Source organism: Macaca fascicularis, chromosome 5 (assembly GCF_037993035.2).
Source record: "Macaca fascicularis isolate 582-1 chromosome 5, T2T-MFA8v1.1".
NCBI classification, from domain to species: Eukaryota; Metazoa; Chordata; class Mammalia; order Primates; family Cercopithecidae; genus Macaca; species Macaca fascicularis.
In genome coordinates, this window is record NC_088379.1 from 59063255 (window position 1) to 59207374 (window position 144120).

Consider the following 144120-nt stretch of genomic DNA (forward strand, 5'->3'; position numbering starts at 1 on the left):
AAGATGACACAAAGGTAGATTTCAGCTTTTTTTTTTTTTAAGTCCTTTAAGATATCATTCTGCATCTATGAAAGATTTTTTGAAGAATTATTTTAAAGTCAACCTCCCTCTGTTCTCCAGGTTTGCTGCTTCTCATTTCTTACTCTTTGCTGTCACCATTTCCCCTTACCAAGAAGTTGGGGGAAAGAGGGAGAATGACCACGTAAAGCCTTGTTAGTTTGCTGTAAACTCATTAAACATTCATTATTTAGCTGGGCACGGTGGCTCATGCCTGTAATCCCAGCACTTTGGGAGGCCCAGGTGGGTAGATCACCAGAGGTCAGGAGTTCGAGACCAGCATGGCAAACATGGGAAAACCGTGTATCTACTAAAAATACAAAAATTAGCTTGGCGTAGTGATGAATGTCTGCAATCCCACTTACTTGGGAGACTGAGGCAGGAGGATCACTTGAACCCGGGAGGCAGAGTTTGCAATGAGCCAAGTTGCACCATTGCACTCCAGCCTGGGCGACAGAGTGAGACTCTGTCTCAACAACAACAACAACAACAACAAACATTCATTTTTTGACTTAGTTGTTGAACTTATTTCTTTGCATTCTGGGAAACTAGGTAACTCATTTATTTAGGCCTTCAAATCACAGTACTTTGTTTATATGCAACACGTTTTTGTATCCTGGATTACATGCTATCTTGGTCTCTAAAGAGAGTTGAAGGAGGAAGGAGAAATAAAAAGGATGGAGAATGTGGTCAGAGAGGTTTAAGGGCATATGAAGAGGCAAAATTGTACAGAAATCCATGGAATTTTAGCTCAGTGTTACTTTCCCAGCAGAGCCTTGCTCTGTGCTTTTCCTTCTCTCTACCTCAACTATTAGTAAGAGAGGGTTAGTAAGGGTGCCTGTTCCTACTGGTTCTATGTACCATGTAAAATTTTATAATGACATAACAACTATTAGTGGAACATGGTGGCTCACGCTTGTAATACTAGCATTTTGGGAGGCTGAGGAGGAAAGATTACTTGAGGCCAGGAGTTCGAGACTAGCCACATAGTGAGACACCCGTCTCTACCAATACTACTACTACTATGACTCCTACTCCTGCTAATATCAACTATAATTCACTGAACAGTTTCTAATGTATCAGATTTTTTTCCTTGAAGATATGTATTGTTGGGGATCATAAAAACTGTGTAAGTCATTGCCATCACATTTTATCAATGAGGAAATTGAGGTTCAGAGAGTTAAGTAGTTTGTCATTCGGTCACTGGGTGACACAGATCCAAATTGAACAGACTGAACAGATTCCAAAACCAACTGTACATAATATTCCAGCTCTGTTGTCCCACCTAGAGGAGTGTCTACCTTGAAGGGAGTCTGGGACCAAGTAGGAAGAGATGAAGCCACTGTGGCAAGTACATTAGGAAGAGATGTCTAGGGCCACATAGGTGTTTTCTCACTTAGCCTACAACTAGGGTCAGCACAAAAGCCCAGATTTTTTTAAATCAGAAATTACTTTTTGAAGTATGTTTCAATATGGCCAAAAAAAAGGATCATCATGGTGAACTGAAACTAACAGGTATAATGTCACGGAGACAATTATTTTTGAGGTTTATCAACACATGTTAAGCTGCCATTTAAAAGAGATAGCAAGTTGACTGGGTGCGGTGGCTATTGCCTGTAATCCCAGCATTTTGCGAGGCCGAGGTGGATCACCTGAGGTCGGGAGTTTGTGACCAGTCTAGTCAATGTGGCGAAACTCCGTCTCTACTAAAAAAAACCACAAAAAATTAGCCAGGTGTGGTGGCAGGTGCCTGTAATCCCCAGCTACTTGGGAGGCTGAGGCAGGAGAATCGCTTGAACCCGGAGGTGGAGGTTGTAGTGAGCCAAGATCGTGCCAATGCACTCCAACCTGGGGGAAAAGAGCGAGACTTTGTCTCAAAAAAAAAAAAAAAAAAAAAGAGAGAGAGAGAGAGAGATACAGTCAAACACATTGAGAAATACATATAAAAATGGATCCCCTAGACTGAAGAGGAAGACACAAGAAAGTAGGCAGGAAAAAAAAAAAAAAAAAAAACCTCCCTCAGAACAACTAGATTACAAAATAAAATTACCTGAATACAACATTTGAGCAGTGATTTTTCATTGATATTTTCCTAGAGACCAATTTAGTAGTTTTAAATAAAATATTTGAAAGTTCTCTCTATATAACTATCACTAATAATCTACAATGCATGATGCTTATCATTACTATAAAAATTACAATTTTAAAAATGTCTTTCTTCATTTTCATTCGCCCACTCTTATTAAATTAAATAAAGTTAATGGTCATCAGGAAATCTTCCTATACTACTGAATGCCTTAAAGTCTTAATTTGGAGAATACATGTTGACCTAGAAGGAATGCATTCCAAAATTTTCCTTTCCATCACAGCGTGTGTCTTTTTATGTGTTGTGCCAGATAAGTAACTACAAGTTTATTTTGTCCTGTACAGAAGACAGGGAGGACTGTCCCAGCTGCAGGCTGTTCTGTGTGGGAAGAGAAAAGGCTGATGCTTAAAGGCCCTCCAAAGGAATCTACTTAAGCCTCATACCAGATTTGGGAGGACTGGTTATACCTGCCTAAACCCGGCACAGGAAAAACAGCACTCAAGCAATTCCTAGCTTGGGGTTACTAGGAATACAAGTTTTACCTTGTGACTCTGGTGTAACTTTGGTCTATTTTTCTCTTAGCAACAGCTCAGCTTGCAAACTAAAACATTGAGACACAACTCAGTTATATCATTGAGGCCCCAGGAAAATCGATTGTTACCTTCCACTCTTCCAAACTTAATGGTTGTATTCCGGATGCCTCATAAGCAAATGACTTGAGAGAGACAGGTGGTTGGAGGGGGGGGGGGGGTGGTGGGGGGAGAAAAAGAAGGAGGAGAAGGAGAGGGAAGAAGGGGGGGAAGAACAGAGAGAAAGAGAGAGAGAAAAAAAGAAACAAGCAAGCAAAAAAGACAGGAAAAGTCTCCTAACCTTGAAGAGATTGGATATCCAGTGTCAGAAAATTTGGAAGGCATAGTCTTGGGAGTACTTATTTTATTTATGGTGGTAAATAAAGCCCTCAGGGAAGGTTATTAATTTATCTGTCCTATTTAGTATATTAAATTATACTACTTCACATTCTAGTGGCCTGAAAAAGTTAATTTACCACTTGAATGGCATGAATGATGAATACTTACACCAAGTCCTGGAATTTTCCAATGCTCAACAAACATTTAGTAGTTTTTGTTTAGGTCTCACTTTTTTGTTTTTATTGGTGTCTATGAAAAAGGAAAATAAAATTGTAACATTCTGTTGGGGCTAACAGGGCAGCTGTTGGCTAGGCTAAATGTCATCTTGGAGTAAGAAATACTTTAACTTAGGGCACTGATGCTGGGAGATGGAGAGAATATCAGAAAGGATAAAGGCAGGGTGGAAGTGTTGGGAGGGAGGGAGATGATGTCAAAATCCGTTGGCTTCCAGTGTTTCTGCTCTTTTTAGCTGGGGTGCAGTAACCTTCCATCTTACAACTTTGGGTTTCTCTAAACTTCATGTCTGCCTTCTCTACCAATGTTTTATGAGCTGTCACGTGGGACTAGAATAGGATTCTGAAAATTAAGAGCTGCTTTTTATTCCACTGGATATATCAGTTGCCTGGGGCAGTAAAATGATTTGAATTAGTTTTGAAATGAAATGTCATTCGTGGGAGAAAAATACACAACAATTTATTTAATTTAAACAACAGGATGGCGAGGAAGAAGCAGACACCCAAGCTACATTTCATATGTAAAATAAGACTTATGTGACTTTTGGATGCTATAGAAATAAAATTTCTGTACTGAGGGGCATAATTATCCACAAAAATCTTATATGAGGAACACAGATCAGTACAAAAACAGCTGTACCTTTTGGTTTTCTTGGAGGCATAATCTAACCACATAAGGTAAAATTGGATGCTGTTTGCTTTCTCTAAAAGCTGTGAGGATGTCTTTCTGTTCCAGAAAGTGCTTAGTGCAATTAAATGAAAATATACTGAATATATGAGTAAATTCATAAATAGAAATACAAATGAAATTTCTAAAGTAGGTCCTGGTGAGACCAAATTTTACAAATTATTAGAAGACAATGCACCTAGAAACTAAGACACTAGCTTGAAGACTTTTTTCATTTCTTTTCTTTTCTTTCTATTTTGTTCCTTTTTTTTTTTTCTTTTTTCTTTTTTTGGTTGTCATTGTTTTGAGACAGTGTCTCACCCTTGCGCCTAGGCTGGAGTGAAGTGGCTCGATCTCCGCTCATTGCAGTCTCCATCTCCCAGGCTTAAGCGATCCTCCCGCCTCAGCCTCAGGGAATAGATGGGACTGCGGGTGCACATCACCATGCCCGGCTATTAAATTTACCTTTGTATTTTTTGTAGAGACGAGGTTTCGCTATGGCTTCAAGACTTTAAAAGGCAACAATGACTCTTTTGAAATTGCCTGCATTATCAAATGCCTGAAGTCAACCACAATGAATGGTGACTATGGTTTCTCCATGACACTAGCAATCCTCTGAAATAAAGGAAGTTAGAATTCCAGAACACCTTTGGGTCTCTGACTCTTCCTCAGTGGCTTCCAGGAGTTTAGGTCAGCCTGCAGGCCCGACGGGCACCCCCGACACCCCTCCACACGGATTCTTTACATCTCCCTCCCTACCTTGTTTACGCTCTAAGGGGGAGGGAAATGAACAGTCAGTCAGGTGAGACCCAGCAGGGGGAGTGGTGAGCTGGTCCGAGGGCAGCCCGAATATGTCCCTGGGTGTGGGTGTGGGTATGGGTGTGGGGCAATTTGGGTGGGAGCAGCGTGGAGGCTCCCAGGACCAAGTCCTGCGCCTCTTTGGCGGGGTGTGTGCAGGAGGAGCGGGGATAAATAGGAGGCTCCCTCCTCCCGACGACATTCACGGAGCCGGCCGGCCGCCCGCCCTGGGTGTTTCCCTGCCCTGTAGCCAGGGTGCCAGCCTGGGAAGTAGTTTCGTTTCCTTCTGGCTCCGGGATTAGTTTCCAGGCACCCTCTCAGGCGCCCGAGGCCCGGGAAGGGGGCGAAGAAGGAGGGAGACTTGTCTAGGGACTGCCCGGCCCCGCAGAGCGGGTTTGATGGACCGGGCCGCCCCGGGCAGCGGCGCCAGCTCCCTGCCACTGCTCCTGGCCCTTGCCCTGGGTAAGTGGCCGTGCTGGGCACTGGAAACCATCAGGAAAGTCTGGGGCTGGAGTCGCGGGGAGGGTGAACCCTGAACCGAGCTGGCACCTGGACAAGAGGGCGCGCTCGGGCTGGCAGGCGCGGGTTGGAGAACTTTGAAGGCTGGGAGAGCGCGAGGTTAAAGATCTGGCAATTGGGCACCTGGGGCTGCACCTGTTGGAGGCAGTCCCTAGACGCGTGAGGAGGCCCGAGGGCGGAAGCGATTCCGAGGTCCTCGCTGCCAGTGCTGCAAGTAGGCCGCCAGCTGTTGCCTTGTGCACACAGCAGAGGGCCTGGCGGCGCCGGCGGGGTATTCACCGCGGTGAGGCGCTGTGCCCGCGAGTGAGGGCGGGGTGGGGGCGAGCAGGGAAACCCACTAAAGAAGCTCACGTGGGAGTATAGACCAAGAAGCATATCCTGCAGGAGGCAGAAGAACGGGAACTCTTTGACTGGAGGTGTGATCACCTGGCGTTAGGGAACAGTGCCAGCAGGAGGAGAAGTAGCAGGATGCCTAGAGCCCTCCAGAGGGTCTGTCCTGCCTCCTTAGGAGTCAGAACTCACAAAGCACAGCTAGAACTTCAGATGCCGCTGGAAGCAGGCCTCCCCTTCCCCTCCCCCGAGGAAAGGTAATGAGAAGGCTTCTAGGTAGGAAAAATCCCAACTCCTCAAAGTATGCTCTCTGCATCATGGTCATTTTGCGGGGCAGGGAAGGGAACTCAGTGACATTTTCTAATCTTAGCTGGGCTGTAGACATATCTGGGTTTGGAGCATTTATGTGGTAGGAGGAGAGTCTCCACAGCTGAAGTGTCACCATGATATCACTCCTACCCTCAAGCCTGGGAAGGGGACACCACAAATGAAAAAGAACGGGAATTCCTCTTATGGAGGAAAAAGAGAGGAAGCCTAAATGAAAACTTTCATTTGACTGTGTCCTTAGAGTAAGAGAGGTGGCTAAAAAGGTACAGTGAACTTGGTTGGAGGTGGATCAGACTTAGGACCAAGGTTAGAGAAAATAAACTTATTTAACAAACCCTGAAAGGGAAGGAGTCAGTAGCAATTTAGTGGTAGAGTGAATGTGTACATTCATGAAGAAGCGCAATGGGGCTGAAACTTAACCGCAGAAATCGTCCTGATGCTTTTGCCAGCATTGCTTGCATGTAGCTGACATTCTCTTCCTCCACCATGTCTAAACTGTACAACAATCAAAGTATTCCCTGAGAATCTGTCATAGTCAGCAAGGTGCTGAGGTATGTAGGAATGGAGGTGGGGAAAGGGCTCATGAGATTCCTAAAATAAAACATGATTCCTGCCCTAGAACTTACACTGAATTTGGAAATGCAAGCCCAGCAGTGTAACCTGTGGAAAAATTCATGAAATCAGAAAAGGGAGAGAGAGGTCAGCAGTGGGGCCTGAAATAGTGGGGAAAGGCTGAATGGAGGGCACCAATGCGTGCCTTGAGGCTTGGGTAGAGTTTGCAATAGTAGAGAGGAAAGAGGGAACAGAGACCAGAGAGAAAGCATCAGTGAAGGGTTGGCGATGTGAATGAGCGTGCTTTACTGGAAAGAGCAGAATTTCTGAGAGGCAGACACATTATGAAGAACTGAAAAAGCCAGATTAGAATATTTGGAAAAGAATCAATAAGCTATTACACACACACACCATCACAGGGCTTGACTAGGGAGTGATATGATGCAAACAATGATTTAAAGGTGATAAATCTGGCAGTGAGGTGCAGTATAGGAAGGGGATGGTGCCTGTGGGCCAGAGGACCTGATTGTCTCATAGGTGTAATACGGGTATGAGCTAATTGGGGCCTAAATTAGGGTGATGTTTTAGCAGAAGTGTCATAGTAGAAAGGACTATTTAAAGTCGATGGACATTCTTTCCCCTTTACTATCACACAATATTTTCTTCTCAAAACTTGTCAAAAGACAGAAATGAAAAACAAAAAGCAAAACTCTAATTTAGTGCTATTGTACGCTCAGGGTAACCTAAATGTACAACCCTCCTGTTAAATGATTGGCTTGGGAAATTGAATTTGGTCTCTAGATCCCCTTAAAGCTCTACTTCTTGCAGAATGCCAAAGGATGTAATTTGTTGGCATCACTGTTTCCATTAAGTGGTCCTATTTCTGTCACACACACTTTACTTTGAAGTCTCTTTCCTAAATTATGTCACGTGTTGTTCCATTGACTTTTTGAAAACAATGTGAGCAATAAGATGCATGAGGCACTGGTGTGTATGTGTGTGTGTATGTGTGTGTGAGAGAGAGATGGTGGAAATGCGATGAGAGTGGGCATTGAGCAGACATGAGTCCTGGTTCCAGTTCTGCCATTTCATGACTCTAAGATGTCTGTAAGTTACAACTTTCTGGGCATTGTTTTTCTCATTTGTAAAATGAAGAGGTTTCATTAGATGGTGTTGCCCTTTCCATGTTACATTCTTTTCAAAAAGTAAACAAAACAACATGTGATGTAAATTAGAAATGGCTTATGTTTATTATAAATGTAGATGCTCCTTAAATACATCTGGCATTTAGTAGATGGATCTTTACAGGATAACTTCCATTCTAACATATGCAAATTGTGTACTACTTTCTTTGGGAAATTTTATAAAGACAGAAGTGGGTTTGGAGATATAAAAAGAAGGTATGCCATAAGCAGATTATATGGTACAAATACATTTAATATAAATATAAATTATATGTTTATGTGTTATTGATATTCTTTTTATGCATTAATTTGGTTTTATTTTCTAAAACCATTTAAAGGTGTTTTCTAAGTCAGTAGAAATCCTGAACCATTTAATCTTACTTTCTCAAAAAATGAGATTTTCCAAAAGGGGCTCATATTTCTCTACTGTATTTTCTTTTTCTTTCTTTCTTTCTTTCTTTCTTTCTTTCTTTCTTTCTTTCTTTCTTTCTTTCTTTCTTTCTTTCTTTCTTTTTTTTTAATTTTTTTAGTTTTTTGAGACAGAGTCTCACTCTTTTGCTCAGGTTCGGGTACAGTGGCATGATCTCTCAGCTCACTGCAACCTCTGCCTCCAGGGCTCAAGTGACCCTCCTGTCTCAGTCTCTCCAGTAGCTGGGACAACAGGCACTCGCCACCACACCCGGCTAATTTTTGTATTTTTTGAAGAGATGGGATTTTGCCATGTTGGCCAGGCTGGTCTTAAATTCCTGGTCTCAAGAGATCTTAGCAGATAAATATTTGTTGCTGAATTAGGTAGGGAGAGATAGGACATTCAAGTACAGAATGTCCTATCTAAGGAGACATAGGACACTCAAGTGCAGAGATGTCACATTGCGTATAACAGGAAAAACCAATACTGGAAACCAGTTCTTTTGACTTATTTAAAAAGCATGTAAGCTCATCCTAGCTGTCTCCTACACCTTTGCTTCCCCAACTGCCTACCCACACATCTGTGCCATCCCTGGCTCTGGCTATTCTCTGGCAGATTCTTGGACTCCTGGCTCTTCCTTGCTTCCAGGAAACCCTGCTTCTCCTAGCCCAGGGCCAGGCTAGCCTGGCTGATAATGTTCAGTTGGTATTGGTCAGACCAGGTGCTTTATTTTGGACTGTGTCTGGCTTGTGTCAGTCTGGATATCCTAGTCTGATTCTATCCTTGAACATGTGGGTGACTCCTGTTATTCTTTAGTCTGCTTAGAGCACCAACACCTAGGGGATGCTCCTTTGGGCAGATGGAGAAGGGGTGACATTGCTTCATAGTCTCCCTGATCGAACCCACATGGTAATTACTGAAAATTGGTAAAAAGAGCATATCTTGAGGCAGGGTCATGTAGTGGTCAAGCCTGTAGACTTTCAACCAGACCTTTGGGGCATGGCCCCCTGGTGCTGTGACTTGCTGGCTCTGAAACTTCGGGCAAGTCTCTTGAACCTACTTGGACCAGTTTCCTCACCTGTAAAACCTAATAGTAATAGGACCAATGCAATTATGTGAATTAAATGCATTACTATGTAAAGCACTTAAAATGTGCCCAAAACATAGAATAAGCATGAGTTATTATAATAGACAGTAGGAAAGCACAGGACAAATCATTAATTGTTATCAATACCTCTTAAAATATTTTGACATTTTGATTCTGGATACTTCCTGAATGTCATCAGGTTCTACTAATTAATGGGAAGACTTTTTGTTGCCTTCATTTCTCAAATTCCTGCTCCCACTAGTTATGAAATAGGTAATAGATAAAAATCCTCAAAAACAGTTTTATTTTGACTGGTTTCATTAAAAAGGAACAAATGTAAAAAATAAAGCTGCAAAAGTAAAATGCATATCTACTCTTGAAAAAATAAATGCCTCTACAGATTCTTCTTTCCCTGCCAATTTTGATCCTAATTTTATGCAATGAAGAGCTTTACCGCACTTGCCTAGCATTGATATCAGACAAAAAAGTTAGACTGCACTAGCAGAGTAAAATAAAATATTTAGAAGGTAATTTTAATATTTTAGGAAATCTCATCAAAATCGGGTTGTCAGATTTATTTGAATTATATAAGGAATTGCCTTAATTAAAAAGAAATAAAACTGTCATTTTAGAAGAATGGATGATGATGCAATGCCAAAAGTTGTTTCCATATGTAAGAAAAATACATTAATTTAGGAAAGTTTGGACAAAATAATTTCTTCAGATGCTTAAGAACAGATAGCCGTGAATAAGTGTTGTTATTCTATAATGGTTGCCTTGTAACATTGAGAACGTTGCTTAAACTCCTTTTGTGTAATTCTCTCACCTATAGAATTTTAATAAAGGTAACTATCATTTAGAGACACAGAATTATTTTGAGGATAGAGAAAATGCAGGAAAAGATTTTAGAAGAATAATTGGCAGGCAATATTCAATGTATTATTACTATTTTACCTTTGTGAATATTCAGATAACTTTTCAATTATTTCATGGGTATTTGTCTAAAAAGAACTACAATCGGTGTTTATTAAGCCAATTGGAGTGTTAGAGTTTTTACTTTGATCAAAGGAAACTGCCATAATAGTCAGCAGTGGAGGCAGGCAAAGGAAAAATAGGGCAGGAATTTGCCCACCATGGCCACGCTTTCAAAAGTGCTTTGAATTGTTTCCTTAGAATGTAAGCTCCATGACGGCAGGGGTTGTTTACAGTTAGAGCCCAGTCCCTATGTATATAGTAGGTGCTCAATAAATACTGGTTGAATGAATGAATCTCAGTGGGGATAGTCCAGGAAGTTCTTCTGGGTCAGTGGCTTCTCAGAGCGTATCACAAAGATGTTGATGTGAACTCTTCTGTTTCCTCACATACACAGTCACATCCACTCCCTCTCTCCCTGACACACACTTTCCTAGTTTTGATAATCAAAATGTAAGAAACTCGCTTTCTCCCAGAACTCTTTGTATCCTATCTTTAATGTCTTCAGATTTGCTAACGATGACTTACTTTTGATACACAGCTCCTTGCTGAGATGGCAGCTGACTGTGGTTTTGCCAAATAGGCTGACCTGGTATGCGTTTTGTTCATGAAAGGTGGTTACTGACTATCGCCATTAGCAAAACATTAACCTAACTAAATGTATAACTCTTTTGCTCATGGCACAGTACTTGGCAGGTTGATGAAAAGTACTATCATTATTTCTAAACATGTGATACTGAGGAAGACAGACCTAAAAGTTTTTACTATTTTAATTTTACTATTTTAAAGTATGTCTAATATTGTTTACAGTGTGTCTAAACTGTATTAAACATTAATGAGAAAAGCCTAAATGTAAGCTATTGTCTTTCTAGAAAGACTTACATAGGATAGAAATGTTCATTCCAAATGAAACATTGTATAATAGTTCAATCCTTAAGGAAGTTTAAATTACATAGTACGGATTAAATATGATCACAGAAAAGGAGAATTTATTACGGGCTGCAGAGATTAGGGGGAAATTCACTAATAGTGACAATTCTTTCTTGGTAGTGGTGAAGGAAAAAATGGGAGAAAAATTAAAAGGTGGACAAATTAACAAATTAATAGTTATCATTTTTTGTGTGTGTAGCAGTAAGTAGACCCAAATATCTCAAACCAAAAGTTAACTTTGTGCAGTTTTGAAGGAAATAATGTCTGGTTAAGAAAACACGATTTCCAAAATGAGGGCATTAGTCAGAATCGTGAATTCTTGATACAGTTTTCTCTCTGTAGGATATCCTGGGAACTGGAGGCAGGGGATTTTATAATTTAGACAAATTCATGCTTTTTGTTACAAGTTAGACTTAAAATATTACGTAGTCTCTTATCTGGGGAATTTGTTAAAATACTCTGGAAATATCTAGACTTCCTTTTACCTTATTCCCTACAGCTTGAGGACAAGCTGGCCCCACCTTTTGTGTAAGGTCCAGATGAGTGGTTTACTGGTTTGCTGGTTTGTTTCATGTTTCTTTTTCCGTGTTCCCTAATTATGTATTGCCAGGCTTTCTTAGGTTGGAGATGGCTCATAATCAGGAGGTCCTCCAAGGTTCATCTTAGGGTAACAACAGCACCTGGGAAAAAAAGACTTTATAAATGTGGGAACTAACACTGTGAAAGAATAAGTAGCTTCCCTAAAACATAGCATATGCTTAGAACTCAAATTCTGATCTTCATGACTCCGCATGTGCTTTCAACCCTACCATGTCCTGCTTTTATGCTTATTGATCTTAGGCTGTGCCAGACCCCAGCTGGTACTGGATCTGCAAAGAATTATACAAAAGTTGGTCAAGAATGCTCTCAAGTCAAATTTAAGAGGGAAGCAATTTGATTAAAATTCTTATGTTTTATATTGCTGAAGATGGCTAGCCTTTCCAGGCATATTTATATCTTAAAAAAAGAAATCTTAGTATTTCAACGGTATATCTAATTGTTATAATTTAAAGAAACAATGAAATACTTTTTTAGATGGTTGGAGGGAGATGCAATATTTAATCTTAATTCACATCAATTAAACAAGGTCAAATAACCATGAAATACTTTCATTTATTCTCTACATTTTCTTTCCTGAGGATATGTAGTATATTACTTACCTGACTCATAGACTAGAGGTATTAATTACAAAATGGGTATGGGAAGTTTAACAGTATTCGTATTCAGTTGCCTTGTTTTAAAGTGATGAGCTAGTTGCATAACAGGATGAATTACTAATATAACATTTTCCTCTTTGCAAGACTGTGGATTTATTCACTTGTTTAACTATTTAGTTTTGAAGAGTTACATAAGGAGTGCCTGACCCATAGTAGGACCTCAAAACGTATTAATTAAATGAATGAATGAATGTAAGTGGCTATTGGTAGAAGATGCCCAGTCAGTAAAATGACAACAGGTTAAGTAAAAAAAAATTGTATTTCTTGTTGGCAAAACACTGACCCCAGATTCAGAGATGTGGTAGAAGGACAGGTTTATCTACCCCTTGTTATATGGGACTTGCTGCTAGCAGTGCTAGAGATTCTTTCACAAAAGGACTTTTCTTTTTCATGTAGCATTTCTTCTAGTTCTTATGTTTTGTATTGAGGATTCAGACTGCTACATGTTTGGTTCAGGGCAGATTTTACTGGTCAAAATGTAAACTTTAAAAATAAGTGTCTAAGTTGGGGAGGGAAGGGCAATGGACTCAGGACACTCTCCAGTGGTTTATTTAAAAATACCCTTGAATTCTGTAAGATGTCAGATGATATTTCTCTCTTGTGTGATTACAATTGTTTTAACAGAAATGGTTTTCATGAATGGTGAATAATCAAGTTGTTGTATTCATGGGTTTATGTTTAGCTTTAAACAGAAAAACAAACTTTTGGTGGCTCCTATAGAAATAGAAATAGCTTTGCTTTGGAGGCAGCCTGAGTTGTTAGTGTTGAGAATCTCTAACTTATTTAGTATTATATACAAAGATTTCATAACAATCAAATGTCTGAATTTTTTAGTAGTTAAATTTAGGCACATTACACACGGATCTTTGTTCTCTACTCTTTGGAGTGAGCTGCAAAGTCCAGGCCATCCTAGAATAGGTGAGAACCACTTCCCTCTGTCTTCTAGTGCAGAAAGCCTGTAGCACCACCAGAAAATTGTCATCAGAGCTGAATTAAGCACTTTCAGGACACTTACACTTGACTTGTTCACGATCACTTTCCTACTGAAATGCCATCTGGGTTTCTGACACTCAACTGGTCTCATCTCTTAGGGTGACAGACACAGGATGTAACTACATATTCAGGTATCTCCTTGACCTTCTCTATAGAGTATCAATGTAGTTACTTACATTTTGGGGAAGTTTATAATTGCAAAAGCATTTTGCTACCCATTATCTCATTTGATCTTCACAATAAAAATAATAGCAGAACAGTTGTGTATTATGTGAGAGGCACTGTTCTAAGAGCATAATAATTCATTTCATCCACATAACATTTATCTAACACAGGAGCTAGGTTGATATCATTATTATTCCCATTTATAGAGTAGGATATGAAACACAAAGGGATTAAGCAACTTGCCCAAGGTTCTGGCAAGGTTCTGGTTCTAGGAGAACTATGTATGTGAGGTGATAGTTTTTTCTTAGTCCTGATAAATTTACCACAGTGATATGAGATGATAACATTAGAGGAAGCTGAAAGTGGGTAAAGGGTGTGTGAGAATTCCCTGCACTTTTCAACTTTTCTGTAAGTATAAAATTGTTCCAAAATAAAAAGTTTATTCCAAAAAAAAAGATACTGCAGGAAATTCCAATTACTAGCCAGTTTAGCTATTCACCTGCTTAGAAAATAGGACTTGACACATCAAAAAATCTAGAAAGATCTCAAGTTAACACCCTAACATTACAACTAAAAAAACTAGAGAACCAAGAGCAAACAAACCCCAAAGCTAGCAGAAGACAAAAAATACTCAAGATAAGAGCTGAGCTGAAGGAGATAGAGACATGCAAAACCCTTCAAGAAATCAATACATCCAGAAACTGTTTTTTGAAAAAATTAATAAAATAGCTAGCTAGACTAATAAAGAAGAAAAGAGAGAAGAATCAAATAAACACAATCAGAAATGATAAGGGGGATATCATCACTGACCTACAGAAATACACACAAACATCGGAGAATACTATAAACACCTCTATGAACATAAACTAGAAAATCTAAGATAAATGGATAAATTCCTGGAAACATACACCTTCCCAAGACTAACTCAGGAAGAAATTGAATCCCTGAACAGACCAATAATGAATTCTGAAACTGAAGCAGTAATAAATAGCCTACCAACCAAAAAAAGCCCAGGACCTGACAGATTCATGGCTGAATTCTACCAGAGGTACAAAGACGACTTGGTACCATTTCAACTGAAACTATTCCAAAAAATTAAAAAGGAGGGATTACTTCCTAACTCATTCTATGAAGCCAGTATCATCCTGATACCAAAATGTGGCAGAGATACAAAAACAAAAAAAGAAAACTTCAGGCCAATATCTTTGATGAACATCTATGCAAAAATCAACAAAAAACTGGCAAACCAAATCCAGCAGCACATCAAAAAGCTTATCCACGACAACCAAGTTGGCTTCAACTCTGGGTTGCAAGGTTGGTTCAACATATGCAAATCAATAAACGTGATTCATCATATAAACAGAACTAAAGACAAAAATCACATGCTTATCTCAATAGATGCAGAAAAGGCCTTTGATAAAATTCAACATCCCTTCATGTTAAAAACTCAATAAACTACATATTGAAAGAACATACGTCAAAATAGTAAGAGCCATATATGACAAACCTACAGCCAGTATCATACTGAATGGGCAAAAGCTGCAAGCATTCCCCTCAAAAAGCAGCACAAGATAAGGATGCCATCTCTCACCACTCCTACTCAACATAGTATTGGATATTCTGGCCAGAGAAAGAAATAAAGCATATGCAAGTAGGAAGAGAGAAAGTTGAATTATCTTTGTTTGCAGATGACAAGATCCTATATGTAGAAAACCCCATCATCTCAGACCAAAAGCTTATTAAGCTGATAAGCAAATTCAGCAGGCTCAGGTTACAAAATCAATGTGCAAAAATTCCTAGCATTCTTTTTTTTTTTTTTTTTTTTTCTGAGAGGGAATCTCACTGTGTCAACCAGGCTGGAGTGCAGTGGCACTATCTCAGCTCACTGCAACCTCTACCTCCCAGGTTCAAGCAATTCTCCTGCCTCAGCCTCCAGAGTAGCTGGGATTGTAGGTGCCCACCACCATACCCAGCTAATTTTTGTATTTTAGTAGAGACAGGTTTTCATCATGTTGGCCAGGCTGGTCTTGAACTCCTGACCTCAAGTGATCCATGTGCCTTGGCCTCCCAAAGTGCAGGGATTACAGGAGTGAGCCACCACGCCAGCCTAATCCCTATCATTCATCATATACACCAACAAGAGTGAAGCCAAGAGCCAAATCAGGAATGAACTCCCATTCACAATTGCTACATAAAGAATAAAATACCTGGAAATATAACTAACAAGGGAAGTGAAGGACCTCTTTAGGTGGAACTGCAAATCACTGCTCAAAGAAGTCAGAGAGGACACAAATGGGAAAAAATTGCATGCTCATGGACAGGAGGAATCAGTATCATGACAATGGTCATACTGCCCAATGTAATTTATAGATTAAATGCTATTCCCATTAAACTACCATTGACATTCTTCACAGAATTAGAAAAAACTATTTTAAAATTCATATGGTACCAAAAAAAAAAAAAAAAAAAAAGAGAGAGAGAGAGAGCCAAATAGCCCCAAGATATTCCTAAACAAAAAGTACAAAGCTGGAGGCATCATTCTACCCAACTTCAAACTATACTGCAAGGCTACAGTAACCAAAACAGTATGGTACTGGTACAAGAACAGACACAGAGACCAATGGAAGAGAATAGGGAGCTCAGAGATAAAACTGCACAGATACAACCATCTGATCCTCAACAAACCTGACAAAAACAAGCAATGGAGAATGGATTTCTTATTTAATAAATGGTGCTGGGAGAACTGGCTAGTCATATGTAGAAAATTGAAACTGGACCCCTTCTTTACACTATATACAAAAAATAACTCAAGATGGATTAAATACTTAAATGTGAAACCCAAAACTATAAAAACCCTAGAAGAAAATCTAGGCAATACCATTCAGGACATTGGCATGGACAAAGATTTCGTGACAAAAACACCAAAAGCAATTGCAACGAAAGCAAAAATTGACAAATGGGATCTAATTAAACTAAAGAACTTCTGCACAGCAATAGAAACTATTATCAGACTGAACAGACAACCTGCAGAATGGGAGAAAAATTTTGCAATCTATGAATCTGACAAAGGTCCAATATCCAGAATCTACAAAGAACTTAAGCAAATTTACAAGAAGAAAACAAACAACTCTATTAAAAATGGGAAAAGGACATGAACAGGCCCTTCTCAAAAGACATACACGTGGCCAAGAAACACATGAAAAAAAGCTCAACATCACCGATCATTAGAGAAATGCGAATCAAAACCATGATGAGATACCATTTTCACACTAGTCAGATTGGCTATTATTAAGAAGTCAAAAAACTACAGATGTTGGTGGAGTTTCAGAGAAAAAGGAATGCTTTCACACTGTTGTTGGGAGTGTAAACTAGTTTAACCATTGTGGAAGAAAGTCTGGCTCTCCCTCAAAGACCTAGAGGCAGAACTACCATTTAACCCAGCAATCCCATTACTGGTTATACACCCGAAGGAATATAAATTATTCTACTATAAAGATACATGCGTGCATATGTTCAGTGCAGCAGTATTCACAATAGCAAAGATATGGAATCAGCCTAAATGCCCATCAATGATAGACTGGATAAATAAAATGTGGTACATATACACCATGGAATACTATGCAGCCATAAAAAGGAATGAGATCATGTCCTTTGCATGGACATGAAAAAGTTGGAAGCCATTATCTTCAGCAAACTAATGCAGGAAAAGACCAAACACCATCGTTCCCACTTATAAGCGGGGGCTGAATGATGTGAACACAAGGACACATGGTGAGTAACAACGCACACCGGGGTCTGTTGGGAGATAGGGAGAGCATCAGGAAGAATAGATAATGGATGTTGAGCTTAATATCTAGGTGATGGGATGATGTGTGTAGCAAACCACTGTGGTACATGTTTACCTATGTAACAAACCTGCATATCCTGCACATGTACTCGTGAATCTAAAATGAAAAAAAGAAAATAGGGCTGGAAATATACCTGAATCATTTTACTGATTATAATTTCAGGGTCTAGCACAGTGCATGCATGCAATAAATCTTCAGTAAATGTTTGGTCAAATATTGATTCCATGGATGTTTTGTGAGACTATGTGACATTACAAAAATGAAAATGACTTTGACTTTTTTGGTCATGTCTGTGACGGAGACAAAGTCATAAAGACGGAAAGCAGAATGGGAGCTGGGAGGAGGGGCAAGTAGGGAGTTATTATTTAATGGGTATAGAGTTTTAGTTTTACAAGATGAAAAGAATTCTGGAGCTACATGGTGGTGATGGTTGCACAGTGTGGATGTATTTAATGATAACTTAAAAAAGGTTAGGATAATAAATTTTTTGTTATATGTATTTTACCATGACAAAAAAGTGGAAAAAAAAAAGACAGAGGTAGATTATTTGTGGCACACATATTTATGGTGTGGGAGTCAGCAAAAGAGCTGGCGAAGTTGAGTAAAAAGGAGAGGATAAGTAGGAAGCCAAGAATGGGGGTGGATTTTAGATGGAAGATTTGGGAAAGTCAACCATATCAAATACTCTAATGTGGATGTGAAGGAGGATGAGGCTAAAGAAGAGGCCACTCTTGAGTGAGCTATGAGGAAATGATTGGTGCTCTTGAAAGACAAGGGACAAGAGATTATTGGTAACTGAAGCCACACACACACACACACACACACACACACACATACACGTGACTGAGAGAATAGAAATTGGGGTTGTGGATGGAAAGGAGCCAAGATTTGGCTTATAAGAATCAACTTCAAATATGCGAAAAGTCATTTCAACCAAGGGTTTCCCCTGTATAGTTCAGAGAATACAGCTTACATTAGTGAACTAAAATTCCAGGACGGCAGCACTTACCTTCATTTGGAAGAAATTTTTTCCCAAATGGAGCTTTGAAAAAAGTGGAGCCAACTGCCTTGGGATGTGGTGAGCTTCCCCTGCCTGTACACATGTGCGGTCTGGATGGCACATAAATAGAGTTGTGTAAAGGTGATTCTTAAGGTGGGTAGGGAGTGGGCTATGACCATCAAGTTTTCTTAGGTTCTTATGAGTACAGGATGATATTACTGCACTTTGGCAATGTTTTTGAGGTTGAAAGATAAAATTTCAGAATAAGAAACTCTCAGTAGATTTCCCTGGGAAGGATAGAAGACACAGGCCACTTGGAACCTGGGAAACCAATAATGAAGAATTTTTAAAAAGACAATTGAGTTTTCCCCCCAAAATTGAATTCAGTAACTGTGTTCTCTTATGGTCCTCATCTTGGAATACAGCACCAATTCTATGCCCCAGGCTTAGTTTTTGCGTTAAAGACATTGCATATTTCAGATCTTACCATCTATTAAAATAAGAATGACAGACCGATAGCTTACTATGAAGGGGAAAAATAAAGCACAACTACAATAGGTAAATGACATTGACAAAAATTTCAAATACTGTTACATCAGGAGATAGTTATCTGTAACACTGCCATCCTGTGATGGAAGACTTCTGTGAGGAAAATCCCTGCTCATTTTTAGGTAAAAGACAATCATCATGTAATGGAGGGTCAGAAGAGTGATTGGAAGTTTGGTTGAGATATGAAATGAGACTACACACAAAATAATAAACTTCACTTCCATTTGCCTTTGCAGAAACATAACAAAGAATACACACGTCACTCTTAGTGATTTCCACACAGCAGTTGTCTTCACTATCAAATACTTAGTGAGTGGTTTTCTATACTAGTCAGATTCTTAATTGGGAATCTGTCTTTCAGGATGTGGTGGGCAGGCCTTGAGAAGCTTCAACTGGCAATATGTGTTGTGACTATTTCTTAATGAGTCTTCTTTTCATAGGCCACGCAACAAAATCAATTGAATTATTTCATAGTCACACCAAACACACCAAGAAGGCCATTGTTTCTTAATACTTTTTTGTATAATTTGTCACTCCAGCTGAACAGCTTTACTCATTGTCTCCCAAAGACACCAAGCTCATTTCAATGTCATTTCCTTTGGTCCTCAGTTTTTAAGTTCTTCTGTGCAACTTTTCTTTCTGATTTCTCCAACTTAACACATTGCCACTTTTTGGAATTCCAATATAATTTATGTTCTAAATACCTGATGCCTAAAATATTCTGCCTAATCTTTGTTTCTTTATATTCCTAGTCTCTGCAAATGGTTTTATTGATAAAGATGATAACAGATTCCATGCTAAGTTGTGTTGGCTTACTTTAACTCATTCAAAGGGTTTAAGTACTGGGGCTTTTTCAGGTTGGGTGAACATCTACTCTGAAATCTTGTGTTCTTTTCTTTACCATTAGTAAAGTTTGATGACTATTTCCTCATGGGTCACAGACCGTGTTATCACTAGATCCAGAAACCAATGCCACAGTTTCACCTCACTTTGCACTTGGATAATCCTCCTTGAAAACAAATTGTCCTTTTTCCTTGGTTCTTTCACCTCCTCTCTTTGAATTACTGTGGAAATTCGGTGAGCCCAAAACGTTTCATTCAAATTGTCACAATGTCTAACTGCCTGGTTTGGCCTTACTATAAAGGAATGGGAATCAAAAAGTCAAATTTTGACAACTGATGATTTCTGAGAAACTAGCTTCAGGTTATTTTGGAGTTCCTATTAAATGGAGTCGTTCAATCAATTTGTCACAAATTTAATAATGGTAATAGTAAAAAAAAGTGGTGATTTACCGGCAAAGGCATTGTCATGTTGACAGTTTTCAGATACCTGAATTAGTTTGTATATGACAGGTTGTTAAATTACTTTCCCTTCTGGGTTGTAAAAATATACGATTGTGAAGTACTTTTATGAGTTAAAAACCATATTATCAATCACTTTTAGCCTTTCCTAAACACCAAGATATTATTTCTACCAATTCAGAATAGAGTTTTACGTTGGAGGAAGAAGGAGTTCATATTTTATTTTTCTGAATTTGAATGCACATACACTATTTGTAAAGACCCTCTTCTTTTTTTTTTTCTTTGCTCCTGTCTCTGCTTCCCATGTTGGCCCTGGAAACCCCGAAGCCTGTCTTTCAGTTTTAGAGAATAGGCAGTTCTCCAGAAGATATGATTTAAGAGAACTTGGAAAATCCCTCTTTGTCCTGGAAAACTGTTTCCCAGGAGATATACTGATACCCAAAATGCTCACTGTGTTGGGACACAAATATTGTGCACTTCCTAAGAGTCTTTCAACCATCTTCATTGCCTCTTTGTCAGCTCCTCCCCATGCTAGGTTGCTCCACTTTGAAACTTGGATAAAACACCATGTCCCGGGGCATGAGTTCTGGCCTCTCAGCCACTAAGGGGTCAGAATTGAGAGAGTTAATACTCAGTGGGGTGTATTTTGTCCAGTAGGAAATTGGTGATGAAAGTGATTGGGTCTGATACATTCTTCCTTCTTTCATTTTTTTTTTCCCAGTGGACTGCTTCAAGGTGTGAGTCTTTTACTTGAACCATTCATGTGACCTACATACTAGTGAACAACGGTTTATAGTTGGGCAAAAGACAAGAAGAAGAAAAAGTAGAAAAGGAGTTAACAAAAAAGGAGAACACTGTCACGTTTCGCCCATTTCACAGTTTTCATCTCAGCTAACCACAAACCCAGTGTTAAACAATATTTTCACTCCCTATTTTTTTTTCAAACTCCACATTAGATAGGGTCTCTTTTTGGACTTGGAAATTACTCCGTGTATAGTATGCTTATTTAAAATTCTGTTTTCTTCCTAACAGTGAAGATGTAATAAGAAAGTTCCACAAATGGCTTATTGCTTTTACTCCTAGTGTTGATTTAAACTTAAAAACTTTATTTTTTACAAATTAGAGATATGATTTATAATTCACTTGATTTTTAATTATTACTCTCTATGATCTGACTTTATCAGCTATATTTGTATTATTGAATCATTTAACCAACCAACTGAATCAGTAATCCCAACTGACATAAATGGTATGCTGAGTCACTGGCCAAACTATTCTGAAAACACAAAGAACTATGCATACAGAAGATGTCATATTTCTATTAATTAGCTGAGGCATATTAACTTCAAATTTTTTTCACAAATTAGAAAGGACATGCAGATAGACCAAGATATAGTTTTGTCTCATTAAGTACATAGGAAAAAGCATACTGTTGAATGTGTGCATATATATGTGTATTCATCTTTCATAGTGTATATCAGAAACATATTTTATACACAGTGAAATCACACTATAAGTGTAGAAATTTGTCAATATCCACTTACGAGGCTGCAAATCTAGTTTCTTACCAGGGTAATTTAAATTTTTGTTCTTTTACTTCTGGTCACTTACAGCTACTATTTTTTGAGCGCTTACCCTGTGCAAGGCATTACCTAGGTTCAAAATTCATAATTTCTACCCTCCACCTTGTTTTAAGCACACAGCTAAATTTTTACCAGGCCATGTAAGTTAGGTATTATGGGCCTCAGTTTACAGAAGAAGACCCTGAAGCTCAGTGGTTGAGAAACTCAATCCTAATTATAAACGTGATGCTTAAAAGGTCCTAGGATTCAAAAACAGCTCCATTGGACCCTAAAGTTGCCTTTTCTCCATTACTCTGCACTGCTTCTCTTTAATATAAATAAAATTATAGTGGCGTGACTATGAAATATTCTTCTAATTTCTGTTTATGTTCATAGGTTGATATATTCTTCTTTGACTTAAAGCTAGATTTTCTAATGAGACATGGAATGTGATTCTAATATTAAATGATACGATATGACAAGGAATCATTGGATTTAGTATACATAAGTAGAAGTTTGGAGTGTATCTAGGAAGATGTCCTAAATCATGAGAATATAAATGAATGGACATTTTGTGATATTATATTTATTTTTAAAATACAAAATGCACTTGGCTCTAAAAATGGAAAATTTGGCTCAGAGATGAGGCAAATACAACATACATGACTGTTTAAGTTGGTCATATATGATCTTTTTAAATAGTTGACCCAGCTGGTGTACTACTTACCTCAGCATTAGCAGTGACTTTGAGACAGCGTGTCATGCTCCTTGTCAGGCTGCCTCTTTTTGAATGCTCGTATTGTTTACGCTGACTTCATTCCTCATGCTGACTGATGGGGATAATACTTTTAATACATTCTGTAATATTTAACTTGAGAATCTCAAAATGCATAAAAGTAAATACAGCCATGATTCACTGAAGTAGAATTGGGATTATTTTCCTTTTGTCTTTAATTTTACGAGTGGAGTTGATGTTTTAAAACTATCCCCAGAAATAGGGACTAATTTCTAGTCACTTAGCAAATGCAGTTAACATTATTTTATTTTGTTTTTATTGCTTTAATGCACTTGAGAAATTCTTCAGGTCATGCAAAGCAGGGAGGTATGGACAATAGGTTGAATGAAAGAATCAGACAACAAAAAGACTGAAATATTTGAATGATAGGTGAAATCCGACCAAAAAAAATTTAAAAGGAAAAAGTGTAAAAACCATTTTCTTAAGGTAAAAAAAAATGCAACAAAACAGAACTACAGCAATGAAAAAAGAAAACCATAAATACATTGCTTTCCAGCATTATAAAAGATAGAGGAGCTTCATTTTATGGTAAGGAGAATAAAACCCCGGTATTAATGTGACAGGCAAAAAGGGCTGCTATGTTATGGGGAGTTCCCAGTGTGGGGTCTGAAAGCCCCCACTTTATTCTATCTTTACCAGACCATGTGGGATGGCACTTTATTTTGACTTTGCATTTAGAACAGGATGATAAGGCTTGTGAGGGGTCTTGATGATACTATAAAATATGATTGAAGGAACCAGGATATTTAGCCTGAAGAAGTGAAATTCTTTCAGGAAGACTTGATAGCTGGCTTCAAGTATATGAGAATCTGTCAAGGAAAAGAAAGCTTAGACTTATTTTAGGTGACTCCAAGGAGCAGAATAAAATAACAGGAAGGCAAAAAAACCAGCTCAATATAAAGAAACATTTAGAGCTTTAGAAGTAGGTGGTTAATTTTTTGGAATGAATGAATGATCATGATTGAAAGAATTGATGAATTGTCTCCTTGAAATGGCATATTTTGGAAGAGATTGTAATTTCTGTGCTGAAATTTTAAATACAGGCTTGATGAACTTTCCCAGAGGATGATTTCTGGGGAGTTGAGAGTTAATTGGTGGGAAATTTTAAACTTTTAGTTTTTACTAATTCTAAATTTTAACATAACCTATGATCTTTTTGAGTGGAAATCTTACTATGTTTTCTACAGCTGAGTATCATATTTTCCTTCATTTTCTTTAAAATACAATTCATACTTTCCCTGATAAAGATGATTATTTTAATAATGTACATTCCTTTAAACGTTCTTATTTCACTGGATTTTCAGAATTCTGCTCTTAATCAGCCTTTTCTTTTCACATTGCCTTTTTTTTTGAGAAGTCTATTCTCATGGAATTAAATTCCAGTTTATTTTCCATGATTCCCTAAAACAGAACCTGTAGCTTGGCTTTGCTCCAAAGTTCTGGATGTACACCTCATCTACTGTCTTCTAGATGAGCCACAGTCATCTCAAAGTCAGTGACCCAAACTGAATTCCTCTCTATACCCAACCTGTTTCCCTTCTGTGTACCTTGTATCTTTGTGATTGGTACCACAATCCAGACAGTTATTCAAGCAGCAGACTCTGGGGTCATCCCAGACTCCTTTTTTCCACTTCCAGTCACCAGGTCTTTCATATTTCATTTATGGCTATCCCCTATAGGCCTTTCTTCTTTTCTGCATACCCGGAGCTACAATCTTGGTTTAGGTGTGTCTGAATCACCCATGCTGATATTAAAGTAGCCTTTTCAAAATGGAAAAAATAAAAAGATGATTCTGTCGCTTCTAACTTAAAACTTTTCAGTGGTCTCAACTTAACTGCATAACAGAATCCCAACTAATCCACATGGCATTTAGGCCTTTTGTTGCCTACTTGCTTGCCAGCCTCCTCTTCTATCACAATCCCTACCCACCCACCAAACAAGCAGGAAAAGTTGTGTTGTTTCATGCCATGTCTTTTAACAAGTTATTCCTTTTGCTTACTACAAGTTCTTCCTCTTTTTTTTTTTTTTAAGAATGCCCTGGTTAACTATGACTTTATTTATCCTTTTCTTAAAAATTAATTATATTTTTAATAAAATGATAAATATACATTTTTTAATTTAAAAAATCAGTACTAAGAGGCTTATAACAATAAATAGCAGATCTTTGCACCATACTTTTCTGCCTCTCTACTAACCACTTTTGACTCTTTTTGATGTTTCTTCTGGTATTCAACTGTTTACTGCAAATCATTTCCTTATAATGCTACTTCTTGACTTGTCAGGTTTAGACTTTATCTGCTGACCTTATCCTCTCTCATAATTCCAGGACCGATACTCAAAACATTCAAGAACTGGCACAGCACACACTGATTAGTCACAACCAGTTATCCCATATGGTATATGTGGGCTAATTACTGGCCCTGAATTTATGAACATATTTTGTTAAATTATCAATATTGACATTATTATAACCACATAAATATTATCCATTGTTGAAACAATTAACATATTATGATTATTATCTTGTTTACACTTTTTTTTTGTTTTTTATAAAAGTTATTAACTGATGCTTTTTTTTTTTTTTTTTTTTTTTTTGAGACGGAGTCTCACGCTGTTGCCCAGGCTGGAGTGCAGTGGCGCGATCTCGGCTCACTGCAAGCTCCGCCTCCCGGGTTCACGCCATTCTCCTGCCTCAGCCTCCTGAGTAGCTGGGACTACAGGCGCCCGCCACCGCGCCCGGCTAATTTTTTGTATTTTTAGTAGAGACGGGGTTTCACTGTGGTCTCGATCTCCTGACCTTGTGATCCGCCCGCCTCGGCCTCCCAAAGTGCTGGGATTACAGGCTTGAGCCACCGCGCCCGGCCAAACTGATGGTTTTAAAAATCATTTATTCCTCATTAAGAACTCATGGCAAATCTCAATTTCTCCATGAAGTCTTTGCCACTAGGCAGAGTTGATTCTCTATCCTATTACTTCTGCATTATCATTGTTGTTGTACATATTATGCTGTACCTTAAAGATTTGTGTGTCAGGCCAGGCTTGGTGGCACGTGCCTGTAATCCTGGCAGTTGGGGAGGCTGAGACGGGTGTATCACTTGAGGTCAGGAGTTCAAGACCACCCTGGTCAACACAGTGAAACCCCATCTCTACTAAAAATGCAAAAATTAGCCAGGCATGGTGGCAGGCACCTATAATCCCAGCTACTCGGGAGGCTGAGGCATGAGAATCGCTTGAACCTGGGGGGTGGAGGCTGCAGTGAGCCTAGATTGCGTCGCTGGCCTCTAGCCTGGGAAATAGAGTGAGGCTCTGTCTCAAAAAAAAAAAAAAAAAAAAAAAAAAAAAAAAAAAAGAAAAGAAAAAAGCAAAAGAAAATAAAAGTGTGTGTCTATCTTCCCAGAATGTGATCTCCTTGAGGTTAATGATAATACCTGTGTCTGTTATCTTAGAGCCTTCAGTGTCTTGAGTCTTGCACCTGTGTCAAATACATAGTCTTAATAAATATTCATTGTATTATGAATGAACAGGAGTGTCCTTTTTCTTTATAGCAGCCTTTATTGTTTAGTAGATAGTTTTGTGAGCATTTATCTGGTTTCTGAGTCTCTTTTTACAGATCACAAACTCAAATACCTGTTAGGGCCTGAGTAGTTAAAATAGATAAGTGCAGGAAGCCTCATGGGTTCTGGGGCACTTAAAGGGGTCACCTGCTTCTTAGTTTCAGCCAGTTGTTGCTAGGAAAGTATTTTAGGTCTGTCTTGCCAGATCTTCTACTCTTTCAATGGAAGAAGAAAATTCAGGTTTAATATGAACTGCCTTGATTCAATTATTAAAAACTGTGAAGGTCAGGCAAATGCTTCTTCAGGCTCGCTTTGGTTCACACCCACCAACCTGTGACCTGTAGGTTGCTGGGGTGGGCAGGAAGAGGAGCAGTGTATGCTCTGCTTGGTTTGGGAGCTGGCTTGGCTGAGGATTCCTCCTCTCCATGCTTTGCCTCCACCTGTGAGGACAGTAACCTCCTTTTGCCAACTGACACCAGCATGTGAAATGAGGCTTAGCAGAAGGAGCCTGGGCTGTAGCCCCCAGCCTATGGGGATGTTTGAAGGCCTCAGCAGGGTTTCAAAGGAATTGGAACTCCCTCTGTGAGTGGAATTGGAGAATAATGGGTTAAATTATAAGTGATAGTGAGAAGGCGTGCAATTGGACTGCACATTGTATAGCATGTGCCAAGTCATGTGCTCTTTTTAAAAATAAACTTAAGTTTTACAATAACCCCGAGAAGGACATACTACCATCCTCAGATTACAGATGCAGAATCTCTATGAGATTTAGAGATTTTTTATTTTTATTTTTATTTTTTTAGTTCCCATCATTAGAAGAGATTAAGGCCTATTACTGCCCATGAAGAAAACCCATGGATAGGGTTTTAGAAATGAATTAAACATATTTTATTATTTTCCACTAGAAATTGCTCCTGGGATTTTTGAATATAAAGAGTTTTTTTCTTGTTCATTTATAGATTGATTCATTCAGTCTTTTAACATTTGTTGAATATTCGTTAAATTCTGTATTAGGCACCAGGATTACAAAGACGAATGATATAAAATTACTGTGCTTCAGAAGCCCTAAATGATTGTTTGTTTCTATTTGTTCCAAGTGTGAAGGAAAGGGCAGGTGCTGGGAGAAAACGTGTAAATAATCTAGAAATTTGGTAGCCAAATTACAATTTACAAAAGAAATACATGAGTCACCTCTTTTTTCTTGTTGCAACAGATAAAATGTGCTTTTAGAAAGCTTCGAAAATACAAATAAGCAAAAATTAAGAAAAGTGTTGCCTTAAAGAAATTGTGAGCAACTCTCTATTTACTCATTCACCTTTTGACTATATGGATAGATTTTTACATATGTTTGAATATCATCTTTTAATGGCTGGATAGTATTTTGTTGCATGAAGATAGTTCAATATACTTAATTAATCTATTGTCAGTTATTTAGGTAATCTATATATATATTTTTAAGCTCATCCCATTTTGTAGCTAAATGTCTTTATTTAACGTGAATTATTTCCTTAAGAAAAACCATTAGCAATGTAATTACTGAATTTAAGACTTATACATTGTGTTTTCATTTGCTTTTGTGTTTTGTGTAGTGCTAAATTGTCCTCAAGGAAAGCAATACTAATTTACCCATCACCAATGGATTTGAGTTTCCATTTCTCTTTACTGTTACCCATGCTAGGTACAATTTCTTTCTTTAAAAAAATGTTCCAATTAGATAGGTAAAAAAGAGTCTCTCTTTTAAAAGACCCTTTTGAAAACTCTTGACCTTTGAATTTGCTAGCCACTGTTGCTTTCTGGTACAGTAGTAACACTTTCTGTTATGGTTAATTGGCTCCACAGCTTGGGGGCAACTTGAGGATTTTGCGATCTAGCACATCCTATTCACCTGTGTGTTCCTGTATGTCCATGAATGTTTGTTGAATGAAATTGAATTGGAAAACATCCATATGTTTAGAAATCATTAGACGTATAAATTTCAATACAACTGGTGGACAGGCTATTTTATTCTTGTCAGTTGCATCATAATAAGTAATTTTTATTGCACATTGCTTACATACCAGCACCATGTTAAGTGCTTTTCATAGTTATCTGGCCAAAACAGCTCTTAAACTCAAGACCAGCTAATTTCTAAGCCATCTTTCTCTTTCTTGACTTTCCTCCCTCCTCTCTTCTTTCTTTTTCTATTCTTTCCTCCTATTATTATGGACATGTTTAAACATATACGAACTAGAGAGGACAACATAATGAACCTTGATATACCCACCATCAGCTTCAGCAATTATCAATATGTAGCCAACCTTACTTCATCCATGCCTTTTCATCACTTCTTTGTATCCTCCTTCTCATGTTGGATTATTTCAAAGCAAACATCAGATACATCAATTTTATCCATAATTACACACACACACACACACGATATAGACCCTGTTTTTTAACCTAAACCACAATATCATTATCATACTTTAAAATATCTATAACATTTTTAAATATTATCTAGTGTGCAGTCAGTGTCAAATTTCCCTGATTATCTCATAAGTGACCTTTTCTGCTTGGTTTGTTTGAATCAGTATCTACACAAGTACTGCACATTGTATTCTGAACCATTCTAACCACAGCATGGCATTCTTCTCTACCTTGTAAAACATGTGGCCTGTCCTTCTCAGAAACAGAGATTCTTAGCTGAAGGGATCTAAAATTTTTAAAGAATTCCCATGGATCAAATATCTCCCCAGAAAGAAGCGCACTCAGTTGTTAACACCTGAGAAACGCTGGGTCTGTGTGGAATGGAGAAGGCACTTTGCTTGCCATGGAGGTTCACCATCCACTTTCCCTGGAAATTCATCAGTATATCCACTCAGGGACTGGGAATTCAGCTGCTCTTACTTCTGCTTTTGTTATAAGGCTCTTTCACAAGCTATGGCCAAGTTTCCTCCTTAAGATCCATAGTTAGATGTAAGTGATGGTGACTTGAAAATTCATTCTTTAGCAATGAGCTGAAAATGTGCAGCATGTTGGCCTCTGTATCCCTTCTGGGAGTGAATGACTTGGAAATGGAAACCGTAGGTTGTTATTTTCATAAATGGGTGAAATGGGTGATGACTTTGATAGACTGTTTCACAATAAGCAAATTTTCATGTCTGGTTTTGGTTGTGTTTTGAACTTGAAGGTCTAGTGATCCTCCACTGTGTGGTGGCAGATGGGAATTCCACCAGAAGTCCTGAAACTAATGGCCTTCTCTGTGGAGACCCTGATGAAAACTGTGCAGGTAATGTTTCACAAACTTTATATTCAAATCTGAGTTTTAGTTTTCTGATAATAATAGTACTCATAATACTAGGTAATTGAGTACATATTGAAGTACCAGCCACTGTGCTAAAGTGCTTTATATACAGTAATTCATCACTACTCACAAGAGCCCTCTGAGCTAGATAATATTTTTTATTTTATTTCAAGGAAAAACCTACAAAGATTAAGTAACTTGCCAAAGGTCATACAGCTGGAAAATAGCAAATCTGGAATTCAAACGCGGGTCTTTCTGATTCTAGTGCCTCTAGTCAGCCACTGTATTTTGGGTCACAGATGCATGTTCCAGACTCTAGCGTGTGATATCTTAGTCTGGATTCATGAAAAGCTGACATATTCTACTCAAAGTTAAATTCCTTTTTTCTTTTCTATTTCTTAGTTAAAAGAAGGGAAGAAGGCAAGGATTTTACATATTTTACCTTGGAGATGCTTGAATTAGTGTTCTGAAACTTATCAGTCTAAGGCAGGAGTTGGCCTTAGTAAAGGGTTAGGTAATAAGAGTTTTAGGCTTTGTGGGTCGTGATGTCTTTGTCACAACTACTCAACACTGCCATTGTACTGTGAAAGCAGTCATAGACACTATGCAAATGAATAGGTTGGGCTCTGTTCCAATAAAACTTTAGTTAGAGAAATAGGCTGTGGGCCAGATCTGATGCTTGGACTACACTTTGCTGACCCCTGTTCTAAGGTTACGTTTGTTCTGTATAGATTGTATGGTCTGGTCTTCTACAGGGGTTATTTCTGACTTAAAAAAACTTCTATGAACTGGGAATATGGTGACTTGATGTAAACTTCTCCTTTCCTAGCACTCTTGGGAAGTTGTAACAGAGCCAGGAACACACTGAGCAAGTCTTCCTGATGTGAGTCATCAGTTCCAGCCCAATTTTCCCCTTTCATCCCTCACAGTAGTGGGTGGTCAGAGGGTGCTCATCGGCTGTAGAATCTAATGGTGTCTTAGGTCATGTTTGGGTCTTGTCATCCTTGTAGGCAGAAGAACAAGGCCAACTTTATGTGTTCATGTGTTTTTCTTCAGTCTGGTTTCAAATGTCTTCAATGATGGCATTTTTTCACATTTCCCTTGGGAAATCATTCCATAATTTGATGACAGACAATGTTCCAAAATCTTCCTCATCATCATCCTAAATGTGTTTTCTAATTTTATTTTTATTGTAGTAAGAACATTTAACATGAAACCTACCCTTTTAACAAACTTAAAGTGGGCAATACAATATTGTTAACTACAGATTAGCAGATCTCTTCAAATTTATTAATTTTGCACTAACTGAAACTTTGTACCCATTGAATAGCAACTCCCCAAGCCTCCAGCAACCACCATACTACTATCTGCTTCCATAAATTTGGCTATTTTAGATGCCTCATATAAGTAGAGGCATTCATATTATATTTGTCTTTCTGTGACTGTCTTACGTCACTTAGCAAAATTTCTTTCAGGTTCATCCATGTTGTCACGATGGCACTATTTTTCTCTTTTGTAAGGCTGAATAATATTCTATGTATGTACTGTACTTTCTTTATCCATTAATCTATCAGTAGACTCTTAGGTTGCTTCCACCTTTTGACTTTTATGAAATAATGCCACAATAAACATGGGAATACAAGTATCTCATTGAGATCCTGATTTTTATTAGGTTATTTGTTTTCTTGTTATTGAGTTGTAAGAATTCTTTATGTATTTTGGATATGTGTAATCAATATGTTTTGCATAGTGCTAAATTTTCCTCAAGAAAAACAGTACTAATTTACCCATCACAATGGATTTGAGTTCCCATTTCTCTTAACTGTTATAACTTCTAACCCTGTCTCTGCACAGCCCAAACTCTGTTGTTTCTTTTTCTGTGAAGAAGCTTTTTCATTTGACATAGTCCCACTTGTTTATTTCACTTTTGTCACCTGTGCTTTTGGTGTCACATCTAAGAAATCATTGCCAAGACCAATGTCAAGAAGTGTTATCGTATGTTTCCTTGAAGGAATTGTACTGTTTCAGGTCTTAATATAAGTCTTCAGTCCATTCTGAGTTGATTTTTGTGTAATGTAACAAGCGAGTCCAATTTCATTCTTTTGCATGTGTATATCTAGTTTTCAAACATCATTTATTTAAGAGACCACCCTTTCCTCTTTGTGTATTCTTAGTACCCTTTCTGAAGATCAGTTGTTCATATATTCATGGGTTTATTGTTTGGCTGTCTACTCTGTTCTATTGGTCTTTATGTATGTCTTTATACCAGTACCATGCTGTTTTAATTATTGTAGCTTTGTAATATGCTTTAAAACCAGGAAGAATGATACCTCCAACTTTGTTCTTGCTCAAGATTGTTTTGGCTATCCAGGGTCCTCTGCAGTTTCCTTTGAAATTTAAATTTGATTTTCCATTTCTGTAAAAAAAAAAAGTCATTGGTATTTTGATAGTCAATCTATAGATCACTTTGGGTAGTATGGACATTTTAACAATATTAAATCTTTTAGGCCACAAAAACAGGATGTCTTTTTATATACTTTTGTCTTTCTAAAATTCTTTAATTAATATTTTATAGTTTTCAGTGTACAAGTCTTTCATTTATTTAGTTAAGTTTATTCCTAGGTGTTTTATTCTTTTAGATGCTATCATAAGTTAGTTTATTTTTTACTTTGCTTTTTGAACAGTTTGTGATTAGTGTATACAAATACAACTGTTTTTTCATGTTTATTTTGTATCCTACAACTTTGTGAATTTATAAATTAGTTCTTACAGTTTGTGTGTATTTGTATATGTGTGTGTGTCTGTGTGTAGTCTTTAGAATTTTATATGTTTAAGATCATGTCATCTTCAAGTAGAGATAAAATTCTTTTTTTCCAATTTAGATTCCTTTTATTTTATTTTTTCCTAATTGCTCTGACTAGGACTTCCTGCACTATGTTGAATGGAAGCAGTTAGACTGGACATTCTTGTCTTGCTCCTGATCTTAGAGGAAAAGCTTTGTAATATTTTACCATTAAGTACCATGCTAGTTGGGGGTTTACATATAAGGCCTTTCTTATGTTGTGGTAATTTCCTTCTATTACTAGTTTGTTAAAAGTTATTATGAAAGGGTGTTGAATTTTGTCAAAATGAATTACGGACATTGCCCTGTAGTTTTCTTTTCTTATAATGTCTTTGTTTAACTTTGGTATCAGGGCAATCCTGGCTTCGTAAAATGTTTTTGGAAGTGTTTCTTCCTCTTCAATTTTTTGAAAGAGTTTAAGGATTGGAATTATATATTTAAATGTTTGATAGAATTCACTAGTGGAGGCATCTGGACCCGGGCCTTTATTTGTGGAGGCTTTGGATTATGACCAATTTCCTTATTAGTCATAGGTCTGTTCATATTTTCTGTTTCTTTATGATTCAATCATGGTTGGTTGTTTGATTCTAGGTATTTATCTCCTTCTTCTTGGTTATTCAATTTTCATAGTAGTCTAATATAATCCTTTTTATTTCTGTGACATCAGTTCAAAAAGCACAAAATAATAGAAAAAGCTTATAGAATAAGATATAAAGAAAATATTTTTGTAGAGCTGTACAGTGTGTTTGTGTTTTCAGCTGTTATTACAAGAGTCAAAGGAGAAATTAATAAAAAAGTTTATGCAATAAAAAGTTATAGTAAATTAACGTTAATTATTGAAGAAAGAATTTTTTTATAATGCAAATGTATTGTAGCCTAAGAGTACAATGTTTATAAAGTCTACGGTGGTTTATGATAATGTCCTAGGCCATCATGTTCACTCACCACTTACTCACTGACTTACCTAAAGCAGCTTCTAGCCTCTCAAGCTCCTTTCATAGTAAGTGCCTTATATAGATATACTATTTGCAAACTTTTATATCATATTTTTACTGTACCTTTTCTGTGTTTAGATACAAAAATACTCACCATTATGTTATGATAGTCTACAGTATTCAGTACAGTAACATGCTATATAGGTTTGTAGCCTCAGAGCAATAAACTATACCATATAACTAAGGTGTGTATAGGCTACACCATCTAGGTTTGTGTAAGTACACTCTATGATGTTTGCTCAATGAAAAAGCTGCCTAATAACGCATTTCTCCAAACATATTCCTGTCATTAAGTGATGGATAACTATATATCATCCTAGTCCTTTCTGGCCTACAAGGTTTCTGCTGAGAAATCCACTGAGTGTGATGGAGGTTCCTTTGTGCATGAAAAGTAATTTTCATCTGACTCCTCTCAAAATTGTCTGTTTATTTTGAACTTTTGACAATTTGATTGTGAGGTGTCTTGGTGTGGATTTCTTTGGGTTTATGTTTTTGAAATTTGTTGGTCTTCTGATTATGTATGTATATTTCTTTCCTTAGATTTGGTAAGTTTGGGGCATTATTTCTTTGAATAAGCTTTCTGCCCCTTTCTATTTTTCCTCTTAGACTACTATCAGATATATATTGGTCTGCCTGTAGTTATGGTGTTTCATAAGTCCTTTAAGCTTTTTCACTTTTTAAAATTCTTTTTTAATTTTTGCTCCTATGATTGTATAATTTCCAATTATCTGTCTTGAAGTTTGCTCCTGTCTTTTGCTTGACACAGTCTGCTGTTGAACCCATCTATTGAATTTTCCAGCTTAGTTACTGAATTACCCAGCTTGAAAATTTATGTTTGATTAAAAAAATATTTTCTACTTCTTTCTTGAAAATTTCACTTTGTTCATGTATTGTTCTCCTGTCTTCATTGAGCATCTTTATGATAGTTATTTTAAATTCTCTGTCAAATAAATTATACATCTTCATTTCATTAGTGTTTTTTTTTTTTTTTCTTTAGGATATATTTACCCGTTCCTTCATTTTTCTTAACTTGCTGTGTTGGTGTCTGTGCATTAGAGAAAACAGCTACCTCTCCTCTCTTCATGGACTGGCCTTATGAAGGAGACTCTCATTAATCAGTCTGGTTGAAGACTTGGGGGCCCTTCGAGGCTTTGTGCTAGTCCAACTCTCTTTGTTCTGAGATCTAGGAACTTTTCTTCTGATCATGCGGTGCTGTGTTAGGGGTAGGGATTATGATGAGAGACTGTCTCAGATTTTTTTACCTTCTTCAATGTGGCTACTTTTGCATTCGCTTAGAGGACAGGAGCTTCTCAACTATTTTCTGAATTTCTTACAAAAGAATTTGTCTTTATTTTGTAATGTTGACTCAGTGTGTTTGTGGAGGGTAGGATAGTTGGAGGCTTTCTATTCTGCCATCTTGATGATGTTACTCCTCTTTTTTCTTTTCTTTAAAACAGTTTTTATTTCAATAGTTTTGGAGGAATGCCCATCAATGATAGACTAGATAAAGAAAATGTGGCACATATACACCATGGAATACTATGCAGCCTTAAAAAAGAATGAGTTCATGTCCTTTGCAGGGACATGGATGAGGCTGGAAACCATCTTTCTCAGAAAACTAACACAGTAACAGAAAACCAAACACCACATGTTCTCACTCATAAGTGGGAATGGACACAGGGAGGGAAACATCACACATCAGGGCCTGTTGGGGGACGGGTGGCAAGGGGAGGGAGAGCATTAGGACAAATACCTAATGCATGGGGGGCTTAAAACCTAGATGACTGGTTGATAGATGCAGGAAACCACCGTGGCATGTGTATACCTATGTAACAAACCTGCACATTCTGCACATGTATCCCAGAACTTAAAGTAAAATTTAAAAAATGGTTTTGGAGGTACAGGTGGTTTTGGTTGCATGGATAAGTTCTTCAGTGGTGATTTCTAAGATTTTAGTTCACCCATCACCCAAGCAGTGTACACTATATCCACTATGCAGTCTTTCATCCTTCACCCTGCTCCCAATCTTCCCCTCTCAGTCCCCAAAGTTTATTATAGCTTTCTTGTGCCTTTGCATCTGATATTGTTTGACTGTGTCCCCACCCAAATCTCACATTGAATTGTAATAATCCCCAGGTGTCAAAGGCAGCAGAGCCAGGTGGAAATAATTGATTCATGGGGGCGATTTCCCCCATACTGTTCTCATAGTATTGAATAAGTCTCATGAGTCCTGATGTTTTTATAAATGGGAGTTCCCCTGCACAAGCTCTCTTGCCTGCTGCCGTGTAAGACATGACTTTGCTCCTCAATCACTGTCTACCATGATTGTGAGGCCTCCCCAACCGTGTGGAACTGTAAGTCAATTAAACTTCTTTCCTTTATAAGTTACCCAGTGTTGGGTATGTCTTTATTAGCAGCATGAGGACAGATTAATAGAGCATCTTCATAGCTTATCTCCCACTTATAAGTGAGAACATACACTATTTGGTTTCCCATTCCTGCATTACTTCTCTTAAAATAATGGCCTCCAGCTCCATCGAAGTTGCTACAAAAGACATTATTTTGTTCCTTTTTATGGTCAGGTAGTATTTCATGGTGTATATAAATCACATTTTCTTTATCCATTCATTGGTTGATGGGCGCTGTTTTCTAATTCTTTATGTACTACAAATGGATGTAGTTTTTATATGTCTCTCTAATACCCTTTAACAAAAAGAGGGGTCTAAGAAAATCCTTGAACAGAATAATCCCCAATCTCTCACTCTAAGCCACTTTGTTGTCTTAGGCAGCTTTCTGCTTCCAGCACCAAAATTTTCATTTTCGAAGTCTATGCCCATCAATGCAGACCTTCCCATCACATGTCTTCCATAGTAACTCAGTGACAAGTTGCAGCCTGCATGGTCTTAGCGTGCCACAGGTCTAATCATTCACTGTGTAAAAGCCGGTTTCCCACAGTGTAGAGGCTACAGTATAAGATCTTTATTTTTACATTTTTAAAATTTAATTACTTGTTTTTGCATTATTTGCATAGTTTTAGCTTTTAAATTTATCTCTAATTTTTTCTCTGGAGGATCACTGAGGAAGTAGTTATTTTTGTTCACCCACTCAAATCCATAATTTTCTCTGAATTAGTTGTAATTTATTTTCTGAGACATAGTCTGGGGACATGTCCAAATAATTATTTTTTGGTATATTTTCTGTTTTCTTTAAAATTTATTATGATTATTTTTAATTGACACAATAATTATACATATTTATAGGATACAGTGGGCTATTTCAACACATGTATACAATGTGCAATGATCAAATCAGGGTAATTAGCACGTATCTATCACCTCAAGCATTTATCATTTATATGTGTTGAAAATATTCAAAATCTTCTCTTTCAGTTATTTCAAAATATGCAGTAAATTATTGTTAATTATAGTTATCCCACAGTGTTAGAGAGCATTAGAACTTTATTCCTCCTATCTAACTATAATTTTGTATCCTGCAACCAATCTCTGGCTATCTCCCCATCCCCTCAGCATCCATGAAAAGCGAAATTTATTAATCTCTGATTCTTTTTTATCACTATTGCTTGTATGTTCCCTTTCCCTCCCATTCAGGAGGTTAAGCCTGCATTTATAGATCTTATAAATATTTTAGTCAAATTATTGTAAATTTTGTAAACTATTTTACAAATATTAAATATAAACGTATTATTTACAAATAAATGTAAAAGCTGAAAACTATGCAAATAAGGCAAAAATGAGTTTTTGACTTAAAAAAATTTAAAATAGAGACCATATACTGTAATCTCTACATGGGGAAACTTTCTTTTACACCATGAGTGATTAGGCCTGTGGCATGCTAAGACCATGCAGGATGCAACTTACTGACTTACAATAATTTTAAGAAAATATTATTTGTAAATTATTTTAGTAAAGTTATTGGCATAATTAAGATACAATTACAGTAGTGATTTGGTGGAAGATCACTTTGCTTAAATATCACAATAATAATATAATGTCAGAAAAATTATTTTGTATTTTCCTATATAGGATATAGAATTTATTCTTGCAAATGGGCTTAAAAACATAGTTACACATTTTACTATTTGGGGAATATTATCTAGAGATGGAGAGAAGACAGACTTCAACATGGCTGTATGTTGAGAAATCAATGAGAAACCAGAAATACAGAGCAAAAATGCTTAATTATTTCTTTGGTTTACTCTTCTTCTCCTAGTAGCCTATTAGAAAACAGAAGACAAACAAAAAACATCTCAAGAACACAATTCTAGAGGTGTTGAAAATCAATTGATTTGATTTTGAAAATTTTAATCAAGGATGGAGCTTCTTGAAATTTTTGTGGCATTGAGTAGCGTTATTTATGTTACTACTCTCCTTTCACATTGTCAGGCTAAAATAACTGCATTACCTTAAAATATCAGGTAAAATTAATAGGTAGACTATGCTCAATATATTTGAGCTTGATCTCTCAAGTTCTAAGGTAGATGGGCCTACTCTTATATGATGGTCACAATAGCATTAATTAACTTATTTAAATCAATTTTCTTCTCCTTTCCACCGTCCTTCTCATTCTCCTTCCCTCTTTACTTTTTTGTTTCCTTCCTTCCTTCAGCCCTCCTTTCCTTCCTTTATTCGGTATACTTTATTCCTTTGGGGTATAGCATCATCATCAACAATTACACTTTTAATAAAAAGATAGCATCCATCATCTATTTATCTCCTACTATGTGCCAAGGATTGTTCTGAGTGTTTTGTATATATAAATTCATTTAATCCTATGGAGTACCTACATTACTCCCTTTTTCAAATGAAGACACTGTGGCACAGAGAGATAAAGTAATTTGTTCAAGATCACACAGTAAACAAAGTAGCCTGACGTGAATTCAGAGACATCATCTCTCTAGAAAGTGTGTTGTTAATCACCATGCTAAACTGCTTAGAATCATGTGGGAAGATCAAAATGTGGAACGTGTGAGAAAAATGCTAAAAATAATAAGAATACCAATCATTTCCTGAAGTTAAAGTGCAAATGAGAACAGTAGGTTCTTGAAAAATAAATTAATAGAGTGCCCGAACAGATCTTCTGTACTGACTGTATCATTTTCTAACTTGGGTGATGCATTCATTCATCTTACTAATATTTATGAGTACCTACTATGCAGCAGGCTGTCGTTCAGGTGTCAGGGATGCAAAAATGAACAGTGGTCAAATATGAAGTCAGAAAGGTAACGGAGAAAGAGAGGTAATGAGTACTGTATAACAGAGCCTTCCCAAGGAGCATAAGGGCTTCAGCTTTTTCTCTGAGTGAGTTTTAATGGCATTACTCTGGTTTTTGTATGCAGATTTGATAGTCAAGTGGGCAAAGGCAGAAGGAAAGAGACTATCTAAAGGTGTTGTCATAGAAGCGATTTCCAGCCTGAGACGCTACTGGGCTCAGACCAGGGTAGTGGAGATCATGGGATTATTCTGCGTATATTTTGAATGCAGCCAATAGGATTTGTTGATGCATTGGATGTAGGGTAAGAGAGAAATAAGTCAAGATAATTCCAAGATTTTTAGCTGAAATAATGTAAGAATGGATATTATTTACTGAGGTAAGGAAAGACCAAGTTTCAACGGGAAAATCAAATATTCTATTTTGAAAGTGTTAAGTTGAAATGTCAGTTAGATATCCAAGTGAAGATGTTAGTTGGACAGTTGGGATTGAAGGATGATATCTAAGATGTAAACTAAATTTAGAAATTGTTATCATAAAGATGTGTTTAGGACAGGAGACTTCATGAGCTTACCCAGGAAGGAGAAGAGATGAAAGAGTATCCAGCCCTGCTGTATCTGCAAAATGTTAGACGTTGAGGGAGGCGAAGAGGAACCTGTAAAGAAGAATGAGCAAAGGATTCATCATGCACACAAGAATTCTATAGCATGCATTCTTGAAAAACAAGGGAAAGATAAGTTTGCTTCCTGTCCCTTCATCTTTATTTGCCTCTAGCCATGAATATTTTTAAACATATGCAAAGATACCCATGCTTCAACATTGATTCTTTTTTTTGCCACCAAAGGGATTAAATGAAAAAGGGCAGCTCTGGGTGAAGGCCCATTCCTATAAGCTCAGAAATGGTTGCCAGGGCCTTCTTAGTTAAAAGACATGCTATTCTGTCCATATCGCACCACTGAACTCCTATATAAGCAAATTCTAGTAGCTCAAAAAAAGTTAACATGTACCTCTGTGAGATGTAACGTCCCCTTTCACTTTTCTGGAGGAAATGTCATTGGATGTAAGACAAATGGGAATCCTCAATTAAAATAAAATTTCAAAGTTTGTATTTCTTCAAGGACACTGTGAATTTACATTTCCCTGACCAGAGATAGCTGGCAAGACAAAAAAGAAAATTAACTTTAAATATATAAAACTTTCTTCTTCACATTTTGGCCTAAGAGGTTTGTAAAAGGAGGAAATCCCTATTGGGAAGATGCCTGGAAGCCAAGGAGTAAAATAATAAAGCCCTAAGCTCTATTTCCTATCTGTGTGGGAGTATGAATTTATAGTTGTTTTTCTTCCTCAGTCTCCTTGTTAACACCTGTGAGACATCTATTTCAAAGTTTAGCCTTTCCCTTTACATTTGTACATGCAGATTTAACTATGCATCTAACAACGGAGCTAGAGACACTATAAGGCTATAACCATTATAATAGGTATTACGAAAAAGCACTGTAATAACAGTTGTAGTATTGATTGACCTTTGAGTTGACTTCAGAATACAGTTGCTGATATTAATGTCATCTACAAAATTATTAAATACTTTTGAATGAACTCTGTTAGAATAAATAAGCAAAGGCTTTATGAAAGATACACCTAATGGATCTACTCCTCAGAGTTTTAGTCACAAAGGCATCACAAAGCCTCTTTTGTCTTGAGAACTAGAATCATATAGAGACTAAGGAACTATCCTATGTTTAATCAAAATGTCATCAAATTGAGGAAAATTCCATATGGAAACTAAGTCATTTAGGTGTCTACTGCATTCCTCCACTTTGGCTTAGCCCAAGGGAATCTAGTACATCTCATCTAACTACCCATATGACCCAAGGAGGATGACTACTTCTTGTTTAATTGCTGTGTGATCTAAGAAAGATGTCCCTGCTTCCGATTCCTTTTGCAAACCTTAGAGTTAGGTTTTTACATCCACTGACCTGCAGTAATCCTAATCGTTTCTTATTTAATTGGTGTTTAGCATCTTTGGAATATAGAGTCTTATGAAGAGATCGATATATATTACTTGTGGTGCCCATCCACTTATGAGATTGTGTTGCAGCCTGACCCACTAGTGGATGTACTTTTCCAGTGAAATTCTCTGGGACAGGGGTATGTTTTGTTTTTGGAATTTGAGTCGCAAAAGCGTAATGTGGGAGGAAAAAAGATCAATTGCGTTCCACCACCTCTAGGATCAGAAGGATATTTCTGGTTGCTACCTTGCTACATTTTCAAGACTATGTCATTCACTTTACAACAGAGAAACACAACACTTAGGACATATCCCTCTTTTGTCATAGGATTAACTTTTCCTTCTTCTTGATAAATATCTCTGGAATGGAAGGGTATATTCACCCTCCTGTGCCCTATATCATCAGGTCTCATGACAGGCAGAAAACACTGGGTTCCATAGTTCAATTTTTAGATAACATGAACTTGATGAATACTGGATTATAAGGAACTGAAATTTTAGGTGGCGTTCAAAAAAAAAAAAAAAAGAATGCTGATAAGCTTTCTCATTTTGACAAGGACAGGATGATCCCATCTGGGTTTGTATGTGTATGTGTGTGTGTATGTGTATTTATGTGTATGTGTGGCAGTATGTGTGATTTATTTTGCTTTCAGGTTTTAAAGTTCCATAAAGAAATCACTGGACATTTTCTGCCTGGTGGCATGGAAATGTTTTAAAATCTAAATAATGTTGGGAATATTTAAGAGCATGCTTACTTGGCAAAGGAGAGAGCTCTGTGAGCGATCAAAACAAGACCTGGCAAACATTTCCTTGGCATAGATTTGTGCTGCTTGGATGAACGAAGGCTGATCAAATCACTGCATTCAGCAGCTGCTGGTTAATTTGCTTTTTGGTATCATACTCTGCATGGTGTTTATCAAAAGCCTGGGTGCATTTAAAGGGGCACAGCAACTAGAGAAATAAGTAAAGATTAGGATATATAGCCAAATGACTTTGATATTTAAAGATAGGTATGCTTTGCAAATCTGGAAAGGTCTTTCTGGTTCATACAAGATCTGTCATTAAGTCTGCTGCCTCTTGAGTTAATCTCCTTCCCCTCCATCTCCCTAGCCCAGACTCTTATCGCATGTGTCTCTTTGCCCCCACTAAGAGCCCAGTCTATACTCTCCTATATAATATGATGACAAAATGCTCCACAGTTTAAAGTATTTTTATATATACCATTTAATTTTATCCATAGGAATCATCTTCAGCTCTCTCTTGCTTTGTGTTTCAAGTGTAAACACTTCAGCCTACTGACATCTGAGGTTTCTAACTTTCATTCACAGCCATTCTTTGCTATTCTCCTTCAGGATCCTCCCATTTCAGTGAAATGTGCCTCCCACTACCTGCACTAGACCTGCATATTCTTGACTCTGTGCCTTTGCTATTGACATTCTCCATAAATCAATTGCTTGTTCACCTCCTCTAAAAAATCTACATTTTCCATTCATTTCTCTTTGATTAGGTCAACATTCTTCACACTCATACGAGATTGCTGTTAGAATTGCCAAGATTTTAAGATTCTTGGATTAACTCATTTGCTGAGGGGATTGCTGTCCCAGGAATTCTGCTATGAACTTCTACATATCTTTTTTTATTGCATCTCTCAACAGCCCTTCAATGTAGATGTTATCATGTCTATCTTACAGATGAGGAAACAAAGGTTCAGACAGCCTAATTAGCTTGCCCAGACTCATACAGCTAATGAAAGGCAGAGTTGAAAATTAAACACAAATTTTCTTTCTCTGAATCCAGTGTTCTTTCCACTGTTTCCAGTGTACTAAAACTATTATCTGGTTATGATGGTTGTTTTTGCCAGTTAATTGCTTATTCTTGCTTTTTGTTTGTTCTAATCTACCAATTTAAATAATAAGATAGGGTATCCTTTATGTCTTTGATGTTTTCTACTGCCTATTACAGAGCTCTGGAAATGGAAACACTCAACAAATGGAAGCTGACATCAATTTATTTGTCAAAATACACAGGTCTTTGTCTTTGATACATTTTGTAGTTATTTCTGGAAGAAATTTCAGTCCTTCTGATGAGTCTCATTGGTTGACATGTATCAAGCAAATACCTGGCATGTAGTTCAAGCAGCCAGCATAGGTGTTTATCAAGTCACCAATCAAACCAGGTTAGCCAGTTCCTCAGTGAGATTCTGCCATCCCCTGAAACTCTGCACTGTGACCTGGAATCACAGGAATTTGCAGTGTATAGATCATCCTAAGTCCTTTGAGATTCCTCTCTCTGGTGGCCTGGGGCAATTATATGTACCCTTTTCATAATATTAATTAAGATGTTTAGTAGTCATTGCTATTCATAAAATGATTATTCAGTGTCATTGGATGACAGGTGCCATACCAAACCTAGCGTGACATGCCCTTCTGACATGAATACACTATGGTCCTCCTGGCTCCACAGGCGCCTGGATCCTGCAAGCTGTTGGTTATACCATGAACATGGAAAGTTTGACCCTGGGCTGGAGCTGGCTCGTTAGTTGTTTTCTGTGGGTGTGGGCATACGTCCCTTGTAAATTAACAGACGAAACAGTTAGGTAGTATTTCTGTTCTGTTTCTCTTGATGATTGTTATTTACTGAAATTTTACATGTCAGTGATGGGGAAATGCTACATGTTACTACCCTCAGTTGAAAAATTAGGCAATCAAACCCCTAAAAGGGTAAGGCAAGGAAGTCAGTTCAGGAGTGAAATCCAGAGCATGAAGCTTTCAGTATTTTCCTTCTCCTTCAGAACAGCAGAAAGAATTCATGGGCCAAATGAGAGACACAATTGCCCACGGAGGCAGGTGTGACTTCTGCATGCATCAGGTTGAGAGTCAGTGACAGACACCTGGTGAGCGGCTGGCTCAACAAAATGCCAGAGTGTATGTGGCAGTCAAGATCGTGGACTCAGTGGCACACTCCCTGGGTTTGAGTCCCAGTTCTGCCACTTTCTATCTGTGTGATCTTGGAAGGTGACTTAACCTCCATGTGTTGTGCTTTGTACATCCGTAAATTGGAGATTAAAATGGTGCTTACCTCACAAGGCTATTATGAACATTAAATGAACAATATACAAAAAGCAAACAGACCAGCATCTAGCACCCAGGAAATACTATGGAAGTGTTTAAGTTAAACAACCACAACCAAACCCCAAAACCAACCAAACAAAAAACCTCTCTTCTCTAGCATGGCTCTGATAGCGTTCATGGAATGAAAGCCTTCTTCTTCTTATACTTGTGTTTTACCCTTTAAATGACACTAAAGTTTCTGAAAGGTAGGTTGAAGTCAATTCTTAATTAAAGTAGGTAACATTCTCACCATGATCTCCATTGTCCAATCTCCAGAGCTATTTTGGAGTCACAAAAGTCTGAATTCTATCCCAATGCAGAGAGAAAGAAAAATGAGAGATTCAAATATATTCTACAGAGAAACTGGCAGCAAGATAGGAATATGATTCTATTTACAAGCGAATATTTAAAAATAGTTGATTTATTGAACTTTTTCTCATTTTCCAGCTACCACCACACAATCAAAGCGGAAAGGCCACTTCTCTAGGTGCCCCAAGCAATACAAGCATTACTGCATCAAAGGGAGATGCCGCTTCGTGGTGACCGAGCAGACGCCCTCCTGTGTGTAAGTGGAGTGTCCTCAGCCAGCAAGCAAAAGGGTGCAGAATGGTGCCCGCCTGGGGCTTGCCAGGACTGGAAAGTGTGAGCTAACCATGCCATCTGTCCGAACACAGTTCTGCCTGGTTCTGCCCCCAGCCACTTGTTTAGGGGCCCACTCAGCAACTACTTATGGAGAAACTGACGCACACTTTCCTCCTGAAATATGAGTATGTGAGAGTTCAGCTTCACTTCCGGGCTGGGCAGTGTCCTCTGATTTCTTGCGCCAGCAGAACTGATTCTTTTCAGCTCAAATAATCTCCTGGGTGGTTCAAATGGAAATGAATTATTCTGGCAAGTGTTAGGTGGTTTATAGTTAGTGTAAATACGAGGAAATTCCTGCCAAATTAAGAGCTACTTTTGTAGGTGTCAGTTAAGTGCAAGGAATTAGTCTTATTTTTTATAAATAAGAGATTAGCGAAGCCTGTTTAGTACAGTGGGGAATTGGGAGAAGAGTTTTCTTTTCAACTCTTTGTATTTGAGCCTCGTTCAGTTTTACTCAGGCATACACAACTTTCTTTTTGCATCTTTTAAATATGTGTTTTCTTCTAAAAGGATGTCCCACTAATGTGCTTCCTGGGACCTTTCCTTAGAGAAGTGGAAGGTGATTCTCCAAGTGCAATTTTGACTTAAAGTTCATAGAACGTTTATGTTCTTCTGCATAGTTGCCCCAGTATATAAGTGTTCTTCTCATAAGTTTCTCAGAAAAATGATTCCAAATCCTAATTTTTTGGAAACTTTAAGGGTCATAAACTTTTTAAAAACTTAAATATATTTAATTTAAAAAAGAAATATGCGTGGATAATACTTGGAGACAGATAACAATTGCTAATGTAAGAAAATAAGGAAGTGTGTGTGTGTGCATGTGTGTGTGTGTGTGTGTGTGTGTTGAGAGGGATAGATCTAATTTTTTAAAAAATTCATTTAATTGCTCCCTGGTTTGGAAGCATATATTGAATTTTAAAAATATTAATGATCTTTAACTTAATACATTTTTGTGATTGGTTCCTATGTCTGCAGATTTATTGTTCTTTGATATTGCTGCCGTCTAAAATGAAAATCACAATGTGTAATCTACCTGCCTAGGATCAACACACAGATTGTTCCCTTCAATGTAAAGTTTACACTCGATTTCTTAGCCTTCCTAGATCACCTGATCCTGGCTTAATTTTTTAGCTATATCTCACCATATTCCTAAATGCTCTTCTAAAATTCTACATTTCATTTCATGATTTATTATATGCTCTTCTCGTAGCCTAGAAAGCTTATTCTTGCTATGGTTTAAGATGCACTGCACTCATCATCTCCTTGTGCACCCCTTCACTGACTTCCTCCTTCTCAGGCATACACCAAGGTCTGACTTAGATGGCCTTCCCCTGTGATCTAGCCACACCTCTATGAAAGCTCTTATCCACTGGAGCATAACTGGTGGTTTCTTTCAATGTGCCTTCTGTGACTGTGAGCTCCTATAGGGCAGGGCTCATGGCTTATTCATTTTTGTATTTCAGTGTCAAACACAGCCCTCAGAATTTACTAGGTGCACAAGAAATGACAGATGCATGAACAAATAGTGCCTCTATTACAGTCCATCTAATACTACACTAAATTTCCAGACCAAGGCATTAATCTGAACGGAACATCTTCTTAGTAGAGGAATAATACACAGTCAATGGGAAGCAGAAGATCATAACAGACGGGGCACAGATTTTGGAGTCAGATATACCTAAAGTAAGATTTTGTTTTCCCCAATTATAAGCAGTGTTAACAGTGGGTCAGTTACCTTTTCTGAGCCTCAGTTTTATCATCTACAAGGAGAAATAATACTGTCCTGTCAAGTGGTGAAGATAGCAAAATAATAAATGCAAAAAACACTAATTGTGGTACCCAGCACAGAGCAAGAGTTTAATAATTTTTAAAGTTCCAACTTTTTAAGAACATATTTAAGTATGCCATTAATAAAAAGTTCCACTTTTTTTTTTTTTTTTTTTTGACAGAGTCTCACACTGTCGCCCAGGCTGCAGTGCAGTGGGGTGATCTCGGCTCAGTGCAAGCTCCACCTCCCAGGTTCACGCCATTCTCCTGCCTCAGGCTCCAGACTAGCTGGGACTACAGGAGCCCGCCACCACGCCCAGCTAATTTTTTGTAATTTTAGTAGAGACGGGGTTTCATCGTGTTAGCCAGGATGGTCTCAATCTCCTGACTTCGTGATCCGCAAGTGCTGGGATTACAGGCATGAGCCACCGCGCCCGGCCCCAACTTTTTAAAAACAATTTTTTTTTTTTTTTTTGAGAGAGAGTCTCGCTATATTGCCCAAGCTAGACTCAAACTCCTAGGCTAATGTGCTTCTCCTGCCTCATCCTCCCAAGATAGCTATGAGATGGGTAGTAGAAAATCAACCTAGGACTGATGTTTCAGGTGATATAGCACAGATTCAGGCAAAACTCTCTTGCCATTGGTGATAACGCTGTCTTGAGAAACCAGAAATATCTCCTTTTCTTGGGATCATGGGATCCCACAAACATGGGAGTTTGTGGACTCTTGTTTTTACATGAAAAACCAAAGTGTGTTTCAAATAATGCACATCTTCTCCTAGTAATCTTCTCAGTACTTCCTTTGAAAAGGAACAATTTGTTTCCAGATACATAATTTTTATTTATACATGCAGCACAGCACATCTACTATGCAGTTAAGAGCATGAACTTGGGAGCCAGACTGCTTTTTTGAATCCCCATTACCTTATCTTCTCTGTGCATCAGTTTCTTCATCTATAAAATGGTGTTAATGATAGCACATACCTCAAAGGTGGTAATAAGGATCAGGTTAATGTTTATAGATCTTTTACAACAGTTTCTGGTGGTTATTTCAGAATAGTGATCCCAACGCCCAATTTTGCAGTACCCTTAAGGATCATGAACATCTTTTAAAATTATTTCTGATTTTAAATAGTATAAGATGCTTATTAAATAAAAACCCACTTAATCACCGTTTAATAAAAAAAAAGTTAGAATCTGCTCTCTTTGCCTCTTCTCTTACATAAGAGATACACTCACTGAAAATAAACATCAGCTGATATGTTATTGGTTTGCTGAAGAGCATAAATATCATAAGAACCACTATAACCAGCTATGTTAAGGTTTGACCTTTTAGCATGGATTCATTGGGGTACAACTTACAGGAAGTACTGCTTAATGAGGAATTCAGTTAAAGCATTGTTAAGCCACCAATCCCACAGCATATAATTAGGAAAACATTCTAGAAGAGTAGAAAGTAATTGCCGTGCATTTTATGGGCAAAGCTATTGTTTACAAATATCACATTTAGTAAATTTGTTAGAGGAATGTTTAAGCTAGTTGGGAAAGATGATATTTGTAAGATTTAATTCCAACCTTATAAAAACTCTGACAAATCTTTCTCCTATGCATACAATTAAAAGTGATTCCCGGCCAGTTGGGTTGGCTCACACCTGTAATCCCAGCACTTTGGGAGGCCGACAGGGGCGGACCATGAGGTCAAGCAAACTATTGCAAGAACAGAAAACCAAACACCGCATGTTCTCACTCATAGGTGGGAACTGAACAATGAGATCACTTGGTCTCGGGAAGGGGAACATCACACACCAGGGCCTATTATGGGGAGGGGGGAGGGGGGAGGGATTGCATTGGGAGTTATACCTGATGTAAATGACGAGTTGATGGGTGCTGACGAGTTGATGGGTGCAGCACACCAACATGGCACAAGTATACATATGTAACAAACCTGCATGTTATGCACATGTACCCTAGAACTTAAAGTATGATAATAAAAAAAAAAAGAAGAAGAACTAGAAAAAAAAAAAGAGAGAGAGAGAGAGAGATTGAGACCATCCTGGCTAACATGGTGAAACTTTGTCTCTACTAAAAATACAAGAATTAGCTGGGCACAGTGGCACATGCGGTTTCATCCCAGTTACTCTGGAGGCTGAGGCAGGAGAATCGCTTGAACCCATGAGGCGGAGGTTGCAGTGAACCGAAATCGTGCCACTGCACTCCAGCCTGGTGACAGAGCAAGATACCATCTCAAAAAAAAAAAAAAAAAAAAGATTCTCCCCCTCCCTAGTTTTAGTCTTATGTATGACAGATTTTTGATATCTCATGCAGGAAACAATTTTCTTTCATTCATCCTTGCGTCCTTTTATAGATGCCTTTAGGTGTCTTTTCTCCTTTGCTTGCATTATGCCTCACCTTTCGACTGATGGCTGTTACTGAGCTTGTTTTTTGTTTATTTGTTTTGAAGCACTGTCTCAGCTACAATATTGGCATTAAGGGATCTCTTCACTTGAGAAATACAGGCTTTGTGAGGATTGACTGCGTTGGCTTTTGTCGAGCATAAAGTATAGAACAGCCCAGCAGTAAATCCTTTCTTAAAGGAAAATGGGGGTGCACAGAAGTTTTCTAAGGAGAAGGATTTAATCTTTTTGACATTTAAATAATTATGTATAGGACCAAGTATCACTTTGTGTTTTGACTTCATTTGAAATATTCTTTTAAGGAAAATATTTATTAATATTTTCTATTACTATTTCCCTAATATTAATAAAGGAAAATGTTTATTAATACTAAGATACTGAGGTTACAACACATAATTTTGGTTAAAATGTCCCCAAACTTTTAATGTACATTAATTCTCTGATGCAGTTCAGATAATTCTATGAGGAGTACTCAAATCACTGAGTTGTTAGCCCTGGGCGTTACTCAGACAAGCCCCAGCTTGGTCAAGTGGATACATAACTGTAATCTCAGATTTAGGACATCTGTTTATGTTAGATATATCCTAAGGCAGATTGATAGAAAGCTGAGAGAATGAGGGAAATGAAGAGAGATTGTTGATTTCTGGTCATTCCCTTGAAGAGGGCCATGGAAAAAAGGGAAGCCATTTAGAGGAGAGTGAAGAGAATGGTGAACAGATCTGCAAATGTGGTTTTAGGAATCAGATAAAAGAGCTAAAGGGAAAAGAACTATGTGTTTGCGGGGATGTAATGAAGGAGGCAGTGAATAGAAGAGTAATAGAAGGCATGACCTAATCTGTGATGCCTTCAAGCAGTAGAACTAGAATCAATGGATAGCACTTACAGTGGAGGAAGGAGGAAAGAAATTCTGTAGAAACAACATTTATAGAACATTCTCTCTATCTAACGTTTATGGAACATTGTGTTATGAACTTTCACCTGCGTTAGCACGTTTGATCATATAAAACCATACAATTTTTATATAATTTATAAGACAGCGTGAACACATCAAAACTATTTGCGTTATCCTGTGATGAAATGGGAAGTCCTGGGGATTTTTGAGTTCCTTGTCATGGAGGTATTTAAGCACTGGGAATGCTGTGGAGGAAATTTTATCTTCCTTTCCTTTTTGAATTCAGAGACTAAAATTTTAAAATACATTTTAGTTAATTGTCATCATCCTTGTGTATTTATATCAGACATATTAATAATGTCTAATGATCAAGTGGTGACAGGTTTTCAGCAAAGCAAAAAAATTGAAGTCACTAGTCGACAAAGTAGTGTACCTTTTTTAAAAAAAGGAACTGTGTTCTTTATTAATTTCAAGTAATGAAAACTGTTAATCTCTTCAGAAAAGAAGTAGAGATTCTTAAGTCTTGCATCTTTTACTTCCTTGCCCTCTTCTTGTTTTATAGCTGTGATGAAGGCTACATTGGAGCAAGGTGTGAGAGAGTTGACTTGTTTTACCTAAAAGGAGACAGAGGACAGATTCTGGTGATTTGTTTGATAGCAGTTATGGTAGTTTTTATTATTTTGGTCATCGGCGTCTGCACATGCTGTCAGTAAGTATTTTTAAACTTAATTTTAAGTAAATCTGAGAAATAGTATTGCTCATAGTTTTTCTTCTTTTCTTCCTTCCTACATTCTCTTTTGCTTTTTCTTTGATTCAAATAAATCTACTTTTTGAGCTTTGCCATTGTTGATATAGAAGTACTCATAATAAAACACATAATACATGATTTTTATCATTTACTGAATAAAATTGTTATAGTTTAAAATAAAATCTGTATAAATTTTCTAGTTAAAAAAGACAATCATTTAGTCTTAAAGCCTATATTTTATGTTTGTTAGTAGATTACATAAGACTTTTATTTTCTAAAACTGTACCATAACACAATAACATTGAAAGATAAAAACAAATTTTTTTTTTTGCTTTGCCACATTAAAATAATAAACTTTATGTGCAAACCACATTACTTTGTTTTTCCTTTTGCTTTCTATTATATATCAGAACTTTGAAAATCAGGAAACATCTTGTTTTTTCTCTGAGACAGAGCGGCTTTGCACAACTTTTATTTGTATTTATTTATTTATTTATTTATTTATTTTGTGACAGAGTCTCACTCTTTTGCCCAGGCTGGAGGGCAGTGGTGCGAACATAGCTCACTGCAGCCTCAAACTGCTGGGCTTAAGCGATCCTCACACCTCAGCTTCCTGAGTAGTAGGGAATACAAGTGTGTGCCACCACGCCAGGCTTTTTTTTTTTTTTTTTTTTTTTAAGAGACTGGCTCTCACTATGTTGTCCAGGCTCGTCTTGAACTCCTAGCCACAAGTGATCCTCCTGCCTCAGCCTCTTGAGTAGCAGGATTACAGGTGTGAGCCGTGGTACCTGGTTCTGGGACAATTCTTAATTAAATTAGTTTCTTTTTGTAAACTTTATTTTTTTTTTTTTATTATTTTTTTGCAGAACAGGACTACAACCAAGTATCCTACCAAAACAAGAAAAAAAGTATCTTATTAAAGTGGTATCTTTTTGTCTTAAGAAGCTTGCCCAGATTCCTAAACTCTTGGATCTACCCTTCACTGTGGACCATACATAAAGAGGGTGCTCTTTATGATTCCTTTCTTTGCAATGTGCTAGGGAAAAAAACACTACCGTAGAGGGAGTCTTTGATTATTTATTGTTTTATTTATTTATTTATTTATTTATTTATTTGGAGACAGAGTCTTGCTCTGTTGCCCAGGCTGGAGTGCAATGGCTTGCTCTTGGCTCACTGCAACCTCTGCCTCCTGGGTTCAAGTAGTTCTCCTACCTCAGCTTCCCGAGTAGCAATTACAGGTGTCCGCCACCACACCCAGCTAATTTATGTATTTTTAGTAGAGATGGGATTTCACCATGTACACCAGGCTGGTAACTCCTGACCTCAAGCTGATCTACCTACCTTGGCCTCCCAAAGTGCTGGGATTACAGGCATGAGCCACTGTCCCCAGCCAAAGTATTTAATTTTTGTCTCAGCTCCTCCATTATGTATCTTTGAGACTTTGGGCAAATTTCTCAACATCTTTGAACTTTTATTTTCTGTAAAACAAGAGTGTTAAACCAAATAATCTGTAAGATACTTTCTAACTATAAAATTGAAAGATATATTTTTATTTTACCTACTTAAGGTAGGAAGAAATACTATGCCAGGTTTGGGGCAGAGAATCAGTTGGGCAAAGCTGGGAAACAGCCTATTTTGTTATATCAACTTGGTGCTGTACTTTAGGAAAACAGGAATGCAGTCTGGAATATCTAACACATTTTTTAATGTATCTAGAAGCCTAGTTAATATATCCAAAGGCTACGTCACTCTTGTTTTCCTTATGCCTGTTTCCAATTTGTACTGTTTCTTGTACACCACATGTACACTATGTAATACTCATTAGTCTATTTTGTAAAATAACTTGGCCTGAAAAATTCTCTTCTGCTAACTAAACCATCAATACAAGTGACATATTCTTTCTGTTTTGATAACTATTTTCTACCCACACTGCTGCCTATTATACCTATCATCTGAACCTAGAGAAGGAGATGGGTTAAGAGAGAACCCTAAATATATATTTTTAAAAGAAACCTATGCATTTTTAACAGTCTGTAAATAAGATCATAGGATCTTTTGATGGATAATTTTGTGTTCACATGAACTACTAGGCCCATACTAATTTCTAACATGTATTTTCTAAGTCCTCTTCGGAAACGTCGTAAAAGAAAGAAGAAAGAAGAAGAAATGCAAACTCTGGGTAAAGATATAACTCCTATCAATGAAGATATTGAAGAGACAAATATTTCTTAATGTAAGTGAGATAAACTTGCTGATAGAAAACTATTCAGGTGACATTTAACTGGTGAAACTGGGCTTACTTGCATCTAATAAATCATTCACTAGAGTTTGCTTTTATTTAAAAACATCTAAAAATAAATTGTTTTTTTTTCATAGAATCTGAAACCAAATAAAATACTTTCTCGTATCTTTTTCTGCATGTTACCACAGAGATAGGCATTCTAATACTGCATGGTTGTGGGGATATTTATATAATTTTTCTTTCTAAGTTTTGGGCATAGGAAAGAGGTATTTTAATATAGACACCTCACATTGAAAGGAAATAACAATAGCAATAATAACTACATATATTGAGCATTTACCACAATGCCAAGCACTGTTATAAGCTCTTTAAATGTAACATCTGTAAGGATTGTGCAGGAATCACAAATATTCTCAGATGATCCAATAGAGAGATTTTAATGAAAGAACCATGGATCAAGGTTAAGGAAAAGTACATTGAGGCTCCCTGAGCTTGGGAATGGTTGGGAGCTGTTGCCCTTCCTATAGGAAGGGCCAAGGTAAATATTATCTTAGCATTCACAGGCATGTTGCAGGAGGGTCCCCTAGGCAGGAACTGTGGTTGTGGAGGGAATAGCCACTGTCAGATATAAACAAGGACAGAGGGAGGAAATAGGGAAAGAAGTATTCCAAAGTTTCTCTCCTTTTGCCTTCGGATCTTCAGCAGGTGCCTCCTACTAGTCAAACCCACCAGAAACCAGAGGGCAATGGAGCCCTGGTGATGGAATCTGAAGTGGTCAGTCTCCTGGAGACAGAGCAGGGCAGAGAAAGGCTCCAAGAAGGCACATGATGCATAACTAGCACAACAGAGCAGGATAGTTTGTAATAACATAAAATCCAACTCAAACTGGCATAAAGTGAAGGCAACGTATTGGCTCACATGAATGGCAGTCCAGAGGTAAGGTGGGCTTCACACTTGTCAAACCAGAGGCTCACACATAAGGAAACACATTATTTCTTTCTTTCTGCTCACTGTTCTGAGTTGGCTTTCATCCTTGGTCAGTTTCTTTTAGGTTATAAGGAAGGTCAGTAGCAATTAGACCTACAAGCTTCCTTGTTGACATCCAGTATGAGAGAGTAGTGTCTTTCCAGAGCTCAGTTGTACAAAGCATCACTCCCAGACAATCCTAGCAGCTTAATGGGGTTGGTAAATGCTTGATGAAAATTATATGTGCTCCTAACTTATTCCAAAAACAACATTACTGAATTGAAAACAAAATCACTGGCTCTGGATTTTTAAATTATTATTATTATTGCATAGTCCATTTTTTTAAAGTGACGTGTTGTTATTTTCTTCATTCTCAGAGGCTATGAAGTTACCTTCAGGCTGGTGGCAAGCTGCAAAATGCCTTGCTCATTTGAAAATGGACAGAATGTGTCTCAGGAAAACAGCTAGTAGACATGAATTTTAAATAATGTATTTACTTTTTATTTGAAACTTTAGTTTGTGTTATTTTTTTAATAATAAGAACGTTAATTATATGATTATTGTCTAGTAATTCGAAAAACAGCAACTGGTTACGTAGCAACAACAGAAGGGAAATTTCAATAAACTTTCATTTAAGTATTGTCACCAGGATTACTAGTCAAACAAAAAAGAAAAGTAGAAAGGAGGTTAGGTCTTAGGAATTGAATTAATAATAAAGCTACCATTTATCAAGCATTTACCATGTGCTAATAAGTTTGAAATATATTATTTCATTTAATCCTTTCAGCAATCCATGAGATAGATATTATAATCCTCGTTTCCTACATATGGAAACAGGGCCAAAGAACTCAAGTCAAATAATCTAATCCAGATTTAGACAGTTGGAGATTGTTGGAGACAGAATAGAAATCAAGGTTTATCTAAATCAAAATCTGTGCTTTTAACCATCATTTTTGTTCATCTGAATCGGTGCAACCTAACTCAATAACATAACCCAAGGTTTTATACTGCATTGTGTTTTGGTATGATTGTGAGATGTCAAGGCCATCTTCCTACAGGCATACAGACTGAGAAATCCTGGCCTAGATTGCTGTTACCATCATGCTTTCTATAGAATTGACTTTTATTACATTTCTTTGCTCCTTTATAAGTTCTCAATGACGTGACTACATTTTTACATTATTAAAGCAAACAGATTGGCCCCATAACTAAGGAAATGAATAGAGATGGAAAAGTAAATGCTTGGCATTCCTTAAGCCCTGGGTAAGTGTTTATGCTCAATAAAACATAAATAATGTTACTGAAAGAGGCTGTTTATACGGGAGTAATGGTCAGGGACAACACTGGAGAGACCAGGTAGGGACTGGTTGTGACCATATCCTCATTTGCGTTCTTCTTGATGACAGCATATATGATTGCCCTCAGGTAAATTTTGATGCAGTAAATTCATGACCATAACATCTATTACTTGAGACCATCTTGCCAAGTGCTCCTTTACTCCATGGTATATTTAATAAACACTGCTTTAAACCTGGAAAAGCACAATCTACATTTAGTCAATAGTTCGTGGAATATTTAACTTTTTACATTGATTAGGTGGTTCACTTACAAAAATCAATGGAAGATGCCCCCCAAATTGTGTGTGTCAGCCAAGCAGCTTCTTTTTTAGAATCTTTGCAAATTTTACTTTGCAATGTAGATTCCATAGTGAAGTGGAGAATTCAGACAAATGCTGAAATCATATATCACCTTCTAGCATCCGTGGTGTTTTGAGTGAAGCTGGAGATGTACTTATATGTAATACGGAAATAGCTTCCCTATCAGTAAGAGCTAAGTCAAGCAACTGATAATTTTCAAAATCTATTTTTTCTCCTGATTTAATGATCATACTTGAAACACAATTATATCCAACTGATCCATGTTGTATATGCTTTATTTTCAAAAGCTCATTCATGCCCTCTCTCTTATGTAGTCTTCTTTGATACAAAAGGAGCTTGGAATAAATATCCATTAGAGTTTTTAAAAACACAAAACAATGCTCTAAATGTTTCTTTTTTCCTGGACTGAGTTTGGCTGACCAATAAAATCTCTCAAGCCATTTTGTTTTGATCCTAAAATGTCAATGGTGGCTCTCAAAATTTGGTAGATCTGGTATCAAGAAAGAATTTCAAAGATTTTTATATCTTTTCAAAATGTGTTTTATAGTTGCTTTGCATACACTAAATAACTTTGTTATGTAAACTGTCAATATTATCATGTAATAAAATAAATTTATTTTTAAAACAAAGTAAACGTGGTTACTTGGGAATTTTTTATTTTACCATGAATTACTAATGAAAATAAATTTGAACACTATTGCTTTTAAACACCTTATGCTTTGTAAACCCTATCCATTAATGTTCTTGAAATAATCCATCCTGACCATGTGTTTTCTTTAGGAACTAAAACATTTGGGAGTGTGTTTGACATCTATGGGACTGTCTTCCCAATACCCTGGCCATATTTTTGAACTCCACCTCCAGCTGCATTTGATTGGTCTGAGGTGGGCACTTAATGAACTTGGGCCAATTAGAGTCATTCCCAGAGAAATTGGAAACTTGAACTGAAGTCAGTCTTCTTAAGGTTCTTGGGGTATAAAAATGTGCATTTTGAAGCTATTGGCAGTTACCTTTTGCTTCATGTGGAACAGAAGAACAAAGGAATCTGGTCAGCCTACAGGAAGTGAAGCTTTAAGCAAACGCTGAGTGAAAAACAGAGACAAGGCACAAATTTCCCGACAGAACGTGAGTCCTGGTTACAGGCATTCTAGAAGTTTAGCACAGTTGCTGTCTATGGGCGCCATGAGACATGTTAGTATCTTCATAATAAATTCTTCATTTGTCTTAAGCTAGTTCCGTTTGGGTTTCTGTAACCTGGAACCAAGATCCTGACCAACTCAGGTGCATCCTGAGATTGTGGACAATGGTTTCTTAAAGAGGAAATGACATCTTCTGTAAAACAAAATATCAAATTATTATTTTCAGATAGTTCCTTTTATCATATTAAATGAACATTTCCAGCAACAGCATTGTGTTTGCACCACACAGACATTCATGGGAGCGTGGAGAGGGAGCAGGGATTTCAGCAAGCATTGATTGGGCACCACTGTATTTCAGGTACTGTTTCACCCACTGTGACAAATGCTAAGGAGGAAAGACTCTTAGAAGTTTAGAGTTTCTAAGTAGGGGAAACAGCTACTCACTGAACATTTCAATGCAATTTGTTGCTCTGAGAGAAGCTCAAGGTATTAAGGAACAGAGAGGAATGTCACTTAGCCTTGCTTAGTAAGAATCAGGGAAAGCTCCTGTAGGAAATTACACCTGAACTGATGATTGGCTCTGAGAAATAAAGGCCTCAGTCCCAAATCTTTGGTAAGCTCAAATATTTCTTTTCTTTTTATTTTTCTTTTCTCTCTCTTTCTTTCTCTCTTTCTCTCTCTCTCTCTCTCTCTCTCTCTCTCTCTCTCTCTCTCTCTCGTCTGTCTTCCTTTCTTTTTCTTTCAAGACAGAGTCTGGCTGTCACCCATGCTGGAGTGCAGTGGCACCATCATAGCCTCAACCTCCCAGGCCCGAGCAATCCTTCCACTCAGCCTCCCGAGAAGCTGGGACCACACGCATGTACCACTATGCCTGGCTTTTTTTTTTTTTTTTCCTTGAGACGGGGTCTTCCTATGTTGCATAGGCTGGTCTTGAACTCCTGGGCTTATCAAATATTTCTTAAGTCTTTGTCAAATTCTACCAAGTTCCTCTGAAAGCACCAGAAGTGGAGGGACCAGGAGGTGGTGCTTCAAGGGAACAAGTGAAGAGAAAGAATCAAGGCTTCATCCCTTGTTCCAGGCTGTCCTGGGTATAGCAGGGTAGAGCATGTGGGCATGTGAGCTGTGAGAATAGATGTTTCTGGTCCCAATAATGCTATCTGATTAAGTGATTTCCTGACGTGGCAGGGAGAGATTTTTATAGTTTCCTACAGTTTGTCATTTAGGGCTTTCCCATTTTCCACTTTATTTTATTGCCCATGGTTTAAGCAAGTCACATTGAGAGTGGAGTAAAATGTTCCAGGTAACCTTATTTAGATAAGATCTTGTTTGTGCAATATTTTGTAAATGAAGTCCAGAACATATTTCAAAGCCCATGGCTTTAAGACCCAGCTATAGCTTTAACGAAATCTTCATTTGAGTATATTGTGGATGTACTTCGTTATGCCTAAACATATTGGGGCACTGCTATCGTTAATTAATTCACACAAAAATAATTATTAGGTTTCTACTAAATGCCAAGTACCTCAGGGGGTATACCACTTGCATAAAACAATTTAAAAAACCCTCTGACCTCATGAAGCTTATCTTCTAGTGGATTTAATCTTTCATAGCATGGAATTTAAACAAAACTTATGCAAGAAGTTATCTTATACTGAGGACATTGACTCTAGACTTTAACTTAAACAAGTGTCTTAGAGCATAAAACTCAAGATGAACTCATGAAAGATCTCAGTACATCATAGGTTTGACAGGTTTTCCTTGACTGAATAATTTTCATATTTTAATAATGATTATGTAGAACAAAAAAAGTATAACTATGTTTTTGCTGTCAAATGTTTATTTTTGCTATGCTTGATTAATATTGGTGCTACATTTGGGCATCTGCTCTTCTGCAAAAGATCTTCTATGCTTCAAAGCATTTTTCTACAAAGGAACCTGTTCCCATGTGATCATCTTTGTTAACTAAATGTTAATGCCAGAACATAATGTGCAAACAGTGTACTCTTGCCTGTTTGCTAATGTTGTCGGAGCCTAGGAATGTGTATCTTATTGGAACTTCTATAAGCTCCTATATAAGCTTCTGTATATCTAATTGGAACTTCTATAAGCTCCTTATTCTTCCCCAGGATGTGTCAGCTATTAGTGTTTGAAGTAGTCTGAAATTTTATATGAGGAAACTGTATAAACTGTACAACTACAGAAACTGAGAAACTGTACTAGTGGTTATTTTCAAGAGCCGAATTATTGTTTTTGGAAATTTCAAAATGTGGACTTCAAGGTAGGTTTAATCAAAAATTATAGTCAGTAATTGTACTCAAATAGAAGTGTTAACAAAACATGTTTTTAAAGAACTTTCCTTTTATATTTTATTATTTTTATTTAAGTTTAAATTACAAGAAAAAATATGCAACAGAGATACTCAAGGTTTGTTTTCTTTATTTTTTCTCACAAATTTATTAAAAACATGTCAAACGAAATTCTTCACAAACACAGAACTCTTTAGTGTTGCTTTCTCTAGCAAGTATAATTATTCTTCCAAGATATATGCAGAATAATAAAATATTCTGAAACTCTGTGAACCAAGCTAAATAATGATGTACAGTATTTTGGGCTTTAGTAACAAGTGACAGAAAAACTTGTATCTCTGACTTGTTCTCTAATACCGTTTTTGAAATGCTACAGTATGTAAATTAATTAAAATAAACTTGTTGATAGCACATTCTTTTTTAACACCCTAAGAACATTTCGTTTACTCAATGAACCAGAGCTAGCAATTCTAAAAAATCATTTACACAGTGTTTTGTGCTTGGTTGACTGCTGTTTTTTTTTTGTCTGTTTTACTTTTAAAGATAATCTGGTCTCAGGTATTGTATCACCATCCCTCTGCCTCCTAACTTTAACTGGACTTCAAAATATCTGAGCTCTTAGCTCAGCCAGTGCTCCTGATAATTCTGTAACTGCAATAGGGATAGGAGAAATTTGCTACTGAACTATCATAATACAAAAGTTATGAACATAGGATCTTTATTCAGACAGATGTGGGCTTCAATTCTAGGTCTGCCATTTACTGTGAGACCCTGGGCAAGTTATTTAACCTTACTAATGTTTTTGTCAGCAAAGTCAAAATAAATAATAAATAAGGTGGGTTGAGAAACTTAAATGAGATAATGTCAGTAAAATGCTCAGCTCAGCACCTGGAATATTTTAAATATTCTCTAGATATGGACTCACTGATGTTAATTATTATTACTGAGATTAATAATAATCAGAGTGATAGTGATGATGATGATAATGATATTCTCTAATTACTCCTGTGGAAAACAAGAAATTATTTTCTGAAGTTGAGTCACTGCACTGATACATTGCAAAGTTTCTGTAGTTTTAAGAAATCACCATCCCTGTGGAAAAGAATGTCTTTCTATTCCTATTAGAACAAGTTATGTTTAGGTGAAGAATTCCAGCTCAGTGACTAGTCCTATGAAATTGCTTCATTTTTCTCTCTACATTCTTCCTTTCTTGCTTCCCAACTCCTTCCTTAAAAGCACCCAATGAGAAAAAATAAGGAATAATCACTCTAAGGCTATTGAAAATAACTGAAAGCCCAATAATTTTCAAAATTATGCTGAGACAGAGATATGATAGATATTTTTGAAGGTGGAGTTATACTCTGTACTACTTGTATGTTCAACATTAAGGGAGATTTTAAAAATAACTTGGGCAGGGACTGGGAATAACCTCTGCTATTTGTTACTCACAACTGACCTACACAGTAAGTATTACGATACCATCTTCTGGGTGATAAACCTTATGCTCAGGAAGCGTAAGTACCCTGCCAAGGATCATACTACTTGTAAATCATGCTCATCTGCCTCTTAACTTTGGAATCTCCATCTTGAGATGAAAGTACACTGAAATTATCTATCTTCTAGATGGAAAGAAAAAGAAACTTATTGTTCTGGACCCTGCCAATCAGCTAAATAAATGATTACTGAAACTATGTATTTGACAAATCTTTAAAACATTTTAAATATTGAAAAACTGTACAAGAACAGAAGAATCTGAGAATTTTGTATCGGTCAGATGATTGTTTTTGTATGTAAAGAATTAAACCTTTCAATCAGATTTAGCAGGCTTAACAAATATGAGAAAAGAACATTCAGTACAGCATAGAGATTGAACAGTAGAGTTTGCACCCTCGCCAAGGGACGTCTTACTGAAGAGTAACACAACTTGATGGGATCAAAATATTTTTCTCAATCAACACATGATATGAAGAAGCTGACCTCTAGGAAAGTATCTGGATGTTCCTAAAGCTTTTGCAAATAGTAAAGTTTTATACAAATAGATGTAACTTTAAAAGTTTTATACAAATAGATGTAATTTTAAATATATGTTTCTTGATAATCAAAATTCACCCCATAGTGCTTGAGTCTCTTGAATTCAATGTCACTTCATTAATTTAGACCCCTCAGTCTGTAAGTTGTCACCACTAAGGCACTAACTAGGTAGGTGTTTACCTTCATGATAATTAAGATGTAGTAATCTTTAAAAACTCACGGGGGAGACATTATTGTTATAAACGTTTCCAATACATTGAAAGTTATACTTCAGCAGCAGCAGAGTCTTTTCAATTTTGGTGTGGTAATAAAATCACCTTACATGACATCTGTAACATGTTTAAAATCCAACTCATTATTTTTGTAAACTACCTTCAGGTTCTAATTTAATTATTTAAATATGACTGAACACTGGCAATGGGCACATACACAAAGGTGTTCTAAGTGCAGGGGGAGAGTTAAAGGAGATTAAGAGACAGTGCATTTTTTTTTTTTCCAAGTGGGAGAAAGACATATACACAAATAGCTATAATAAAAGGCCAAATGGTTCATTCATTCATCCAGTGAATATTTAGCATCTATTGTATGCATTGTGCAAAGTGCTAAAGGGAAAAAGATAAACGAGGCTTAGTTCATTCTGCCAAGTACTTTGTTCTCCATTAACGATGACAGTTTTATGTGAACAAAGAATACTTGCTAGTATAGATTAGAGACTGAAGGGATTAGAGAACACTTCTCTGAAGAGGTGGTATATACCTAGACCTGAAAGAATAAATGGAATGTGATAGGCAAGTATAAGTGAGGAGACGTTCAAGTCTGGGTCAGTGTGGATAAAGAACAGAGGAATGTTCAATTAATTGAGAAGTGGCGAATACTGCTGGTATAAATCAGGTGCCTAAGACAGCCCAAGAAATGTCCTGATGCAATGTTCATACAGATAATGATGAATGTAACAAGTGCTCATTTTGTTATCCAAATGAGTGTCTGTTTCCACATACAGTGAATTTTGCCTATTGAACAAAATATTCTTTGGGACTTCTATGGACAGAGTAGGTGTGTATCATCAATTTCACAACATATGGAGCATACCGTGAATCATAGGCCTTATGTAAATTGATACTCAAGAATACAATTAGCTGTCAACAGTGTCACGCCAAGCCATATTGGAGCCTGAAGCAAAAAGGAAAAAATATGTTCCTCTTAAATATACACATCAAAATATTCTCCTATATTTTGAACCAACTAAAAAATGTTAGTAAGCATTCTATAATCAGAAAATATGACTATGCATAAAGCCTTTCATTGTCCACCCTGTTCGCATACTTTTGTCAACCCTCATAAACCTTGGTATCTCACAAGCTTCTGGGGACCTGATAGCCACAGGCCAGGGAACTGCAGGCTGATTTTAAGCCCCTGAGATTCACAGGGGCATATGCTTAAAATGAGGCTGTCTGGCATCTGATATGTTCGCATTTCATAATAATGCAAGATTGTAAAATAAATAACTATTGCCTGCCTTTATCTACAAGTTTGATATTTTGTTCACTGTGAATTTTTTAAAATAATTTAGATTTTGTAGAAGATATCACATTGCATATTGTTTACTTTGATTCCTGAGTTTTTTTAAACCCTGAAATTTTGGGCCAGAGCAAGTGGGTACCTCACTCTTCATACTCTGATTCCAGCCCCGGTTGTTGACAAAAAGCAGCACGGGAGAGTAAAACTAGCAAGCTGTATATGCAGTTTTCCATAAACAAACAACGACAAACAAAATATCCATTAAAATCTAAAAAAATTAACGTTTCAATGATTCCCACACTCTAGAGATTTGGATTGGATTTTAGCGTAAACTCTAGTCCTTACTAGTGATATGAGTTCTAGTAAATAACATAAATTTACCCAGCCTCTGTTCCTTAATCTGTAACTTGATATAATATCCTCCCATGGGTTGGTTGCCAGGGTTTTTATGAGCTTCATGGGCGTGTGACCTGTGCAGCCCACAGCTCTGTATAGGGATGACACTGTAATTGAAATTCTCAATAATTTTTGAACAAGATTCCTAGAATTTTCATCTAGTACTGGATCCCCCAAATTATGTAGCGGGCCTGGCCATGGCAGAGTGCCTGAGATACACTGTGCACTCAGGAAACCCTAGTGGGACCAGCTGTATTGTGGTTGATTTGTGGACACATGTTTATGAATATTTTCCCTGTTCTCAGCACATGAGAACCTGGAGTTTAAAGAAATCATTGCATTAGTTATGGTCCTTGCCTTCTGTACAGGGAAACCACAATGGAATGGAAGGAGAAAATGGAGACACTGGTGAGCACCCTCTCCCTTCCCTGTTTCCTGGGTTCTTTCCTAATCAAAGCTCAAATTCCTTAGGTTCTTCTGGTGTCTCACAGGCTCAGTGGCTTTAGCCATACCTGTGTCAGGATGCCTATGTGTTTTCACAGGAAGAGATGGCTTTGTCTTGGGGTCTGCTGGTTTTTTCCCTACCCACTCCCTAGGCAAACACGGAGGCCTTCGACTATACCCCTATTAAGTATCTGATCAAGCAAATCTTGCCATTAGAGGGATTTCTTCTCTTTATTAGTGAATTTTTAAGTCTATTTTTTGAAAACAAGTACCTTGGCATTATTATGTTAGGTAAGCATTCCGGCCTCCCATCCCCCTCCTCTTGAGTTATATTATAGATCATTTTATATTTAATAAAGGCCACCTTAGGAAAGCGAAAGTCAAGTCTTGATTGCATTCCACTACACGGCTTTAGACAAAGTCCATCCCAGGAGGAAAGAGGAGATGGATCTTGTCTATTGTCTCAATCTATAAAACAGATGAGAAATTAATAGGTGAGAGAGTAGGGTGAAGACTTCCATTTGTAGAGAACAGCCATTACAAACAAGAACACATGGGTTTGTAAATGTATGGCACATTTGAAATGTGCTACATGGAATAGTGCTGCCAGATAAAAGAAAGACATCCAGTTAAATTTGAATTTCAGATAAAAAAAATTGCAGTGTAAGTATGTTCCAAATATTGCTGCTTATCTGGGCATCCTATATTTTTATTTGCTAAATCTGACAATCTCACGTGGAATAGTGGATTATGGGATGCAAAGGGGCATATGCTTAAAATGAGGCTGTCTGGCACCTGATATGTCATGGCAAGTTTTCTTGCACTTTACTGAATGGGAAAGACAAGGTTTTGAGCAGGCTAGTGACGTGATAAGATGCCTGGTTTAGGAAAAATAATTCTGCAGGCATTATAAAGGGTAAAATGAAAAGCTGAGAGATGCAAGGCAGGGGAAATTATAGGAGCTGGAATTGAGAGGTAGAAATGGAAAGGCTGTAATATGCTCAAGATGTTTTGGTCAGAGAATCAACATGATTTTGTGATATGTTGAATTTGGAGATGTGAGGAAGGCAAGACTCCTTGAGAAGCCTGTTAGCTCCACACTGGTGACCAGCAAGTTCTTGGTGTGATTATCTGAGATATGGATTACAGGAGGAGGAACTGACTGGGAGTGGGCGCTTGGGTGCCATAGTAAAGAAAATGACTTTGGTTTTAAAAAAATAGATTTGAGTACACTGGGGACATCTCTGTAGAGACATCCAACAAGCAATTGGCAATGTAGCCCCGACGTTCTTGAAAAAGTCTTGATAAAGAAAAAAAAAACTATCTTGGGCAGGGAAAGATCTAATAAAGAAATCACAACTTCAAGAAGAATTACCTGAGAATAGTGGAGATGGACTAATGGGACCAGATACTGAGGTCATGAGGAGAAGCTGAGAGGATTTGCAGTGTCTGGATGTGCAGAGTAATGTGAATGTGAAAATGGTGAGATAGGGGGTAATACCTAGATATACACCAAAAGAAAAAAAGCATCAGGATTTGACATTAGGTATGGTTGGAAATAAAGCAGAAAAGAAGGAGATATAGGTGCCCTCGAAGCTGTGGGCAACGGAAACTGGGACATAGAAAAGCCGCACTCATGACAGCAAGAACAAAGTAAGATGGAGCTGACTTTACACTGAGCATCCACTGAGTTTCAGCTTGCCTATGAAATGTCAAAGTTAAGATATCTTGCTAGTATAAATTATACATTTGGGTTGAAAATATAGACTTTGAAAAGGAGTGTAACTATGTTGAGTAAATGGTGTTTTGAAGGTGTGAATATACAATAGGAACCTTAACCATCAGAGGTGCTGTGTGAATGCCTGAAAAAAATGCCAATTTTTGTGTATGTTTTGATGTAAAAAAATGCAGCTCACATTCTAAATTGGTTGTGCAGGAAAAAGAAGTTCAATAAATTAATTTAGTCCATTACTAATCAGTTTTTCTCTCCTGAATGCTCATCTGCTAGTAGGGGGAAAATGAAACCAATTAAATGTCCAATCTGGTTTAAATTTAGCCTATTTGAGAAATATGAAAAGTCCCTGTCAGCAATTTCCTAACTTGCCAGGAATCCAAAGCATGGGCTCTCAGAGAATCTGCATCTCCTATTTCTTTCACTACCGTGGTACGGAGGGGATGAGGAAAGGGCCTCGTGTGGGTCTTCGGATTGTTATGGCAGGTATCCATTGTTATTCAAGGACATGGTCCTTGGCCCACCTGACTGCTGTGCAGTTCTGTCGGCCTTGAATGCTGAACTCTGAGGTAAAGATATGATTCTAGGGAGCAGTGCATCCTGCCCTTGCTGACTTGACTTCTCTCATATCTCACTGGCTCTCAGATCATCCTTCATCCAGCCTCTGTCTATCACAGCCTCTGTGGTGTTTGCTCACTTTGCCATTTGGCCTTTTGTGGCAGGGCTGGCCACATGGCAGGGTGTTTAGCTCTCAACCTAACATCCATACCACATAAGAACTGAGGCATGCAGGGTAACTATGCTTCCTTGTTGGCAATAGCTGACTGTTGTGACCAAGGGAGACTGGCACAGGGCTGTACGCTCAGTGAGGCAAAAGAAGAAGATGAAAATGTGGAATTAACTCCCTTCCCTGCCTCTTTCCAATACAGGCTCATGTGAATTTTTCTGTGAATTGAAAGTCTGTAGGTTTATCAGAATCTCGAAGTGATCACTTTCTCGAAGTGATCAGTTCTCAAAGTGATCAGTTATGCATTCAAGTGTTAAGGACCTCCATAGAGATAGAGGCAGAAAAGTGCAGGTAAACCTGGAAGGAAGAAAGAGGGGATGAAAGAGAAGGAAAGGCTGGAGTTGGGAATAGAACAAACAAAGTTCAATGTAAGGACAATCAAAGCAAAAAAGGAAGGAAATGAGCAGGACAAGGTGATCTGTGGTAGCACATGACACTGAAAAAAAGTTGGAGGTTTATACCAGTCAGAAGCAATGATCAGTTCTGTAGAAAATATGAAAATATTCAGTTTTCCGTCAGTCTGCAGATGGTCCCACTTGGGGTAAAGTGTGAAAGAGTCAGTTCTCAATAGGTGCCTTAAAGTGTATGAACAAGTACATGCTTACTAGACTGATATAACTTAGAGAACTCCTCCGGGAGGAGGAGAAGGATTTAGGAGTGATAGCAGCCATAGTGGGACGAAGTGGTGAAAATGATGTAAGATTTGCGTATACTAACATGTTTTGTAAGTGCTTGGCTGCAAAGCCTGTGTAGGGATAGCTGACCAGTCAAGGGAACTGGGTATGTAATTTTGGACAGCCTTGTTGTTATAGACATCTTTGATGGCCAAACGAGAACCTCTCTGCATAATCATGTCAAACAGTATGATAGATAATGGTCCTCGTAGAGTTTAGAAAAGAAGACATTGGGTAGCAAGAATTGGTCAGTGTTTTTTCAGCACTGTCTATGTATCAGGCTTCTGACCTCTTCTGATGAGATTCTACCTGGTTGATCTGCGTTATTTGCTATACACATAAATTTATCACATTCTGTTCTGCATTTCCCTGGGCACTGCAGGGCAGAAACCTGGAACCCTATTTTTCAGAATCCTTTTCCTTATATAGTTCTAGATTAGAATCTTCTAATCTGCACAGTATTTGGAAGGTGGAAGAGAAGGTGCCATTCTGCAGCTGCAGTTGTAAGCTGATGTCTGAACAGATGGCAGCCGTATGGTTTGCAGTGGTTCCCAGGTGTGTGCCTGAGAATCACATGCTTCTAGCTGTAGCTTTCCTGACCTTTGATTCCCTAGCTTTTCCAAAGGCTGCATAAGCCTCTAATGCCCTGCAGTACAACTCTTCTACGTGGAGACCTAAGGAGATTCTGTTTCCCTGATGGAATCCAGAGTGAAGCATTGGAGCAGTGTCGACCCTCAAAAATATTGACTTCCTTTTGCTTTAATAATCAGCAGTTAATAATTATTACTAATAATCTAATTATTATTATATTGTGGACACACTGATGCCAAGAAAGGCATATGCTAGTATCTTGGTTTGAATTCACCTAAAAGAAGGTTTTGAGATGAGTACTTGGAAGAAACTGTTTATTTAGGAACTAGTTCCATGATACACATGATGACATGAGGCAGGAATGGGGAAAATGAAGTGGAGAAGCCACTGAGGGTATGTTAATGAGATAATTACTTCTGTGGACAGCTGAGTTTAATCCCACTTGAGTCTACCTGAGGAACCGTTGAGATTGCCCCTAAGAAATATTGCAATAAGGCTGGTGTCAAGATGGAGTATTTATTCCCATACACCTGTTCCTCCATGGCTGAGGGTTACCTTTGGGGGTGACATTCAATCCCCTGCACCTACAGGGTCTCCTGCTCACAGGTAAAGAAATGCCCCTCTGTGTTGGAAAAGGCCCTCAGGCAGAGAGGTAGAGAAATGTGAGGTGGGGAAGGGGAGTTTCTGGGTTAGTGGCACTGACGTCCAGGCCCCTGTTGTACCATCGGCATATGGCTTCCCTATAGGTCAGCTTGCCTCTTCTACTTCTGTGCAGTGGCAGAAGAGGAAGTCAGAGTGCAGAAGGATGAGGGGGTGGAGAGAGGAGTGAGTGCAGACAAAACGCCCTAGGAGTGTGAAGGCAAGCACTGAAAATAGCAAGAATTTAGCTTAGGGGCCTCAGGCGAGCGCCACACACACTTGTGTTTATTCCCTTCCATCTTCTCTCTCTTTTTCTCTCTCCTCCTCATCTTCTTCAAAATAATTTATGTTTCAGATAATGCATACAACAGAGCTTTAACTCAGTCACTTTTAAAGACTTTAGCCTAAGATTTCCCATAACATTAAACAAGATTCCTTCTTCTAAATGGCCTCTCTCTGGACTGCTTCTTCCCCGCATCCCCACCAGGCTGAGGGAAAGCAATCACTTGCCTTCAGCAAATACACATAAAACTGCTCAGAAAATATAGGTTGCCTTGGAAACCAAACCAAAAGAGAAGAGAAAGATAAGCACGAATATTAAGGATTTTTTAGGCCTTAATGACTTATTTTTCCCAAATTCGAATTTTCTTGGCCTATGAAAAAGTGAACCACAGTCCCCTTTCAGGCATATACCAGGTGAATCCTAAAGTCACTCCTAACCTCAGGTTTCTACACATTTTAATGCTTTCTCACCAGCCCTTCTATCTCTTTTTCTCCCTTCCATGAGATTATAACAGAGCCATTGTAAATAACCCCTGGTGGCACCTGAATTGATAGGAGTGCTGTGGTGGACAGCACAAGAGTTTGGAGTTAGACAGACTTGGGTCTGACTCAGCTCTGCTGTGATATTTTTCTGTCAGCATTTGACACTGGCAACTTATTACACGGGGGCATCTTATTTATTTATTTATTTAATTATTATTATTTTTTTTTTGAGATGGAGTCTCGCTCTGTCACCCAGGCTGGAGTGCAATGGCGTGATCTCGGCTCACTGCAACGTCCGCCTCCTGGGTTCAAGAGATTCTCCTGCCTCAGCCTCCCAAGTAGCTGGGATTACAGGTGCCTGTCACCACTCCCGGCTACTTTTTGTATTTTTAGTAGAGACTATGTTGGCCAGGCTTGTCTCGAACTCTTGACCTTAGGTGATCTGCCTGCATCGGCCTCCCAAAGTGCTGGGATTACAGGTGTGAGCCACCACATATAGCTGGGGCATCTTGACTATTTATTTTATAAGTTAAAAAGCTCTAATATTGCCTTGCAAAATGAAGAGGGCTTCGAGGTCCAAGGCATTTCTTTTTTTGTCTTTTCATCTTACTGTTTATATTCAAATCTGAGACTTATTTCTTGTTATAAGCATGATTTTCTTAGTGCTGTAAAGTATTGTAATACAAAAAATTCAGTTACACAAAATACACATACACATAAAACCCCTTTTATTTCCCCATTTATTTCTCCATAGCTCAGGACTATCTCAGAAAGTTAGTCTTTACTGATTTGAAAAAGAACAAGGGACACTATTGCCATTGGCAATATTATTATGTCAATTATCCAAAGGTCCTTTCTTGAAGTTCCAAGATGACATTTTTTACCGAAGCTTGGGGAGGCTGCATGGAGAGAGCTTCAAATCAGAAAATGTGTGTTTGAGTTTCAAATCATGCAATTTGTCAGCTAAGTAAACTTGAGCAGGTACTTACACTTTTTGAGTCTCAATTTTCTTAAAAGTCATAGAATGATTTCCTTTTTTTTTTTTTTTTTTTTGGAGACGGAATCTCACTCTGTTGCCCAGGCTGGAGTGCAGTGGCACGATCTCTGCTCACTGCAAGCTCTGCCTCCTGGGTTCACGCCATTCTCCTGCCTTAGCCTCCCAAGTAGCTGGGACTACAGGCCCCCACCACCACACCCGGCTAACTTTTTGTATTTTTAGTAGAGACGGGGTTTCACCATGTTAGCCAGGGTGGTCTCGATCTCCTGACCTCGTGATCCACCCACTTCAGCCTCCCAAAGTGCTAGGATTACAGGCGTGAGCCACTGCTCCCCATCCATAGAATGATTTCTAAATGCCTAATCAAACTGTTGTGAAATTTCTTTATTCCTAATAACAGCTAACATTCATGGAGCATCTACTATGTGCCAAGAACTGTTTTAATGCTTCCCATGGGAACTCATGCAAGCCTCCCAGCAATCCTATGATAGTTGAAGTACTTAAGGTTACCCTGATGTTATCTCGAGGAAGCTAAAGGACCTGGGTGGATGCCTTGCCCAGGATCACACAGCTAGTTAAGTGGCAAATGCAGAATTCAAATTCAGGAAGCCCAGCTCCAAATTGTTACCACCAACAGAAAATACTTATTAAGTGCTTACCAGGTACTATGTTAAGCATTTTATAAAAGAAATCTAATTCATTCCACAGTATAGGTACAATGATTTCCATTCCTGCTGTGCAGATAAGGAAATAGGCTCAAAATCTGAGCTGAAGGAACTTGTCCAAGGTACTATAATTCACAAGTGGAAAATGTTTCTTTTGCTTATAATATTGTTTCTTTTGCTTATAATATCACCGCCTCCTTTGGCTAAATGCTCATTATTTTTCACGTCTCAATTTAAATTTGCTTCTTTTGTTTGTCTCCTCTGATAGTCCTACACTAGGCTAGACCTCCTTTTATATGTAGTTTTAGTAATCTGTGTATTCTCTTTGTAGTAGCCACTACAATTTGATTTAGTTGTCTTTATGTCCCTCTTTGGTAAATACCTGCCTCTCCCACAAGTACAGAGTTACATGGAGACAGGGATTGCATCTATTTCTGCTTACCAGTGTATCTCTAACATTTAGCATGTATTAGGTGTGCACCAAATATTTAATAAATTAATGCACTTTAAACTTTCTTAGATTGATGCTGATAAACACTAGAACGTAAACTGGACAAAAAGATTTCCATGCTGTATTTCTGTAAATAATAGCGATAGGAGTCTTGAGAAGAAAAATAGAAATGAGATGAACTCAAGGGAAAGTCAAGACTCTACTATGAAAAAGGATGTAATTTTAGGAAGATGAAGGTAAGTGACTCATCATTTTAAGTGGAAAAAAAATCCAAAACCCAGATTTAATTCAAAACTATGTAGGCATTCTCTCACAGCAGCCAGACACACCCTAAATAGAGACAGGTATGTCAAAAAAGAATTGTGGCGAGTCATGAAGTGGACTCAAATTAGAATCATCACAATTTACCAATGTTTTTAAAGAGAACTGCTGGGCAAAAGCACTGTAAATTTGGACAAAAATGGACAGGGATGGTTCAAACAAATTTTTGCTGGGTTCCCAAATTTTTACAAGTAGAAAGGAAGCAATCTGAGAACACTTCTCAGTTTCAAACATGTGTCATTTCTTACAGAAAATGAAGGACATCTCAGATGGTGAAAACAAAAGTGTAGGGAGTGGAACCAAGAAACCAAGGACAATGGGGGAGGAAACCACTCCCTGGGAACAGAATTGCATTCTAATCAGGGATCATTCCTTGTAATTCTATGTGGAAAATCTGACTGTATATATCCAGCTGGACTTCAGAATTACTACAAAATAGCAACTACCGTATGTATCTCCTTTCTTTTCTTTTCAAATGAGAATCTCTGTGATGATTATTTTGTCCCTGTTTCAGTATTGCATGTTAGGTATGTAAAGAGCAGATATCTTTTCTTAAGTTTGAGAGGTCTCTGGGTCAACATGCAACATGTGAGGACCCTCATCCACATATGAAGAAGATATAAATTGCAAGACATTAGATTTTGAGACTGCTGTCATGTTGGATCAGATTTTGAGGCAGTCATAGATGCTCAGTGTATTTTGCATTGTGAATAATTTAAATATTTTAAACCAGAGAGTGGACTGTGGTAAATTAAAACAAAATAGACACAATATTTAGCAGTTTCTCTCATTAAGAGGTGGAATTTACTTCTCAACTCCTTAAGTGTGGATTTAACTATGTGACTTGCTTTGACAGGTGGCACATTGGAAAATATGATGCAGGCAGAAGTTTGAAAAGTTCTTGTGCATTGGAGTCACTCTTTCTTGTTCTGGGACTTCTCCATTTGAAAAGAAGGAACTAGCTTCCTGTAAGATGAGATCCAATGTGGAGAAAGTCCCATCAATCTCAGACAACTCAGAGGATCATGAGCTAAATACAATAGTGTTGTTTTAAACCACTACATTTTGAGGTGTTTTGTTATGCAGCAAAAGCTAACTGATATTGGTTGGATTTGTACAGATAGACAGAAAATGAGAGGTTAAGGAGTTCCATTTCTATCTTCCAATAAAATAGCATTAATGGAATAACATTTGTTAAGATAATGCAAAGAGATGTATGTGCTATAGCAACTTTTTCCCCCTCCAGCTTATAAATTTAACTAACACACAGACAGCTACACAAGTCCAGAAGGTACAGAGATTTGCATCAGCCATTAATCAAGGCCTTCCAGTTAGGATTATATTGTGAGATAATGCATTGGAAGAAAGCTGAGGCACCAAACCAACTTTCAATCACACCCATGAGATAATTTAGAGACAGAAAGTGTACTAAATGAAGCAATAAAAAGAAATTTTATTCATTCATCAAACATTTTACTAGGTGCTATATCTGGGCAAAGAGAAACAATATGTGATTCTACTAGGGTATTGTAGTTACAACTTTAAAAATTGCTTTCCAAGGCATTTGCTGTAATCTGAATCTCTAACTAAAAGGCTGAATAACTAGGAAATAACTCAAGAAAATAGACCTAAGTATTATCTTGGCAGTAATTTCACAGTAAAGTTGGTCTAATAAAAATTTCACATGGATTATGTCTTAATTGACTCTCAACCACTGTGACTCTTCAGAAGATACATGTCAGAGAATAAATGTTACACCTTGCTAATTTTAAACACACTTACAATATAATGTCTAAAACAAAGATTTTATCTGCTTGTTTTGCAAGTTGAAATAGCATTTTTAAGTTGAAATAGCATTACAGTTATTCATAAACTTTCTTTTGTTCCCTCTAATACAGATTTCTTACATTTTTGCTATGTGAAGTGCTTAGAAGACATAGGCAAAAAATAATTAAAGTATTCTTAATATTTTTGCATTTAGAGTCTGATTCATCTAAATCACTTTTTAGAATAAACATTATTTTCAGAAGTTTTAGATTTACAGAAAAACTGTGAAAACAGTGTAGAGAATTCTCATATATCCTCACACCTAACTTCTCCTATTATTTTCTTATGTTAGTATGGTACAAATTGTTATGATTGAAAAACCAATATTGATATGTTATATCATCTAAAGTCTATGCTTTATACAGATTTCCTTAATGTTTCATTAGTGTTCTTTATCTGTCCTAGGTTCCTAACCAGAATAACACTGCATTTTGTCCTTGTGTCTCCTTAGGCTCCTCTTGGTCATGAAAATTTCTCAGGTTTTTTGTTTGTTTTTTGTTTTTGATGACCTGAGAAGTTTTGAGGAGTAGAGATAGGATATTTTTGTAGAGTGACCCTCCATTGGTATAGGTCTGATGTTTTTGTCATGATTCGATTGAGATCACAGGTTACTAGGGAGACGCATGGAGGTAAAGAGCCATTTCATATCAAGGTTACCAACATGACTTGTCATTATTGATGATAACCTTGATCATCTGCCTGTGGTAATATTTGTCAGATTTCTCCATGGTAAAGTTATTCTTATTTTCATCTTTTTCCTATGTTTGGAAGGAAGTTACTGTGTGCATCCCACACACAAGGGGTGGGGAACTGTGTTCCACCTTCTTGAGGGTGAAGTAGCTACATAAATTATTTGAAGTTATTCTCAATGGAATATTTGTCTACTTTCCTCTGTTTATTTAATAATTTATTTATATCATTATGGATTCATGAATATTTACTTTATACTTTGGGTTATAAATACTAATTTATTCATTTCACCAAATTGTTCAGCTTTGGCCATTGAGAGTTCTTTCAGTTGATACCTGTGTCTCTTTGACATTTTAACTTGACACATTCTCTCTTTTGTTCTTTCTTTTCTTTCTCTTTCCATTTCTTTTATTCATTATGATCCAAAAATAAAAAAATCATATGTGATCTCAAATTTTGCTGTTTGAAGATAAAGTAAGTCTCTTTGGAGCCTAGGCAGAAGTTCCTATGCATCCAGGGACAGATAAGGAAACTGTTCTCGGTTTTCTCATATCTAAGTTGAGGGGACCGGTTTCGATATAATTAATAATCCTACCAGATTTAAAGGTGCCATGATTATGATTTTTGGTCACTTCCAGGCTGTTGCTAACAAATATCACAAAAATTGTGAATTCATTTATTTCATTATGGTTTTCTTTCCATTCTAGATCTTTGCCTTGGCTTTCAGGATACATTTTAGAACTGGAGAAGAGTTTCAGGCCTTTCGAATTTCTGTTGTTTTATGATCTACTGAAGGCCATTTCATAAATGAGGTGCTCAGGACAGCAAAGCTGGCCAGTACCTTTAAGCTGTAAAAGAGATGGTCTCTCACATCATGGCCACGTGCCGGAGAGCTGTGTGTATGCGTGTATGTGCATGTGCGTGCATGTGTGTGTGTAAGGAGGGATCTTTAAGTAGAAATTGAGAGCACACATTTATAAAAGATACATATATATTTATATATTGTAAAAATATAAAATATTTATAATATATTTATAAATTATATATAAGTAAATTATATGCATATATACCTAATAAATATAAATCTATAATAAATATAAATATATAATATATACTTACATATCAAGGATATATAATTTTATATATAAATCAGATCCTTTATATATCTATCTGTACACACACACACACACACACACACACATATCACAGAAGAAGAAAATTTAAAACTAACTCATTGAAACTCCTCTTTCTCGAGTGAGTCATACTGCGGCAAGTAGACAGGAATCTTTTGCATCTTTGTGAGGCTGTAACATGATTAAATCATGGAGTATCTGGCCTTTCCTTCCCCCTGGCTTGGCTTGGCATCCTCAACGTTTTTCCATCTCCTGCAATCCAAGGATGTTCCTTTCTTGCTGAGCTGGCAGTTTGGACTTCTGTGATGAAGGGTCTAGAGGACATGGAAACAAGGAGAAAAAGGAAGGGGTTAGCTAGAGGCAGTGAAGGGGTTTTCCAGGGAGATTGGGTAAGAGAAGCACAGTAGAAAGGATGTGAGAGAAGTGGCTGGAACAAAAACGGGGTGCTAAGAAATATTATCCTGGCTCAGGTACCCCTTTCCCATAATATGAGAAATCTAATGACTTTGAAACTCCTTTTTGCTGTTGGAGTGTGTTTTGAGTGGTGATACGTTTTGGCTCTGTGTTCCCACCCAAATCTCATCTTGCAGCTCCCATAATTCCCACGAGTTGTGGGAGGGGCCTCGTGGGAGATAACTGAATCACGGGGGCGTGAGGAGGTCTTTCCTGTGCTGTTCTCCTGATAGTTAATAAGTCTCACAACATCTGATGGCTTTAAACACAGGAGTTTACCTGCACAAGCTCTCTCTTTGCCTGACGCCATCCACATAAGATGTGACTTGCTCCTCCTTGTCTTCTGCAATGATTGTGAGGCTTCTTCCCCAGCTAGGCGGAACTGTGAGTTCTCCATTAAACATCTTTCCTTTGTGAATTGCCCAGTGTTGGGTTTGTCTTTATCAGCAGCATGAAAATGGATGATACAAATGGCAATGCTGCTTGGTAACCAAAACACATAATTAGTGACTCTGTAAGTGTCACAAAAGTTTCAGCTCTTTGCAAGGAAAATCAATGGGTTTACTGGAGGAAGTCTTGAGAAGTACTTTGGAATTGATCCTGTCTTGGAAGTCAGCATTAAGGCATCATTGATATGATGTTACAAAGACCGGAACTGTATTGCAGGGGCACAGATTGGAAATCCGGTGAGGATGGGTCTTCACCTGTTCTGATCGTTGATATATTGGAGGAGCGACATACATCTTTTTGGAATGAATGAATATTGAGTAAATAGGAGAATCTGTGTATTCAGCATCTCTGATTCATACTTATTGAGGGCAGTTTCGCTAAAGAATGGTTCTCTGGACCAGTCCTCGGGAATTGTATCCTAAGTTTGTTGAGAGAGAGAAGCAGCAAAATATGTGAGAAGTTTAGAGTTGAGAAAAAATGAAACTATATGAGAAAATAGGTGTTGGTGATAGAGGTGGATTATTTGCAATTCTTTTCTATAACACGTGACATTCTTAACTGGATGTAAGAGAAGAAGAAGAAACTACATGTGTTTGAGGTCATCAATCTCCTCTGTAATAACTGTCTCTCCTGCAACATGAGGACTAGGAAAAATGGTTGTTGATATAATTTATGGGGCCAGGCACAATAAAATGTAAAGATATTTTTTTCTTATAGTTACTATTAACTAGTCTTATTTTTCAATTTGTCTTATACAAACCAACAAAAAGCCACATCTTATTTCTTTCTAAAACAAAAATCTTATGTGAGTTAATCTACATAACAGATAAAAGCTGAAGGGTGTGGAACTTGGGCTGCCCTTAAGCACATGCTTACAACCCTTCAAATGCCACTGAGTACAGCATGGAAACTGCCCAGCTGGCCCACGGGTCTGATTTCCAGCGATAGGAACTGAGGGTCAGAGGCAGTTCATGATTCACTGAGAAACCCAGTTCTCTTCTGCAGTGTGTCTCAAGTCAGTGAAATTGGTTTCTGTGTTAGCAGGGTAAAAAACATTGTTACGTGATTGCTATTTCTCTGATCTCGAGAAAAATGCTTAGTCTTTTCTTTTTTCCTTTTACTTAGCTTGGCTGTTTCTCTTCTCACCCTGCCCTGCTTCCTTTAGTAATTAGTTTTGGAAAGAAATAACTCACATTGTAAAAATGATCTGGAAACTCAAATTAAAATTTTTTTCTTGCCCACATGGATTTGTGTGATTCATAGTTGCTTTAAAGCCATAGAAATGGGCTTGCACAAATTAATAACAACTTTTCATAAACAGACTTCATTGTTCCCTGCTAAAAATATTCCAGTCAGGCTTTAATTGAAAGGAAAGGTATGATAGGAATCTATCTCCATGGCAGAAATGCTTTAAAAGTAGTTTATGCTTCAGCGATAATCTATGACAGTTTTTGAAGATGTTTGGGGGTTTGTGTTTCACAACTACCTAGGCAGATGAGAGGCAAGAAATAGAAAGGACACAAAGCTATTTATGCGGATTTTGAATGATCACCCAGTTTGTATGGCTACAGCTGGGTGAGTCTTCACTTAATTATATGCAGAGGTGAAACTAATGGTGCTGTGATTATGAAACTGAAACTGGTTAGGAAGGTAAATTACTTCTCTCTGTGTGTAACTTGCCAACCTTGTGGATTAGCCTCTACCTGAATAGAAGACCACATGTAAGATCTTGATAAGAATAATAAAGACTTATAGTTATTTAGAATTAATTTTGAGTTAAAACAAGGTTCCTCGGGCCATCTCATAAGTCAAAGGGAGACCAAGAATCAAATTTGTTTCAGTTAGAAGGATGTTGCTGCAGGCCAGGCATGGTGGCTCATGCCTGTAATTCCAGCACTTTGGGAGGCTGAGGTAGGTGGATCACTTGAGGTCAGGAGTTTGAGACCAGCCTGGCCAATATGGTGACAGAGAAAGACTCTGTCTCAAGAAAAAAATAAAAGTTGCTGTATAAATGGTAGGTTTTGTTAGAAAGTGTTAGAAAGTGTCTCAGCACTGACTTGCTCAGTTATACCATGATAGAGACCTTAATAAGCCATACTCTATGGTGCTCTTTCCTGCTCTAAGTGATAGAGTAAAGTGGGGCAGTCAGTATGTCTAAGGAACCAGGCCAGCAAACCTTAGAGCAGGTTTGGGGCTCAGTCAATACAAAGGAGGCTTCTTTGATAGCAAGTAAGCACTGAAGCAAAGTAACTGGGGTCCAAGGTTCCATATTTGAGCATAAATAGAAACTAAGTAAATTTAGGGTGTTCATCTTTATTTCTATTTTTTCGGATTTGAGAGGGGATTATTGCTTATTGTTTAAAAATTCAAGATACACAGAAAAGTATAAGACAGGGAAAAAATTGTTCAATGCCACAAGCCAGCTGTAATGTCAAACAGATTTTGACATTCTGAGATTTTGACATTCTACTTTTGAGATTTAGACATTCTACCTGTCTACTTGTTGTACTTGGGATTACCTAAATACATTTCATAACTTGGCTAGAGTTCTTGTGAAAATACTAATTAATAGTAAAGCTGGGCCAAAAAAAGTTATTCTCATCAAAAGTACATTTATTTTTTCCTCTGGCCATGTGCTTAATCTCCCTATTCTGGTATGTGGGAGGGAGGGCAATGTGTCTGTGGTTAAACAATGAAATAGCTGTTACTCCCAATTACTTAAGCTGGGAGTTAATTAATCCAACTACAGATGACACTGGGAGTGTTTCCAAGTAATTAGAGAGCATCTCAGGACCCACAGACTCAGGAACATGTTAAGACATTTATATTCCTAAGATCTTTTATTTTTAGAGGCTTTGCTTTTCACCATATCAGACATATTAAAATATAACCACACTTCCCATATTATGTATAATTTTTGGCTATTTAATTTATGAAAGAATTTTTATAAAGTTGAGAGTTGTTATGAGTTGATAGTCTTATGGTGTGAGCTTCATTATGTTATTGTTATGATAGCTGAGATGCAGACCATTCGGCATCTGTGTCAGTTTCCTATAGCTGCTGTAACAAGTTGGGTGGCTTAATACAATCGAACGTATTCTCTTGGAATTATGGAGGCCAGAAGTCCAAAATCAATTTTGGCTGGCAAGACGGCTGAATAGGAACATCTCCAGTCTGCAACTCCCAGCAAGATTAATGCAGAAGGCAGGTAATTTCTGCATTTCCAACTGAGGTACCTGGTTCATCTCACTGGAACTGGTTAGACAGTGGGTGCAGCCCGCGGAGGGCGAGCCGAAGCAGGGTGGGCATCGCCTCATGCAGGAAGTGCAAGGGCTTGGGGAACTCCCTCCCCTAGTCAAGGGAAGCCTTGAGGGACTGTGCCATAAGTAACAGTGCATTCCGGCTCAGATAGTGCATTTTTCCCATGGTCTTTCAACCTGCAGACCAGGAGATGCCCTCCGGTGTCTACACCACCAGGGCACTGGGTTTCAACTACAAAACTGGGCAGCCATTTGGGCAGTCACCAAGCTAGCTTCAGGAGGTTTTTTTCATACTCCACTGGCTACTGGAATGCCAGCGAGACAGAACCTTTCACTCCCCTGGAAAGGGGGCTGAAGCCAGGAAGCCAAGTCGTCTAGCTCAGCAGATCCCACCCCCATGGAGCCCAGCAAGCTAAGATCCACTAGCTTGAAATTCTCGCTGCCAGCACAGTAGTCTGAAGTCAAACTGGGAAGCTCCAGCTTGGTGGGGGGAGGGGCATCCACCATTACTGAAACTTGAGTAGGCATTTTTCCCCTCACAGTGTAAACAAAGCCACTGAGAAGTTCGAACTGGGCGGAGCCCACCACAGTGCCACAAAGCTGCTGTAGCCACACTGTATCTCTAGACTCCTCCTCTCTGGGCAGGGCATCTCTGAAAGAAAGGCAGCAATGCCAGTCAGGGGCTTATAGATAAAACTCCCATCTCCCTGAGACAGAGCACCTGGGGGAAGGGGTGGCTGTGAGCGCAGCTTCAGTAGACTTAAATGTTTCTGCCTGCCAGTTCTGCAGAGAGCAGTGGATCTCCCAGCACAGCACTTGAGCTCTGCTAATGGACAGACTGCCTCCTCAAGTGGGTCCCTGATCCCTGTGCCTCCTGACTGGGAGACAGCTCCCAGCAGGGGTCAACAGACATGTCATACAGGAGAAGTCCGGCTGCCATCTAGTGAGTGCCCCTCTGGGATGAAGCTTCCAGAGGAAAGAACAGGCAGCAATCTTTGCTGTTCCGCAGCCTCCACTGGTGATACTCAGGCAAATGGGGTCTGGAGCAAACTCCAGCAGACTCCAGCAGACCTACAGCAGAGGGGCCTGACTATTAAAAGGAAAACTAACAAACAGAAGGGAATACCATCAACATCAACAAAAGAGATGTCTACACAGAAACCCCATCCAAAGGTCACCAACATCAAAGACCAAAGGTAGATAAATTCATGAAGATGAGGAAAAACCAGTGCAAAAAGGCTGAAAATTCCAAACACCAGAATGCCTCCTCTCCTCTAAAGGATCACAACTCCTCACCAGCAAGGGAACAAAACTGGATGGAGAATGAGTTTGATGAATTGACAGAAGTAGACTTCAGAAGGTGGGTAATAACAAACTCCTCCAAGCTAAAGGAGCATGTTCTAACCCAATGCAAGGAAGTTAAGAACCTTGAAAAAAGGTTAGAGGAATTGCTAACTAGAATAAAAAAAGAACATAAATGATCTGATGGAACTTAAAAACACAGCATGAGAACCTGATGAAGCATACACAGGTATCAATAGCCAAATCGATCAAGCGGGAAGAAAGGATATCAGAGATTGAAGATCAATTTAATGAAATAGAGTGTGAAGACAAGATTAGAGAAAAATGAAAGAAAAGGAATGAAAAAAATCCTCCAAGAAATATGGGACTATGTGAAAAGACCAAACCGACGTTTTATTGGTGTACGTGAAAATGATGGAACAAATGGAACCAAGTTAGAAAACACTCTTCAGGATATTGTCCAGGAGAAATTCCTCAACATAGCAAGACAGGCCAATGTTCATATTCAGAAAATACAGAGAACACCACAAAGATACCCCTTGAGAGGAGCAACCCCAAGACACATAATCATCAAATTCACCAAGGTTGAAATAAAAAAAAAATGTTTAGGACAGACGGAGAGAAAGGTTGGGTTACTCACAAAGGGAAGCCCCTAAGATTAACAGTGGATCTCTTTACAGAGAGTATATAAGCCAGAAAAGAGTCAGGGGGCAATATTCAACATTCTTAAAGAACAGAATTTTCAACCCAGAATTTCATATCCAGCCAAACTAAGCTTCATAAGTGAAGGAGAAATAAAATCCTTCACAGACAAGCAGATGCTGAGAGATTTTGTCACCACCAGGCCTGCCTTACAAGATCTGAAGAAAGCACTAAACATGGAAAGGAACAACTGGTACCAGCCACTGCAAAAACATACCAAATTGTAAAGACCATTGACACCATGAAGAAACTGCATCAACTAACAGGCAAAATAACCAGAAAACATTATAATGACAGAATCAAATTCACACATAACAATATTAACCTTAAATGTAAATGGGCTAAATGCCCCAATTAAAACACATAGACTGGCAAATTGGATAAAGAGTCAAGAGCCATTGGTGTGCTGTATTCAGAAGACGCATCTCATGTGCAAAGACACACATAGGCTCAAAATAAAGGGATGGTGGAATATTTACCAAGCAAATGAAAAGAAAAAAAAAAAAGAACAGGGTTGCAAACCTAGTCTCTGATTACACAGACTTTAAAACAACAAAGATCAAAAAAGACAAGGGCATTACACAATGGTAAAGGGATCAATGAAACAAGAAGAGCTAACTATTCTAAATATATATGCATCCAATACAGGAGCACGCAGATTCATAAAGCAAGTTCTTAGAGACCGACAAAGAGACTTAGACTCCCACATAATAATAGTGGGAGACTTTTAACACCCCACTGTCAATATTAGATAGATCAATGAGACAGAAAATTAACAAGGATATTCAGAATTTGAACTCAGCTTTGGACCAAGCAGACCTAATAGATATAAAAGAACTCTTCACCCCAAATTGACAGAATATACATTCTTCTTAGCAGCACATCACAGTTATTCTAAAATTGACCACATAATTGGAAGTAAAACACTCCTCAGCAAATGCAAAAGAATGGAAATCCTAACAGTCTCTCAGACCATAGTGCAATCAAATTAAAACAAGGATTAAGAAACTCACTCAAAAACACACAACTACATGGAAAATGAACAACCTGCTCCTGAAGGACTACTGGGTACATAACAAAATGAAGGCAGAAATAAATAAGTTCATTGAAACCAATGAGAACAAAGGCACAATGTACCAGAATCTCTGGGACACAGCTAAAGCAGTGTGTAGAGGGAAATTTACAGCACTAAATGCCCACATGAGAAAGGGGGAAACGATCTAAAATAGACACCCTAACATCACAATTAAAAGAACTAGAGAAGCAAGAGCAAATAAAATTCAAAAGCTAGCAGAAGACAAGAAATAACTAAGATCAGAGCAGAATTGAAGGAGATAGAGACACAAAAAAAAAATGCTTCAAAAAATCAAGGAATCCAGGAGCTGTTTTTTTGAAAATGGTAACAGAATAGACCACTAGCCAGATTAATAAGAAGAAAAGAAAGAAGAATCAAATAGACAAAAATGAAAAAAGATAAAGGGGATATCACCACTGATCCCACAGAAATACAAACTACCATCAGAAAATACTATGAAAACCTCTACGCAAATAAACTAGAAAATATAGACGACATGGATAAATTCCTGGACACATACACCCTCCCAAGACTAAACCAGAAAGAAGTCAAATCCCTGAATAGACCAATAACAAGTTCTGAAATTAAGGCAGTAATTAATAGCCTACCAACCACAAAAAGCCCAGGACCATACGGAGTTACTGCCGAATTCTCCCAGAGGTACAAAGAGGAGCTGGTACAATTCCTTCTGAAACTATTCCAAACAATAGAAGCGGAGGGACTCCTCCCTAACTCATTTTATGCGGCCAGCATCATCCTGATACCAAAATGGCAGAGACACACACAAAAAACAAAATTTCAGGCTAATATTCCTGATGAATATCAATGCAAAAATCTGCAATAAAATAATGGCAAACCGAATCCAGTAGCATATCAAAAAGCTTATCCATCACCATCAAGTCAGATTCATCCCTGGGATGCAAGGCTGGTTCAACATATGCAAATCAGTAAACATAATCCATCACATAAACAGAACCAATGACAAAAACCACATGATTATCTCAATAGATGCAGAAAAGGCCTTTGACAAAATTCAATGCCCCTTCATGCAAAAAACTCTCAATAAACTAGTATTGATGGAACGTATCTCAAAATAATAAAAGCTATTTATGACAAACCCACAGCCAATATCATACTGAATGGGCAAAAGCCAGAAGCATTCCCTTTGAAAACCAGCACAAGACAAGGATGCCCTCTCTCAGCACTCCTATTCAACATAGTATTGGAAGTTCTGGCCAGGGCAATCAGGCAAGAGGAAGAAATAATAGATATTCAAATACAAAGAGAGGAAGTCAAATTGTCTCTATTTGCAGATGACATGATTGTATATTTAGAAAACTCCATCATTTCAGCCCCAAATCTTCTTAAGCTGATAAGCAACTTCAGCAAAGTCTCAGGATACAAAATCAATGTGCAAAAACCACAAGCATTCCTATACACCAATAACAGAAAAACAGAGCCAAATCATGAGAAAACTCCCATTCATAATTACTACAAAGAGAATAAAATACCTATGAATCCAGCTTACAAGGGATAGGAAGGACCTCTTCAAGGAGAATACAAACCACTGCTCAACGAAATAAGAGAGGACACAAATGGAAAAACATTTTATGCTCATGGATAGGAAGAATAAATATTGTGAAAATGGCCATACTGGCCAAAGTAATTTATAGATTCAATGCTATCCCCATCAAGCTGCCATTGACTTTCTTCACAGAATTAGAAAAAACTAGTTTAAATTTCTTGTGTAACCAAAGAAGAGCCTGCATAGCCAAGAAATCCTAAGCAAAAAGAACAAATCTGGAGGCATCACGCTACCTAGCTTCAAACTATACTACAGGGCTACAGTAACAAAAACAGCATGGTACTGGTACCAAAACAGATATATAGATGAATGGAACAGAACAGAGGCCTCAGAAATAACACCACATATCTACTGCCATTCGATCTTTGACAAACTTGACAAAAACAAGCAATAGGGAAAGGATTCCCTATTTAATAAGTGGTTTTGGGAAAACTGGCTAGCCATATGCAGAAAACTGAAAATGGACCCCTTCCATATACCCTATACAAAGATTAACTCAAGAAGAATTAAAGATTTAAATGTAAGATCTAAAACCATAGAAACCCTAGAAGAAAACCTAGGCAGTAGTATTCAGGACATAGGCAGGGGCAAAGACTTCATGAGTAAAACACCAAAGCAGTGGCAACGAAAACCAAAACTGACAAATGAATCTAATTAAACTAAAGGTCTTCTGCCCAGAAAAAGAAACTATCATTAGAGCAAACAGGTAACCTACAGAAAGGGAGAACATATTTGTAATCTATCCATCTGACAAAGGGCTGATACCAGAATCTACGAGGAACTTAAACAAATTTACAAGAAAAAAAACCCCATCAAAAAGTGGGTGAAGGATATGACAGACACTTCTCAAAAGAAGACATTTATGCAGCCAATAAATATGAAAAAAAAAAACTCATCATCACTGGTCATTAGAGAAATGCAAATCAAAACCACAATGAGATACCATCTCATGCCAGTTAGAATGGCGATCATTAAAAAGTTAGGAAACAACAGATGCTAGCAAAGATGGGGAGAATTAGGAACACTTTTACACTGTTGGTGGAAGTGTAAATTAGTTCAACCATTGTGGAATACAGTGTGGTGATTCCTCAAGGATCTAGAACAAGAAATACCATTTGACCCAGCAATTACTGGGTATATCCTTTGGTATATACCCAAAGGATTGTAAATCATTCTACTATAAAGACACATGCACACATATGTTTATTGCTGCACTATTCACAATAGCAAAGACTTGGAACCCATCCAAATGCCCGTCAGTGATAGACTGGATAAAGAAAATGTGGCACATATACACCATGGAATACTATGCAGCCATAAAAAAGGGGAAGTTCATGTCCTTTGCAGGGACTTGGATGAAGCTGGAAACCATCATTCTCAGCAAACTAACACAAGAACAGAAAACCAAACACCACATTTTCTCACTCATAATTGGGAGTTGAACAATGAGAACACATGGACACAGGGAGGGGAACATCACACACTGGGGCCTATCAGGGGGTGGGGGGCTAGGGGAGGGATAGCATTAGGAGAAATACCTAATGTAGATGACAGGTTGATGGGTGAATAAAACCACCATGTCACATGTATACCTTTGTAAGAAACCTGCACATTCTGCACATGTATTCCAGAACTGAATGTATAATAGTAAATTTAAGAAATCAATTTCACAGCTTAAAATCAAGGTGTTGACAGGTTTGTGCCTGCTCTGGGATCTACAGCAGAGGGTTTTCCTGGACTGTCCCAGGTTCTGGAGGCTGTTGGCATTTTCTGGTTTGTAGGTGTATCACTTCATTCATTGCCTCAATTTCCACATCACCTTCTCCTCTGTGTGATAACTTCCTCCTCTGTCTCCCTGTTCTATGGACCCTTGTGTTGGCACTTAGGGCTGACTCAGGTAATCCAAGATTATCTCCTCATCTAAACGTCCTTAACTTATTTCTGCAAAGGTTTTTTTTTTCAAATAGGTAATATTTATGGATTCTGGAGGTCAGCGCTGGATATCTCATTCAGTCCACTATAGCATAATATTATGCTTTGTAGTTAAGTAAACTTTTATCAGTTTTGATTTAGTAAGATTTTTATTTGCATATGCCAGTACCAATACATTTTTTCAGGTCTCAAACTTTCCTGTGAGCCGTTCAGAAGCTTTTATCCTGGGCACCTTGCTCATAATGTATAAACAGCTATGACAGAGACTTTCTCCCTACTTAAAGCAAATTTGACTGAAAGAAATCGCATCACCTATAGCTAGAGCAGGTGTTTTCTTTAAGAAACAAACAAACAAACAAAAAACTTTTATTTTAACTTCAGGGTACAAGTGTAGGTATGTCACACAGGTAAACTGGTGTCATGGAGGTTTGTTGTACAGATTATTTCATCACTCAAGTATGAATCCTAGTACTTAGGTGATGAATTACTTAGTTATTTTTCCTGATCTTCTTTTTTCTGCGACCCTCCATCCTCTGAAAGTCCCCAGGGTGTTTTGTTCCTCTCTATGTGTTCATGTATTCTCATCATTTAGCTCCCACTTATAAGTGAGAACATGTGTTACTTGGTTTTCTATTTCGGTTTTAGTTTTCTAAGAATAATGGCCTCCAGCTCCATCCATGTCCCTTCAAAGGATATGGCCACATTTTTTTTTATGGCCTTATAGTATTCCATGATGTATATGTACCACATTTTCTTTTTCCAGTCTATCCTTGATGGGAATTTAGGTTGATTCCATGTCTTCGGTGTTTTTCTAAGAGGTATTTTGCAGAGGGAATTGCTAGGAGGCATTGACAAAGGAGGAGACTTCTGTCTACAGAGTCCTTGGATTTCATATTTCTGTGGCAACAAATAAGAGAATTACAGAGAGAGTGAAATACTTAATGCTACCTACAGCTCAGAAAGAGAAGCATTAAACTTTAAACCTCAAACTTTAAGCAAATTGTTGCATTTGCCAGCTCTCAGGAGCTTACTGTGCTGCTAGGCACTATACAGAGCCCTTTTACATACCAGTTCTACTGCTCAGACAATTTCTTCAAATGAAGTATAATCTCTTCTTACAGATGAAGAAGCAAGGTACAGAGAGGCTAAATAATTTGTTCAAAGTCACCCAGCAAGTGGATGGCAGAGGCAGGAGTTGAACCCAGGTCTGTCTTGCTATAAAGCCCTACTTATTTTGTGTGCACTATGCTGTATCATTTCAAAAAAATGCATAAAGCACATGACAAAGAAATTAAAACTGTAGCCTAAATCACAAAAAGATTATAATCGGAATAGAGACTTAACCTCTGGCACTCCAATTTAGTTTTCACTCATTCCCTGAGATAGGGAAACAATAGTCGATACCATTACTTGAATTACAGATGTGTGTGGTTATTTACATTTGATAGACTATATATAATTGATTTCATTATATAAGTGTTGATCTTTGCAACTAAACTTTTTCTGTAATCTTTAGTCTTTGAGGGTCTTGAATTAGAACTTTCTCAGATAGCATTCATATCCAAACTTAATGTATTCACTTAATATTAACAGTCATTATCACTGTGCCCGTAGTGGATGAGCTAGGAAAACCTTTATCTCATATTGAAGAATTTCCCAAATGTTGGGGTCTTGTTTAATAACTATACTTTTCTCTGTACTATTTACTATAGTATTATTTACTTGATATTCTTTTATTTCCTGTGTTTTAAATTCCTACTTATTTAAAAGGCAACTATATCACTATTGTAATTAGAATATCAGCATCTCTATAAGCAGAAGGTAAACAACAAATATTAATGCAATGAAAAGGAAACAATATTTTTAAATTCTGGGCAGACAATATTAACTGCCCACGGAAAAGGTTTTGGACTTGCCTTGTTATTGTTTGAAAGGGAGATGAGCAAGTCTTTGAGAGCTGGTAAATGCACAATGGCATCAACCCCAAACTTCCTCCTTGACAAAATCTGAGGATTTAATGAAATTCTCATTCAATTCTAGCAAAAGGAGTAATGTTCTCACTAGATAATCAATATACCTACGTGTGTGTTGCGAAGCACATGAACACATCTTGCTATCACCCATGACTGTCCTCCAACTTTTGGTAACAGGCTTGAAATTAAGATTCAGCATTATGTGCTTCTTTGCCATCTGAAACTGGGAGAGTTTTTAATGGCCTAATCACAAGCTCCCCCCTCCTCCATTCTACTCCTGTGGATAAAGTCCTCCAGCCAAACAACACTCCTTATCAGAGGAACCAGGCACAGTGTCTGCTTATCCCTCAATAGCAGGTTTTAGTTCCCTGCCTGCAAGATTATTAAAATAAGCCAAGCACATGATTCCGCAGGAATCAAGGGTCACCCCACCCTCCTGGTTCTACAAAGCCTGCCTCCCACAACCCTGCTTGTTCACTCTGTTCCCAAATGCGACTCTCCCCCACTGCCCTGAGTGGAGTGCGGTGTTCTTCCACAGTTTGTGCATCTATGTGACTGATAAACTGCTGGGATATAATCTGCCCAGTGCTGGGTGGTGTGTGTTCTGCCATCCCTATAAGTCCAGGATGGGAATGCCTCCCTCACCAATGGAGTGAAGAAGAGCCAATCAAAACATACTCCAATTTGGGAAATATTTCCATCCTATAGAATGGGACCCAAGCACATCATCTTTCTATTGATAGGAGCGCACTCCTTCCTTAAATGAGCACCAGATCATCACTGGAATAGACAGACTACAAGTGCCATTTGGGTAGTAAGTTCTTGAGATGAGGGAATCTTTTATCTCCTCAAGAGTCTTCATTTAACCTTATGAAGAGAAACAGTGCACTTGGTTTGGCACGTCTTTGGTAGATTTTTATCTACAAGATCTGATGTGAGGACTTTTTATGCAAATTATCTTTTCTTATTGCCCTGCCAAAGTAGTTTTAACTCCTGTGAGCACAACACTTAGCATTAAAAACTCTTATTTTCCAAAGATGACTGACAAAATGCTAAAAGTTGTGCTGTATGCAGTTAAGAGGATAGATTCTGGATGCTCAGGAATCAGGCTGCCTGGGTTCAAATACAAACCACTTATTTGCTGTGTGAGTTTGGGCAAATATCTGAACCTCTCTGAGCCTGTTTTCCTACTAACAGTAGCTTTGTCATGGGATTTCAGTGAATATTAAATGAGTTACATAGAAAGAGCTTAGAATAGTACCTGGTACCTAATAAATGTTCAAGAAATGCTAGCTATTATTACTAAAGAAGCAGCACCACAGTACACCTTTAACACCTGTTAAGTAAGAAGCAGAGGCAGTAAGAGCCTGAGAACAAAGAAACTTGACATGCATATATTGATGGGAGTATGGGCATAGGGTACCATCCAAAGCTGCTGGGACACTGCAAGGGAGGTTTATAGAAGATGGAAGGCTCTGGGTGCCTGGGAAAGGAGGAAGAAATATGAAATAGGCAAAAAAGAGGGGTGTAAATAAGCTTCACTGCCCTTATCATTTTCATGGAGGCTGGCTTGTCATTCCACATACTGGGCATTCAAGAAATGATGTTGGTTACAGATTTATGAGATTGACAGAATTTTATGCTGTCTTCCTTCTCTGGTGCATTCTTGCATCCTCCCTTGCTTTGTAGTTACTTCTATGCATATCATTTTCTACTAGTTTTCAACCTCCTTAAGGGCAAGAAGTATATCTTCTCATTTTTTTCCCACTGAGAGTAGCACAGTACCTAGCACAAAGAACGGAGACAATCAAATATATGTTCAATTAATTGCTGTGGGTGCTAGTATGGATACTAATGGAATTGTCATCAACAAACTGAAAACACCATTGTTTAAACAAAATAGAAGTTTATTAATATTTTTCTGTCATGTAACAGCTCAAAAGTAGGTGGCTTTGTTTCATGATGTCATTCAAAGAACCTGGATCCTTTATCTCGTGGCTTTATCACTCCCTAGGGATTTGCCTTCATCTTGGGGTGGTCAGTGTTGTTCAGTCCAAGGAGTGAGGGAAAGAGCAGCGTAGGGGATGCAGTTTCCTTTGGGGAATAGCTTCTGCTCACACACCGTTGGCCAACACTCAACCACAGAACCACACAAACTCACTTAGCTGGGAGAAGTGGACTGGAGAAGAGCAGCCATTCACTCCACGAATACTCAGATATGAAGAAAGAAGGGGAGAACAATGTTGTGAAATGATTAGAAGTCTCAGCACACTTTGCTAATTCTGGAATATTCACCCAACACTTACTTTGTGTGCCTTAAGTGCTTCTTAAGAAGAGAGATTAGATGGGAAGGGAGAGGATGAGAATCTTGACTCTAGCACCCTCCTGACATAAGGAGGCTTTGTGTGCCTCAGCCTCTGAACCAGGACCTCTGTGACTGACACCCATCTTTCTAGGAAGTCACAGATCCTCAGATGATTTTTGGTCTGAGGCCAAATGGCATGTGCCATCCATACCTTGAAAGCATTTTTTTCCCCACGAAAAAAAAATGTAAAGGGAAGGGGGAGCTGGAATTACATGTTAAGCATGGTGTGATCCTTCAAGAAATAAATGTGCATATTTTTGTTTCTGATGCAGTCCTACCAAATATAGAAACCATTTCAGAATTCTCTGAGAGCAATCCTAGATTGGAATGTAAATGTAGAAATCATTTTTAGCACCAATAGACAGACACATAAATGTGAACAGTCTTTCTAATTCAGGAGTTTTCCATTTTCAAGTCATGAAAACTTTGCAATTAAAAAATTTTGAAGCATGAATCAAATGACTAAACTTTACTGATGTGAATGTACAAAGTAAATGACAATAAAACTAAGAGTCCATGTTTGTGAACAATCCATGACTGTAGGATAGTCAGTTGGAGGTTTTAGAGTTGGAATAACTTTTCTCTTCTTTCTTTCTTTTTACCTGATTCATGCAATTCAATTATAAGGCAGTCTGCTTGTACATGGTCACAAGGACTTTCTGTGCTCATTTTTTAGCTTCTTAATTATACTTGAGGATAATTGCCCTAATATAGTACATAAATGGGAGTGGAATTGTTGAGTTAGGGGAATAGAAAATAACTGATTTCAGAAAGAATATTCTTATGAAATGTAATCACATAAAAATTTGAATAATATTACACACATACACACACGCATACTCACATTATCTTTAAAAAATATTACTTAAAGGCCGGGCGCGGTGGCTCAAGCCTGTAATCCCAGCACTTTGGGAGGCCAAGACGGGCGGATCACGAGGTCAGGAGATCGAGACCATCCTGGCTAACACGGTGAAACCCCGTCTCTACTAAAAAAATACAAAAAACTAGCCGGGCGAGGTGACGGGCGCCTGTAGTCCCAGCTACTTGGGAGGCTGAGGCAGGAGAATGGCGTAAACCCGGGAGGCGGAGCTTGCAGTGAGCTGAGATCCGGCCACTGTACTCCAGCCCCGGCGACAGAGCGAGACTCCGTCTCAAAAAAAAAAAAAAAAAAAAAAAAAAAAAAAAAAAAAAAAATTACTTAAAAGTCTAGGGTTATTCTTTAGCTGAATCTCTTTGAGCTTGTGGTTAGAATAATTGGGGTACTGTTATTCACCCTGATATGATTTCTCCATGTATGTACCCAAACAACCAGCAGTTGAAGGGATAATGCTGTGTTCACAGACTCTGCAGCTTGGGATCACAGGACACTGACAGAAAGCTGCATTTCTGTAAAGCAATCTTTCCTTCTGAAGGCATCTTTCCGCTCTGATGGGTCACTCTCGGGCAGCTGCTTGTGCAGGTCTTAGCATAGCTGCCTGCTGTTACTGAAGTGTCAGCTCTTCTTAAAGAAGCTCACTGTGACTATTTTTCTTAAAGTCACTCTTTACCTTACCCCAGGCACTTGGTGATATCACCATTAGATTGTCCTCTCTGTCTCTGCTTCCATTAGATTGTGAACTTGATGGCAGGAACCATATCTGTAGGGCATAGCTATGTCTCCTGTGCCTAGAACAGTGCTTGGCACTGATTGAGTACAGGATAATTGTCGGTTGAATAAACAAATGATCCTTGATTGTGATTTATACTTCATCCTGGTGACTTTTACTTTACTATATCTTCACAATAAAAAGTGTGATTATTGTAAATAGTACCTTTATTACTTAGGAGATGCAGCTGCTGGAGGAGAGGCCCAGAGCACTTAGGCATTATTCCCAAGGCACACAGGATGTGGGGAGCTGGAATCACAGGTCAAGTCCTTCCTAGTCTAGGACTCCTTCTCTTTCAGCTCCCTCAAGTTGCCGCCCAGTCTGATGTGAATTCAGTGATGTAAGGTATGTGAAAATACCTTGGAGAATATAATGGATTATGGAGGAGATATCTTTACTATATTTTTGAGTATACAAAATTCCCACCATTGAAAATAGTTATTTAATGGCAAAGTGGTTTCACCCTCTAAGTAGAAATAGAGATGCTGTCAGGGTACTTATTAGAAAAAAACTATACTGAGACAATGCCTTTCTGTAGCAGTGTAGCTTAGCGTGGCCATTGATAAATTGGTTCACACTTGTGTGAGCTTGCAACTGATATTTCTAGTGATCTGAAACAAGTGTGGAGAAGGTGATGAGTAGAATTTAGTGTAGTGTTTTGCTTAGTCATTGATTTAGATGCATTTTTATATTTTTGAAATCATCACAAATTTACAGAAAAGTTGCAAGAAAAATACATAGACCTTTTTTCTTGAAGTTTTTGAAAGAAAGTTTCCAAGTGGATATCCCATCATTTGCAAATACATTAGTATGTATTTCCCACAAAAATGACATGTCCTACATAACCACAATACAACAATTAAAATAAGAATATTAATAGTTGTACATTATTTCCATTGAGTTTTAGATCTAATTTAAGTGTCTAATATCCCTATAGCAAAATAATTTTATAATTGAGTTTGTATTTCATTTTAAATTTTCTCTAGAAACCTCGAAAAGAACCATTGTCTAAATAAATTACAAATAATTGATTTTTTTGGTGGCAAATTAGTTTTGGCCACATTACAATTATATATGGTCACTTAGATGTAGAAGAAATAAAATTCTGATGGCTTTAATATTCCTTAATTTATTCCTTAATATATTTTAACATTTTGACAGAACTGAAGGCACCCATACTCAACGTGAGCTTGTCTGCCACTCATGTGAGGACTGTCTTCAGAGTATTCTTTATGCAACAGTTTCTATCATCTCCTCAGGACAGTTCTGCTGGTGCCACAGACTAGTCTGAGCTGAGGGTTTCTTACTTTCTCAGGAACAAACAGAGAACCTCAGCCCCCACCCCCAATCCCTCCCATGTCCATCTCCCTAGCTGGTCATGTGCTCTGTCAGCAGGTTTTTAAGCAAACAGTAGGTTTTTGTTTTTGTTTTTGTTTTGAGACAGAGTCTCACTCTGTCACCAGGCTGGAGTGAAGTGCTGCGATCTTGGCTCACTGAAACCTCTGACTCCCTGGTTCAAGCGATTCCCCTGCCCCAACCTCCCAAGTAGCTGGGACTACAGGTGCACACCACCATACCCAGCTAATTTTTGTATTTTTAGTAGAGACAGAGTTTCACCATATTGGCCAGGATGGTCTCGGTCTCTTCACCTCGTGATCCACGAAGCAACCTTAGAATAGTCATGCTATCTAAGGCAGATAAATTACTGGAATGTAGTTCTATTACATAATACAGCATGCAATAACTTAACACATGTTTCCATTCATTCCTCCCAAGTAAGCAGAATTCTACTGAGAAAACAGTATTGTGTTTTCTGTTTCTAATTACAAGAATGACATTAGTAGTTATATTTTATTTAGATAGTATGGAAAAGCAAAATAAGTAAATAGATAAAAATGTTCTCAAGACATAATCTTAGTAAACATAAATACATACTATAACCTGGTTTTTTTTACTTAGGAAAAAGTCATTAATTATGTCCTATATTATTGACACGTCATACATCAGAATTTCCCAAAGTTTGTTCTAGTGCATTGAACTTGATAATGGAATAAGTGAGGGAAATGCAGTATCCTGTACTTCCTTAAATAAAGTAAGCTGTTTAATTTGCTTTAACTTGGTGTTTCCCAAACTACTGTCCATAGGACTGACTTTTGATCAAAATCTTTTAACACACTTTGATAAATACTCTTATTTCTAAAACATGTACTTTAATGACTTTGGAGCATGTAATCCGAGTTGATGGGTGCTGATGAGTTGATGGGTGCAGCACACCAACATGGCACATGTATACATATGTAACAAACCTGCACATTATGCACATGTACCCTAGAACTTAGAGTATAATAATAATAAAAAAAAGAATTAATTCAGATCCAAATGGCAGAACATTCAATCACAGTAGTTCCACCAGATAGTTCATTTTTCTCATATCATAAGAAGTGAGGCTGTGGAGCAGCCTGTGGAGCAGCCTCACTTGTGGTTTCATAGGAGCTCTTTCCATCTCGTTCCACCATTTTTAAATTTCTACTTCACTGTTGTAAAATACCTGCTACACCTCCATGTATTAATTACCTCGTCTAAGCAAGAAGAAAAAGGAAGGGGTCAGGAAGACTGATGGAAAGGCCAAAGGGAATGGCAGCCTTTGACCAGACTGTCCCTTAAAAATCAATCATATTTCTCAGAAATCTCACCAGTAACTTCTACCTATGCCTCACGGGCCAGCTCTGGGCCACTTGATTACCCTGAGCTACAAGCATGTCTGGGAAGGTGAGTGCTTTAGCTTTCCAGCCTCTGCAATTGAGGAGGTCAAGATAAGGGTATAGGGAAGAGCCTTTGGATAGACAAACCACCACGTTTGCCTCTACCCATTCCCTTGACTACTCAACATTCCCACGCCCTTGTTCCTCATCATTGCTGGTCTCTCCCCTTTCCAGTGAAGAGCACACCAAAGTTTTATTCAGTTACCACATCCAGCTTGAAATTCAGGACTGCTGTGTGATATGCTGTCCTATTTGTCAAGTCTAAGTGTAGATTATGTTCTAGTGACCCATAAGTCATAAGTCAAAAGATAAATTATCTGTCTTCAATGTGTACAACATACAATGAGAGAGAAAGAATTTTCATATAGGAAAAAAACTGTGATAATGGCAAACAAAAAGCAGTTTCTATCTGTAAAAAATAGTAAATCTTGTTTGTTAAGAATTGTAGGGACAGGCCGGGCCCAGTGATTCATGCCTGTAATCCCAGCACTTTGGGAGGCCCAGGTGGGTGGATCACCTGAGGTCAGGAGTTCAAGACCAGCCTGATCAACACAGCAAAACCCTGTCTCTACTAAAAACATAAAAATTAGCTGGCCATGGTGGCGGGCACCTGTAATCCCAGCTACTTGGGAGGCTGAGGCAGGAGAATCACTTGAACCTGGGATATGGAGGTTGCAGTGAGCTGAGATCACACCATTGCACTCCAGCCTGGGCAATAAGAGCAAAACTCCATTAAAAAAAAAAAAAAAAAAAAAAAAAAAGAATTGTAGGGACCATCGGACTTAGAAGGGACTATACTTCTTGGTTAACCAAACTGGCAGTTCCTAGTTCTGCCACAGCGAGGTTCCTCATTGTTCATTGTCCTCCATGAACACAGGGAAGATGACTTTCTGGGAAGCTACACATCTTTTTCAGGTCCTTCCCAGTGGTACAAGTTTAAGGAACCCTAATCCTGTTTTATGGATTAAGTACTCACAAGGTTACCATTAGCCAGGGCTGGGATTCCTCTGTAACCACAGTTTCTTTAAAAATTTAGCTTTCTTGTCTATTTTCTCTGGATTAATTCCATGTGTGAAAAATCATAGCCAAAGAACTCGCATGTGGTGGCAGGCCCCTAAGCCCATCCTCCTTTCCTTTAGATAAAGTCATTATTACCTTAAGGCAAGGAGGAAAACAGTCTCTATTGGGGCACCTCATGTCTCTCATTTGGAAATAATCTTCTTGCCCAAACTCACACTTCTGTCTTTGCCTCCAGATATACCCCATATCCTGGCCATGCCCTGGCTAAAATATCCCCCCTACTTTTTCTACAAATCTTGCTCTTCTCTTTTATGTACATGCACAGGTCCGGTTTTAACAATAGAAAATGCAACCTGAAATCAGCAGGCTAAGAAGAAGAAAATGGTTTAAGTTTTCTCCCACTACTCCCCTCCAACATTCTGTTTCTTATCTCCCTTCCATACCTTAGATGACATTTTAGGCAGAGCCCCACATACCTATTGGCTTCAGTTCTTAAATAGCAGTCATTTTTGTTGACTCTAAATTTCACCAAAGGCATTAAAAAGTGCAGTACAGTTAATATTTCAATGCCACCTGCAATTAAAAATGTTCCTCCTCCCCAGTAATTTCTGTCCTGACTTTTGGCCTGGAGGCTGCTATGGGAAGAGGGACCATGTCTGTTTTTCATTCTTCCTTCACTCATACACTTTCCTGCTGCCGGCTTCAGGAACCAGGAAATTGAAGTTTAGGGAAGAGAAAGGAAAGATTAAAGGAGAGGTATAGAGTTGTATCTGCCTGGAGCTGTGGTGATAGGATAGTTGGTGTCTTCTGTTGCCTTTGAGGAAGGCAGTGCACAAACACTTGGCCTATTGTGAACTCCACAGATGTACCCTCTGAAACCCTAGTGCACCTCACTCATTCTACAAGTGACATGTTTGAATGAGATCTACTTCAACAGCTTATGCTTAACTACTTTCTGTGCTATCACTTAACTGACAGGAAGAAGTTCATGCATCTTCCACCACTAAATGGTGGGAATATAACTTGCCCAACTGTTGGCCACTTTCTTTTTGCTCTGCTCTTCTCTACCACTGCAGCATTTCTTCTGCCTTTCGCGTTCTTCATGTGGGAGACAGACATCAGTCTCTATGTTCTTGTAATTCTTACATTCATGGGGATCTATGTGATTTTTTTCCTCTTTAGCTCTCTCAGCATTTTTTCTCCTCTCTAGTGAAAGCGCCTAGACTTGCATTTCTGTGGTTTGGTAAATAGGAGCGAGGTGCTCATCTCTTCTTCCATCTCTAACAGAGGTCATGGGGATTCTCTAACAGGGGTCCTTGTAAGGGAAGTCTTCCCTTACAAGGCTGAGGGAGAGGAAAGAAGACCGCCACTCACATCTCCCTGATGCTCCCTCTATGAATTCCCTTCTTGCAGCCCCCATGTTGAATGTCAATTTTCCTCTCATAGAGCCTAGAAAGAGTGATGATCACAATACTGGGATGACTTTTTTCCTAATATATTGCATGGAAATTGTAAAGAGTGATCTCTTCAAAGACTGTAGGTCCTTATCACTAATGTCCTTAACTGCAGGGGTTTAGCCAAAAAATGCCAAGACCCCTGGGAAAGTCCCTTTTAACACCCAATAAATTTTACTGAGTGTTTTCTATATACCAGGCATTGGACTCAGGCATTGTATAGATTCTTTCATTCTCATAACTCTATGGAGTGGATATTAATATTCCATTATACAGATGAGAATACTGAGGTTTAGTTGAAGTGCTTATTCAAAGTTCCACAGCTGACAAGTGTCTGAGCTGAAATTCAAAGCTCAGCAGTCTGATCCCAGATCCAAGACCATTAAAACTAAGCTATCTTGTCTCCCTTTCTGTGTAAGCCCTCTGGATCCAATAGGCATTCTGTATTAGATGAAGTGATAATTCTCTTGTTGTAATCTCTCTAAGAAAATCCAGGGAAATCATTAGATTAGGGGTTGGACTATTTTTGTAAAGGAAGTTGAATTGGAACACGCCCACACCAATCTGTTTATGTAGTCTATGGCTGTTTTCATGCTATAGCTGCAGGGTTGGGTAGTGCGACAGAGGCAGTATGGCCTGCAAGCTGAAAATACTGCCTATCTGGCTCTTTACAGGACAGGTCTGAAGCCTGTTCTAAATAATTAAGGAAGTTAACTCCAGCTCTGCAATTTACATAGTCTGTTATGCCACTTCAGGTTGTTTCCCTGTTAGCTATCTGTTTGCTCCCTGGGGTCTTTGTGAATATTAGCTGTGCAAATCTAAAATCTCCTCATTTGGGTTGTGCAAATCTAAAATCTCTCAGACTTCTAACAGACTTTTTAAGCTGAGAGTTGATTATGTGTTAGGTTGTACCATATGAAGTTGCCAATATCTGACTACCTTTGATCTACAAAAATGGTAATTTCATATGTTTTAACCAAAATATTATAGTTTTCAAATGAAACAGACATAGGGTTTGAATTCTGTGCTCTTCACTTATCAGAGATATGATTTTGGAAGACTTCTTTAACTTCCCCAAATCGCTGTCTCCTTACCTATACAATGAAGAATAGTAACTTCTCTCTTCTCAGAATTGGTATGAGAATGGCGAGTATTATATAAAATATTTAGCTGGAAATAAAAGTTCTTAATAATCTATAACTGAGTTTTTTTTGCTGTTTATTATCATTATCAAGAAGGTATAGATCAGGGAACCCCTTTCATAAGATGTTATGAGGTCTGGCCTTGCTGGGGGCAATTTACCTGCCTCTGTGTATACAGATTTCCCTAGGATTCTCCTTACCATATTTCCTCATAGACAAATCCCATACATGGAAATAGTTAGCTCCAGTCTAGGAGACCTGTATTCTCAGAGAAATCTAAAATTGATATGCTTTGGCTGGGATGGTAGTAGTGAGTACATGTAAATGAGACGGGTGACCTCTACCATCTGAAGCAAAATATAGGATATTGAGAAATAGTTTTAGAATTGACTAATTAGGTCAGGATATCTCACCTCAAACTGATGTTTTTTCTATTTCTCGTCTAGTGGGATGAGCCTCTTTTCTATAAACTCTCCTTCCTCTTCAACTAAAGACTGGAACAAGCATTTATTGTCACTCAATTTATTTGCACTCAGGAGCAGAAAAACTGTTAAACTGCCAATAACAGCTACTGATATATCCTGGCTCCTTCAATCTAAGGAGGTTCTATTCTAGATTAAATATAAAATTGATCTGTCTTGTTTGGAGTGGTGGTGATGGGTACACGTGAAGAAGGATTGTGGTCTTCTAAAATGGAAAGGAGAAGCCAGAGCTTAGAATTCTTATGCTAAGTACAATGGAAATAAAGCATGTTCATTAAAAAGCTATAGGCTTTAAAATGTTGGGAGAAAACATTATTTTATTTAGCAAAATACATTCTAACATCTTCAAGTTGTGAAAATTGATGTTCTCATAAGAAAAACACTACAAATTGAAGTGTTGAGGGGGCTGGCAGCGATGAAAGGAAGGAAGATAGTGAAAGAGAAATAGAGAAATGAACAAGGAGCTAATAAAGCTAATGAAGTCTAGGCTTTGGGGCACCTCATTTGCATGAGCCCCTCCTAAGGCCCTGTATCTAATATTATATTTATAATTTTGTACTTGTCTTTTAGAAGGCCCCAGAATACTACAAGTATCAGGCCCTTAGGAAACAGTGAAACATGAAAGAAGAGAAAGAGCAGGAGGAGGAGTTGTTTCTCGTTGTGGGAATGCAGGAGAAAATATTAAGAACCAGGAGAATTAATGTGGATTTTAGGCTGATTGCCTTGCTGCACTGAGATATAATTTCCTTCTGTAGGCACACGTTTGGTGACTCTTTTAGGAAGTTTAAGAAGCAGGGAAATGTCCACTGTGAATGGACACAGGGAGGGAAAGGGCCAGGGTGAACAAGACCTGGGATGCCAGAGGTGGAGGTCAAAAATTTGGCAGGAGATGCATGGAAAAAACCACCGTCATCTCCCTTTGCCCTCCAATCTTTGGAGACACTGGACTTTCCATTATACATAATAAGGAGATATTTTTTCCTTTATTTACATGTTAAAAAAGACAATTGTCACAGGGTGAAGTGCTTGGCAGCCATGGGCATCCCTGACACTTGGGATACGTCTTTAAATACAATGTAGGAGTATTCACTAATGCTCACATTTGGTTTAATCACAGTAGTCCTGGGAAGTGGGTAATGGTTAAATAAACTGAGCCATGATGGGTTGAGAACATTCTTGGTGCTTATCTATTAGATCAGGAAGGTAAGTAGCCTGGAGTATATGGGAATTAACAAAGCAAGACATAAGCTGGATATAAAAGGTGAGGACAATTCATCAAGAATTTCCTATCAGGCAGAAATAAAGGGCCCTGGATTTTTCTGCAAAAGAAACCAATGTTTAAAAGGAAGCTTTACCTGACACCTCCTGTCCAAATTCTGCCCCCTGCAGAGTGAATTACACCTTCTGCTCTTAGGTTACACTGGGGATAAATGTCTGTTACTGGACTCATTTGTTAGTATTATCATCTCTTGTTTATGTTAAGTCCTCCCCTTCGGAGCAAGAAAGAACAACACAGATAGTTACTGAAGGACTGCACTGCATGTTGTAAACACTGAAAAACATCTTAAGGCTGGATGACTAGCCATTAGCGTGCTGCGTCTCTGGAGTCTCTTAGGTACTCCAGTTCTTAGGAAGCTCCTGCTATCGCTCACCATGTGTATTTTGTGAGTGCCCAAAAAAGTAATTGTTTCACGTGGTGAATGGTAAGATCTGGGTGTAAAATGCTTCCAAAATTGCTCACAAATTTTCTCCTATTGTTGATGGAGAGGTACTCCAGAGACTCCTTTCAAATACTCGTATTTCTTAAGCATTAGTAGATTAATACCTAAAAACTCATTTTATAATAATTCTCGGTGAAATCTTTTCTCTGTGGAAAATCTTTGTCCAGAATCAATTTCCAAGTTTCTTCTTCCTCCTCTTGGCTCTCTGAGGTTCTGCCTTCTCTGGTCAGACATTTCCCTGGAAGGGATGCAGATTTGCTGGCATTCCTCTGAGGACAGAGATGGATGAAGTGTGTGGGTTTGTTGATGTTCATTTGGTATTTTTAGCTCATGATTAATAAAAGTAGAAACAGCGGCAGGGTTTGCTTTTATTACACATGAAGGTCCCATCTCTCCCGTCAAAATCCTTTTCTTCAGGAGAATCCATTTTAATTGGCTGCTACAGCAGCTGCTCCTGGCCCCATGGCTGGGTTTGCTGCCTGAATCCTGGCATCTGGTGCAGTGGGCCTCACTGTTGCCAGGAGCCTTCCTAGTCCTTAAAAGGTTTCGTGTGTAGTCTATTGTAAGACTCAGCCTTAAAGACTAAAATTATAAGTAATTTAGTTAAATGTGTTTCTAAAGGATGTGGATTTTTGTCCATCTTAGGAAGTCCCTGCCACAGGACTTTTGAGGATCAGAGTGTGGTATAGAAGGAACACTAGCTTCCAGCTGCCAGATCCATCCCCACCCTCATCCAAATAATAAATGGCTGCAATATTGTTTTAAAGTTTCCTTACTTAAAGAAAAAAAATGAATATGCAGTCATCCCTTCGTATCTGTGGGTTCTGCATGGATTCAACCAACCATGGATGGAAATATTGACAAATATAGATGGTTGAGTTTGTACTAAACATGTACAGAATTTTTCTTGCCATCATTCCCTAAATAATATGCTGTAACAACTCTTTATGTGACATTTACATTGTTGTAGTTATTATAGGTAATCTAGAGATTATTTAAAGTATGTGAGAGGATGTGTGTAGGTTATACACAAATACTACACTATTTTACATAAAGGACTTGAACATCTGTAGATTTTGGTATCCTATGGTATCCTGCAGCAAATCCCCAATAAATACCAATGAACAAATGATATGTATCTCTACTCTATGTCTAAATAAAGAAGAAGGTGTATGTGTTCATGAGACTGTGCTTGTGTATGTATGGACACACATGTAGCATAGATGTAGCATATATATGTATATGTCCAGTTCCACTTGGGTACTTATGCTGGGCTTTCATTCCTTTTATTTTCTTTTTTTTTAAATTATATTTTAAGTTCTAGGGTACATGTGCACAACGTGCAGTTTTGTTACATATGTATACATGTGCCATGTGGGTGTGTTGCACCCATTAACTCATCATTTACATTAGGTATTTCTCCTAATGCTATCCCTCCCCACTTCACTCTCCCCACAATAGGCCCCAGTGTGTGATGTTCCCCTTCCTGTGTTCAAGTGATTTCATTGTTCAGTTCCCACCTATGAGTGAGAACATGTGGTGTTTGGTTTTCTGTTCTTGCGATAGTTTGCTCAGAACGATGGTTTCCAGCTTGGGCTTTCATTCTAACACTCCTACTATTTATTTAGGTATCAGGGCCCCAACCTTTGATTTGCTTCATGTTTCATGTGCTGTTGAAAACAGGATGATGGTATCCATAGAGGGTAGTTTGGATAAACTTCAATGAAGTCTTGGGTTCTGCTGGATGATGCACAGGCGTCATGTAGGCAACTGACCAGGGCAGGCTCATACCACAGGGCAAGGAGTAAACAGGTTTCGTTCTTCCCTGAAGAACCAGAAGCCTGCAGGTGCTTGGTCTCCACAGATCTCATGTCCTGAGCTGCCAGCAGGGAGGCTTCCTGGTGCTGCCTCTGCTCCTCTCCAAATGATTCCCTTACATCTCCCCCACAACCCAGGCATCTCTCCTGTCCTTGCTAAGGCGACAGGGCTTCAGGGTTAAGAGGACAGAGAGGGCAAAGTGGATTGGTTCTTTTCCTATTCTTTTTTCCATTCTTTTGTCATAGCATAATCTCTGAGTTTCCTAAAGACCTTCCCTTTTGATTATCAAAAGACTTTTAGCATAAACCTACACATTCCTCCCTTCTTCCATACACAGACTCTTTCTTCTTCTTATTTTTGCTCCATTGTGCAATTTTAGGCACTGTGAACACCTTCAGCAAAGAAGTGGAAAGGTCACACACATAGAAGCGAGAAAAGAAAAAGCAAAAGCACAAGAGTTCATAAATCAGGCTAGGTGGTAAATACATTTAAATATGTGTGCAGTGTTGATGTGAAAATCCAGGGATTATTTCATAAAATGAACTTCAAAAGGAATTCACTTTTAAAAAATTTGCTGATTTCCATTTGTGGCCATACAGAAGACTGGAGACTCTGAACAACTCTCTTGCTGAAAACAATACTGGAATCGTATAAAAAATAATCTTTTAAAATATATCACAGGGCGCGGTGGCTCAAGCCTGTAATCCCAGCACTTTGGGAGGCCGAGACGGTGGATCACGAGGTCAGGAGATCGAGACCATCCTGGCTAACACAGTGAAACCCCGTCTCTACTAAAAAATACAAAAAAAACTAGCCGGGCGAGGTGGCGGGCGCCTGTAGTCCCAGCTACTCGGGAGGCTGAGGCAGGAGAATGGCCTGAACCCGGGAGGCGGAGCTTGCAGTGAGCTGAGATCCGGCCACTGCACTCCAGCAAGGGGGACAGAGTGAGACTCCGTCTCAAAAAAAAAAAAAAAAAAAAAAAAAAAAAAATATATATATATATATATATATATATATATATATATATATCACAGAGCTAAAAAGCAAGTAAGAAATACAGAATATGAGGCCTGGTCTTAAGATATTTCTGTTGAGAGGATTTGCATTTACTTGAATTGACTAATAGAACATAAGCTCCATAGGGGCAGAAATTTTGTCTGTTTTTTCACTTCTCTATCCTTTTTACCTAGAGCAGATAGTAGGCAATAGTAGGCATGTAAGTAGGCAATCAAAATTATTACTAAATCTATTAGAAAAAAATCCCCAGAAGGTGCAATTTTTCAGTGTTGCAGTAAAAGATTATAGACACCCCAGGAGGAAGGCTGGAATGATCCATGTGGTGATGGATTAGAGTTGGAGGGGTTGGTATGAACTTTTGTTTGGATTTATATTGATCCAGGTGGATACATATAGAAATATTTGTAGGTATGTGAATATACATGGGTTAATATACACACATATATTACCTTGATGTCTGCACGGAGAGGGCCTTGAAGCAACACCATCACAGTAACAATGAGCATACTCAGGATCCAGATTTTGGTTTCTTCATTCTTCAGTAAAATGAACCAGGGATCCTTGGAGAAATGGCTGATACTAGGACTGGAGCAGAAAATACAAATATACAAGATGAGTCTGGAGCATCTTGTAATGCCAAGAAACTAAAAAAGTGCTAAAAAAAAAAAAAAAAAGAACCTCACACAGACAAGTTTATGTCAAAAGGATGTAAGAGGCAACTGAAAGAGTTCCCCATGATCAAATCTGGATAATTTGAGCAACAAAATAAAGTAGTATTGGCTTATAACTCAGAGTACAAAATACATATCCGTGAGTCCAGGCTCATACAAATAAACAATTGAATGAATAAATAAATGAGAGAAATGAGATAAAAATCCCATGGAGAGAAGTTCCAAATAAATTATGTAGATAATGTACCCTCAAGCAGCTGGAGCATGACTCCCTATCCATTAAGAAGGAGCTGCATTAAGTGACTTCCTTTCAAAGAGCACAGCACAGGAAGCAGGGTGAGAAGTGACTTTGCGGTGGAGAAACCTGCGAAACATTGCCTCAGTCAGGTAACCAAGGTGAATAGCAACCTTCCTAAGTCATGATGATAGCATATACTTTAGATGTGATGTCATTACAGTGGCATTTTACCTGTGTGCACTTCCTCCCTAAAACATAACTCTAGCCTAATAGTGAAAAAACATCAGACAAGCCCCAACTGAGGGATGTTTTATAGAATTCCTGACCGGTACTCCTCAAAATTGTCAAAGTTACCAAAAGGAAAAGACTGACAAACTGTCACAGTCAAGAGGAGCCTAATGACATAAGATGACAAAATGTAATGTATCTGGTATGCGACCTTAGAACAGAAAAGGACATTAGATGAAAACTAAGGAAATATGCCAGCCTGGTCAACATAGCAAGCCCTCATATTTACAGCTGAAATAAATTAGCTGGGCATGGTGGCATGTGCCTGCAGTCCCAGCCACTTGGGAGGCCAAGGCAGGAGGATCACTTGAGGCCAGGAGGTTGAGGCTGCAGTGAGCTGCTGTGATTGTGCCACTGCACTCCAGCCTGGGCAACAGAGGGGAGACTCCATCTCTAAAACAAACAAGCAAACAAAACGAAAAAAATCTGAATAAACTATGGACTCCAGTAAAGTGTAAGGCACGAATATTCACTGCTTAGTTGCAACAAATGTACAATAATAATGTATGATGTTAACAATAGGGGAAAGTGAGTGTGAGATATATGGGAACTCTATTATCTTTGCAACTTTTCCTTAAATCTAAAACTATTTCAAAATAAACCATTTATTCAAAAAAGAAACTGAAATGGTTACATTTAAATTATAGTGCCTACGTATACACGTTTGTTGATATCAGTCTTTTAAAAAATAAAGAAGGGATTACTATCAAATTCAGAATAGTGGTAGTTTTGAAGGGAGAGAAATGTCTGTGATTGGGATGTGGCACTTAATTCTCCCAATAGCTTTAAGATGTGGGAACTAATATTTTCTCCATTTTTAAAAGGAAGAAATGGAGGTTGGAGAGGTTATGTTACTTTCCTGAGACCACTTAACTAGTATGTGGCGAAGTTAGGTTTAGATGCAGATGGCTTGACTTTGAAACCTAGTCTTTTATCCCCTGGCCTGACCAATTGAAAGCTGTCTACGTAGGCAGTAAAAATTTAAACATAAAACTAAGATATACTTTCTTCTCTATTTTTCCTTAACTAAAAATTAAGTTCAGGAAATTATTTGCTAATTAGTTACAGAAGCTTTTATTGCTTTTGTTTTTAAAGCAGTGATGTGAACTGAATTTACCTTAGAAGGCTAGAAACAAAAACTAATAACAAATGGAAATACAGACAACTGGGAAGAAAGATGTTGGTGAAAACCCTCAACAATTTAAAATGACTTTGCTTTATTTAGGGTCTCTGTTCAGAGAATCAAAGGCATGGCATTTGGAAATTTTGTTTCTGGAAAGAGAAAGTTGGCATACTTTTTCCTATTTCTCCGCATAAGTACATCTTAAAAAGTACGTTATAGATAAAACAAACACAAGAAGATGAAACATGGACAAAAAGCAACACACTGGCTATAGATTTTGGGACCTAAGGAATTACATGGTGGTGAATTGCCTGGCTTCTATTTTTGCTTCATGTATCCCAGACTCAGAGCTGAAGAAGCTGGTAACTGAGAAGAACCAGTGGGTGCAGACAGAACACAGACACAAACAAAAAACCATCAAGCACCTGCTCTTCCTAACCAAAGGAGCAGAAAAGGGGCAGCCTAGCAAGAAGACATGATACTTTTAGGTAGTAGCCACTCTACTTCAGCCCAACCCAGCCGATGCCAGCAAGAGAACCTGGACTTATAACCTCACCAGTCTTCATGCTGGTGTCAGAGAAGGCCAAGAGGGAAATCAGGACTTCTTTCCCTGCCAAGTGGTGATGAGGCCCCACCCCTGCAATATCAGTGGAAACCACATACTTGTGGTTGTACGTGGATCTTGTACAGTTATGTCTTGATATCCACAGAGAATTGGTTCTAGGACCCTTTGCAAATACCAAAATTCACAGTCTAAAGACATTTATATAAAATGGCAGGACATATGCATATAACCTATGCACATCCTCTGATATGTTTCAAATCATCTCTACGTTACTGTTTTTGTTTTGTTTTGTTTTGTTTTTTGAGACCGAGCCTTGCTCTATTGTCCAGGCTGGAGTGCTGTGGTGCGATCTCAGCTCACTGCAACCTCTGCCTCGTGGGTCCAAGTGATTCTCAGCCTCAGCCTCCTGAGTAGCTGGGATTACAGGCATGCGCCACCATGCCTGGTTAATTTTGTACTTTTAGTAGAGACAGGGTTTTATCATGTTGACCAGGCTGGTCTCAAACTCTTGACCTCAGGTGATCTGTCTGCCTTGGCCTCCAAAAAATGTTGGGATTACAGGTGTGAGGCACCGCGCCCAGCCCTCTACATTACTTACAGTGCCAAATACAATGTAAATGTTGTATAAATAGTTGTTATACTGTATTGTTTTTATTTGCATTATTTTTACTGTTTTATTTTTCAATTTTTGTTCTGTTTTTGAGTATTTTTGATCTGGGTTGGTTGATTCTGTGAATTCACCATCTGTTTGAATTCATAGAACTTCACAGAATTCACCATCTGTTTGAATTCATTGCACTTCCACACTTACTTAGCAGGGATGAGGTACTCTCCATGATAAGGCATTGCCAGAGAAGACCTAGTGGGAGTGACGATTTTCATGATTGCCCGGTAGTAATGGGGCCACTATCCCACTGTGGTATTAATAGGGACCATGTGAGGCAAAAGCAATAAGGAAGATCTACTTCTCCCAGCCATGGAGCCATTGGCCTAGTAGGGGGCCTGGAATTCTCACCCTCACTCAGTAGTAATGAAGACCCTTGGCTGCCAATAGAGGCCAAGTGGGGAACCTGAACATCTGGCTCCTCCCCTGACAGGTACAAAGCTGTGTCCCTCTTACTCTGCTGGATAGTATCAAAGAAATCCAGATAAAATAGAAGGTTTAAATAACATCCAGATTCTTACAATATAATACCCAAAATGGCCAAGTATTAAGCATTCATAATGGCAAGAACCAGGAAAATCTCAAACAAAGTAAAAAAAAATACAATCAATACTAAAATGACAGGCATGTTAGAATTATCTGACAAGTACTGTAAAGCAGCAGTCATAAACATTCTCCAAGAAACATTAAGAACATGTAAGAAGTAAGCAAAAACTAGATAGTAAAGAAACTAAAACCACCAGCAAAGAAACAGAAGACATAAAGAAAAACCAAATAGAAATTTTAGAACTATAAGATATGTAACTAAAATAAAATAAAATAAAATAAAAAACCTCAATGCATAAGCTCAGTACCAGAATGGATGGGGCAGAAGGAAGAATTAGTGAACCAGAAGATAGAATGATAGAATTACCCAATCTGAGCAGTGAGAAAATAGATGAAAACAAAAAACCCAAAACAAAACAACAACAAAAATATCAGAACCAGCCAGGTGTGGTGACTCATGCCTGTAATCCCAACACTTTGGGAAGTAGAGGCGGGTAGATAACCTGAGATCAGAAGTTCAGGACCAGCCTGGCCAGCATAGCAAAATCCCGTCTCTGCTAAAAAATACAAATATTAGCTGGGCATGGTGTCGTTTGCCTAGATCCCAGCTACTTGGGAGGCTAAGGCAGGGAGAATTGCTTGAACCCTGGAGGTGGAGGTTGCAGTGAGCCGAGATTGCGCCACTGAACTCCAGCCTGGGAGACAGAGTGAGACTCTATCTCAAAAAAAAAAAAAAAAAAAAAAAAAAATCAGAGCCAAAGCCTCCTACTTGGGACCTGGGAGAGTATGAAACAAGATCCAATATTCGTGAATTCAGATTCCTGGGAGGAGAGGAGAAAAAAGATAAGCCTGAAAAAGTATTTGAAGAAATAATGCTAAAAATTCCCCAAGCTGGAAAAAGACAAGTCTACGGATTTAAGAAGCTGAGTAAACCCCAAACTGGATAAACCCAAAGAAGTCCACATTAAGAAACATCACAGTCAGATTTCTGAAAACCAAAGACAAAGCAGTTTTTGTCTTGAAAGCAGTGAGAGAAATGGCACCATACCCATAGGAGAGAAACAATTTGAACAACAAGCAGTTTGTTCATCAGAAATCCTGGAGACCAGAAAGAAGTGGCACAAAAACATTCAAATACTGAAAATCAACCCAGAATTCCATATCTATTGAAAATATCTTTCATAGGAATAAAGAAGACATCAAAACATTCTTAAGTAATGAAAACTAAGGATGTTTTGCCAGTAAATCTACCTGAAAAGGGTGGCTAAAGAAGGGACTCTAAACAGAAAGTAAATTATAAAAGAAGAGTCTATTTTGGCATATGTTACATGGGAATTGAAAAAAATATGTATTCCACTGTTGTCGGGTGAATGTTCTACACATGTCTATTAGATCCTGTTGTTTGATGGCATTGTTGAATTTTTATATTCTTAATGGTTTTCTGTCTAGTTGTTCCATTAATATGGACACAAAATTAAAAATATACTACAATTTAATAATCACTCAAAAGGATGCAATAGTTCTGTGTAAATTTGGTAATGTTCACAGAACTTGTATACTGGAAATTACAAAATGCTAATAAAATAAGTCAGAGAAGATGTAAATCAATGGAGAAACAACAGATTCATGGATTGGAAGACTCAGTCAGTAAAGGTGTCAATTCTCCCAAAACTGATGTACAGGTTTAGTGCAACTTCCATCGAAATCTCACAAGATTTGGATTTACATATATGTGTGTGTGTGTATACAATTACTCTAAAATTTATGTAGAAGAGGAGGAATAAAAGAAGTCATTCTACTTTATTTAAATATGTATTACAAAGCTACAGTATCAAAACTGTGGAGTATTGGCAAGGAAAACACAAAAAGATCAACAGAGCAAAATAGAAAACAGAAAAATCCCACACAGTATGTCCAACTTTTTCCTTCTTTTTATTATAGTAAAACATACGTAACACAAAATTTACCTCTTACTCATTTTTAAGTGCACATTTCAGTGGCGTAATGTGTAACCATTGCCACCATCCAGCCACAGACCTCTTATTCTGCAAAACTGAAACTCTGTACCCATTTAACAGTAACGCCATGCTTTACCCTACCCCCAGCCCCTGGCAACCACAATTCTATTTTATGTCTCTATCAATTTGACTACTCTGGGTACCTCATATAAGTAGAATCATACAGTATTTGTCCTTTTGTGACTGGAATATTTTACTTAGCATAATGTTCTCAAGGTTCATCCATGTCATAGCATGTGTCAGAATTTTATTCATTTTTAAGGCTGAATAATATTCTACTGTAAATACCAGGTTAAGTTTATCCATTTATGTATTAATGGATATTTTTTCCCACCTTTTGACTATTGCAAATAATGTTGTTTTGAATATGCATTCATTATTAACTGTTTGAGTTCTTGAGTTCTTGCTTTAAGGTCCTTCAGATGTATGCCCAGAAGTGGAATATAATAAATCATATGGCAATTCTATTTTTTATTTTTTGAGGAGCTGCCATACTGCTTTCCAAAGCAGCTATTTTACCTTATCACCAACAGTACACGAGAGTTCCAATTCTTCCACATCCTCTCCAACACTCATTTTTGTTTTCTTTTCTTTTAAAAGACATCTAACCATTCTAATAGGTGTAAAGTAGTATATCATTATAGCATTGCTTTGCATTTTCCTAATGATTATTGATGCTGAGCTTTTTATGCATTCCCTGGCCATTTTTGTATTTTCTTTGGAGAAATGTCTTACAAATCCTTGCCCATTTTAAAAATTTGAGTTGTTTGCTTTTTGTTGCTGAATTTTAGGAGCCCTTTATATATTCTGCATATTAACCCCTTATCAGATATGTGATTTGCAAATGTTTTTGACTATTTCATGGGTTTCCTTTTTATTCTGCTGGTGTGTCGTTGTCCAACATATTTTTGACAAAGATGCAAAAGCAATTCAATGGAGAAAGAATAGCCCTTTCAACAAATGGTGCTGGAGCTATTCCACATTTATAGAGAAAAAAAAAGAAAAGTGAATCTCAACCTGTCTCACACCTTATACAAAAAATAACTAAAAATGTATCACAGTCATAAACGTAATACATAAAAATAAAACTTTTAGAAAAAAACAAGAGAAAATTTTTCAGATCTAGGCCCAGGCAAAGAGTTGTTGGACTTGATACCAAAAGCATAGTCTGTCAAAGGAGAACCTGACATAGTGGATTTCATCAAACTGTAAAACTTTGTTTTGTTAAAGACCCTGTTAAGAGGATGAAAGACAAACTACAGAATAGTGGAACATACTTGCACACCATATATCTGACAAAGGATTAGTATCCAAGCAACTTTCAAAACTCAACAGTTAAAGAAAAACAACAAACAATTGAATTTGAAAATTAACCAAAGACATAAAGAGACATTTTACTGAAGGGTATATATGGATGACAAATAATCACATGTTCAAGTGAGGTAGAGCTAGAGGGCTGAATAAAACACTCCAGTGATCATCCCCTTCACAGGAACACCAAACTGAACAACTATCCACACAAAAAAGCACCTTCATAAGAACCAGAAATCAGGTAAGGCATCATAGTACCTGGTTTTAACATCATATTAAAGAAAGAGGCACTGAAGAGGGCAAGAAAGACAGTCTTGAATCACCTACAGCATCTTTCCCCCACCTCCTGGCAGCAGTTGCAAGACACACAGAGAGAATATGGTGCTTGCTGGAGGGAAGGCGCAGTGATATTGGGACTTTGCATTGGAACTCAGTGTTGCCCTGTCACAGTGGAAAACAGCACATGTCAGAATTCAATTGGTAACCATAGGGGCATATTTAGACCAGTCCTAGCCAGAGGCAAATTGTCCATCCCAGTTGTCAGAACTTGAGTTATGCCAAGTCTCACCATCATGGACTAAAGTGCTCTGGAGTTCTTAATAAACTAGAAAGTCAGTCTAGGTCACAAAGACTGCAATTCTTGGCAAGTTCTGGTGCTGTGCTAGGCTCAGAATCAGTGAACTTGGAGTGAGCATCAGATACAAGCCTGAATGGCCATGTAGTCCTTGTGTCACCCCTCCCTCAACCCCAGGCAATATAGCCTGCAGCTCCAGAAGAGGCTTCCTCCCTCTCCTTGAGGAGAGGAGGGGTGAGAATAGAAGGACTCTGTTTTGCAACTTGAATACCAGCTCAGCCACAGTATAATAGGGCACGAGGAAGAGTCCTGAGGCTCCAATTCCATGACCTACCTCCCAGAAAACATTTCTGGACACACTCTGGACCAGAAGGGAACCTGCTGCCTTGACAGAAAGGATCCAGTCCTGGTAGGATTCATGGTCTGCTGACTCACGAGCCCTTCAGCTCTGAATAATCAGCAGTGGTAGTCAGGCAGTACTTGCCAGGGGCCTTCGATAAGACTCAGAACTGTGCTGACTTCAGGTGTGACCCAGCACATTCCCAGTTGTGGTGGCTGCAGTGAGAGAGTCCTGCTTGAGGAAAGGGGAGGGAAGAGTGGAAAGGGCCTGGCCTAGTGGCTTGGTTGCCAGGTCAGCCACAGTAAAATAGTGCACCAAGTAGATTCCTGACTCCACGCCTTGGCTCCCAGAAGGCTTCTCTAGACCTCACTTGGAGCCAGAGGCAACTCACTGCCCTGAAGAGAAGGGCACAAACCTGATTAGATTCACTACTTGCTGATTGTAGAACCCTTGGGGTTTGGGTGAATATAGGCAGTGTTAGGCAGTTGTCACTGCAGGCCTTGGGTGAGACTCAGTGATGTGCTGCCTTCGAGACTGACACCGTACAGTTCCAGTGGTGGTAGCCACAGGGCAGCTTGTGTTAAGCCTCTTCCTTCAGCTCCAGGCAGCTAAGCAGAGAGAGAGATAGATAGAGAGAGAGAGAGCGAGCACTTGTTTGGGGGAAAGTAAGGAAAGAGGAAAAGTGTCTATGCCTGGTAATCCAGGGAATCCTTCAGGATCATATCCAAAACTGCAAAAGCAGTTTGACTAAAAGTCTGCAAGAGCCACTGCATTACTGGGCTTGGGGTGCACCCTAATGCATATATATCTGCAGTGACCAAAGACTTAGGTTATAACACCTAAGTCCCTTCAAATACTTGGAAAGCCTTCGCAGGAAAAATTAGTACAAACAAGCTCAGACTGTGAAGACTACAATAAATACTTGACTCTATGAACATCCAGACATTAATGGACGGCCACAGGCATCAAGACCATCCAGGAAAACACGACCTCACCAAATGAATTAAGATGCTCACTAGATACTAATCCTGGAGAGGCAGAGATATGTGACCTTTCAGACAGAGAATTCAAAATAGTTATTTGAGGAAGCTCAATGAAATTAAATATAACACAGAGAAGGAATTCAGCATTCTATAATATAAATTTAACAAAGAGATAGAAATAATTTAAAAGAATCAAGCAGAAATACTGGAGCTGAAAAATGCAATTGACATACTAAATAATGGATCAGAATCTTTTAATAGCAGAATTGATAAGAAGAAGAAAGAATTAGTCAGTTTGAAGACAGGCTACTTGAAAATTCAGACTCAGAGGAGACAAAACAAAAGCCTACATGATCTAGAAAATAGCCTCAAAAGGGCAAATTGTAGTGTACTGGCCTTGAAAGAGGATCTTAAACAAGAGATCGGAGTAGAAAGTTTATTCAAAGAGATAATGACAGAGAACTTCTCAAACCTAGAGAAATATATCAATATTCAAGTACAAGAGGGTTATAGAACATCAAGCAGATTTAATACAAATAAGACTACCTCAAGGCATTTAATAATAAAACTCGCAAAGGTCAAGATAAAGAAATGATTCTAAAAGCAACAAGAGAACATTAAAAAATTAACATACAAGGGAGCTCTAATATGTCTGGCAGCAGACTTCTCCACTGAAATCTTATAGGCCAGGAGAGAGTTACATGCCATATTTAAAGTGTTGAGGCAAAAATGTTTGCACTAGAATAGTGTATCCAATGAAAATATCCTTCAAATTTGAAGGAGAAATAAAGACTTTCCCAGACAAATAAAAGCTGATGGATTTTATTAACACCAGACCTGTCCTATGAGAAATGCCAACGAGTGTTCTTCAGTCTGAAAGAAAGGGTATTAATGAGCAATAAGAACTCATCTGGAGGTACAAAACTCAGTGGTAATATTAAACACACAGAAAAACACTAAGTTATATTACTAATTACTAACATTACTAATATTACAACATTATGATTGTGATGTATAAACAATTCTTATCTTTAGTAGAAAGACTAAATTGAACTGATCAGAAATAATAACTACAACTTTTCAAGACACAGACAGACATAACAAGATATAAGTAGAAACAACAAAAAGTCAAAAAGCTAGGGAATGAAGCTAAATTTTAGAGCTTTTTAGTTGTCTCTTTGCTTATTAGTTTGTTTATACAATCAGTATTGTCATTAGTTTAAAATACTAGGTTATAAAATATTATTTGCAAGCCTAATGGTAGCCACAAATTAAAAATCATGCAACGGATACACAAAATGTAAAAAGCAAAAAATTGGAACATACTACCAGAGATTCCAAAATCACCTTCACTAAAAGAAATTCAGGAAAAAAGAAAAGAAACAAAACAACCAGAAAACAAATAACAAGATGGCAGGAGTAAGTCTTTTCTTATTAATAATGACATGGAAAATAAATTGACTAAAGTTTCCAAAGAAAGACATAGAGTAGCTGAATAGATTTAATAAAGAAAGACCCAACTATTGATTGCTTACAAGAAAGACACTTCAACTGTAAAGGCAGACACAGATTAAAAAGAAAGGGAAGGAAAAAGATATTCCATGCAAATGGAAACCAAAAAGAGCAAAAGTAGCTATACTTATATCAGACAAAATAGGTTTCAAAACAAAAAAACAAAAACTATAAAGAAACAAAGAAGGTCATTATATAATGATAAAGGAATCAATTCAGAAAGAGAATATAACAATTGTAAATATATATGCACCCAACACTGGAGCACCCAGATATATAAAGCAAATATTATTAGAGCTAAAGAGAGAGATAAACCCCCATACAATAATAGCTGGAGACCCCAAAACCTCACTTTCAGCATTGGACAGATCATCAGACAGAAAACCAACAAAGAAATACCACGCTTAGTCTGCACTGTAGACCAAATGGACTTAACAGATATTTACAGAACATTTCATTCAACAGCTGCAAAATACACTTTCTTTTCCCCAACACATGGGGAAGCAAGTCTTAAAGCATTCAGAAAATTAAAATCATATTAAGTATCTTCTCTGACAAGAATAAAATAAATCTAGAAATTAATAACAAGAGAAACTTTGGAAACTATAAAAACGTATCAAAATTAAACAATAGGCTCTTGAATGACCAGTGGATCAATGAAGGAATTAAGAAGGAGATTGAAAAATTTATTGAAACAAACGTTAATGGAAACAAAGCATTACAAAATCTGTGGGATACAGTGAAAGCAGTACTAACAGGAAAGTCTATAGCAATAACTGCCTGCATTAAAAAAGTAGAAAAACTTCAAATAAACAACATAACAATGCATCTTAAAGAACTAGAAAAGCAAGAGCAAAATAAGCCCAAACTTAGTAGAATAAAATAAATAACAATGATCAGAGCAGAAATACATGAAATAAAAATGAAGAAAAATACCAAATCTTACCAAAACAAAAGGTTGGTTTTTTTGAAAAGATAAACAAAATTGACAAACCTTTAGCCAAACTAAGAAAAAAAGACAGAAGACCCAAATACATAAAATCAGAGGTGAAAAAGGAGATATTACAACCAATACCACCGAAATTCAAAGGGTCATTAGTGGCTACTATGAGAAACCATATGCCAATAAGTTGTAAAACCTAGAGGAAATCAGTAAATTTTCAGAAACATATAACCTTCCAAGATTGAACCATGAAGAAATTCAAAACCTGAACAGATCAATAACAAGTAATGAGATTGAAGCTGTAATAAAATGTCTCCCAGCAAAGAAAAGCCCAAGACCTGATGCCTTCACTGCTGAATTTTTCCCAACATTTAAACAAGAATTAATACCAATCCTACCAAAACTGTTCTGGAAAATAGAGGAGGAGAGAATTCTTCCAAACTCACTCTATGGAGCCAATATTACCCTGTTACCAAAACTCGACAAAGAAACATCAAAGAAAGAAAACTCCATGCCAATATCCCTGATGAACATTGATGCAAAAATCCTCAAAGTAATATTGGCAAGCTGAATCCAACTCCACATTAAAAAAAATTCATCAGGACCAACTGGGATTTATCCCTGGGATGCAAGGATGGTTCAACATGTTATCAGTGCAAATCACTTGCAAATCAATCGATGTGATACATCATATCAACATAAAGTACAAAAACCATATGACCATTTCAACAGAAATCAATTAGAACTGAAAAAGAAATGAAGAAGCAATCTAATTTATAATAGCTACAGATAAAATAAAGTACCTAGGAATTAACCCAAGAAATGCTAGACCTCTACAGTGAAAACTATAAAACGCTGATGCACCAAATTGAAGGGGACACAGAAAAAAAAAAAGAAAATATGTTCCATGTTCATGGACTGGAGGAATCAATAGCGTTAAAAAGTCCATATTATCCAAAGGAATATACAGATTTAATGCAATCCCTAACAAAATATGAATGACATTCTTCACAGAAATAGGAAAAAAACATTCTAAAATTTATATGGAACCACAAAAGACCCAAAATAGCCAAGACTATTCTAAGCAAAAACAATAAAACTGGAGAAATCTCATTACTTGACTTCAAATGTACTACAAACGTTTAGTATCCAAAACCATATGGTACTGGCATAGAAACAGAAACATAGACTGATGGAACAGAATAGAGAACCCAGAAACAAATCCACATCTATAGTGAACTCATTTTTGACAAAGATGCCAGGAACATATATTGGGGAAAAGACAGTCTGTTCAATAAATGGTGCTGGGAAAACTGGATATCCATATGCAGAAGAGTGAAACTAGTCCCTCATCTTTTACCATATATAAAAATCAAATCAAAATGGATCAAAGGCTAAATATAGGACCTCAAACTATGAAACTACTATAAGAAAGCATCTGAGAAACTCCCCAGGACATTGGATTTGGCAAAGATTTTTTGAGTAATGCCCCACTAGCACAGGTATTCAAAGCAAAAATGGACAAATGGAATCTCAACCAGTTAAAAAGTTCTGCACAGCAAAGAAAAGAATCAACAAAGTGAAGAGACAACCCACAGAAAGAAATAAAATATTTGCAAGCTATCCATCTGACAAGGGATTAATAACCAGAATATACAAGGAACTCAAACAACTCTACAGAAAAAAACTAATAATCCAATTAAAAATGGTCAAATTATCTGAATAGACATTTCTCTGAAGAAGACATAATAATGGCAAACTTGTATATGAAGGGGTGTTTAACATAATTGATCATCAGAGAAATGCAAATCAAAACTACAATAAGATATCATCTCACCCAAGTTAAAATGGCTTTTATCCAAATGCCAGGCAATAACAAGTGCTGGCGAGGATGCAGAGAAAAGGGAGCCCTTGAGCACTGTGGGTGGGAACGTAAATTAGTACAACCACTATGGAGAACAGTTTGAATGTTTCTCAAAAAATTAAAAATAGAGCTACCATATGAACCAGAAATCTGATTCCTTGGTTTATACCCAAAAGAAAGGAAATCAGTATGTTGAAGAAGTAGTTGCATTCCCATGTTTGTTGCAGCTTTGTTCACAATAGCCAAGATTTGGCCACAACCTAGCTGTCCATCAACACATGAGTGGATAAAATACTATTCAGCTGTAAAAAAGAATGAGATCCTGTCATTTGCAACAACACGGGTGGAAATGGAGGCCATTATGTTCAATGAAATAAGTGAGGCACAGAAAAATAAACATTGCATGTTCTCACTTCTCTGTGGGTGCTAAAAATTATAACAGTTGAACTCATAGAGATAGAAAGTAGAAGGATGATTACCAGAGGTTGGAAAGAGTAGACACTTGTTGGAGAACAGGGGGAAGCATAGGGGAGAAATGGGGATGGTTAATGGGTACAAAACAATAGTAAGAAAGAATAAATAAGGCCCATGATTTGCTAGCACAACAGGGTGATTATAGTAAGACATAATTTAATAGTACATTTTAAAATAACTAAAAGAGCATAATTGGATTTTTGGTAACACAAAGAAAGAATAAACGTTTGACATGGTATATACCTCATACATCTATTAACACATTGCATGCCTGCATCAAAAGATTTCATGTACCTCATAAATATACTTGCTTACCATGTACCCACAAAATTTAAAAAATAGAATCAAATACTTTTTAAAAGATGTTCCACACCATTACCCATCAACAAATTGTAAATTTAACCCACAATGAAACGTTTCTAGCCACCATCAGAAGGCCTAAAATAAAATATAGTGACAGCACCAAATGATGGCATGGATGCGTAGGAATTAGTTCACTCACACGTTGCTGGTGGGAAGGTAAAATGCTAAAACCACCCTGGAAAACAGTTCTCAAAAAGGTAAACATGTACTATACAACCCAGCGATTGTGCCCCTAAGCATTTATCCTAGAAAAATGAGAACTTGTATTCACCAAAAACCTGCATAGAGATGCTTATAGCAGCTTTATTTTTAATAGGTCAAAACTGGAAACAAACCAGATGCTCTTTATTGGGCAAACGATTAAACAAAAAATGGTACATTTATACCATGGAATACTATACAGCAATAAAAAGGAACAAACTGATGTGCACAACAACCTGGATGATTTTCCAGAGAATCATGCTGAGTGAAGAAAAGGCAATCCCCAAGGGTTACACACTGTATGGTTTCAGTTATATAATAACATTCTTGAAATGACAAAATTATAGAAATGTAGAAAAGGCTAGTTAATGCCCAAGATTAAACAGTGGTTGCGGATAGGAGAGTGGTGGGGGTGAAAAAAATATAAGGGAAAAAATGAGGGGCCCTTGTGGTGATGGAAAATTTATGTTTCTTTACCACATCAATCTCAATAACTTGGTTTTGATATTATACTATACTTTTTCAAGATATTACAGTTGGTAGCAACTGGGTAAAGGGTACAGAGGATCTCTGTATTATTTCTTATAACTACATGTTAATTTATAATTATGTCAAAACAAAAAGCTTAATTAAAAAATAGACAAATCCCTTAATGAAAATGGAGGATAACTCACTTTTTAATGTCTTATAGTGTCATCATCATTATTTCTTATGGATTTGCCTGAATCTTCATCTAGGGGTGGGGAAGACTATCCCCGTGAATAAAGCTTAAGGGGCAGTAGAGGCAAGAGATAGGGACAATGTCATCAGCAAGAGATAAATTGCAAATATATGTAATGGCTTTGGAATTGAAATGTTACATTCATATTAATTTCAGACAAAATCTTTTGGTGAAAATTACTTGAAGTATAGAGATTTAAATAAAGTCATTTAGAATACTCATATCACTAACGTTTAAGCCCATGATGAATAAGTGAGACCCGTACAGCCTCTAGGAAGTAAAATGTAGATGGGAAATGGTCCAAAGCTGGACAATCATGGTCTACAGTTCTGCAGGTCTTAGACTTTACCACAAGAGGGTGCAATGATTTCAGCTATTACATGGGCAGAAGCGAACAGGTACAGAAACAAGAATAGGGAGATACGTGGAAGTGATACTGTTTTATAAACAACCTTTTTAAACCGTATGCTTTCTCTGGTGGATATATTTGTGGTTAGTTTTTTTGATGACTGTAAATCAGTTTTTGAAAATTGTTAATTACTGAGCAAATCAAGGAAGGTGAAGCAAGATGGAAGCTATGCAAGAAGAAAATGGTTCTGATTGGGACTCAGTCTCTGAAGAGTCAGACAGGAGATCTCTCTCTTACTTCTGTGGCATTGCTTCTCCTACAGCAGGTTACACATATGCAGGGACTTGAAAGCATCAATACGAATAGGTATCAAATATCCATTTGGATGTGAAATTGACTTCCCCTGCTTTATATATAGATTTACAAAGAAAATGATCCCAAAGAGAACCTAGCCAAAAGCCTTTGGCCACTTTGGTTAGAACAGGGTAATAAAAAGCGTTAGAGATGAGAGGGGATGTTGGTGAGGGATATAGCTAGGATATTGGCAAAGATAATTCTTTCTAGAACATATGGACCAACTGTGAGTTCCCATCCTCTTTCCCTAGCCCCACTCATGTAAACCCTGGTCTAGTAATTGATTCCAGGAGGCTACTCAGAGAACTCTGCAGTGGATTCCTCCATAGAGGACTGGTGCCCAACTGATGCCTAGAAAGCTAAGAGACTCTGGACAGAGTTTGACTCCCTCCCACCCACCAGGAAGTTCAGAGGGAGAAAGAGGTTAGCTGCTGGATACTCAAGAGCTAAATAAGGAGTTGAGAGTGGCCAGCCCACCTAGAGAAGCATTTGCCTTGGTCAACGGAAGTGGAGGAAATTTTCTGAAGAACACATGCAAACTCTCCTTATGCAAGAGAGAGCTTAGCTTCCTGCCAGACCTAGAGAGTCTATAGCCTCCAGTCATGTGAGGACCTCTTCATTTCCTTACAGCTCCTCCTCTTTCCTCTGCTTTGTCCTTGGTGCTGAGCAAAAAAGTAGCCAGAAGCAGATCTGAGCTAAGAAATTTCAAGCTGAGTTCAGAATTTTGATCATTGCATGGATTTGAACATTTTATTTTTTAAGTAGAGATGGTTTGTATGACTAAAATTTGTCTGAAATACTATCTAAGAGTAACCAGAAAAGTTATGAACTTGCCTGAATCTTCATTTAGGGGCAGGGAAATATCCCTATGAATACAGTTCAAGGGAAAGCAGAGGCAAATATTAAGATGTGTTTTTTATCGTAGAGTTACATTGACATAATCTGAGGTTTAGCTAATTCATAAACATTGATTTGGTGCTCAGCTTGGACTATGTATTGTTTACCTGGCAGGTTGAGAGAGTGTTTCTGGAAAATAAGCTTTGTCTCTTCTGAGTTTTTGATCTGTCTGGTCAATTGGCCAGTAACATGAAGTGAAGTTTTAAAAACACCCACAGAACTGAACTACCCTCAGCAGCAATAGAAATAAGAGGCACGATGATCTATACATAAAAGTCCAAAAAACATCTCAACCTGTACATGTCTCAGCAGAATTCCTGATTTCCTTCCATTCCTACTAAACCTGTTATTCCTTTGGGCTTCCTCATCTCAGCATATGGCACCCACTTCATTTGGCTTCTCTGGTAAATCCCTAACAATTCTTCTTTATCCACTCCTTTCCTACACCCTCCATTCAAGTAGGCTGAGAAGAGTCAATTATCTCAGCCTTCAAAATGCATCACACATCTGGCTGCTTTCCAGCACTCAGCTCTCCATCCTGGCCCATTCCTTGATCTCTAAGATGGACTCTTGCAATAGCCTCCTAGCAGGCCTCTGTACTCCTTCTCTTGCCCCTTTACAATCCAATCCGCTAACATGTAGGTTGATCTTAAAAGAGTTAATTCCTACTCCAACACCTGTAATATTCATGTAGTATCTAAATCTCTACAGTGGTCTCCAACACTTTCCATGATCTGACACTTTCCAGAATCACTTACATTATGTTCTCATTCTATCCTTCATGACTCTGTGATCACACCAAGATCATTCACATCTTACGGCCTTCATTCTTACTTCCCCTTGTTACATCTTTCACGGTGTGCTCCTTAAATCACTCAAAACAAGATTTAGTTTTCTGTTCAAATCTCATATCCTCAGATAAATCTTTTGTTACTAGCAATTCTAAAAAATGCACTTGCACTCTTTCTCAGTCATTAGCCATATTTTTATATTGTTTTATTTTTCTTCTTAGTAGTTACTTGACATTTTATTATTTATGTTGATTTATTGTCTGTCTATGCCATATGAACAGGGACTACAATTGTTTTGTTCCTTGAACACCTGGAACATTCCTCATACTTAGTAAGCATTCAACCATTTTTTTGTAATTAAATAATTGAGAAATTAATGTTTGAGGAAGTAAATATGTAGGATAATAAAAAGAGCATTAGATTTGGGGGTGTACATTTTAGGCTTTTTTTATTTTTCATTCTTTAATTGTGTAGATTTGAAAAGAATAACTTTAACTTTCTGTTCCTTTCTTTCTTCTCTTTAAGGAAGGATAATCTTTAAGGTAGCCAGAAATTTTATGATGTCTAAAACACAGAGCCATCTCTGATATAGGATATTACTTTTGTTTCTTTGCATTTTATATGCAAATATTATAAATCAATGAATTTTCATGCCTTCCTTGGATATAGTTAGATATCTGTCAGACTTCTTTCCTTTCCCTCTTTCGTCATTAAAGTTTTGTGCGCCATCTTTATGTGACAAGCACTGTGCCAGATACTTGTGAGGCAGATGATTCTGACATTTTTTTCTGCTTGCAAGAAGCTCATAATCTGAAAAGGATGACAGAAGTCTAAGCATATTCATTAGAATGTAATTTGAAAAGTACAAAACCAGAAATGTGTTCAATATACAAGGTTGAGTCACTTTGTCCAGGAGCTCCAAGTAAAATAATGAAGGGAGATTGTGTGATGCATCTTTTTTGAGTGTTGTACTGCTAGGAGGAAGAGAGGGAATGGTGGTGGATGTGAAGGGTGGTGTCCAGAAAGATAAATGCGTAACAACCACTCCACCGGACCACTGATCTGGAAATCCTTGGCAATAGCTATCATTGTGGTTCTGGTAAAATGTTGGGTACAAGACCCAGATATAGTGAATTGAGGAGTGACTGGGAAGGGCGGCAGAGGAGACTTGTTGCATTAGCTTCTCTTCTGAAAAGTTTTAGAAAGAGAGGAGAGAACTGGATAAGGAAAAGGGGCCATGGAAGAAACATTAAAGATGGAACAATCATGGGTGGTGTTGGGAAACAAGCCAATAGAGCCAGAGGAAGAGCTGGAATTAGTTACAGCCGTGGAACTGTGTGAGAGCTTTTGTTTCTTGGTAGGAGGTTGCAGAAGATCTGCAGAGATCTGGAGCACCGAAAGGTGAGGAGAGCCCACTTTCTTCTGAGACATAGTAGGAAGGGGAAAGAAAAGAATCAGACTCAGGGCATTTTTAGGACACAGTGAGGAGGTGAAATTCTCAATGGCCTGCTTTTTTTTAGTGCAGTAAATGTTAAGGTCATGTGCTGAGCTGAAGGGAGTGAAGGTTTGGTCAGGAGATTTGAGGCAGTTAAACATTGGAATAGCCTCTAAACGTGAATGTTACCCCTGTAATCCATTGGCTCAGTAATGCCTGGCTGATGAAGAGATAGTGTTTCTTTTGACAATTATACTTTCAACCTAATGGGGTAGTTATTTTTGATGAGTCCTGTCTTGATCATGGGCTGTTAGTAAGCACTATATTGTGCGTGGGCTTACTCTTATTTCCAAGGCTAATTATTGTTAATACTGTTTTGCTGTTTTAATTTCCTAATAAGAAAGCACAATAAACAATGATGCTTAGAACAGAAGGCTCAGCATATAGCGCCCCAATCAAGAAGTCATGGATGCACATTAGTCAGCTGGAGTGTTTTAACTGTCAGCCAAGCAAGTGAACATAATCATCTTAAAACATATGGGCATATGCATGCATTCATTCAGTACACACTTGTTTATCATCTACTCTGTGCCAGGTCCTCAGAAGCCAATGAGGATTCAGCAATAGAAAACCCAGTCCTCATCTATAAGGAGTAAATACTTTTGTAGATGTAGATTTGGGATTTATCCAATACATCTGCTGGATTTCCAGTATTAGGCTTAAATACTACAGGTGTTAATGTAACCGATGTAGAATATTTTAACTTAATTTAATTCAGGTTTCTGTAATATCTTTGGTGGTGCTACTCACTTACAAATCACTGAGACTATATTTTGTTACTAAACTGCATTTTGTGCCCCAGAAGCATATAAATAATGTGAAAAAAATAGCCTCTGGTACACCACTTTGTTTTTTACCCTCTGCCCTCACCCTTCAAATTTCCATTTTATGTGGGAACCTGCCCTTTATTTTAGTCACCCGCTGTATAGATATCCTTGAGCGCTCTGCCAATAGGAAATAAACGATGGCTGCTTTCCAAACTCCTGCCTTCAGCCTCTGGGGGGCATCGTTGCCCTTTTTTACCCATCCATGTGTGTAAACAGGCTACTTAGGTGGAATAGAAGGTAATTCATATGCAATAGCAGAAGAAACCTTGTAAGAAATTTCAACTTTGTTACAATCATCTTGATCTGAGATAACATATCTGCCCGTTTCTTCTCTATTTTTACCATTGAAATAGTTATTTCATATCACACTATTTATCTTTCAGCCATTGACAGTAATCTCCAAAGGACAATGCCAATTTTCTTCCTTTCTCTCCTTCCCTTCTCACCACCTCTTTCTTTTTTCATTTCTTCCTTTCTTCATATATTCATTCGTTTCAGAAGTATTTACTGAGCACACATTCTGTGGTAGGTTCTGTGTTAGATTTTAAGGATATAAAGTGAACTAAGAAACTCTTTGCCCTCGGGGACCTTAAAGTCTAGACAGAGACAGACAATACATGTAATGATTGCACTACCGAGACTTAAGGCTGTGATAGTGGTAGACACAGGACACTGTGGGAGAACATAAGAGAGGACTTATAGAACAGTGTGAGAGTCAGGTAAGGCTGCCTTTAAATTGATTTGTTGAGGATGAGCAGGAGTTAGAGGAAGCTGGGTAGAAGGAAGGGAAAAATCTTGACTATCAGTTTATAGTTTTTAGTTGAGATCCTTGATATGGAGGAATTTAATCAGAGGATTACAATAAAGTTATTGTAGCATCTTCTGAAAAGGCCCAAGGAAGAATCTATTTCTTTTCTGTACTTCTCCTTGAAACTCTGACTTCCTTTCCCATCTATCAATTCAGATTTGAGTTGGGAGATATTGGAGCACTATGCACCATATTTACTTCTCAGGTTATATGGAATGAAAGGTATGAGATTTAATTCTGTCCACTCTGCTGTAGCTCATTGTTTCTAATACTGTAGGTTCTTTTTATAAGGATGAATATAAGGACTGGATGGAAGTATGATCCATCACCCTCCCAACTGATGAGCAGGAGTGTGGATTCCTTCATTTCATTTAACTTTCCGATGTCGGCAGAACTTCGTTCTTACCTCCACGAAGTAGTTCCTCAACTCAGCCTACACATCAGAACTTTTCAAGGATGTTTGGAAAAGCATCGTCACCGCTATTCTTCCCCAGGAAATCCTGACTTGGGAAATCTGAGATGGGACCTAGACATTTCTGCTTAAAAAAAAAAAAAAATCCCTTAGTAATTTTGATATCAAGATGGTGTTGAGAATCAATGTTTTTGACTATACTACAGTAATATCTTGTGGTGGAAAGGTTTTACCATTTGAGGTCACATGAATTTGATTGCAAATTGTAGTTTTGTCACATAGTCACTGTGTGACATTGGCCAAGTTACCAAACCTCTCTGAGCTTCAGAGTTCTAATCTGTGAAGAGGCAGCAATAATATCTAGCTCATGGGCTTGGTGAACTCAGTAAAGGCTAGAACACTTCTGTAGGAAACACAGGGGATTTATTGTGTATGAGGTTTGTAATAAAAGTGGAATTGTAGGAACCATCCTTTGTTAACTAGATTAGTGAAACAACTATTAATAAAACACCAATAAACATTTACAATTCTTTTCTCCTCCTGAAGATGAGGTGAATCTGAAAATAATTGAAGTCACAGGGGTATTTGACAGCCAGCACTGTATTGTTGGTCCATGAATTTTTTTGTTTGAAATAGAGACTTTCTGAGCATCTCTTTTATGCAAGGCCTATTTATCTTTTTCTCTTAAATATGTATAAGTTTTATCCCTTCTGATACTGTCGTAGATTAGTCTCTCACCTGCTTTCACTATTCTGAGACTCCTAACTGATCACACTGGCTTTAATCTCATTCATCTCCGGTACATAAAATCACACAGCTTCCCTATTTAAATTCCATCTCCTCCAGGATCACATCCAAGCTCCTTAGCTTGGAAAGCAGAGCTCTTAAGAGCTACTTATTTCTTTATCTTATCTTATATCATCTTCCTCTTGAGCAAGGATTCTAATGAAACTTTAATGGTTCTGAACAAAATCTCTTGTGTTGGTACATTTTAAGCAGGGCACTCCCTTGGTCTAGAAAACCTTTCTTCCCTTTGCTCCCCTTTTTCATGAGAGACAAAATTTTACCCTGTATTATTGAGTGCTTGGTTTGAGTGGATCACTTGGAGGACATTTGTGTGTTTCTCAGATCCCCCTGTGTGATGTGTGTTGTTACTTTCGTGTTACAGTAAGGGAAACTTACAGTATAGAACATCCTATAAAACCTTAGACTTTCTGGGCTTCAGTTTCCCTATCCTCTCTGAGACCTTTGTCCATTCTTTGTTATCACTACTTTGTTGGTATGAAAAGAGAGGGGAGGGAAGGAAGGAAAGGAAGAAAAGAGCCAGGGAGGGAGAAAGTTAAGAAACGATCAATTTGAATGTGAAAGCAGGAACTGGGATTTCATCTCTTTATTGTCTTTGAATCCTCCTCAGGCAGTGCAGTGCTCGGTTTGTAGTAGTTACAATATATAACTCAAATAAATACATAACATAAATGTATGACTGTTTCGTTACTAGGTGCTAAGTTTTATGAAAATATTTATTCCTCCATATCAAGGACTATGACTGGCATTTAAGTAATTTCAAATTCAGTTCAAGTACCCTCTCTGACATCTGTGAAAAAAAAGTACACTGAATTTTCATTTAGTCTGTACAACTGCTCTAATAATCCTACTTTTTGTCATTAGAACAATGTACCTCACCCAGTCGCCGCAATAACCCTTATCATCCCCACTCACTTCTACCTACATCCGCAATGAGGGCAAACTAAGCGTGCAAAAAACAAAAACACAACTTTGAATTTTAAAAAAAATCTGTTAGCAGGACTTGTCCGATGAGATAGTGTTTTTGTTTTTATGAAAGGGGCTGTCATTTACCGAAAACACACCCTGTTCCCAAAGCCTGTCCCCTGTTAAATGCTGTCATGTACTAAGAGTTAATTACGGGTCTTTTCAAACAAACCTGGGGACCTCTGCTTCTTTGAAGATGATTTTGTGTTTAGAAATCCATAGAAATCTTGCATGATATGGAACTATGTATTATAGATCATAAAACTCCGTGATTTGCTAAACAAACATTTCTTGGTTAATAAAACTCAGCAAGTGTTTCAACAAAAAGGGTGCAGCGCTATATCACAGAGGGTTTGCAGTTCACACGTCTCAGTTTTGCAGTGATAAAGCAGTCATTAAAACATGAAAGCTCCTTAAAAATTACAGCTGGCAGACCAGATTAGGTTTATCTAAAGACTGATTAAATATAAGAGTATTTACCTCATATTCTAGGGCAATCCTTGGAACACAGCTATAAAAATAAAAGAGAGAGGTCAGAGAAATGGGGCACAGACTTTGAGCGTGGCAGTTCTTGAATGTTGCCTTGAACATCTTCAGCAGAAAGCAGGGCGCCTGTTGAAAGATTTTAAAAAGCCCTTTATAGTCAAGGAGGCATTGGATTAAAATTCCAATCCTTCCATTTCTCAGGTAGATCTTTTATTGAAATAAGAAATCACATACGATCTCAAAATTTACTTCTTACTGGCCAGAATTTCTTACTAACAATTTCTGATCTTTCAAGAACCGCTTTTTAATGAAGAGTAGTGACAAAGAAAAGTAGACATTGGAATTTGAGGGAAAAAGTTACTTGTAATTATGTAAACAACTCAAGACCTAGTTGGGTCATGAGTGAAAGAGATAACTTCTCTGTACTCACTTTTATGCCAAACATTTGTTTTATTTTCCATTCAATTTCTATTTAATTTATATGCATATATCTCTTGCTATTTTATTAAATATATATATAATACACTAATATATAATAAATACTTATATATACATATATATATATAATATACTTAGTGTACAAAGAGCTCTTCAAGATCTAAGAAAAAACTTACCGTTCTTAGTTTTTCTAAGAACTCAATGTAGAAATGGTTAAAATGTTCCAAAGAGAATGTTTGAAAAAATATTCCACCTCAGTAACAATTGAGTTTCATTTAAAAGAACAGTCAGATACCAATTAGCAAAGATTATAAAAAGAATTATCACTCCATGTGGCTGACGGTAGAGTAAAACAGGCAGTCTCAGACACAGGTGACATGAGATAGATTAAACAGAGTAAATTAAAAGACACTTTTCAACAACACTTTGGCAGCTCTTATGCAGAGTTTCTAAGATATTATGTGCTTGGAAACAGTAATTCCACTTTTGATCATCTATTTTAAGGGAATGATTAAAAAAACTCTTTGGTGCACAAAGATGCTTATTGTAGCATAACTTAGTCTCAAACTTAAAAAACCGTATTTAACAGTAGGGGAACAATTGCGAAAATGTGGATGCATCATTTAAAATAATATTGACAAAGATTTCGTTGTTGGGGAAATGTTAATAATACAATGTTATTTATTGCATATCAACTAAGTAACAGGTACTCCTGCTGCTCCTCTTTCTAATATTACTAATAGAATCCAAAATGTATCTAGCACTTGCTGTATGTGAAGCACTCTTTTTTTTTTTTTTTTTTTTTGAGACGGAGTCTCGCTCTGTCGCCCAGGCTGGAGTGCAGTGGCCGGATCTCAGCTCACTGCAAGCTCAAGCTCCGCCTCCCGGGTTCACGCCATTCTCCTGCCTCCGCCTCCTGAGTAGCCTGGACCACAGGCGCCTGCCACCACGCCCAGCTAGTTTTTTGTATTTTTTAGTGGAAACGGGGTTTCACCGTGTTAGCCAGGATGGCCTCGATCTCCTGACCTCATGATCTGCCAGTCTCGGCCTCCCAAGGCACTCTTCTAAGCAGTTTCCATCTATTAATTTATTTAATTCTTACACAATCTGGGAAGTGAGGTGCTACTATTATTCCCACTTTACAGATGAAGAGAGTAAGACACACAGACATTAAATGCGTGTATGTATATATATCCATATATATACATGTATATATACACACACCACATTTTGTCATTTTGTTCACTCATCAGCTAATGGACATTTGTGTTGTTTTCACTTTCTTTCTATTATAAGTAATGGTGCTCTGAATATTTATGTGTAAGTTTTAGTGTGGACATATGTTTTTCTTTGTCTTGGATCTATAGCAGAGTTAGATTTTGAACCCAACACTCATGTTTACATTCTGTGCTTTTAACTATGATGCTATGCATAAAAGGAGGGAAATACCTACAATAAGTAATAGCTGCTAATTCTAGATGATAGTATTAAGAATGACTTTTTTCCATTATATACATTTTTAATAGAAGTTTTCCATGATAAATACCTACTTTTACAATTAAGTAAAACCATATATTCGTAAATCTCATAAACTTCCTCTGTAAGGCTTTCCAACCTGTTTTTTTGCCCTTTTCACTGTCTGAACCCAATCCTAAAAGTTACTAGAAGCCATAATATTTATGCAATCCAAAGACTTTCAGTTGATGAATGCAAGCAAACCTAGGAGTGAAAATAAAACTAGAATATAACAAGATGGCTTAACATGATAAGAACAAATGAAGTAGACTCACAAGAGTGAAGCTGAATAGACACTGGTGTGGGAGGTATTTGGGAAATGAGAGTAATAAAAGAACAGAATTTGTTGGAATCTGACAAGTCCCTTGCATATAGTACATAGCATGAAGAGGAAATGTGTCTTTTTCTTTCCTTACCGTAATATCCTAGGGCCTAACAGAGTGCCTGGCCCATCATGGATGCTAAAATATATTTTTCCCATGAATGAATAAATGAGTGCCCTGGTGACCTGGAGGCTAATCCCTAATGCCAACACTACCCAGCTGGCTAAGCCTGGGTTTCCTGATTCCAAACTGCCTCTCTGTCCTTTCGTCAGGGTTGAGCTCCTGGTTTCTGAACTACCCACCTGGTCCTGACCCACTGCCTTGTCTGACCTACCTGTGCTCTGTGACTCAGGCTGACTGCTCATGAGCTCTGAATCGTAGCTCCATTTGGGGACAGGCCAGCCCTTGCCTGGGTTCCTGTTCTGACTCTCTGCACTGCTCACTCAGCTCTGGCTCGGCTCACTCAGGGTGGTTTCCACCCTGTCTCCATTATCGCCAGCCATGCCTGATTGCAGAGAAGGATTCTCCTGGGCTGGTTCAACTGCTTCCCATGAATGCCCCCTACTTGTGTCTCCTAGTCCCCAGATTACCATGGAATTCGGGATTTGGTGAAGAAAGAGGCTCTAGGACCTTGACCCCTGCAAAGTCCTTCTCTTTTATGTTTATAAAAGCAGTAACAACTTGGCATTTGGTTTAGGTTTGTTTGAAGTAAAAATTCTGCTGGAAAAAAAAAGGTTAAAATAATCACTGTTCTACATTTTTCCTTAGAAATACCCATGTGACAGTGTCACCTGTAACTCCATACCTGTGCTCTCACTTGATCTATAGGCTTTTATTTTACCATCTAAATAAACATTTCTACTTAAATACCTCATTATCCTAAGCTCAACAGCAACAAAAATGAAGTTATCATCCTTCTCACTCCATTTTTCTTTCCACCTCCACTAATTGAAGCCACTATTTACATAGCTACTCAAGCATTTCCAACTCACCCTTGCCTTCTATGTTCTTAACTTTAGCCAATTAGTATTCTCAAGGGATTATTTTTTTTTTCATTTTTTCTTTTGAAATGCCTTTGGCATCAGTCCCTGTTTTTTATTTCACATCTAAGATCCTGCCACTCATTCACATTTAAATAGAAATGTGTCACTATTGACCCCAGTGGCTGTGGATTTTTTTCATTCTCTAGTTTTCTTTCATAAGATTACTAGACTAATCATTGAATGTTGTTCTCCAATTCAATACTCCTCAATTTAACTATCACCACTATTTAATGTTACAGCCTTTTTATCGTCCCAAAAAGAAACCCATATCCATTCTAAGAATTTTGTCCTTAAAGTATCCAACTAAATGCATGGCTTCTATTTTTCAAATTTCTCTATTATCCCATTGCAGCCTACCAATTCATAGCAATTAGATTCTACTTCTCAAATGTCTCCTTGGCTATAGACAGACCCTTGGACACATATATACACCATGACGGCACCTGCCTCTGAAGCTTTCCTCTGACCTTTTTCTTTGTCTAGAATCTACTCTCCAGTTTCTCTCTCCAATTCAAATTCCACTCATTCTATAAAATCTTCTTTTTCAAAGAAAACATATCTTACGAAGTCATCAGTATTCTAGCACTGATAATCTATAGAGCAAATATTGCAGTTTCTAACTGTATTAATAATTGCTCTTTTATTAACTATTCACTCTTTATGTCAATTGACCTTCTTACCCAAGAAAAATGTAATCTCCTTTTACCATAAAACAATGCCATTCAATTCCCTATTATTTAGCATATGTGCATAAGAATACCTACTGCTTGAATGATTCTGGATGAGGAAAGATTTAACTTGACAAAGAGAATTCACAAAACACTTCATAGGAGCTTTGTTATTTCCTTTGTAGGTAACATCTGATCTACAGATGTTAACACATTAGGATGATCGGACTATTTTTGTATGCTACGTTTAATAGTATTTGAATGAGATGTTTAACTTTTAACTTTATATCTTTATAATTATTTGGTATTATTATAGAATGCTTTAATTGTATTCTTGACGTGTCAGTTGCTAATCTTTTAAATCAAGCATACCACCTTCAGATAAAGATAGCTGCCAACTGCTTCTCCTGCGATTGTGATCTTGTAGGTCATGGCAGAAAACTCTGCAACTTGAGTTTAGACATTTTAAAATAGGCATCCTTGAGCATATCCAAAGCTAATGTTTTCCTCATTCCAGGTATTTCCCCTTCCATCTCCTAGGAATATCTCCTTCCCTTTTCTTAATGTCTGTCTTTTTTCCAATTTACTTCTACATCATCATTAACAGTTCCCTTCTCTAGTGAACTACCTGGAAACTATGAGCTGTGAATCCTATGTGTTCCCTCAGTCCTCTGTGCATGCCCCACATCGTAGCACTTACAAGGTATTGTCTGTTAACTGAATCCTCACTAGACTGTAAATCAAGGAGAGCAAGGTTAAGCCTATATGGAATGAATATGAGCTATATAACAATGGATCTTTGCAATATAAGATAAGTGACTGGTTAAACAATCACATTCACCAGTTGTTTTTCATAATAAAATTCCAAACTTTATGGAACTTTCCTACAATATATATGATTTTCCAATTATATATTAATTTTTAAATCATATGTTATAGAAAAAACTCCATAAAGTGTGGATTTAATTATTTCTCTCTATAACTGTCAGTTCATTGGAAACTTTGTCACTGTTCTTGCACTCTGCATCATTGTGGCAATACGATTTTGTACTCTTTTATTTAATTTATTTTAGGGACATATGACTTTATATTAATACAGTCAACATAAAATCTTTGGTTCATTCTTAAATCACTTAAGTGCCCATTCTTGACAGTATTTTAAGACTACTTATATTTCCAAGGAGATAGATTTGTTTCTTTTTATTTGGATTCCATACACAGCAACAATTATGAACTTTATACCTTGTGATTGTTCCTGGCAGAACCTTTAGTAAATAGTTATGCAGGTATCTTGAGAGACCTGGTAAATATGTAGAATCTGGTCATTGGGTCCCTGATAAGGATAATTACTATTAAGTTGGGTTGCCTTCACTGAAGGGCAGACTTCTTTTTAAAAGTGCTTTCCAAATCAAGTCATCATTTGTCTAGAGGGAGGTTGTCTTCTGGAATAAATGGAGTAATCAGTTTTTAGACTTTGTATGTAAGTAAATCCCTTTAGGGTGGAGGGACAGTGGTACAAACTCTTACTCAGATTTTGTCATAGCAGTCATCGCACCTGGAGAGCCAATTCACATGAGAACTCAAGGTTAGGCTGACATTTCTGGGAAGTTAGGATAGGGTGGGGTCAGTGGAAATTAAACAGCTTGTTATATATTAATTTATTTTCTTTACACAAAAACTATGTATGGAAGAATGAGTCACACTCTAGACCCCAAAGTGGCACTCATGGGTCAGTCGAACAGAGTTTCCTGCAAGATTTCATGATGGGCTGTGCCCCTAGACCACTAGTATGTGAAAAGTAATGGCCTCCATTTCAACTGAGTGAGTCAAACAAAGAAGGAATCTTGCAGTAACTGACATTTGACACAATTCCCTCCCTTCCAGGACTTGTGTTTCATCACATCTATCTCTTACTTGTCTTATCCTGTAACAGTTGAAAATTCCATCTTGTTTCGCTAGCAATTTGTGTCACAGTCAACTTCCACTTTTTGGGTCAAAGATGACTTTGAGGAAAGAGACTGTGGCAACCTGAAAAGATGGTGATGACTCTGAGTAGATAAACGAGGTCTCCAATTGTCACAAGTCAGCAAATATTTGCTGAGACCCAGAGGCTGTAACAGTAGTCTACAATTAATGACATTGTTCTGCTGCTTTGCAGCTCTGTCAATTAACTGAGACAGAAAATATGATTATGTTACCAATAGAACCATGGCCTCCAGAGCAGCCCTTTAAAGACTTAGAAGCCTGTAGGCAAAATGGGTCCTGAAAGAACAATCATCTATTAGTCATGGTATTAAAGTCAGTACTCCAGGCATTTACTCATTTGCAGCTTTTTCTATTTTACAAGTTTAAGTATCTCAGAAGATTTCACTTACTCCACAAACCCTTGTATTTAAAAAAAAAAAAAAAAAAAGGAAAGAGAAAGCTCATTTCAAGTTTCAAGTAAAACTTTCCAATTTGGCAGAGGTACTAAATTAATTTTCATTAATTACTCAGCATGACAGTTATTCACACAGTACCTAGCTTTGGGGTAATTGTAGTGAGCACGTCTGAGCTTGTAGGTCAGGGTTTCAGAGGTGTGGGTTCAAGTCTTAGCTCTGCATCTGCATAACCTGGAAAAGGTCACTAACCCATCTAGGCCTCCATGGTTTTTGTAGTGTACATTTTCAAAGAGTTTTTAATATGTCTGACCCTGTTCTGAGTACTTTATGTTTAATCTCCATAACAACACTATCAGGTAAGTATTGTCTTTATCTTCATTCTAAGGATGGGGAAAGTGAGGCACAGAGAAGTGGAAAACTGTCTAATGGAATGGAGTAAGGAGAAGGCAAAGTAGGATTCCATTCCAAGCAAGCTGCTATAAGAGCCGGTGCTACCGACCACAGTGAGCAATCGCTCTTCATAAGATCCCATGCCACAAACACTAGAGAAAAAATTCCCTGGGAATAGTCTGACTGTTTCTTCGTAAGTTTAGTATCCAATCAGGCCTTGAATCAGTAGAAACTTGGATATATCTACTTCAAATAATAAAGGTAAGGTAGGCTTTTTGGAAACTTTTCTTGGGAGCTAAAAAGTTAACTAACATTATTACAGATTTATAAACAAGGTTTTATTTGACATGGGTCCCCAAGAGGTTCATAAATATCTTCCAAATTATTGTGGAGACTTACTGGTTAAATTTCTCACCTGTGGCTTTGGCCAGTGCTGAACTAGTGTTTTTTGCTGAGTATAGTCAGTGATTTTTATACTCTTATCTGATCTACTGGGTTATAACCTGGGGCCCGTCTTTTATCACATTATTCTGAAAATCCTAAATTACCTAAAAATAGAAAAGAAATCAATTTGCCTATGCTCTGCTGAAAATTAGGTTCTGGCTGAATTTTTTAAAAATATATTTTTCTTATCCATAACCAAACTGTGCTCTTGGAGTTTAAATTAATTATTCTAAGACCGTACATTGTTCAATGGCCAACCATGGAGTTGAAAAGCCTGATTTCATTTAGTTTATCTATTACCAATGATTCAGAATGTTAAACTTAGCCATATGATAGAATAAGCATGAAGAAAATCATGGGAAAAGTATATTTTCAATAGGGGATTTGAGAAGAGAATCAGATCTCTCTCTTTTTATCTTTCTATCTCTCTTTGTGTGTGGATATCTGTGTGTTGCGTGAAAGTTAAGAAAGGTGACCTTTCAAAAGTCAAGAGTAGTCATCAAAAATCTGTTTAATTACTAATATCTTCAAAAGTTTCTAGGGTAAAATATGATCTTTTTTATCCTTTGACTACCTCTTGTGAAATGCATTTGGGATATTGACCTCACCTTTCACCTCACTCCTGTCTCTCATTCTCTTATGACTCATATAACAACTCCACCCCTTCTTTTCCAAAAATGTGTGGCAGTTGTGACGGAAGTACTTCTGAGTCAGTCAGAAGTAGGGCAGAATGCCAAATGGCTGATTCACCCCCCAGAACTTGGAGGAGGAGACAATTAGGGAATTAACTTCAGTTGTGGGGGTAATGGTTTATACAGTGGCTTGTGCAAGCTCACTTACTACCTGTGACATGACAGGAAATTCACCTCAATTTTTTAATTCAAACACCTACACTACTCTTGTCTTAACCTGTTGGGTATGGGTACTACCATGAAAAAAATCCTTTCTTTTCTTTTTCTTTTTTTTTCTGAGATGGAGTCTCACTCTGTTGCTCAGGCTGGAGTGCAGTGGCATGATCTCAACTCGCTACAACCTCTGCCTCCTGGTTCAAGTGAGTCTCCTGCCTCAGTCTCCCCAGTAGCTGGGATTACAGGCACAGGCTACCATGCCCAACTAATTTTTTGTATTTTTAGTAGAAATGGGGTTTCACCATATTGGCTAGGCTGGTCTCGAATCCTGACCTCAAGTGATCAGACCGCCTTAGCCTCCCAAAGCGCTGGGATTACAGGTGTGAGCCACCACGCCCAGCCTACAATCTTTTCTTTCTTTCTTTTTGAGACCAAATCTTGCTCTGTCTCCCAGGCTGGAGTGCAGTGGCGTGGTCTTGGCTCACCACAACCTCTGCCTCCCAGGTTAAAGTGATTCTCCTGCCTCAGCCTCCCGAGTAGCTGGGATTACAGGCATGTGCCACCATGCCCGGCTAATTTTTCTGATATTTTTAGTAGAGACGGGGTTTCTCCATGTTGGTCAGGCTGGTCTCGAACTCTCCACCTTGGTGATCCGCCCACCTCAGCATCCCAAAGTGCTGGGATTCCAGACGTGAGCCACCGTGCCCTGCCAGACAATCCTTTCTAAGACTTTCTTTATAAGTTTTAGAGTAGGAAAAAATGTCAGCAACTTAGGATCACTGCTATTTCATTTTTCTTGAAATGGGTCCAATAGGGTAGCCAAATTCCTTGGGTGAGAGTTCTATAGAAGACTCACAAAATGAGGATCAAGTACAACCAGGTATGTACTATTACATGTTATAATTGCCTTGTACATTTGGGCTGAGAAGCACTCCATTGTGAAACTTGAAATACCCAAGAAGTAAAAAATAAAGACAAAAAAAAAAAAAAACTGTTATAACAACCTCTTAAATAATACATTATTGCACCTATTTGTCTTATATTTGACCTAAAATTGAGTCTAAAATTTGATAAGGTGTTTTTAAATTTCACTTGAAAGAAGTAACAAACGTTCGAAATATATGGGGGCAAATCAAGCATAGTTTAATCTTTAACTCATTCAGATATCATACCAGTAAGTGATTCTGGACTTTATTTCCCATAGTGAAGATGCAGAGATCTGTGTTCCATTTCATTGTAAGGCTGACAAAATCATCTCTCGCTACCATATATGTCTCCTTTTTGTCTAGGCTTCATTTTTAGACATGCATTAAAATTCATCTGTGTATCTCTCACCTTTTCCATATGAAAGTTAGTTAGGAAGTTACAAAGGAGGGATTCTATTATTTGGGTTGAGAATGGAAACAGGCTTTGAATGCTACGTGGCAATCTTTCAAATGTTATGCAGTAGAGCTTCAGCAACGTATCACATTCAAATGGTCATTGTGGGAAGTTTGAGAAAAGGAACCAAGAGTAGCAGCCCTCTCCCATTGTTTGGTATGACAGAAGGAGTCTGGTAAACACAGAATTGAAAATAACTGAGATGGAAACAATGTTCAGAGTCAAAGCTTACAGATCAATATTTGGAAGACGAGAGTCAATGACCGGAAAAGGAGAATGTTGTCTTTCAGTCTATGTAGAGTGCAAAAGTGGGCATTCTTTCCATTGGTCCTTTCCTCTGTGTCTACCTTGTATGATTGTCCAGTTCTTTATAGAGCATGTGACAGAGTCTTGGGAGACTCCAAATGGGTCAGTTTGTTTCTTTGCTTTTTTATTTTATGTTTCTTTGCTTTTTTGTTTTCTATTCTGTCTGAGAACCTGCTTTCTTGTCAGAAAGGCTTAATATTTTATTAGAAAGCATTGTGAATTTTCTCAGTAAAGACAGTGCATTTACTTCTTCCTTCATATCTTTGATAGAAACTAAGAAGTGCTGTGTTCTCAGTAGGTCCTAATCCTCAGTGAAAATGATACTTCATCTTTCCCATGTTGTTTCTGAATAAGGTGAAAAGGAATAGACATGAAGGCTAAATTATCATTGTCTTCCTAAGAGAGATCAGGTTAGAGTACTGGGCTTTAGATTTGTTAACCACGTGGACTTGCTAATGTTGAACTCAGATTTAGGAAGACCCACTCCAGTCACAGCAAGGAAGGTACAGGTGGGCCACAGGATGGGACTATCTAGGCAATGCTTTTTTCAAGGAGGCACAAAGCAGAATTTCTACTCTCCATGGCTAGATTCACTCTCATCAGAAATACCTGGGACCTGAGCCGGGCAGACCCAGTTATTTCTCCAAATTTACCAGATAAGTCAGTCATCTCTCTAAATATGAAATGGGTAAAGATGTTAAGAGAGATTCATGAGCATGCAGTTTGAACTCTCTTCATGGGAAGGAAATGCTAAGATTTGGGAAGAATCATCCTGCATTTGTATTTGCCTTTTGGTGAATGTAATGAATGGCCATTTTTGGCCACATCATATGTTTAGGTTGTGCATGTACGTATACTGGACGGATGCTTTATGCTGGAGATAATTTAAAGAAAATGTTAAATAATAGAAGTACTAGTTTGTTTCATTATGGGGAGTTTGGATTTGGTGGCAGGAAGTTATTCCTCTTTTTTCCAATTTGTATGATTTCTATATGTGTTATATAGTAAATCCCATCATATCACTTGCTGATTTAAATTGCTCCGATGGCTTTGCACTGCACTTAGACTACAATCCAAACTCCTGTGATGGCCAGAAGGTCTAGCAGGCCTCCACATGGGGCCCTTGCCTACTCTGATCTCTCATATCTCCATGATTACTCTGCTCCAGGAACAGCAATAACTTGTTGTTCATGGCCATTTTACTGATTTTTTAAAAAACTGATTACACAAAACTCATTTCTACTTAAAGCATAATTGTTGCTCACTTTACCTGGAGTCTTTGCATGTCTGAGTGCTTCTTGTCTTTCAAGTATTTGCTCCAATGTCATTTCCTCAGAAAGGTCTTCCCTGACCACCTAGTCAAAAGTAGTCACCCAGTGACTTCGTCATCCAGTTGTTCTATTCTCTGCGCAGCACTTACTGCAATCAGACATTTGTGTTTGTTGTTTGTTTCTTGTTTATTTTATTTCTCCTGTTGGTGGACTGAAAGTTCAGTGAAACCAGTGGGCCTGTCCATCTTCTTTGCTACTGTGTATCCCAGTCATGCATTTGTTAGGAGCTCAACAAGTGTTTGGTGAATGAGTGAAGAGTTCCCCTCATCGCACTACTGCTGAGCATAATCACCCTGGGTATACAGCAATTAGTTCAGAGGCCACGCCAAAGTATAATGTCAGTTTTGGACATAGATGAAAGTGAGGATGCATTTCCTAACAAGCTCGTTGCCAGCTAACACAAAGAAATGAGTGTGTTAACCAAAATATGCCTTCACAAACTTGAGAACAATCACTACAGTTTCAGAAAACTTCATGAGATTTCACTGGCTAAAATATTTCAGTACCTAATAAGCATTCCCATGGGTCAAAAGCAGTTTTCATTCAACATTACTTGTTTTACCGAAACAATTTGTGTTGAAAAGATTGGCATGGGAACAGACCCACAGACATTAGTCTAGATCTCAAACATTGTCTGTAAAAACAAAGGTACTATGCAGATTTCAAAAACCAGGTGTATCATTGTTTGAGGATAATGAACCAGTGTGGATCATCAAGTCTCATATCTTATATTTGAACTGCCTCTTATGACTGGCTTTTGGGGAATTTTATCTTTGGGACTATGATTTGACTTTCTACTCCCTGCTTTATCCCAATGGATCAACTTAGAAAGGTTGAGTATTTCAGGGGTAACTCTGATACAAGATTGAATATTATTTGAGATTGAATTTCAGTTTTGGAGATTTTGTTTGCTGTGCATCTCAGTGTCCTGAACGGAGGCAGGCAAAGTGTGCATCACTGTGGCACAAGTATGTTTGTGCATTTCCCTCTTTCATCATCTTCCCTCCAACCAGGTCTTCTAGACACATATGGACCACTACGTAGTAGTGGTGATACTCCTGTTTGTCTCCTTCATCCCAAAGTATTTGTTTAATACCCAGGAATGTGATGAGAAAGCCGAGAAGGTGAGGCCTCCTCCAAGAGCTGGAGCTGCACGTAGGTGAGTTCATGGTAGCCTCAGGTTTAGGGCATGGCCCTGGAAGGGAGAAATTATTTTCTTTTCTTCATCTAGATCTGCTTAATTTATGTGTGTGTGAGTATGTGTGTGTGTATATATGAATTGCTTTTCCACAGGAATTGCTTTTTCATTGTGAGCATTTGCTAAATTTTGGTCTCTCATGCTTTATTTCATGTACCTGTAATTCAGGTACACAGATTTATCTAGACAATGCCTCAAGGATCTCTGAGGTTTATACTGAATTTCTAGACTTAACTTAAAGTTTCGTCTTTGTTAATATAAAGTGGTTCTATGGATGAACAAAACAGTGTCAAATATGAGGTGAGGTATACCAACAGTCCATTTTTACATTATCATTTTGATTCTATTCACCACCGGCTTGAGTACTGCCAGATGTGGGCGCTAGAGTGAAAATGGTGAAGAAAAGTTGATACATCCAAGCCAAAAGGAGGAATTCCACTTTAAACTTAGAGGACTACTTAAGGGAACTATTGCTTCTTGAGTCGAAGGCAATAAGCACAATCCAGTAAGTTCAATCTCTTTTGGAGGGGAGTCTGCCTCAGGACCTGGTCTCTTTACTCATGTCAAGACCAATTCCTTCCTAAATTCCCCTGCACAAAGAGAATGCATGGACTGAGGGGCTATGTTCTAGAATCTGTCTCAGTTTAAGATTTTACCCTATTTGCCAAGGATTAGAGGGTAAAGAAGTATAATTTGTGGAAAGGAATTAAGATAAAGTCATTGACCTGCATGTTATGTCTCACAGCATGAAGAAAAGCACTAAAAGTTCATTGTCATCCTTAGTATATACGAATTGTCAGAAACCCACTCATTGGGGAAAGGGATTTTGTCTTTTTCACTGGTGGGGCTAGAAAAGTACCTAGTAAAAGAGCAATGCATATTTATTGAAAAATTTAATCAATGCCTTGATAAAGACCTCACATTCTGTCACACTTATCTGAGTCAGAGTTCATTTGCCCCTGATAAATAAATTCTCCTGCTTCAGGCCTCAGGTCAGAACAAAAAAGGAGACCACATCAGAAGGAGGTGATTTACCAGCTCAGATCCACATCACACTCATCATTTTTCACTTACAAACACATTACAGTTTGAGGAACAGAAAGCATGACCATACATCCCTGCAAATACTTGTCAGCTTGTGAACAGGTCCAGAGATAACCCACTAGATAAGCCTGTTGCATAATTCAAGAAAATCATTTACTAGACCTAGAAGGAATCCAGCTTTTTCTTGCACGCAATGGGCAGGTGAGTTCAGAGAACAAGGGGACATACTGTAGGATTTTCACTGCATTGCAAGCATTGCAGGACAGTTACAAGTTAGTCAGGATAAGCTGGGTGAGTTTACTTAGCACAGCTTACCATTGAGTTTTCGTCAGAGGATTGATAGGTAAATTACTTGTAACCGGGCTCTGGAAAACCCAACTCTCACCTGGAAAGGTCAGAAGGAAAAAAAATACGTAAACAGTTAACATTAATTTTCTATGGGAATTAGCCCATCTTCCATTTGTAGCTCTAGGTTTGTGCACAAATTGATAAGCCGCCAGGAAATCCTAGGAAAAGTACTGCAATTATCTTTATGGATGTTCATCTGGACTTGATGCTGTATTCTGCTCCTGAGTTATTAAGAAGTAGCCTACCTTCTTCATACCTGAAACCTACTGACGTCTAAAGATGTAAGAGATTATGTAGATTCTTCTCTAAGGAAAAGCAGTAGGAAAAATATTCTGATCTTTGTCTGTGATTTCCTTCTCAGTTTTGTGCCAATTTCCAGACATATATACAGAATATAATTACAGAAATCAAACAGTATAAAAGCATCTTTGATCTGTCATGAATATTCAGTCCTAAGATAAGACAAATCAGTTTAGATTATTTGAGGAAGATTAGAAAGAAGATTTGTGGAATGACATTTAAGAGTTAAGAATGACCGGTTTCATTCAGAATTTTCAAATGTGTCCTATTGGTGAATGGGCTTTATTTGTAGTTCTTATTTAGGTTTATATTTTTTTATGGTAATGTTTAAAACTTTTTCTGCTAAGATTGCCTTTCTAACTCAGAATTTCCTTCCGTGTTCTGAGAGGATTTGTTCTAGAGATAAACATCGATATCTATGGCTAATAATTATTTAACAGTTATTATTTACTAGGATTACAAAGACTCTATGAGACAGATTTCACATTGGTCTGAGGTTTGGATAACTTTATTTTTTTTAAAAAAGGCCTTATTATTAACTCAAAATTGAACATTAAGCTAAGCACTTGAACTATAGAACTAGAGAAATTATAAGAAAAAAGTCTTTGTAGTCTTGAGGAGGCAAAGATTTCTGAGAGCAAAACCAAAAAAAAAAAAAAAAACAACAAGGAAAAATGCACCCAGTATTGAAAGATGTTAAGATTTCAATAGGAAATCTTTCAATAGGAAATATTTCACAGATTAGGAGAAAATATTATAAAATTATGTCTGATAAATAACACAATCAAATAAGAAGAGGATAACCTGATTTTAAAATGATTTGAACCCATGCTTTACAAAAGAAGATATAAGAAATGCAAGAAGTCCATAGAAGGATCCCCAATACCACAGTCATCAGGGACATTTAATTCACACTGTGATGGATACTACTACAAACCCACTAGAATGGCTAAAAATCAAAGTTCTACAATGCTGAGATATGATAAAGACGTAGAGCAATGATAAGTCTCATGTATTGGTGTCGGAATGCAAAATGATATAATCTTTTTAGAAACAGTTTGACAGTTTATTGTATACCTATATATTTACCATAACAGCATTCCCAATCCTAAGTATTTTCCAAAGTGAAATAAAAGCATATGTCCACAAAAGAATGTGTACTCTATTTATATAGTAGCTTTTAAAAATAATAGCCCTAAACCAAACTCAACCTAAATCAACTTGTGAATGAATAAAAAATGCATATTATATTCATTCAATGAAATGTATCTTATAATAAAAAGGAACAAACTCCCACATATGTACCAACATGAAAAAATCTCAAATCATTATGCTAGTTGAAATAACACAAGTGCAAAAGATGACATATGTGTGATTGTATTTGTATGAAATTCTGTAAAAGGCAAAACAGTAGTTACAGAAACCAGATCAGTGTTTATCAAGGGCTAGGAGTAAGGAGGAGATAATATGGAGATAGTGAATCCGTTTGTGTCTTAATAGTTGTGGTGGTTACATGACTGGATGCATTCATCAAAACTTATTGAACTGTACACTTAAAATGGGTATATTTTTATTATATGTAAATCATGACTCAAAAAATCTATGTTACTATAGAAAGATTATATGGAGAGATGTTTTTAAAGTTGCTTCCCTTTTCCTTTTCTTGTGCTATTGCACTTAACCATGATTTTGGTGCAGCATTTGCTTTTTTATAAACTGCCAAGAGGGAGGGCACAGATGCAACCCAGCACTGTGCTGTCCAATGTAGTAACTGCTACCCACATGTGCCTAATTTGAATTTCAATTAGTTAAAGTAAAATGAAATTTAAAATTCAGTTTCTTAGTCACACTAGAAGAGCTCTTGATACCACCTATCAAGGGCTAAATAGCCACAGGTAACCAGAGGCTACTGTACAGGGCAATACAATTATACATAGTACATTTTCATTGTCACAGAAACTAGACAGTGCTGGCCTAGAATACATTTCTTCCCTCTCCTTCCCTTCCTCCTCCCCTCCCCCTCCCCTTCCTCTCCCCTCTTCCACTCCCTTCCCTTCCCCACTTCCCCTCTCCCTCCCCTTCCCTCCCCTCTCCTCCCTTCCTCTTCCTTCTCCCCTCCCCTCCCCTCCCCTCCCCTTCCCTTCCCTTCCCTTCCTTTTTTTTGACAGAGTCTCACTCTGTCACCCAGGCTGGAGTGCAGTGGTATGATCATGGCTCACTGCAGCCTCAAACCCCTGGGCTCAAGCCATCCTCCCTCAGCCTCCTGAGAAACTGGGACTACAGGCCCAAGCCATCACACCTGGCTAATTTTAATTTTAATTTTTTTTTTGAAGAGATAAGATCTTACTATGTTGGCTAGGCTGTTCTCAAATTTCTGGCCTCAAGCAATCCTCCTGCCTCAGCCTCCCAAAGTTTGGGAATTATAGGCATGAGCCACAACACTCAGCCTAGAATACATTTCTGAATAAATTTTATAAGCGTGTAGCACAAACAGAATCTGAATGCCTTTGATTTGCAAAAGTTGCACTTTGTTAGATGAGTAAGAGTATTCCCCCACACCTCAAAAGAGGGTATTAAAGTTTTTAAGCATGGGCAGCGTGTTTAGCGTCATCCTGGGTAGGAGAGTATACAGACAATGAAAATGGGTCATGATGGGTGTCAGAAAGTTCAGGAGAAGGTGTCAGACCACCAAGACAGGGACTAGTCAAGATGAATGAACCCTCAGAAGTTGCCAGCAAGGATAGAGAAAATCAGCTCTGTCAGGCATTCTTCTCAGAATTCCAGGACCATATGCAAGGCCCCCTAAGCTTAGCTCACCTCAGAAAAGAGAAAGGAAGGGAAATTTACAGGGAAACAAGAAGTCCTAGAATTTGACTGGGGTGCTACTTAAAGGATACATGAATTTTAAACAGAGATGATCAGGTTACCATTAAGATAAAGTTGTCAGCCACCTGCAGAAATAAGTCTTGTAATATAATGTCTTGTAATGTAATAGGAATTCAGTTAAAGGAAAATAAAATTCATCTCACTTTACCAAATCAGAAGTTTCCATACATTTTCTAATAGAAACTCAGAATGAGAAACACATTTCCTATCCTATCATAGTACGCCTTTACACATATATAATTGAAACAAAAATTTACCCCACCTATTTGTAATGCAATATATTTTTATCCTAATCTATTTCTTTCATTTGGAAAAAAAAGTGTTGGTCAAGATATACTAAGTTAGTTTCATAATCCTTGATGGTCAAAATACAGAGTTGTAAATACAGTGAAGTAAATTTTTCATTTGAGAAGAAGGAAGATGAGAAGAATTAGTTAGCATAAATGATATTGAATAAGAGTTACATCATGTTATTCAGATAACCACGGTGGGGTTTTTTGTTTGTTTTTAAATTTTATTTTATTTTTCCTGCAAGGTGAGAGTCATGGATCTTTGGCAAGTAAATCAGTTAGAAGAATGATGTAGTCATTTCTCAATCTTTACCATTTTTAATCTAAAAGAGGAAAGGTCAAAGAGTAAAGAGTGTAGAAAAAAGATGGTTTATTGGTTTCTCTGAAACTAGATATTTACAGATGAAAAGAAACTGCTGGTAGAGGGATAAATATAACATTAAATTTAAACCAATGAGACGATGGAAGAACATGCTTGATGAACTTTGTTACCAAGCCTGTAAGTGAAAAGGGGAAAGGGAGCTAACCCTGACAGAGTACCTTCTTGCTATTGAAGATTGGAAACATATGTAGTAAGGTAGGATGTCACCCAAATAAGCCAAGCTGGCTGCTCACAAAAGAGTCTCAAGGTCTAGCTCTAGATCTGCAAATCTGATTTTGTTGAACTCCCAAAGTTGATCCATTGCTTGGGGATACTAACACTAACCAAGCACACAAAAGATTGTTCTGTTAGCCAGAATGCTGACATATGCATTTACAATAGGAAATTAAATTCCTCCGCCAACCAGATATTTGCTTTCTCTAGAGACCATTCTCTTCCTTTAGAGTGAAGTTTTTTAGGAGTGTTTCTTCAGATACCTGTATTAAAAATTACTTGGGGCTTGTTGAAAATTAACATCTCATAGCGGATCAGAATGGGTATTCTAGGGACCCAACGGGGAGGGGAGGAGATCTGAATTTTTAACAGCCACCCCAGTGGAATTCTGATCACACTAAAATGTTTAACAGAAACTGATGTAGTCCCTTGGGGTGAAATGGATTCTTCCTGGGGAGTCGGGTAGATTCGTTCATTGAACAAATATTTGTTAAGTTCTTCAAATATGTCAGGTTCTATTCCAAGTGTTCTGACACATAAATCACATTATTTTACTTACTGCAGCTATGTAATGTATTTTAATGTCTGATAGAACAGTATTCTTTTCTAAAATATGTCTAGCTAGTCTCATACTTTTTAAGGTGTTGTGTGGTAGTTGATTACT

General features: G+C 37.8%; 1 protein-coding gene across 2 annotated transcripts; it reads left to right on the forward strand.

Annotated features, from left to right (window-relative positions):
• The first annotated feature begins 4949 nt into the window (after positions 1–4949).
• BTC (betacellulin) lies at positions 4950–55504 on the forward strand. Of its 2 annotated transcripts, XM_005555059.5 has the most exons (6): positions 4950–5211; positions 29250–29348; positions 43995–44112; positions 49824–49970; positions 52133–52242; positions 53595–55504. In XM_005555059.5, the coding sequence occupies exons 1-5, from the start codon at positions 5148–5150 to the stop codon at positions 52239–52241; spliced, it is 537 nt and encodes a 178-aa protein (XP_005555116.3). In that variant the 5' UTR covers positions 4950–5147; the 3' UTR covers position 52242; positions 53595–55504. The 2 variants fall into 2 exon arrangements, with proteins under 2 accessions (XP_005555116.3, XP_045248423.2); XM_045392488.3 differs by lacking the exon at positions 29250–29348.
• Positions 55505–144120: the final 88616 nt, after the last annotated feature.

Coding starts and splice junctions, on each gene's coding strand:
- BTC (XM_005555059.5), top strand. CDS start 5,148: ATGGACCGGGCCGCCCCGGGCAGCGGCGCCAGCTCCCTGCCACTGCTC. Junction 29,349..43,994: donor CCCTGATGAAAACTGTGCAG/GTAATGTTTCAC, acceptor CTCATTTTCCAG/CTACCACCACACAATCAAAG. Junction 49,971..52,132: donor GGCGTCTGCACATGCTGTCA/GTAAGTATTTTT, acceptor GTATTTTCTAAG/TCCTCTTCGGAAACGTCGTA.